Genomic DNA, 144,179 nt, shown 5'->3' with positions numbered 1-144,179 from the left:
GTAGTTTGATTATTTTTGTTTCACAAACATATTTCTTAAACGTTTAATAAAAATATTTACTTTCAACTAAAAAGTAGAAAATAAAAAATAAAAAAAAAAATTTTAAAAACACACTTTTCCATAAAAACATTTAAAAAAAAATTTTAAAAATTGCACTAAAAAGACAAAAATAATTCTCTGTACTTAAAAATAATGAAAAATGTATTGATGAAAAATTTAAAAGTGTGTGGTGCATCATACAAAACATTAAAAGCCGAGCTAAGTCTCACATACACTTCTTTGTTCAATCCTGTTTATAAGATAGTGACTGGCAGTATATGTCAAGTATAAGAGCAAAATAATGAAAAATTTACTGATGAAAAATTTAAAAGCCAAGGAAAGTCTCACATACACTTCTTTGTTCAATCATGTTTATAAGATAGTGACTGGGAATATATGTCAAGTGTATGAGCACCACACACTTTTAAATTTTTCATCAATAAATTTTTCATTATTTTTAAGTACAGAGAATTATTTTTGTCTTTTTAGTGCAATTTTTAAAATTTTTTTTTAAATGTTTTTATGGAAAAGTGTGTTTTTAAAATTTTTTTTTTTATTTTTTATTTTTTTATGTTAAAATACTTAAATTTGTAATAAGCTACATCTTTAAGTTTCTTTAAACTTCAGTTTATATCGACTTTTGAAGAAAGTTGAAGTATAAAAACATAATCACCTACATACATAATATTTTGTCGAGAAAGTTTTCATGAAAATGTGGTCGGGAGGTTTTAATTTTAATAATTTGGACGTACAATTACGAAAAATATCTTTTTTATCTGAAGGATATGCATAATATGTGTTTATAGTGTATCAAGTACATACAGTATAGACTCATTCGCGAATTCGACTGTAAAAATATTTTCAGCTACAAGTTTTCACATTTTGATCAATGTTTTCTTAATGTAATTTTCAAATACACGAATCCTTCCCCTTGAGTTCAAGCAGCTGTCGGATCGAAAAGGAGCGCTTATATGATTTAATCTGACAGTGTATCCCCTTTCGCCCCTCTCCTTTGTACCACGGTGTAGAGGCCAACAAAACGGTGCTCGCCAGGACGAGATGGCATATAAAGAGACGAGGAATAAAAATGGAAAAAAAGCTGGCATTTCCAATTTTGTTTGCTGCTTTGAATAATTCATAAGAGGTTTTTTTTTTTTTTTTGTAATCAATTGTTACCGGTCTGCATGTTAATGAAATTCAAGTAATTTCATCTTTTTTATTTCGGTGTGTTTTTGGCGTCATTTCGCAGAAATTTGCCAATAAATTACGAGTCGAGGCTCGATGAAACCGCGGTCAGGCGCACCCGGAAGTCTGGTTTCTCGTATAAGTTATTGCCCTGTCAGAGGTTTGCGCTACGGACCGGGGGAATTTCAATTTTCACGTTTATATAATTTTCATAATTTTCGTACGGGAAACTGAAACGCAATATGTATGTGATGTTTTGGAATTATTCTATATTTTATATTTCCGAGAATGGGCCAAAGCCCAACGCTTTGACAATTTATACAACTAAAAATAAAATATATTATATCATAGCTCATGAGTAAAAATAATTAATAACGGTATCGATTCATTGTAAAATATACAATGTTGACTATTACGTAATACTGTTGTACGTTCTTAAAACGGTATGTTTATTTTGAAAATCGCTAAAAACTATTGGTTGCAATTTTTAAACTTAATTTCTCTGACAACGAATAATGACATTATAACTGTCATTCTTACACGATTTTCAATTTTAGTAATGTGTATGAAAATGACGATGTTCGACTACAAGTGTAATAGATATTTAATATTTATCCTTTCAAGGAACATTAAATATATTATTAGCGACTAGAACTATATATACATATAAGTATTACTTTTTTTTTTCGATCTTAAGCCCGGCATCTATGGCCATTAGCATGTATTGGTTTTGTACGTTTTAATGTCGGTAGGGGGGGGGGGAACACGTGTGTGTTGGGTTTGACAGAGTTTTTGATTGGGCGTCCGTAGGTATCTGCCATGCCCGGGTGGGGGATGGCGGCACTTGTACTCCGGACACCGTGACTTGCCCGAAGAAAAATGCCGCCCGTGACCAAGGAATCGAGCCTACATCGGCTGCGTCGCAACCGACGCCTTAGACCGCTCGGCCACTCCGTCCCCAAGTATTACTTTACACAGTACTTATATTACATATGTATATTAAGGTGATCCAACCTTATAGAGGCAAAAAAATAATTTTCGAAATCAACTCATGGCATATTCTTATTTTGAGAAGTATTAACTAAAAGTCTCGAATAGTATAATGTGATTTTCATTCATAATCTTAAGTGTAGAAAATTAAAATATAAACAATTTAATTATTTTATATACTAAAACATTACATGATAACTTTATTCGTTGTGTATCAAATGTATTAAAATAACCATAAAAATGTATTTATTCTAAATATAGATAAATATTTAGTATGTTATTATTTTTTTTTGCAATAAAATTAATTTATGAAAAAGTTGTAGGAAATAACAGGTTTAAAATGATCCTTAAGGGATCATACATTTTTATACAGTGTTACAGTTTTTGACTTAAGTTTAAAAAATTTCCTATTTGGCTATTTTTCAACCCTTATGCGGCACGTGGGGTTGAGTTATCAAGTCCAAATTTTTACAGAATCATTATTTTGTATCTCTTAACAAAATAAAAGTGTGATGGTAACAAAAATCTTAAGCTAAAATTTTTGAACCACCCTAATATGTGTATTCGTATAAACTTCCATATTACGAACTTCAAATTTAACTAATCATTTTTGAAAACCATGACCTTCATTGTTAATCATGGGTAAATTCTATTTAACGAACAGTTCCTTTATATTACGAATTTTTTTTGTTCCCCATGAGACTTCGTTTTATGGAAGTTTCACTGTATATAATAATATATTATACATTAACCGCATATATAATATATGTATGTATATATATATTTAATATGTATATAATAAATCGAGCGGAAAAACTTACCAGTGATTTCATCTGTGGTCGGAAAAAAAGGAACACCGTGGAGCGTAGAGTTTTTCCTTTCAATTGAATCCTTTAAATTGATTTATTCGCGCGCAATTGTTGACGGAAACTCTTGAATTCAATACAAAATATATGTACACATAATATATAGTCGCGGAGACATCGATTTTATACCCTAGCAAACATGTGTACGCACACACATTCCAATTTACAACGCGCATCGTGTACGGCCGTCGGGGGGGGGGGGGGGCATCGTAATTCGTTTAAATTCGGATGGACATTCGAGTGGAGAGTACCGCATTCAGCAACCACGCACACAAACATATAATATATATATAATTAAGGGTGGTCGAAGAGGGGGGGGGGGGGGTCGTGTCACCGAAATCGCGGTCTGAATCACGTCCGCGTTACAGTCGGTCATCGCATCATGTTTATTCATTACGACTGTGCCCCGGCCAGCTCATGACGTAAAGACACGTCATAATATAATAATGCGGTCGGCGTGTACGTACGAATGTCGACGTGCGAGAGGGGCGCTCGAGCAAAAAAAAAAAAAAATTATAAGGGGAAAAGATATACAATATAATATTATTAGGTAGGTATTAAATAAATAAAACGGCATCCCGGCGCATAAACAGCATATACTATAGTATAACCACGATACGCCATCGAGAGACCGCGGTTGCGGTGACGGCGGTAAACGAAAGGTGGGAGACGGCACGCACAATGTGTGTGTGCCCAACGCAATATAATAATATTAAATATTGTCAGATCATGTGCAACCGCCGCATTGTCCGTTCGGTCGTCGGCAAATGTTGTGGTCGTTGTTTATTAAAAATATTGTCGTTCGTCTCTTCATATAATACGCCCGTCGTCTCGGAAGTCCGCCGCACTCTCACTGCATATTATTGATAATGTAATATAACGATGGACTGTAACGCGTATGACGATATGCAGAGCTATATTACGATATTATATTCTCGAGGAAACGACAGTTATCGCTATTATTATTCACCCGCCGACGGCCACGGTCCAGTATAGTTGGTGATTGCTTGCACAGTTCTCCGTTCGAGATGGGCAGCGGCCTGTGCAGGAGTAGAGCAGACGAAAGACCGGCGAGGGCTGTACGACGGGGGTTCGACGGGTTGTGCCGGAAGATAGTTTTCAATTACTCTAAACAGGTAAAAAACACTCGTTGGTTTGCGCCGTTATCAAAACGCAGAGTGTCCGGTGTATGTGTCTAGAAAAATTTAATTAGAAAACGATTAATATTCGTTGTTTTATGAATAAGTTGAAACCGCAAAGTATTTAATTACCAATACAGGCCAATGTAGACAATACGATTTATAATCGATTTTACCATAACAAATGAATATCCGACATCGTGTAGTTGTAGGATTTCAAACGTAATTACAAATGGTATTTATTTTTTTTAATTAACCCGCGGCCACTCAGGCCATTGGGTCGGTTTTTAACACGCGTGTTTTGATGGCTTAGCAGATTTTTTAGTGGTATTTTAGTAGGTATTTGCCATGCCCGGGTGGGAGATGGTGGCACTTGTTTTCCGGACACCGTGACTTGCCCGAAGAAAAATGCCACCCACGGCCGAGGTCTTGAACCCGCGTCGCAACCGACGCCTTAGTCCGCACGGCCACTCGGTCCCCCACAAATGGTATTGTTAATCATTGTATTATTATCTCACACAATCCGAGTAATTTAATTATGTAGTTGAATATATTATAACCATCTTAATGTGACGTGTTAATTAATTTTTCATACGGATTTGTTCACCTATAACCACTGTTGATAATATGTTGAATTTTATATAAATATTTATAGACGGACGTTATGTTATTATTTCTAATACACGTCATATACTATTTAGTAAATACAATTAATATTACACACCATCAATTTAAAACATTTATAGTACCTATATCTATTAATAAAGTTGTATTATTTTTAAATTTTACTTAGTTTTTTAATCATAGGTAGGTAGTTTAAAATTTCGATTAGATACATAATAACAATACCCATTTAAATATAGTGAATAATTCATCTAAAATTTACTGGTCAAAATGTACTTGGATTTTTATTATTCCTTGTCTATTATGTACCTAAATTATTTAATAATTATCCGTATTGTGTAGATGTGATTGTGATTTTTACATAATCTTTTTCTTTTACTATATTTACACGATGATCTATTTTTTTTCTATTATATTATAACTTTACTCATTAACTAATCATAATGAGTAGGATTATAATTTTTAATTATTTTTATTAATAAATATTAAATACAATATATTTTATGAGGTAAAAATACGAATAATGATATCTGTAGGACATAGGTACTATTTTATAAATCTCATCGTGATATATGAATATTATAAACGAATATTATTGTTTACGCTTTTACAAAAGCATAATGATAAATCTGAACATGTACAGTATGAAGAACTTGAACTACAGTTTATGATAGGTAATGGTATTTTAAATTATTTAACCATTAAAAATATGTTACGACCTTGAAAATGGGCTTGAAATAATAATAAATTGGTGATTAAAGATAAAATTTGAACCTTTATAAAGCCGTAGCAGTCAATGGCCTTAGCGCCGATGCTGTAATAAATGAAAAAAAAAAGCTTGCCAAGTCAGGGATCGGTATGTAAACTTTCTTGATTCTTAATTTTTAGAAATGTATTAACTGTATTAATTCACACCCAAGCGGTATAACAATTTGAATTAAGAAAAATGTCGGTGTGAACAGCCACACAAAAAATCATTTTCATTTTCATTTTCATTTAGTGAGATAGATCTCCGATACCGGAGAGCGGATTTCGTTGTTTGGGGTCTTGTTAGATTCACATTAGTTAGGAGAAGTGCAGTGAAGATTTTTAGAACTTTATCTTTAATAGTTAATTTACTACAGAACATTAAAACAAATTTTATTGGGCGTTTTTTGATGTTTTTCAGCTTTACAGCTTTGTAGTGAATTAACGATTGGAGATAAAGTTCTGAAAATCTTCACTGCACTTCTCCTAGTCAATTTGAAACTAACAAAATCCCAAACAACAAAATCCGTTCTCCAGTTTCGGAAAACTACCTCGCTAAATGAAAATCTAGCAAAAAATAATTCTTTTTTTATCTGTGAAAAAATAAATAATTTAAAAAAAAAATTTTAATTCCACATTTAGTATCTATTTTATAATCCCTTTATAATGAGTTATCAACCTACTTTCTAGCTATCATAATTTAGGAGAAAAGTTAAAAAAAATAGAAATTTTGGGACCGTTCACGCCGACGTTTTTATGGATTCAAGTGATTATACCGCTTGGCTGTGATATCGAATCTCTCTCATTAATATTTTATATTAAAGCTAGCTAAATTACCCACCTACTCATCATTATTGAATTACATTTTTATTATTTTCATATTTAACACAAATTCCTTAAGTTTTCAAAATTCAGACTTTTTTCATTTCAATTACCATACTTACTTGATTAAAAATCAAGAAAGTAAAAATTGATAAATAAACGTTTCTATTTTAATAATCAATTTATACTTGTAAGTATGTGTTGTTTTCCCTAAATAAAATATGTTTAATTGTTATTAACGTCATTCAGACTTGATCAACAATTTATTTCTAGAGTTGACAATTAATATGTAAATTCGGAATTCGTAAATTGTAAAGTTTTCCGAATTTAGGATATAAGTATAATATTGTTTTAACCATATTAATAATAATACTAAATATGATATTATGAAATTATGAAATTATCTAGCTGTAGTAGTAAGACATAACTAGTTTTGACCTAGATATAATATGATGGAAGAAATCCTAATTAAAAGTTCTAACAAGTAACAAATCAATAATTGTATCTAGTAAAAGAGAGACGTTCAATAAAAGGGAGTCAATTAAATTTCAAAAAATGTAAATTGCACCTACACGGTAACAAAAAATACAAACTTTAATAAGTCTATAAATTTAATTTACATTTTATTAACAACTTATGATATTCGTATAATATTATGAATTATGATAATATATTAATAAGCAATAGTCCATTGTACGTGTTTAGTTAAAATATGTGTGAATAAGATTTACAATATTATTTCATTTCATAATCATTTAAATAATTGTATAATATTTTCATTTTAAAAAATAGTGAGTGAAAAATGTGTTTGAAAAATGAATGGGTATATTATTATTGTCATTATTGTGTGTTCACAAATTATTTACGTCATGTTAAATCATTCAAATCCGTTACGCTTGTATGAAATTTTACAAGAATACAAAAAATTAGTATTACCGATTTTTGGTGATGAATAGAGTTATACGAAAAACCTTGAATCTTTATAGGCAGACTCTTGAATGTGGTTTTCCATTAAAAGAAACTTCTCCGATGTTACGCGTATAAAACATACATGCATGTATATCGCATTGTATAATATTATATTTTAATAAAATGTACGGTTTTTTTTTTTTTTTTTTTTCATAAGCCCCTTGGTGCGATTTTTTAATATGGAACATCTGCCAAAAAATAATTAATCTCCCGCTTAGTTTCCTAATGGCGCACAATCTAAGGTCAAGTGATATTAATGCACTCGTGTAACAATATAATATGCGATATATTATTATGACATTATCCATATTACATATTATTATATTATTATTTATATTATGATATGTGTATAACATAATGATCACAACGATAATATTCTGTCGAAATAATAGTACTGACCTAACCGTATTTTAATCCTATGTATAATTTTACTTATTATTATTATTTATTATCATGACTTATGGTGTTCGACGTGTCAGTTTCAGATATTTTTGCACAGGTATTGCAATTAATATGCATTGCGTATTAATTCACATTACAAATCATACATTGTACAAGTATGAGCTAAATATAATATGTCGGTGAAACATTTATATTTATCAAATAGTTATAAATAATAACTGTGATGTTATGTTAATTAATTCAATAATACATTATATACATTTTTACGTACCTAATTGAAGTTAGGTAAATATTATTGTTCCGTGAAAAATATAACTCTATATGAATTCAATTATCCGATTCTCATTCATGTGCGTTCAAATGTCATAATATTACTATTAATATGTTTTCAGTGGACGCGTTATTCAGTCAAACACAAGAGGAGTGAAAAAAAAAATACCAAACACAATAAGTAAGTTAAATATTATATTTCTGTAGACGAGAATGAAGGGAATATAAGTTTATTTGTGTGGCAAATTACCTAGGTGTTTGTATAGACGTGTAGAAGTATTTACTGGGTCTGTACATGGAATTATGTAGAATTAACAAGGCTGAGCATTAACTAGTTACTTTTGGTTTTTCATTAACTGAACTGAAGGGGTCCGTGCAAGAACGAGATAACTCCATTTTTCAAAACTTTTCAGGAAACGATAATGTTATTTTAAAAATATTTAAATAAAGATAAATATAATTTGGAAATTAATTTAGATACATTAGACCACGATAAAAAAGATGCCGTTGTGATTGATTTGATTTTCTTAATTTCTTTGAGATGATAGTTAATATTAACCTACATTTTTGGAGGTATCTTGTTTTTTGACCAGAACCATGTATTTATTATTTATTCATAATTTGTTTTACTACAAAAAAAATATTATTATTCATTCTATGTTTTAGAAATTTGTAAAAAATATAAATAAAATAATAAATAAAATATAATAAAAAAAAATATATAAATATAATATTGTATGTACCACTCCAGAGTTATCTGGTTTTTCGACGGAAAAAAAACCAGACAACTCCATTTACTTTATATCTCCTATACGAATGATCGGAATTGTCTCGTTCTTGCACAGATATACTCGTAATTTTCTTCTTGATAATAAACAGCCAAAACCCCATTTTTCGAAAAAAATGGAGTTATCTCGTTCTTGCACGGACCCCTATTACTACTAAACTATTATCTTACTAAATTTATTTTTGAACTAACGTGAAATTAACGAATTAATTATTCATTTTAAGAAGAAAGTAAAGTAAATTTACTTATTTTTTAATTGTAGTGCATTTCGTTTTCATGTCGAAAAATATTTACCGTGAATTGTTTAAAGATACAATTCTTATATTTTTCCAATCTAACTTATTATTTTGGTAAGTATTGTTCTTTCTTTTGAACCGAAACATTTCAATGAAATACACACTACCTATTTTAGTTTTGGGTATTGGGTTGGTAAAATATAAAGTAGGTACGTAAGTATAGTTGTATAAAAAGAAATATTAATGTTGTATTACTAAAAAGTTTAAAAAAATGTTTATTAACTATAATAACTTAACTAAGTAAAAATTAAATTAACTTTTAATTTTTAACCTTTTCTTATTGACGCATATTAATCCAACTTAATTGAGTTAAAAAAAATCATTAACTTGTCCGGCTTTGAGAATAATTATATTGTAGAATTTGACGGTATTTTGAGGTTTACCAGCGGATAAATATATTTGGAATAGTAACGTCAACAATTATCCCGGAATTATATTACTATCCCGATTTATACCTTACTTCACCTACAGGATGATCCATTAAACGTCTTCTCTAATTATTTCGAATTTTTTAGAAAATAATTTTTTTTACATAATTTGACGTAATGAAAAACGAAATTTTTGAAAAAATATATACTTGTTAATCATCGTTTTTAAATTTTTCACTTATATTTGAATGAAAACATTCATTTTAATTTCATATTTTGAAACATAATAATTTCGAATGAGTAAATAATATTTCAGAAGTTGTAACTTAATAAGTATTTCAAGATTAGATGATCTGAGTAGAGGATCAGTGACATTGTATCCCAAAATATGGGTAAAACTCTGTGCATCAATTTTAAATACTTATAACTAATTAACAAATCGTTCGAAATTCGATCGATTTTTGCAGAAATAATATTTTCAATATAATCAAAACTGAAATATAGAGTGTAGACATTTATAATGATCACCTAGCTTAAGGTAGATATTCGTCTACATTTCGTCCTGGTTACAGTTCACCACTATGCGCAAACATCGTTGAATTGAATAATTTGTTTTGTATATTTTAATGCAACAAATAACACTTAATACCTTGTAGAATTCAAAAAACGATATCAACAGAAAATCGTATCAAAATAATTCATAGGAAGATTTTCAAATTTTTGATATTCATAAAAATGTCAATATAATATTTTCCTCATTTGTCATTAGATAAATTTTCATTGAATTTTATTTTTTTATAGTAGTTAAGCTATCTGAAAAATATTAATTTCTTTGTTATAAACTTATAACTTATAAAAATGTGTTAAAATGTATACGGGCAATACAGGGTGTCAAGAAAGTTTTTGAACGTACCAAAAAAACTTTTTTTTTAGAGTAATTTGGTTCGGAAAAGTTTTTAGAGCACTTTTATATCCGAAAACGTGATGGTGAACATACTAAAAAAAAAAAAATAACGTACACATCATTGTAATCACCAATAGATTCTGAGCGGCACTCGGAATCTAAAATTGAACACGTACAGAGTTAAATGTAATCATAAAATCCATATTCTTGAAGAAACAAAATTCAACAAGAAATCACTATAAATACAATTATTATACGAAGCGCCAAGCTACACATTTAATGTCCATAAAATGTTCATAGGATTTATTATGTTTTGTGTCAATATAAAAAAAAATAATACGGAGATAGTATTATTTTGTTGTTCTGAAAAAATGTAAAAAAGTATCCACATGAAATGTTATGAAAATAGTAAACTTTAAATAAAGCATGCATTTAGTATTTTTTATTTGTTTTTTTTTTTTTTTTGAGAGAGATAGATGTTATTCAACTTGCTACGTTATCTTATGACAATAGTTTATGATTAGGTGAACATATTATAGAAAAATAAATTCCGATTCTATGATCATTGATCAATAGTCGTGTTCGATATATTATTACATTTTGGATCCACAGCAGCGTCCACTGCGTTACCCTACGGTATACATTAAGTGATTGGCGCCACTGCACAGTACCGTGCAGTTATATTCGATGAAAAGAAATAGATGAAAATCACTTTAAATATTTATGGAAAATTGAGTAAACAGACAAAAAAAAAAAAAACAAAAAACCGGATCGTTGTATGTGCTTCCGTAGGAGGTACCTGTACGTATATAAGAAATCTAACGAACAAGCAAAGAATTGTTTTGGTGGAATACTCGTCACTATTAAACGGCGAAGGAGAGTGCTGCCCGAGAGTGATATATTTCGTTATTTTGGACAGCAGGCAGTAGTGAATGGGTCCACTACAGAACGGAATCCGTCGGGCGTCTTGCGAGAACGGCAAAATTAAATTCATAAAACAACGCACGACACCGTTAAATCATAATATAATATAACAAGACGCGCTGTAGTCAATAAACTCTGCGAACCTTTCCGCGAAACTTTCGTCCGCGCGTTTTATTGGACGATCGTTTGGAAAACTTTACGCGGGCATCTCGGGCTGGGGCTGTTTATTGGGGGAGTTAAAAAAAAAAAAAAAAACCCACAAAATAAACGTAAAACCACGCGCGGACCTTGTCCATAATATTATTATATAGGTAGAGTATTCCCAGAGCCGTTAAAATGTATTAAAATGTTACAAAGGTATATAATGTATATAATAATATTATGACGTCGACGCGGTATCGTATAATATATATATATATAGGTACGTACCTACTGACGCGATAATAAACTCCATCACTATTATGTGCTTTATGCGTCCAGTCGGTCATTCGCATCGTGAAATCGAATACGCTCTGGGACACGACGGTCTCCGTGTAGCTGAGAGCATACGGGCGGTTGAAATTTTCAGGAAAATATCGTGTATTGTTGTACGCGAATATTGCATTTCACGACGGACGACAGAGATAATATTAATACATCGGGGGCAGAGATGAACTCGCGATGACAAATCGACACGGACACGGGCATTTCCAAACACTGTACGAAGTATGATATAGTATTGCAGTATACGTTACATCATTATTATTATGCGAGTAATATATTGTAAATTCGTATTTTACTTAAAACTCGCATTATATTTTACTATTTTACGATAGCAATGTTATTAATTTATTTTATACTCGGGCACTAGAAGACGACATACCTATACACAATTGTTGAATTAGTACACTAATCGAACGTTCGTGTTTTGATAACTATAAAGTGACGACACAAAAATGTTTATGCAACGTCAATATTATTTTTCAATTAAGATTTTAGAACACTATATTCATAAGCTTTAGCCTATACGCGTACAGCTCTAAATAATAATGTGACAATACATCCATTCAATATCTTTAAATTAATTCAATGTGAAAACGGAATTATAGATTAAAAATTATAATTTCGTGATAAGCTTATTATTAATATTATTTACACATTTATGTCAGTTTGAAACGAATACGATATATTTCTTTAAAACCAGAATGGATACTTCATCATATTACCTAATAATAAATTATATAAAAAACAAAAATAAAATAATATTATACTTTTTAAATATTATTTTTACTAATATAATATTTAAAATAATGTGTATTTTAAAAAAAAAATGCTTTGATAGAGACACTTATTACGGTAAATCAATGCTTTGAACTTCAAGTGCGATGGTTGTTTCTGTTTGGATATCCAAAAGTAAAAAATCCCTATACTTTTCTGAATGTTCGCGAAAATCGGTAAACGGGTAAAATCGGTAAACGGGAATATTTTTGTTACGCCTGCAGTTTTCAAGGCAAAATGGAAATTATTATTTTGTTAGCCTAAGATGATGATAATATAGATGTCGATTTTTTTGATAACTGAGTACCTATTTATTTATAAGTTAAAAACCGCAAAGATCATTTCAACCTACTTCGTATATTACTATTAGAAAAATAAATTCTAGAAAACTATAGGTAAAAGCAATATTACTAAATATAATAAGATATCCCTAGAAACTTAGGTTGATAGACCGACTTCACTCAAAATCATATTTCGTCTATAGGTACAATAATTATTGAATCATTCTACCCAAACTCAATATTATTGACGAGGAACACTCGAAACCTATAAGGGGTACAATATTATGCAGTAACTATACAGCAGAGCGACTTCTCCGGTTTCGTGTTTCAGTTTCTTAAATTTGTGTTATATAATTTTAATCCAATAAATATAAACTGAGCAGAAATTAAATGAAATATTTTACTACATTTTAACGACAACCCCCTAATGGTTGCGTATAATACCATATTATTACTACCTAACCATATTATACCTACTGCAAATTGAGCGGGTTATTTGACTGAAATAATATTAGTACACACCTTATAACCGCACGCGAACAATCGCTAAACATTTATCAATCAACAATAGTACCTACCTTAAATATTATGTTTTAGTGGCCCGTGATTGGTTCGTACAATTTTAATAAGCCATTAAATTAATCAATTTTTCATGCAACATGGCATAAGAAAATTTATAAAAATATTTTTGTCAGATATGGGGGCGCTCCCGAGGCGATTACCGAGGAAATACCGTACGCGATAGGGATTAAGTATATATTATATACGGAACAAATAATTTGTTCCTGATCGGAACTTTACTACAAACAGTTTCGACTATTTGTTCCGGGACGGAACTTTACTGTAGTAAGTAACTTGAGTTAATTAAAAATCCATAATATTGTCTGATCGTTTACTTAACCCATACAATATCTTGAAACAATTTAACATCATATAAACTGCAGATACATAGTTCCGTTCCGTATCCTTGTATGTTTTATAGCTGTGCATACCCCTGGTATAACATTTCATTGGGGATATTTAACTCGATCGGGAAAATTTACCTCCGGTAAAATCCCGATCGTGAATATTTAACCCCCCCCCCCCCCTTTACCACCTCAACCCCGGTAAAATGTAACTGGTTCAAAGGTTCCACCGGTTCACCGAAAAACCGTCAACCCTAATAATTATTGTATTGTTATTGTTTTCTCGAACCGTGTCTCATTGCATATGATATCATATTATTATAGGAGCAGAAGGAAGAAACCGATCATCAGCGGACCGTTTCCGGCAGATCCGGACCGACTGCAAGGCGAAAAGTGGCAGTACGTGATACTGACGCGGTTGGACACGGAACCGCCGCCCGAACGACCGCCGCGAACCAAGCGCTGCCGCCGGCAGGAGACGGCGATCAGTGGCGTCAGTGGCATCGTCCGTTGGGGATCGGAGCGGCGGCGGCGGCGGCAGCGGCAGACGACGCCGCCTCGGAGTCTCTCCGCCGACGAGCCGACGGAACCGGTGGCGTCCGGACGGGTCGACGTTGGCGGTGGCGGCGGCGGAACGGTCGAAAGAGCGGCGAAAAAGAAAGCGTCGCCGGCTTTCGACGAGGCCGTCGTAAAGACTTCGATGTGGGTCGTTTTGTGGTCGGGCGCCGTCGTCGCCGGTCGGACGTACGCTGCCCGACAAATCGGTTTGCTCAAGTCCATCTCCCGCGCCCATGCGATGGCCAACGATTTGACGTCGTAACATTAACAGATCGGCGGCGGTGCACGCGGAAAATAACCGCGGTTAAGGTGCCTCGGTACTGCCGTTAACCTTAGCTGAAAAGACCTCAAGTTTTGACAAAATCTAAGTTAGTTGACGTTGTCCGGTCTTTATTGTGAAAAAAAAATTTGAACTCGACAGAAAATTGTCTATAGATCGAACGGAACGCATTGTAAAGATTAAATCTTATATATTATTGTGAACTGTAATTTAAAACTTGAAAGTATACATTTTTTCAAATTATAATTAATATTATTAACAAAAAGTATTTTGTACGACTTATAGACGATATTCTGCTGGATTCAAATATTGTTTCAAAAATTAAAATCAGACAACGTTAATTAACTTTAATTTTGTCAAAACAATAAGACGTAAGATTTTGTAAGATTAATGTGATATAGTAAATTCGATATTCTTATCGATTTGTTGACATGTGCATGCGAGTTCGAGAGTCGTACTGTAATTGAATATCATTCACACTAATAATCATTTACAACTAACTAATAGATCCCGGGCGGCTAAGATGAGATCAGAAAATGCCTAATGGTTGCCCTTTAAATAATAGCCCATAGCGAGGCCCAATAAAGATATAATTATATTTATTATATCTTTAGTCGTGGTAATAACCGAATGTTTATGGTATATTTATAGTGATAATAATACTGCAGGCTATCGATACATCGTACACCACCCACACAGACAATATACTATTACAATCATAATATTATATTATTATGCAATCTATAGGTACTGTAATTGACTTTTCCGAAAGCCACTGCGGAAAATCCTATTTTGTTTTATATTTAATATCACAATATTGTCTTTATTGACGAATCGCGTGAGACCATAATACATAACGAAATCTAGTGGTTGATTCTATTCAGATTTCCAAGTCCCACCATAAACTATAAGTTAAACCAGCATGCGAAAATACGTCCGATGTTAATTTGATTGTCTGTAGATAATCAGATCTAACCACAGGTTGTGCTAAGTGCTTCGCATTACTATTGTATACAATTATATTATACAGTATAGTTGGGGGGTGTGCATCATAGAGTAAGATATATTATGGTGTACATGGCAAAACAAGAATAAATGCCTTACATAGCCTATTATTACTTATTTCATTATATTTTGGTTTCAAAACTCAAACTATAGGTTTGACATTTGAAAGAAAATTTCTTATATAGTAATATAATATATTACGGTAGTAATAATAATAATAAAAGGATAACCGTATAACTCTCCTGTCACATTATAAATCCACATCTTGCCTAACGTGCCGATTTTATGCCATCCAAATACACGTCGGAGGAGACGTCTTACTATCGAGTTCAATTTAAGTGCACACTCGACGCATTTGAACGCCATAAAGGCTGAACGCAAAACAGTTCAACGATTTATCCGGTAATAACATGGAGAATGAAAAAAAAATATATATAAATAAAGTGGCAATGTAATGCCGAAAATCCTCCTTGCGCAGTGTTTATGACTTCCGCGGCTCGACGGATGATACTTCCGGTGTGTTAAAGCCAAGTCGCCTTGTCATCATTTCAGAAACAGGTCGTTCGATTCGAGCGGAAAGGCAAGGCAAGGGGATGAAAATAAATATATTTGAAGGTTCAACGCTATGTAATGGCTCCATTCGATATGCGAATACATATAGGATATACATACGAGTTGTACTATATTATATAGATCGTATATTTTCGTTTTCCAATTTCATTCACCATTCTACACGTCCCATTAATATTGCGACATCGATAAAAAAAAAAGGGCCCGTACAATAATAATTATTAGGTAACAAGTATACGGTTTCCCGAAGGACATATATAGGTACGGATATCTACTCACAAATAACCAACTCTTTTCACACGTAAAATATGGTTTTTATGGTGAATTACGTTGGACCCGCCCCCTATTAGTGATCGTAATTTAACCCAAAACAGTTAAAACTTAAGAACGTCCATGGCAATTTCAGTGTTTTTTGAATCCATTTTTTTTTTTTGTGTGTGTGAATTGATTGTAATTTGCAAATTATGTATTTTTTGATAATTTATGTTATGTAAAAGTTTAAATTATGGTTTCAACTGTGAAAGTGTCTTGTGAAACACAAAAATACTCAGAATTTATAAAAGTCAGAAATTATTGTAGTATAATATTTTACTTGAATTTTACTTACTATACGAAAATTAAAATGCAATATATTATAAAGAAACAATTTTTTAACTCAAACAGTAAACTTATTTAGTATTACATTAAATTTTAAATGACGTGTTGATGTGTTTTTGAATTTTTTATGTGAATATTTACTATTAGTCTATTCATTAATGTATATTTTTGTATTTAAAACTGTTTTTGGATACGTCCGCCAGTTTGATAACTAAATGTATGTATAACAATTAAATATAATTTTATTTTATTAAATAAATAGCATTGACTTGAGAGTCAATATATATGTTTTTAATATTACTAGTACATGAATACTTTTAGAGAACAGAATACTCGACTATTACATAGCAGCGTATACAATAGACCGAGAGTTCATTTTTGCATCAAACTTAATAAAAATACACTTAAAAAACTTAAAAACGCTAGATAATTTGCTTCTCAAATTAACGAAATAATAAATACCATACAATCGTATGCAAATCTTTTGGCTGTTTGAATAATGTGTTGTACAAGATGCTTTATTTTCTTTTACATAAATTAACGATTCTTACCAATTAAGCTAAGTTAAGGTCAAGTGAATAAAAATTTTGGTTTCACACAATGTAGTAGAATTTGTTATGCTGTTTAATTATAGGTAGATTTAAAAACAATATTCAATCGACAATCGACAATCGTACGAAAATCAATCTGTATATATATATATATATATATATATATTTTATTAATTAAACCTTCGGAAACGAGGGCCATTGGGTGATATTTATAAGGATGTACAAATTATAATACAAATAAACTTCAATAATAATTTGTAAATAAGATAATATTTTATCATCCGAAAATGTGTGAGTAAAATAATGAATAACCTCATCACTTCAACCAATATATTACTATAATACGTATTTCACTAGGTAAGTATTGGAATACAATATATTACTATAATACTTTGAAAATCCAGTTAAAAATCATTAGTATTAGCAAAAAAAAAAAAAATGTATTATTATGATGGCGATTGTAAGAACTTTCAACTACACGCACGTCAAATTCACATAACTATTTCATATCATTATAAGATACGAATTAAAGTTGTAACAGTCAAGACACAGGTAATAGATAGGAATTAAAAATTTTAAATACCAATACTGCCACTGCAGGCGACGTCGTACATTATTTCCAATTCGCATACCTAATATTCAATTAGACAATCGACGAATCGGGAAAATAATATATCATTTATTTCGTGCAATCGTTGGGCTGCGAGGACCAAAAAAGTAGACAGGTGGCGGCGTCATACATATGAGAAAGGTTTCAATACCTACTCCTTTATAACAACGAACTCTTTTTATGCATCTGAAATGTGCGAACAATAAAATGTTGTTATAATAACATACGCTATATTGTATTATAGGTGTCGGCATAACATTATTGCGCTCGTTTAGGCACAGGTATAACCAAATGCCGAATAGCGCCGGGTGTCTGACCTAATAATGGCGGAATAAAAAAAGAGATCAACCGACAAATATGTCAGTAAAATAAACAGAAAAACAAGCGAATTCCACGCATTGGATCGCGATTAGCATGTGTCGCCACCGCAGTTTTTAGATATGTGTCGCGCGCGTGGAATTGTAAACATACGTGCCATGCATGTTATTCGTGGAAGTCATGTATATATATATGTGTATGTGCGTGTAAGTATAATAAAAACCATGGGGAGCGAAGGCGTCTCGCCTTGTCTGAAAAGGGTTGGTGGCCTTTGAGCACAGTGGCAAGCTGCGGGCGAGGCGAGTGGTGACGAATGAGACGAGTTTTGTCGTCGTACATAAAAACCAATATCATTTTTTTCCCCCGATGCTTGCGAACCCGTGCAAGATACGAAAGCGTTTTATGGTGGCCTTTGCAGCGCCGTTTTTATAGTCTGAAAACTTTGTCACCGGGAATCATCGCGGCATACGGCTTTTACGCGCCCAAAGAGCCGTTAAACGTTCGCACCGTACGTAGGTACATGGTGACGTTTTGTTTTCGGCGAGATACTCGACACTGCGTTTTTAAGTCCATCACCGGCCTTTGGAAAAAAAAAAGATATTATAACGTTTTTCCAACACAATTGCAGAGTAATTGTAACTTTAAATGTTCACAGAAAAATCGAATTTCTACGTCCGTATCGTAGTAATTTTCGTTTGCGGGGGAGGACATTTTAATATAAATTCATATTTTCCATTTCGTGTGAATCGCATAAAAAGTTACTACGATAAAAACAGTAACCATATTATACCTAGTTATTTTCGCAAAATAAAAAATCATTTACATTATATTTCTTACATTATCTTCCGACTTAAAAGTATTACGCGTGGAGCAGAAAGTTGGCCCACTGCAAATATCAAGTCTCCCGGCTAAAAAAATAAACGCCGCCCATTTATTGGACACGGATAGGGTTGCGGAGCTATGGTCTGACGGAATTTCCTTTGGCCTACTCGACAATATAATATAGTGCCAGCTGCAGCAGCACTGTAGGGAAACGACAGAAACCGATATCCTAATAATGATATATAGGAGGTAGAAAGACAATCAGCGGGTCGCGCAGCGGAACTGTCGCCGCGGGTAATTAGTACTGATGGCGGAATCCATTTGGTGACTTTATAATAATTGGCAGTGTAATGGCAGTGCTATGAGAGACGTGAATTTCAGGGGTTAAACGAGCCGGCAAATTGAATTTATATCCCCACGATCGTTCACCCATATACGAGAAGATATAATATAACGCATATACATATATATATATATATAAAGTGCGTGTACTGTGGTTGTATAGGCATATGCCATGTATATTATAATAAACGTATAATGTGCATGGATTTAAACTCGCGGTTCGAATCTTCGTACTACACAATGGCATCTAAATAATATCGACGCGTTGGTGCACTATGGCATTGTACATAATTTTGTATACCAGGCGCCACCGTTGATTTTGATCGACGACTTATTAGTTATTATCGTGTTTTAACGTCTGGAACCGGTTCGGAAAATATTTTCCCAGTTACTCTACTCTAACTGACAATAGTCAAGGCCATTGTCATATATTTTGTAGAATCGAAACGGTTTTCGGCGCACACGCACATTGTATAGGTACCAAAAATAAAAAAAAAATCTCTAACTAATACCTATACTATAATAGAAGAAATCTACAATTGATGTAGTACAAATTATTTAATTGTGTTTTATTTGACATAAAATGCATATTAAGTACCTATGACATTCATATGTTTTTCACATAAATACTACCTACTAATATTATTAAAATTATAACATGATTTACACTAAATTCATATAGATATTAGCTTTTATTGTATAGTTCGGTACGCATAGTATTGGCTAAAATTAAATTTCAAAAATCAAACAGTATAGTTACCTATTTTTGGAAAAATTTTTCTCGAATGTTCCTATATTATAATATATATTTAATATTTTATAGCATATTGTAAATTATAAATATACACATATATAGTGCGTACTTGATTTAATGTTATAAACAACAAAAGACTATTGTTTTATTAACATAAAAAAATTACTTTTGTAAAAATTAATTTTGAAAAATAATAAAATTTGCTGTACCTTATAGAATTTGTTATAAGTATTCTTGAATATATTCTCATGTTTGTCCATGTATTGAACAATAGAACATCAAAGAAATAACTGTAGTACTTTTTGAAGAGCTACTCTATGCGTGAGTGTTAAATTAGGTTTTCAAATTACCGCTCGTCAAGTTTCAAAGCATTTTATATTTTATATTAAAAGTATTTCCATCCATATAAATTCTTATAGCAAGCAATTATGGAGTCTGCTGAAGATAACACTTTATTCTAACGGTAAAAAGTATTCTTGTAATTACCTATGCAATTTTAATGTTAAAATAAGTTTAAAGTTTATATTCCTTTATTTGCTCTTAAAATATCTCAATAAATAGAAAATTAGTTAAAGAAAGCCTTTTAGAAAAAAAATAATAAAACTTTCCTTTTGTTTTAATAATATTGAAAAATGTGATTTTTAAAAAAAAAAAAACTTTGTCAAACCAAGAGATATTGATCATTTTATAGCCTCGTGTCATGAATACTACTTTTATTATTTTGATTATAAATGTTAATTAGAAATAAATTTTATTTATTTATTTAAGTTTTAAACAGGCCAGGCCTAATAACAGAAATTATATAATAATAATGATAATAATCGTTCATAAATAATAAAATTAAAAACAAACAATTAAAACAATATAAAACACTTATATAGCAATGGATTAACAAGTATGAAATTACATCACAATATATTTTAAATGAGTCTTAGTTTGGCGATATGAACAAATCGACTTTTAGTTCGTTAATGGTTTGTATAATTCCACTGTGGGGGAATATTGCTTGCATAATTAGTTACTTCTGTGTTAATATAAAACCTATTTTTAGACCTAGTACTACGAATTCCTATGGGACGTATGGAACGAAAATCGATTTAAGGACTCAGGCCAGTCAATATTTCCTGCGTAAAGCTTATACGAAAATACATAATATGAATCTAATCGCAACGACGTTGTTCTAGTGAATTATAGAGCTACAATTTATTGTAAGAACTTTTCCAGAATTTTTTCTAGTTTGCATTTAAGACCCAATTGATAAGGAGCCAGGCCATATTGTTGAGCCATATTCAGCAAGTTAAATGGTCTTCTATTAGATATTGTTTGATTTGTTTACAATGTCGTGACAGTTAAGTTTAAGTTCATGATAAAAAAAATAAATAAAAGGTCCTTAATAGGCTTCATGTAGTTTTTACCATTGAGATGGTAATTACATTTTGAAACAAATCAAGCTCTGGAAAATTTCATTATTTAGCTCTTAAAAAGGCTAAATATTTACAATTAAACTATTGTAAATACACAATTCATAAGAAGTATTTAAACAAATTTGAAGTAAATCAGCTTCGCGGCTTGATTAATACGGAATATTTTGATATTTTACAAGTATATAATAATAATAATATGTAGGTAGACAATATTCAAGTGTATGGCCACTAATGGCATTTTATCATTTGAACAACAATTGATGAACATTGCATTACATTTTTAAGCTTTTTACTCAAAAATAAAAATGTATTTTAAGTACCTACATAATTACTATCTCAAATATCTAGATATAAATAGCACAACAAGTGACAAAATGTTTTAAAAATTATTTAATATTTAAAAAATGCTAATATCATTATATCAATACTCAGTGAAAGTTTAAAGTCTTTACGGTTGATTAGTATTGGGAAATTTTACTTTTTAATTTTGACAAAAGTACAAATTTGATATTAAAAACGACCCTCAAAGTTGAAAATTGAATCATCCTTATTGCTCTTAAATGTGACGTCAGAAACAAAAAAAACATACATAATTATAAAACTAAACCCGATACATTCATCACTCCGTCACAAAATCTAAAATCATAAAATAAACTAGAATTTAAATTAGGGATGTTCTACCTAAGTAAAATAAGTACCTACACGCATCAAATTAATTCTAAGTAACAAGTTTATCACAGGATTTACTTTGAAAGTTGGTCCTACTGAAAACGGCTTTTAAGTTAAAAGCTCTGTTTTTTAGTGATTATGGCTCGTTTGAATATAGTATTTAAATTAAATTATTTTGAATGATTGTTAAAATCAGAAGTAAATAATTTAATCTAGTTGATGTTAATAATTATGATATAAGATTATATTATTATAATTAATTATTCCCAAATGGAATTATTTATTTTCGATTCTGCAATTAAAAAATAATATGCTAATGTTAGGAGTCCCTATCCTATAATTATTATAATCATTTTGCAATATATAATTATTACGAATTGCTATGATAATAAATACAATTACATTAAGTATGTCAATTAATAACAGAAATACAAACAATATAATATGTGCCATGTTTTAATTTTTTTATATTATTAGAGGGATTTTACTAATAATTATACAATATAGGTACTCGTATTTGTTTTAATTATAACATTTTTATTTTTTATTTTGTTGTATAAGTCGATTAAATAATTTTCTACAAATGTTGATAAAATATGTATGTCATGTTGTATTTGTCATCACGACAGACTCAGATAGTATTCAAAATCCAGAACATTGCATTTTGCATACTGCATAATATTATATTATGTCTGCAGGTTATAGTGTTATTTCAAACAATGCAAGTACAACACTGTTTTCTTTAAAATTATTATTATTGATGTTTTTTTTTATGTCCCTCCTTCTTTTAAACATATTCCATAATCTCAGTAAACATACCCAAGTATTATTTAGACAAATCTAAATTCGACAAATGCAATTTCACTGCGACGCGACGTGTGTTGTTAGACCTCCCATGACATTACTTTTCATACACCACAGTATAAAGCTATACCATTCCGAAAATACGACCGAAACCGTTTATCCGACCGTTGTAAAAAAAGTGTTTGTCTGTATCGAGTTTTTTTTTTTTTATTTTATTACACACTTTTTTCTTATCACTTAAATGTATTCAAGACATTGTCATAACTCCTATGAGATCATCCGTTGATAATAACATTATTATGTTCAGTTTGTACTCTCCGGCGGCGGTCTTGGCGGTTTGCTGTACATTTATCCATTAGAGAGCTGCAGAGGGCTGATGATCTTAACGTTATTAAAGTCTGGCAATATAAATGATACAGCGCTATGGCTGGGAGTGAAAGGACGAAGGGGGACCGCGTTGGCAGATACCGGATAATGATGATTGATACGGACAGATATTATTTGTCTCATGGTTCCGACGATACCATTCCGTCATAAAATCGCGGATTAGACGGCCGCAAGAGTTTTGAAAAGAAGGCGGTCCTTGAGAGGAGAAAATGTTATTTATATAAAGATGTTTCGAAGCGGAATCTAACCTTAAAAATAATAGTGTAGGCGTTTTTTTTCTTTCAACCAAATGTCTTGAAATTTTTTTATTAATTGTTGTTTATTTATCATTTTTTTTTTTATTTTTTTTTTTATTTCATTGGTTAAATTAAATTAAAGTGTGAACGTACAGTATATTTTTAGTTTTTGTGTTGTTTTTAAAATACATATTATAATGTTTTAACGGTGATTGGAATCTGAAAATGTCATATTAAAATATAATATAGGTATCTATACCTACAAAGTAATTATTAATTTTCTTGTTTTTGAAATATTATAGTATATATTATATGGGCCACTTGCAACACTTATTTTATTACTGAATACTTTGAGATAAAACGTTCTATTTATGAGATATTTTAGTAATATAGATAAAATCTTCATATCAACAAATTAACTAAAATCGAAAACACATTTAAACAATTTTTTGGTATTATATCCATTTTAGTTTTTATACTATTATAACTACTAGGTATATGGTTTCTAAAAAGTTTTAAATTAAAAGCTATAAAAAAGAAAATGTATTTATTAAAGAGAAGGAGAATATGAAAATGTTATAAATAACTTTTTATTTGTATTTTATAATGCTTAATTCGAATTAAGACATTATACTCTGTTATATTATCCAAAAATTGATAAGATTTTAAAATGAACTTCTTATATAGTTACTCAGGAAAAAACCGTACTGATACATACACCTAATGACCTTTATAAGTCTAAAACTTTTTGAGTTTTGCAAAAACTATACTATCAAAATATTTTAACAAATTACTATAGATATTGTTATAACTTTTATAATACAGAAAAGTTTTTAAGACATGCCCATGTAGATGTAATTATTGTAAAAAAATTGTGATCAGCTACTTGAAATGATTCAATTTTATCACTGAATATGTTGTTATCAGGATAATAATATATTATATATTATTATGTACACGTTATGGAAGCTTATGTATAAAAAAAACTTTTGTGGGTTGGTTATTTGGATTTTATATAATATATTTATACATTTTTGAATGACTATACTTATTTTTATATGACTTATCTTTATTAAATTATGTAATTACTCATTTTTCATTTAAAAATAATTTTAAGACAATTCGTTGGTATTAAATAAGTGGGTTTATAATATTACCTATAAAGTCTATCTTACTAGTATAATATATATATATTGTTGGTAGGTACCTGATATGTCTTATGTATCAGTACTGGTAATGATATTTATCATAAGTCATAACATAAATATTTTATTAATAGAATTCTAAAATAAATTAATAATTTTAGTAAATACCTACATTTTTGATTATGCCTATATAATTTTTACAGAATATATTAAGCTATTAATACTATACAATTTAATTTATCCCTGTTATAATTGTATTTTTTCTTAAAAAAAAATAACTTAAAGTATTATTTTTGTAAATATTTATAATAGTATGTAATATCAATATTAACAATCAATTTATGCTACAAATACATATGATTATTTTTAAATAATTATTAATTTTTGTTTTTTTAACAATATTATGGATAAAAATAATGAAATGTTAAAGCATTTAATTTACTTATCACACATAAAATTTGTTAATTAAATAATATAGCAAACAGTTTAAAATACATTCAAATTATGTTTATTATTTAAAAAATAAAATCCTGATCACGAGGTATGACAACAAATTAAATCATCATCAAATATTTATGAGCTTGAGGTCCTAAATTTGGAAGTCTGTTCAAGTATATTTAATTAATTAAATTTATATTGATCGAATTTAAATTAATTTTATAATGGAAAATATCAAATAACTAATTTATTACTTAATAAAAAAATGTTGTGGTTTATTCCAATATTGTATTGAATTACAAATAGCCGATAGGTAATAATAATATGTTAGTTTTTACAACATTTTTGAAATGGATAAATATACTATTTTGGGTATTTTTATTTTGATATAATATTTGTAGGTAGGCGCACTATAGGCAATAAATCAATGGGCATCATGGATACTATTATTTAGTTTAAAATTAAAATTTAATATTAGTTACACAAGTCAACAACAAACGTCGCGTCGCTCGTTCTCTACGACTCTGCCAAGTCGTTATGTACAGTATATTTCATAATATCGAATCTTGAAACTTTCCAAAATTGGGGAATTTGTATTTTAATATAAAATAATGTTAACAACATTTATTACAAAATTACAAAAATGTGACTCAATCGATCCCTTGTACGTATCACGGAGAATCCGAATATTTTTCAGAATGAAAATCGTGATAATTGTCGACACGTATCGCTGGGATTATAGAAACAGTAGAGTTTTTAAGAAAGAAAACGTGAATTTACGAGGCCCTTTATTAAAGTGTATTGTGCGTCGGTATAGCACATTATATTTTATATTGACAGTAATAATATATTTTATTTTATTATTTCAATGGTTTACCTTTTTGCAATTTATAGAAAACGTAAAGGGCCCCTACAAAGCCCTCGGTAAAATTGGTTTAGGTTAGGTCTGATTGTATTATTTTATAATGCCATTGCAATACTATGTTAAGTATACGTGGTACCACACTATCTGGACAATACAAATAATACGAAGCGACTAAAAATCACCCCATCACGGCGCACAACACATTAACGTGACAATTGTAACAAGGGTTTACTTGGATTTTACATACCTATATTTAAATGCAGAGGGCAGGTAAACGGCATTATGCTTTTAAAAACTCGTGGAAAAAGTGTGTTTATACTTTATGCAATTATCCAGTATTACAGTGTGCGTTTGGTGCTAACTTAACATTTTGAATATTATAACGAAATTGGTAATTTACAAAAAAAAATATGCTTCATGAATACCTAATGAATTAAGATACTTCATTCGTTAAAAAATCACGATAAACACGGATATCGTAAATTATTATCACTGCTCAAAGCTGCAGATGGTTTCTCGTACATTTTTATTTTTCACCATAACACAACCACAGTTATTGTCTAGGTTTTAGTTCCTTTTCATTGATCTCTGGATCACCCCCTCCCCCCCCACACACACACCGCCCCCCCCATTCCCCGCCGATAGTTAAAAATGTATGTCTATGCCATATGTCTGTTTATAGGTATCTACACGGTAATCAATATTTAAAAAAAAACCGTTATTGTTATATTAAATACTAGTTCCAAAAAATAGCAATATAGCATTATAGCCGGTAGGGGTCATTATTTCTTTCTCTTTCATGTGTACATGAATTACCTTAAAAAAAAATTATGAGTTCCGAATGGCGAGATCATAACAAAACGTAATATTATTTTACGTTACGAGGCCTACGACCGACGAAGTATATAATATAATTAGTAATTACAAACTATACCAACGAATTCGTTAAACAATTAACACGTAACACGCATATAGGTAAAGAAAACGATCGGTAAAGTAACGTCGTCGATTACAAAATACTATAATCTAAGACCGTGTACTATACGTAGTCAGAAAATATTCAGTAGGTGGGCCAATGTTAGATGGGCCCCCTACCTAAATATATTACCTTGTACCTTGTAGGGGTATTCGACAGACGAGTTGACGACCATAATAATAATATAATTCTATATGAACCAATATAATGACAATACCCTTACTCAAAAGTATTTTAAAAATAGACATAAAACTATAAAAGTATACAACCACAGAACAACAGTCACTGTCTAGATAAGATAAGAATAACATGACATGCTAGTATACTATAATAGTATGGTACCAGTGTTGGGCTTTAAATAGCAATTATTTCCTAATCAATCGTTGACGATATTATGACTTGTAAAAATAAATTATCACCGATTCTTAGTAGCAACAGAATTTAAATGTAATACAATATACATATTTTATTCCAGAAATGGACATGGATTGAATTTAGTTACGTAACTTATTTTTGATTCTAATTAAAACCCGTTATATTTGGTTTTATTTGTGTAATATTTAGACAATATTAAAAATTTGAAATTTCATTAAAATTAAAAGCCCCCGTATAATAATGGGCCCCTCTGAATACTTTGGGTGGGCCGGCCTACGGCCGGACACATAATAGGGTGGGCCAGGCACACCCTGGCCCCCCCTTAGCTACGTGCCTGGTACTATAGTATGATATAATATGAATAATAAACATATAATATTTATGGTATTTACCGCCGAATCGAGAACCAGTGTCGTCGCTGACTTCTTTGGGGTAACATTAGCGGTAATGTGGTAATAGAGAGTCATTGCACAACGCCGGTTAAACACTCCGGTAAAAATAACGTTCGGTTAAATATTATACGGTAGTATTATAATGACGTTGTAATTGAAACTTTAATTTTTGCATTGTCGGATGACTTGTGTTCCGATCATAGGGTACCTGTAAGTAGATTCCGATTAACTATTTTACACCGTTGTAGTAATTTGTAACCATAAACCTTTAAACTGGTTTATGTTGTATGGTTACATATTATTATCATCATAATAGACATTTATTATATTTTGATAAGATAACCGATATTATTCCATAGACGTACCTATATTATATTATACGTCTATGTATCCAGGTGCCCGTTAGTCACAGTTATATACTATAGTATAGTAGTATATATTATATCCGTGCCGTTAATAGAAGAATTCTTCAAGTATCTCGGGTTAAAATAACCGATTACGATAATCAAATAAACCGTACCGATATTTGGAGCGCATGCGAAAAAGCTTCTTTTGGTAAGTAACGTTATCGGATTCATAATTATTCGTACCTTATTTTTAACCGGCGTTGTAATAAAACTCTCTATTAACCGTGCGTTTCGGACCGACCTACCAACCTACCGACCGACCGACCGACCGACGGTCGACCGGGGCCGATTGGCTTGATTCGGCCGTCGGTCGCCGGTCGGTCGTACGGCCATCAAACCCGCGGCAGTCTTCGCTTCGATAAGTTGGATTCGAGTTCCGCCGACGCCGCTGTGCATGTTCGCGTTCCGCCGCCGGTCGACCGTGCGCGCGCGCACGCGCTCGCCCGCCACCGGGTTGGCATGACTGGGCCGGCGCGCCGCGACGCCGCGAATCCGTAACGGTCCGCTAGGTCGTGATGCTGTCGCGTCCGTCAGTCCGCCTGCAATCCACCGACCGGCAACTCGTGATGCACCGGCGGCCGCGGCGTCATCAACCACACGCGCCGCGAGCTGCCCACGACCACGTCCACGCAGAGGTGAGTTTATAATATTATTATTATTATTATTATTATTGGTGTAAGACTTTTTTTTTTTAAATTAAATTATATCGTCAGTACCACTTACCAAGTCGGACAGTGTTTAAGTCTGAAGTTCTGAACTTATATTTTCCGTTAGGTTAACCGACAGTTTTTTTTTTCTATCGTTCCAATAATCTATTATAATCGAGTAAGGTGTAAATAAGCTTGTTATTAGTTATTATCTATAATGATATTATCAGAGCCAGATTTGACGTAGGGCATCGAGGCCAAATACCCAGGGATCCGATTTTTTTGGGGGATCCTACGAACCTCAAAGACGATTAAAAATATTTTATTATATTACTATTGCAACGTAATAAAACAAAAATCTTATGCTTTATTTATTTATACATTTTTAAATAATCAATGTGAATATGTGATGTTTTCAAAATATGTTTTATGAAGAAAATTTTTGGTTGGGTGTTGAAGAATAATTTTAGATCCAGGGTGTCAATCCTTTTGACCTGGGCCCTAAAATTACAAATCTGAAATATTATGATAGTAATGTATTTATGTATGAGGTGGGTCGTGGACTGTGGGAATATTGTTCTATATATTGTGTTAAATATGAACTTCAAAAATACCAATTATCACCATATGACTTATTTTCATGTTTATTACAATCATATTATTATTTTGACTTATATTGTCCATTTTTCGCGAAAAATAATTATTTGGTTACCACTATAAATTGACTTGGTAATATAACACGATAGTAATATAACAAAGTGTAGAGATGAATGAAATTCCATTTCTACTATTAAACGTGTCTTAACATTTTCTACAAAATATACGTACAAACTGAAAATCCCTAAAGTCTGTCTTGACATGTTTCTCACAAAAGCCGTCCAATTTATTATAATATATTTTACGATTATTTTTTAATAAATTCTGGTAAGAAAGAGCACAGCATTTTTGGTTTTTCATTAGTCACAATGTTTTTTTTTTCATACATCAATATTATGCACGATAAATCAATTATTTTTTAAATTTTAATTCAGAAATGTTGTACAATAAAATTATAATACAGACAAAGCTTTAATGGTCGTCCAAATAGCCTATAGCAAGAATTCCAACGCAACCGCAAGTTAACACATTCACAAGACTCAATAGAAAACGGTGTCGTGTACCAATCATCCCTTATATCCCAAACATTATAGGAGTGTCGTCAGTGGGCGGGTTCTCCACTCGGCAAGTTTTCACCACCAATCATTAATTTGACACATAATTCATTATATACCTACCAATTCTATTAAGCTCGTAATTTATAAAATGTTTGTATGGTTTCGAATTAAATAATTTCAACTCAGAAGTGAAAGATGAAAATAAAATAATATATCGATTATAACTGTTACGTATGCTCTCAATAATTTCCCGATCTGTTCCTTTCTCGGTAAATAATAATATAATGATCGATTATTTCGGCCGTAAATAATAACTAAAATTAAACGTCTTCATTTCGACGATCCACGATGTCTATTATAAAATTAATGTCGATCATCTTCATAGTTAATATTATGACGACGGGTAATTAATAATATTAGGTACTCCAGAAAATTATAATTCTTATTATATTATACTTTGTTATGAGATAATAGCTAATAAATGGTTTTCTTATACAATCATTAACAATACACTATAATATATAAGAAGTTAAGTGTAAAATTCAATATAATATAACATGTGATTTGTGTGAATGGAGGTAAAAAAATTGTATTTTGTAGCGACGGCTTTTAATAATTTATGTAATTTATATTAATATTTGGCCTTTGACGTTTCGGTAAAACAGTTTACGCGAAGTGTAATTAAAAAACATAATAATAGGCAATTAATAAACATATCTTGTCGAAATATTTATTCGGTAATGTTAAGAAATAAAATATGGCGTGCCTTTAATAATATTATTAGTACATAAAAAAATTAACTATCAACTTCTTCGATCACATCAATTATGCTCATAGTGCGAAATTCTATAAACTAAGTGACCCACCTTCTGTACGCCGACTCAAGCGTGGACGCCCACACGACCTATTGTTATAACTATTATTTATTAATATATTATTATTTTTGTTTTTTTTTTTTTTTTTTTTTTTTTCTCTTCCGTTTTGTAAATATTTTAAAACGTAGTCGATAGTTTCTATTTTTACTAATAATTTTTCTAATTATTACTAATTGTTATATTTTTTCCAAATGTTAAAAAAAAAAAAAAATGTATCTAATCACACTAAGTTAAGATGACATATGTCAGTAAAACTTTATTTTAATAAAAATAAAAAAAAAATAAAAAAAAAAAAATAATATTATTATATTATTATATTGCACTAAGGTCGCAGGTACATATTTTTATTGTTCGGATGATCATCGTTCAATTGTTTTTTATTGTGATCCATTCCACTGAGTTAGGTAACTATTATTGTTTTTTTTTTTTTTTTTGGTTCTACTACCCAAAAATATAGCGAATAAATGTTATATTATTCTCCTCGGGATTATAATAAATTACTAGATAAATTACACTTAGCGTTGCTACGAAAGTACGTAATTGTCATGTCGTTTTGCTTGCTGTAGCGACTGAGTGCTTAAGACCAAACACAATTCAATTTCACGAGGCAAAAAACTTGTTTGGCATAATTTACATGCATAATTAATTCGTTCAGCGCGTGCTAATATTTTTTCAACCTCGTGTATCGGACGTACGACGGCATGCGTTTTATTTTGGGCGTTTAGCCGATGGCAAGAATTAAAAAAAAAATATCAAAATATTATTAAGCGGGTAAACGAAATTCAAATTCTTTGAGACCCCGTCATCGCACAATATTAAACTTACATTAGGGTTTGTCGTATACGGAATTTTTGATAATTACACGCAATATTGTGATCATTTTGTTAATTTTAGTAATATTCATATGGAAATATTAGAGAAAATATTCTACGTCGTGCATTCATCCTATACACTTGTACTTTATTAGTGTGGCGCTGAGTACGTATTTTATGTGTTAATGTATTATTTTGAACCACCTTGAATTATATGTGGTCAGCGGGGTGGGTAAAAATAATTCATCGAGTAAAATGAATTACGCTTTATACAACAGGTATTTAGGTACTTACGTAGCTAATATATTATATCGATATCGTTAAGAATTTTGGTTGGTAATAACTAATAATATTGTATATTAATAATAATGAATCTAATACTAAAAAGTAATGGAGTCGGAAAAAGTTTACACCTCTAATGGCTAATATAATATAATATTGTACACAATATATTATTTTGTTCACCAAATAATGAAATAAATCATATATTATTGTAATATTAATATTTTTTCAATCAATCACATTTTTTAACCCTCCACCACGATATCATACATTGATATCAACATTCGTAATAACTTCACAAGATAGATAGGTTGCGTCTTCTCCATAAATATTAGAAATACCGCATTTATACCTACCTCAAATTATGCCAGTATTTCAATTTCAAATACCGCCAGAACTCAGCATCTCGGATATATATATAATATACCCGTAGAGAAGACATCGGCATCCGGCGCGTGTTTTTCGCTTCAGAGAGTCGTTTGAAAATTTAACTCGAAAAAAAAATATAAACGCCGTATCGTCTCAGCGATAAGTGAACTCTGTCGCAGCCGTCACCCTAGTACATACATATATAATATTATATGTATAAAAGTATTATGATATTAAATATACGCGCGACATATTATAAGCTGTGCGTAATCCCGTCCGCCGGGTGGTTTTGGTGAAATCCTTACTTTTTTTATTTATCTTTTTATTTGCCTTTTTTTCGCACGCCGTTGAAATTTATCTCTGCGAAACGGTGGTGGCGGCGGAAGTAAAGTGCTGATACAGTAAAAAGAACAAATATATATACAGCGTATTACTAGAAATCCCTTCGTTTCTTTTTTTTTTCGGAACTCTCGCCCCGTATAGCATTACAACCGCTTGTTGTGTATAAAACAAACACGCGAGTCTCATATAATCATATCGAGTCAATATAATATATTATAGGATGACCAGGGACGGTCGGTATTATTTATAGGTATTTATCATTGGCTATAATAATGATATATACAGTCGCGGGGGTGTGATTCTTTTCGGTGAACCAAGATGTAAATGGGTATAGGAGTCGTCCAAGAGCGGTACATAATAATATCATGTATAGTAAGTGGGAGGTGGGTAGGTGGGTATATTATATTATAATATAGAGGTCGCGTTATATATTGGATAAATCCTGTACCGATATCGATCGGTTTGTTAAATGCTACGACCGGAATAAATTGGATTACGCGAGATATATTTATATAGGTAGTTTAAGGTACCTACATTAAAATGCTCTTACTAACAAAATTATCCATGTACGGTATCGTGCCGTCAACCGTTTGCGGCTCAAAGTCATATAGAGGATGACACTGGGTATTTTTGGGAAATTGATAAAATGGGGGTGAGCCATACTTTGCGAATCGCCCTGTTTATTAATAATAATAATATATCCGTCCACTTTATTAAAAAAAAAAAAACCCCCCAATTCAAACCGAAGCATGTGGTATGTACATTGTACACACACACACACACACACACACACACACACATATATATGTATATTATATTATATTATATTATACTATTTTACTATTGGATATACGCACACCCACACACCCACACATCCATATATATATATATATGTGTTATATAGTATGTGTTTATGCGTTGTGGTCGGTTAAGGGTGGGCGAAAAGAGGGGCGCCACGGCAGCGGCGGCGTCTGGGCGATCTGCTGCGACGACCGGTGCGGAGGGCTGGCGGTATATTGATTAAGAGTCGGCGGCGGCGGCGGCGGCGGCAGCGGCAGTGGCGACGTCTTTTAAACACGCCACCGCCGCCGCCGGATTCGGCCGATCGGTGGCCTTCGCCGCAGCCACGCGATTTCAGTTCCGTAAAAACGGGTCTCGCGGGACTTTTGTCGCATACGCCACACTATTTCCGTTGATTACCGATGCTGCACCATGGCGGTAAGCGACGGCCGTGGCTGGGGAGGGGGTGTAGCAGCAGACGCTCAAAGGTCCGCCGCACTCGACGCAAAGTCCGCAACGTTATTATTCAGCGTGTACGCCTCTATACAATATTATACACACACACATATATATATATGGGCACGACGTGCTCGGCTGTGTCGCAGTCGGTGACGAGATCGATAAGGAAGAGGGTGTGTGTAGGCTAGTGTGTGTGTGTCAAATATAAGAGTTCCGCATCGTCGCGAGGAAAAGGGGGGGGAGGTGGGGGTTTGCTTAGGAGAGGTTACACGGCGGTGAGGCGAGAACGACATGTCTCGGCGGTCACGGGAGTTCTGACTGTAATATCGTTATGCACAGTGTTGAATCCAGACAGTTTTTCTGGGTGAGGGCTACACATTTTTTTTCACTGGTCTTACATTTCAATATAGCTATTATGAATTATTTATTATTATTTAATATTTATTACAATTAATTCAGTACATTTGACATTTTGATAAATATCGTAGGCACTATTTAAAATGCATTATAATCGTTCAAAACAGTTCAAAATCTAATCATAAATCGTAACAATAATATTTTACATACTATTAGTATATATATATCAGAGTACTTACATTAATTGTATATTATATAATCTAGGAGTGTAAGACTAAAAATGAAAGGAATATAATATTAAAGATATAGGTACACAACAATGTTATTAATTTTTTTTTACGTCAAACATAACAGATAGAATATCATATTGGATAATTGCATTCTCAAACATTAATATTAAAATGTTTATATTTTAAAAATTGCATTAATGTAGGATATAAGTCCAGATTATAATTTAAGTGCTATGGTTAAAACCAAACGACAAAATATTATTATTATTTAGGTTCATATTGATATTTGATATATGAACACAATTTATAGGATGGAGAATGATTTCATTAATTCTAACAAAGAAATAAAGTACCTAAACCTATTCCAAAAGTTCTGGAAAAAGTTATTTAACTATTTATGAGGTATAAATCTTCGGTATTTGGCGCAATCGCAACTATGTACCCATGAATTTCACATAGACATGATCTGATTTAAACTGCATTACTGTAAGTAAGTCAAAATTAATATTAAGAAAAAAAAAATTCAAGCATGGTTTTGGCAAAGGTTTCGGGTTAGGTGCGTCACAGAACATTCATAACAATTGTGCGGTAATAAATATCTCACATATTATGTACCTAATTAAAGTAAAACTGTTTGACTATAATACTTATATATAGTGATAGAATTAATTAAATTCAAAAATAACTTTGTAATGTCAAATTGTATCCGCTTATGGCAAAACTCATTTAAGGAAAGTCAATAGTTTTAATCGCCACTAAGAAGATAAATATTTTACTTAACCCCATTGGCTTGATATTCAAAATCCAATGCATATACAGAACGTGGTGGTAGTGGTATGGAATGCAGAAGACAGATTTTCGTGCGGGCGGGGGTCTCCATGACTCCACACTGTAATGGCACCCGTTTTAATAGTTTCCTATTTGCATAACGTCGCCAAAAGAGCTCTAGATATCGTTAACAACTTAAGCCGTACTATGTATAGCCTAGTGCGTAAGAGCTGCCTAGTCGCTCTTTAAAATGGAATTTTTTCTTTATTTATCTTCCTCTTTTCCAGTTTCTCTCTTCCAACTGTTCGCTGCGCGCATTTATACAAGAGAAACCCCTGAACACATATATGCACGACCTATCCAAGACAAAACACAAGATAGAAGCAAAATGTTAATCGTTTTCTCTCCACAAATAGTGCGTCTGAATTGTATTGAAAAAAACGCATGTGTCGCCAGCGAGTAAATTTATGGACGATAAAAAAATAATAATTTTAAATATATCCGAGACGTGGTTATAGATCAATGTAGATAGTTTCGAATAGTACCTACCTACATGTTCAACATTTTTTGCGTTGATGATAATATAATATGTTTTAATAATTAAACATGCATATTGTAAGTATAAGTAATGTAGTTAAATGATGACTACATAGCTATAGGTACCCATCAAAATAATTATGTAAATCTCTGTTTTGCATATTATTTTTCATCGAATGAGAGTGTCATGAATTTGAATTTGTTTATTGTGTTGATTACGATAGTGTTACTTTGTACATTAGTTTGGTAGTTGTTTTCGGAATACTGGTGTCTATACTTTTTTAGTTTAAAATATTTTGGGATTTCAACTGATGTTGATATTATAATGGTTGCAACAAAAATGTTTCTTTTGTTCTGTGTTTTAGATTTTATGTCAGAAGTAACAAAAAAATATGTTAACGTAAAAGAAAGTTATTTTCTTGTTTTTGTATTTTTACGATATTGTATATGTGAACGTCACTATAATTCTAATTTGATTTTTTTTTCTTGGTAAATCTTTAAAAAGTTCAATTTTTATTTAAAAAAATCAATCCTGTAAAAATATATAAGTATAATACATTTTTTCTCATTTCCTTAAGTTAGTTAGACATACTACAGTATGTACAGAATTTATATTAATCTTAGAATTTAATTTATAGGTTTTTCCTTTTTATTTAATTTATTTATTATTGTAAAGTAGGTAGGGACGTCTCAAATATGAATTCCGTCACTGGAATTCATAATAATATATTTCCATTTAACTATTAATTTATACATGAATATTGAATTTAATGAAGATACAGTTGCAAGTTTAGTTTAGTTTTCAAGATTTAATTATTAATTCATCACACATTAATATTTTACACTTACAAATAAATGATTTTAATTTGAGTTATCGTTTACTGCAATATCAATGTTGGCCAAATTGTACCTACGTACCTTATTATGGTTCTGGAAAAAGAAGCTAATATTTAGATACCTATTAATAATATTTTATGGTTATGATTTAGTTCTATATTATTAGTACCTATTTTGGAAGTGCCACCTGTGTCCTACACAATTTTTTTTTAATAAAATATAGTGTTTTAGTTTTACGACGAGTAAACCTACCTACACGTACATCACTTTTTTAAATTTAATAATGTTTATAATAAGTCTAAGTGTTATATTAGTATTATAATATTATATTTCATCAAATGTATTTACTATATTATACAAAGTTGAGATTAACATGGTTTAACAATAAAAGTTGTTGACTGTTAATTAAAAAAAAAAACGGATTTGATTATTCCACTAGCATAAACCTAATATTATGTATTAGATTTAACAATACAATTGTTGTCAAATTTTAACGGTGAAAAAGACACTCTATTTGAGGGAATAACTTGTGAATGGGATGTTGGGGATACGCGAAAAATGTGCATGCTACGAGAATGTTTTGGAAACCACCGAAACGTACGTAACCGTGTTTGACAGAACTAAATTAAAGTTAATTTTGGTGGCGGCGATGGATCCTTTGGCTTGGAAAATTCTGTAGTCATTGTCACATACACTCACATAAACATATACAGGGGAGATTGAACATCTACTCGTTGGACAGCTCCAGAGTTACCCCGTACCTAGAGAAATCATTGGTATTTTGTGCAATAGTTAATTGTAAATTGTGGTTGAAAATGATTTTTCCTCGCCCCCTTTCTTTATATTACTACGGGGACGAGAATAGATGTTTAATTATGCAGTGGGTCGATAGTCCCCAGTCAGTGTTCAAATACCGATAGTTTCAACCGAATTGACAATGCACGACCATGTAATCTAATTTGCCAGTTCATTTCAAATACAAATCCACAGGTTTGTCAGTTGTCGAGAATGTTTATACCAGATTTAACTGTGGGTATTCGCGCGTATATGGAACTATAAGTTTGTAATTTATCGTCCTAAACATCTTTGGTATGTTCAGTAATTAACCAAGGTTAATAGTTTTAACGACATTTAAAAAATATAATATTTACTAACTTACATTAGTTAGGCGTATTTTATTTTTATTTTAAACAATCAAAACTGAAGCAGTTAAAATTTGTAATTATTTAGTACGAATGTAGATTAATGTATAGCCTGTTGGTAGCTTATAATATTTGGTTAGTTTATCGTTATCATATTTTAATTTTTTTAAATTAGGTGCTCAGCTTAAATATACAATGTTTCATGATATTTAATACTGTTTGATAAACAATATATGCGTTAGTAAACTTCGCTCATAGTTCGTTTGTTTGTCAGGTCAAATAATAGCTTAAGTCCATCCGATCTTGAAATGCTCATTTTAATTGGCTCTCAAAAGGATGAAATAGCAAAAATAGAAAACGAGTTGTAGACGATGCCATGTTTATACGGCCTGTAATGTTTTAAAGGATATGACCGTACTTTTCGTGTATGCCAAGACTAAGAGGGTTAAGATGCGGAAGGCATTAGCTGGTAACATCTGCGCTAGTGTAAAAAAGTTTATATGGCCAAAAGAGAGAACGCATTTACAACGGCTGAACTCAATAAAAACGGCGTCTTCACCAGTTTCCTTTCTGTAATGGCTTTTTTTTTTCTCAGAACTCCTCTTTAGTCTGCTTATCGCCTGTAGGATATATTATTATGTTTAGTTTTTAATATTGTATTCGATTATTTGATTATTTGACTATTTATGATATTATATTGAAAATTGTGATTTTAATATACATAAACATGGATGCTTATAGTTAGAGAATTTTATATTTTAGTACCTGAATATTTTTTTTATAATTCGGTTAAACTAATTTTTATAAAATTAATTCTGGTTCATAGCAATATAATAAAATAAAATATCAGTACCATATTACATATTTTTTAGAAATCATTTAAACAACAGCAAACTTTTAAATTATAAATAATCTTATGTCAAAAAAAGAATTTTAAAATAAAGCTCAAATAAAAAAAAAATCTAATTTATATGAACTTCAATACATACTTAACCATGAAAATATAAAAAAAACTCGTGCAAAATGTGTACATTTATTTTATTCATACTTATCAATTTTAAATGAATATACAAAAATAAATTAAAACATTAATTTACATTTAAGTTTTATTTTCGTTCAAATTTTGGAGAATGTCTTATAACGAACAACCAAACAACAGACAGTTTATGTTTTATGCGTTTTTTAAATAGCCAAAAATATACATTTTTGAAACCTACCAAAAATTATTCATCCGTTTACCAAAAGCACAAATCCAAAAAAAAAACCTCAGATAAAACTTTATCGTCTCCACAATTATTTGTTGGAATGATATCCGGGGTAGGAAATTAAATTAAAAAAGACGGTAGGGATAAACAATATTTTTACGACTCGCATAAATTATACAAGCACGTTTTACGAGATAAGACCTTATAGTTTTTTTTTCTAGAATGAATTTCTATCTCCCCCCAACAAAGGTGTACGCGTGAAACTACATCGAAACTACGGTCGGGAATGGAGATGCTTAAGGCTCACGTCACGAGCAACTTGCGCGTAGGATAAAATGGTATTTCAGTGATAGAAAGGGTGGACTGAACAAAAAAAAAATTGTACCCGGGGGTTTGGATTGTCTGTCGAGCAATTAAGTCTTAGGTCGTATATACCCTGGCTGGGGTGTGCAATGACTGCTGAATGTTTAAGTATAAAGAAAAAGGAATTAATTAAGACGATTCATACTAATTACTTCAACCAAAGTAAGAATAAAAGAAAGAATAAGGGAGAGACGATCATTGCACTTGAAACGACCGCTCCGAGAAAATTATCGTTGTCTGAACTGAATGTTTTTCGAGGTAGTGATGATAAAAAACAAGGGAAAATTAGAAAAAAAAATTATGAATTGATGACATCAAACACCGCGCGGCTCGTGATGCTACCACAAACGGCTTATGTAAAAGAGGTACCTGCATTTAAGTGATGTTAAGTATCATTGCATATCTGAGAGAATGTTAAACCCTCGTCTAATGGGTAATTGGAAATAATTTATAATTACATAAATTAGAACTGACGAGTAAAAGATTACTGCAGGGGTATTTTGCAGTTTGTATTTATTGTTAAGTTGATGTTTAGGCACTTATTGCATTCACCATTTAGAAATAATGTAAATGGTTTTGTTTTAAAAGATATTTTATAGTTAACTTTTATTATATTTGTAAAATACAATCAAATTTATCAAATAGAAAAAATAATTTTGAAATACAATTTTATTATTTAACTCTAAAAATTAAATTTTGTTCACATAACAAAATACGATAAATTAAAATATAATATAGGACATAGGTATCTAATAATAATAATATTGTATAGATATTATCTATATAATAATAATGCATGTACAATATGACAAAATATATTTGGTTTTCAATTTAATTTTATATTTCATAAAATTATATTCTTTCATAAACACTTGTTGAATTGTTTTTGTTTTTAAATATTTACTAAATAAATAGACGAAATAATTCGTATTAATTAACTTATACTTGTAAACATTTGAATTAGTTTCATATTGGTACATCTAATATACAATAGTTTACATATTAATATAAAAAAACCTTACAATGTAATATGGAAATATACAATATATTATTTTAAGTTTGAACTATTGGTATCGTAGAAAATATAATATCAATGCAAATATGTGATATAATCTACCCCGATGTGTCCGTAACCGTTTAGTTTAGGGTGCCGATTCCGGATTACCGGTTAGAAACTACAAAGTCAGATTAGCCGCCACGGTTACCCTGAATAAGATAGACATGGTCTGGGGATAGGGAAGGAAATCTCATGTTTAAACGCAATACAATGTTTTCAAGTGTTAACGCAAACATTTGAGTTCAGTGGTTATCCCCTTCCTCCTTAAAACGCGTTTTGATTTATTCTGGAGTCTAATGGAGAATGCAAGACGGTACAAATAAACCACTGCACAAGTCGCCCGGGTGTGTAGATAAATTATTAATGAAACCCCCTACGAGACCCCAACTACGAGTCCAGATACGCCGAACTGTTAACTTGACAAACACATAGAAGGGAGGTGGTTAGAAAATAGAGGGTGAAGATAGTACATATATATGATAGAACGACGACACGAGAATAAAGCCAAAAGAATAATGTGAAATCATCGAAGTATAAAGTGTTTTCTCTACTTGTTTTTGTACAACATTAATTTATCTTATTGTTTTATAACTATTCACTACCACTTTTTGCTACACTGTTTTTTTTTAATCAGTCTGGTTTGACGAGAAAGTAACAGAAGTTCAATTACGTTCTACTATGTTTGTAAATTCTTCAAGGTATATATATCTATTGGAAACCCAATTTGTTATCCATGTTTGAAAAGAACAAACGGTACCATACAATAAAAAATAGAAAACTTGTAACATTGAAATTCTTCTTAGTGATGTGACCGTCAATACAAAAGGTTATTGATATACTTTTAGTTTTATGTATTATAAAGTTATTATTATTATTTTTTGATGAATGATTAGTTTAATCTAATTTTTCTAATAATTCAACGTTAATATTGAGAAGACAGTATCTAATTTATGTTATCTTATATTTATATATATATAAAAAAAAAATATATTATTATTAGTATTTTATTAATTAAGTAAGTTTAACTTATACTAAAAAGATCGTGCATTACTTATAAGTCAATATTGACGTTCCGTAGAATTATGATGTAAATAAGTTCAATGACTATGTTATAAGTAATTAGCTTAAAATTAGTCTAACTCTTTTGAAAATGATTATTTTCTAACTAAATTCAAATTTTAAGTAGATATATTACTGGGAATAAATTTGATTAAAAATGTACAACTATATCCATAGCATTAACTAGATTAAATTTTATATCAAAATTATAAATTCAATGGTTTGAAATTAAGATTGATGCAGATTTTCTTATGTACACTGCCAAAAATGAAAAATAAAATTCGATCATTATAAAACCTATTCAATTCTCGCTCCACTCAATATCTAAAAAAAACATTTTTTAGCTTATACTAATTTTAAATAAATAAAGATTAGCTTTAAACCGATAACAATGGTTGTCGCATTATTATTATTGTATTAAATACACATTTAATCTTCCTATTGTTATTGTAGGTATTTATTTAATATTTAATACTAATCAATTTTGTTTTGTAAATATATAAAATTTTACGTTAAAAATGAATACTTAATCGATCCATGTTATTGCAATTGAAAATCCATAATTATTGTGTTTGTTAAAATCAATTGTGACGACGAGTAGAAAAAGCAAACAAATAAAAACCTCAGAACTTTACAGTTGAGGGTCATGTAGTTTGCTTTGGGCCATCAACTTGGAATAGTATTGTCTATCCGTTCTAACAATAAATTGTTACTGTTCTAAAACCACGAGTTGGTTATTTTCAAAATACTGTAAGACACAATTTCAAAAAATAGAGTACCCAAAAAAAGGTATTACAATTGTACAGACATGGACACAAGGGGCACATAAGAATGTGTATAGTAAGTGGTGCTGTGGGGCTTATAAATAAAACCCCCGGGGGTATATAATATGTTGGGTACTACAGCAATTGCCGCCACCTTCAGGCTGTATGACATAATCTCGTCTAATCTCGTTTATAGCGACGGTTTCCCTCGATTTCATCTTTTCCAAGACCACATATACTCATCCAATGAGTTTCGGTCGGTTCTCCAGTTTAAAATGATTGCTAAAATGAATAAAAAAAAATAAAGGAAAACTCTTTATAAATTCAAATAATAAAAAAAAAAATCACATATTCCCTTTTTATTCCAAAAAAGCTCTTTTCTTGACTGTTTTTCTAACATTGTTGTAATATTTCCAACGAAATCCGACAGCCACTATACTTATCGTAAATTGCAATGATATGTTTTCGGAAACGTTTTCGCAAAATGAATTTTCATGACGAATAGTACGTAATATACCCTTCACCAGTTGACCACAATATAAAACGTGTCTGATTTTAATAATATTAAAATGTTCTTCAATTCAAATAATACTACGCGTATCATTTAAATTCACTATGATATAATATAAATAGATATACTATTATTAATTTTTTGAACTAACATATTTTATAATGGTATCAATATGTACGATTCGTAAAATAAATTAAATGAGTTTTTTTCCAATTTTAATTTCATGTGGGTTAACTTTATTTAGTTTAATAACCGAATGTCACATTATACACCAGCTAGTGTACATTATCTTGTGTATCAATGATTTCTTGTAAAATATTATTGGTTTATTATATTAGTTTATCTAAAATATACTAGAAACATATTTTTGGGTGTACATCTTATTTCGCCTTCAGTATCTTATATTACGTATAAAGTTATCTTTTGTGATAACATTTTTAACATCAATGGAAAATATTTACTATTAACGTATCGTGTGCAAATTAATTTAAATTAGATGTTTTAATTAGTATTAAGTTCAGAACTATGTTCTGTAGAGTGTTTTGTTTAATAAATAACTTCTTATTCTTGTGTGTGTTTGGTTTAAAGTTTTGAGTTTGTATTTGTGTTTTTAATTTTAAAACATGCTTATTCCCAGCGTTTAATTTTCTGAACCTACAATACACTTCAAAATGATTTAACACCACACTTAAGCACTTTAAGTGTTCATTAAATAATAATTATAATAATAATTCAAATTTAAATGAGTTTAAAAGTGAATAATATGTATCTACCTAGTTGGTTATTCTATCTAACAATACATTTATATCTAATATATTGATGCAGTGGCGCATTTACACGTTAAGCGCCCTACTAACCCCCCCCCCCCCCCCCCCAAAAAAAAAATATACATTTAATATTGAAATTGTCTGTAAACATGCTGAATCGAATATATATCCAATGTTGTAAAAATTTGAACTTCAAACGCTCATAAAAATTTGATTTAACTTTCTTATTTTTTTTTGACAAATGTAGATAACCTTTTAAGGAATGTTGTATTACATTTTAAAATTTTATATTTAAAAAGAAAAATTTTTATGAATTCTTAACTCAAAATAATTTGCTAAATCTCGTTATTTTTCCGTATTTTGTCAAGATTTGAACTTTAAATGCTTATAAAAAACTGTGACTAAGTTGGAAACTAAAAATTAGTCCCTAAACGGTCCCTAAACGGTTCAAAAAAATCAAAATATTTTGAAAATTTATTATGTAAATCATGTATGTCTCAAGTTAACCTCTTAAGGTAAGATATCGTTTAAATACTTTTTTCATATAAACACTAACATTATGGATCTTGTATACTTGGAGGAGAATTGGAAATGGTTTTTAAATAACAGCCAAAACGAATACATTCATTGAAAAATTAAGTTCCCAAATCTGTATTGTATTCATTTTTTAAAAGCTCAGCAGAAATCCTTATGTCTGGTTTTGTCATTTTAGTTAAAATTTTTTTAAAAGTTTTTCATAAGTATAATGGTTCTCTAAAAACATTTTCCTGCCCCTCGAATTTGGCGCCAGTGGATTGATTCCTTCCTATACGTAGTTATTACTTTTTTGTAGACGTCAATATTACGTGTAACTTATTATTTTGAGTATTTCTTTAAGCCGACTACATAACATTCTTGTAGTAGTTTGTGCACTAAATAAGTGGGATTTCGTTACAATTCGCAAATATTGAAATCCACCGAAACTCGTCCACGATCGATGTGCAGGCTGCCGTGAGTTGGGATACGGTCTATATACAGGAATAGTATATAATATAATTCGTTTGGCAAACCTCCTGCCATTGTTGTTTATAAAGGACTCGGATGCCTCTCCTCCCCTTCTCGTCGGTGCGCTCCAGTTAGGACTGCGTGTGGCGAAAAAGTTTGCGACACAATCGCCGCCGCCGCCGAGCGAAGGGTCGAGACAATAATTAGCCGTGCGGCGTCTAGATTTTATTGCGATGCCGGCCAAAACTTTGTCACCGATTGTGTAATTTTATACGTGCGACCACGGTGCGTCCCGTGACATTAGAGATGGCGGCAGTGATACACCGTGGTAGTGGTAGTGCAGGCGATACAATGGTAGTTGCACGGTGGTATATTATGGCAGTGGTATACTGAAAGTTTGTCAGGACTCTTGTTTTTCGACGACGAAAAACTCTGCTTCCCTGGACTCTCCGCCACGAGCGGCGCGTGTACATATACTTGAATAGTTATATACTTACACACATATATATATATATTATATGTGTGTGCGTGTACGTATATGCATGTACGCATAACTTCGCCGTTCCGTTAGGTCGGTTGGCAGTGTCGACGACCAGTTGTTGGAATTCGTTTGCGCTCTAGTGAATTCTCCGCTCCCTTTCGCACACGGCATATATATATATATATACGATACGCGATATATACATATAATGGCGTACTACAACACATCGCACCGATGACGACCTCGGAATTTCCTGAACTTTTTCAATTATTACTTTTATCCGTGCCTGTAATAAAGGACGAGTGCGAAAAAAAAACCAATTGATTACATATGTGCTCTCCGATACGAATACGAATTCACAGCAGACGGTACTGCGGGTATATAGACACTGCAGGGTGATATTGCAAACAAGTGCAACGGCGGCGGCGGCGGCGGCTTTCTATTTTATATATATATATATATGGTATGAGGTGAGCGCACGGACGTGTGTGTCAAACGATAATACGAAAAGTTTACCAATGCTACTCTTCGGCAGGGAATGCGATTGCCAAATTATATTTGACTTTAGAATCTCGCCGTGTTCGGTATCAGCGCGCCAGTAGCTGTTTAGAATTTAGCAAACAATCCCAAACTTATTTTATTTAAATTCAAAATATATGGTGAAAAAAAATAGCGCAGAACTTAAATAGTAAAATATAACGTACACAATTACACGATGTACACGAAATGTAAAGCGATTGGTTAGGTATCACACAATAAAGTAGGTGATAAGTGTCATTTTAGGTACTAATAACTTACAGTTCGTGATCACAAATTATGTAAAAACGATAAAATATGTAACATTTATTCTCTGTTTTAATTTTATATAAATACAAAATAAAAAGATTTTAAAGACACCAAGTTTCTACAGTTATTTTAAATATATAAAAGACTGAATTTGGCTTTTTATTTCATATTATACTAGAAGCTTATTGAACTTCCGGTTGATGATGTACCTATTTTGGATGTTTAATTTTTTGTTCAACTTTTTTTTCAAAAGACAAACAAACTGACAAAAATATCGTTGCTAACAAAATTTATATTCTGGAATTTCTCTATCTACCTTTTTGTGAAACTCTTATTCTTATTATTTTTTATGATAACTTTTCCTTTTCAAACAATATATACTTCTAAGGAGTCCCACAGAGACAAAAAAAATAAATCTCAAGTCTAACATCCGGTTGAATATTTCTCTAGAGACCATTTTTAACGTAGCACATTCCGTGCACGATGGATAAATTAGTTTCAAGTCCCTCAAAGAAAATTAGTAATGTAATGTTTTGATATAAGCTATTATTGTATTGTTTAATCGAGTTAAATAAGTAGGTATTGCTTTTTAACAACAGATAGTAAATTATATTAAAAACTAAATATACAATATAATGTAAATTATACATGCTAATAATGATACTATAATAATTATTAGTTTTATTCGAATAAAATATTAATATTTTTTTTTTTTTTTGTATAAAAGCCTAAAATAATTAACCTTTTTTTTAAAGTTATTTTAAGTTACTGTATCTTTAAAATTATCTTCCGAACTGTCTTTAATATATACGGAAACCAATATTAAAATTATGAGTTCAATAATATATTTTATAATTGTTAATGCTATAATTATTTATATTCAGTGAATTGTGTCAAAATTGCAAATATTAATCTATATTTATATACCAAGTGAAGTCGTCTTACAATTTCTTACATGTTTTAATTTATATAAATAATATAAAATAATATAGGTATAATGTATATACAACAGCGCGTTGACGTTGACAACATTTTATTATAATTTAAAGTTATGGGTAGTGGTATTTGTTTTAAACAAAGCAATCCTATTAATTTTCATAATCTCAAATACTCAGCTGTAAAAACTGAGTAAGCACTTTTTGAACGACGTTGAAAATAGGGGGACATTAAAGAATTATATATAAAGCTGTTAATTAGGTAAATTAAACCGAACAATATAGAGCATTCAGAGTCGTGTCTTTACTTTTTTTTTTTTTTGGGGGGGGGGGGGGGGGCGATTACTTGTGTCACGAATATAACAAAGCATTTTGTATTTTCGTTTACTACAAATTATAGTAGTTTAAAAAAATTACCACGCGTACTTATGATGAGTAGATACTTTTTGATCGAATGATAATATTTTATTCATATTATTTGTTATAAAATAATATATAATAATAATAATAATATAAAGACACATATGAAGTATGTGTATAAATAAATATTAAAAAAATAAAACTAAAATTGTTGTGTAATAACTTTCTTGTGGTAAAAACTCTTTAGATATACAATTTCTATAGGAATAATGAGTTTATTGTGTGGAATACTGATTTTAAACACGTGGTCGTAATTTCCGACGGGAATCCTACACGATATGGGATGAACTTGGGTGACCAAGATGAATTGGTTATCAGTTTAATTAACCACGTATCCGACACGTGAAATTGCTTTATACTCCCATAGGATAATAAGAGAAAAATTCCCCTCATGATATAAATTACTTGAGACAAAATGGGATTTTCCACGCGTGTTCTCAGTTATTCGACTTTCTATACTGACTGCAGCTACTGTATAAATCACAATTAATTCTTCTCCGATATAACTCAAACATAGTATATTATAATTATTTTATTGAACGTTTTTTTTGTTTGTAACGATATAGCGGTAGCAGGTTGCATATATTATTAAACTTGACCATATTATATTCATTTATAACTATTTTATCTCCGACACCAATGACTTAAAAATTAAAATTGAGTGTGTATTTTAAGTATTTATCTTGAATGCATTGATCATATTATGCAGCGTTTATTAATACATTATTAACCTCTGTAGTCTAAAATAATATATGCTACATTTTCACCTTATTAGCTTATTCTACCATTTATTTGAACATAATATCGGTTCAATACAGTTTTCACATGATAATTGATTTCATACATTTTTAGTTCAACTAAAGTACGATTTAAGTCTAGAATAAAGCTAATCCTAAAATAATAATGGATAAAAATATTTGAAAAATATATTGAATTTAGTAAGTTTGTTTGAGTAAAACTACGCATATAATATATTATATAGATAGAATAAATAATTTTCATCAGAATTTTCCATTAAATATTCTAAACATCGGCAATTAATTAGCTGTTTCTATGGGAAAATCGTTTGTTTTGTCAATGTATAAAAATATTGAAAATGACAAAAAAATATTGTCGTTTATAATAATCGTTTCTGATTCTAATATTATTATTCTTGTGTACACATTATACAAAGAGAGGATATATTTTCATATTATGAAGTTCATAATAATGATTACGTTTTATATTATATTTTGTCTATCCATTTTAAATATTGGTCCTGCGAACGTGTTCAATTACGATTCATTAGTTGGTGACATATCATTGCAGTACAATCGAACACTGGTATCAAGTGACAATGAGAAACATGGTACAGACATGTTGCATTTACTTGAAGATTTTATGACGCCATTGCGATTGTCCAGCGGTAGAACAAAAGTAAAAATTGGCTGAATTCGTAACGGAGTCCGAAATATTTCTGTATTTAATAATGGTGACATGGTATATATTAGCTTTAAAGTGTTTTTTTTTTTTCAACTGGTGTGGCCACGAATAAATGTTTATGATTTAGTTTAGATGCGTCATTATAATATAGTATTTAATATTTCGGAATTCAAATGAATAATCTATTATTTATCTAGCCAATTTTCTACTTTTATTCTTCCTCTGGGCAATGAATGAATTTATAATATGAAATATGATTGTAAAATGTGTATGATGCACTAGCTCAAAAACATTTTTTCTTGATAAAAAAATGTGATATTCGTGGCTAAAACAAACTTATAAGGCTGATATTACCATTATTACCATTAAACCATACTATCATTATCAAATACAGAAATAAATCAAAACATTTTAACCACAAGCTCGTGAAGATATGCATACTTATTATTATAAAATATAACACTGTACCTATGTATACATTTTTTTTTATGTCTTACGGACCTTTAAAGATTGTAAAGTAAAAGTTTGTAATCAAATGTTTATAAATAATTTATGATTATGGTGTGTTTCTCATTGAAAATCAATTAATATTGTAAATATAAGTGGGTATTTGTGGGTATTTGTTTACTATAGGTAATTACCAAAAATACCATTACTCGGCAAATACCGGATCTCGGTGAATTTGTAAGTGTTTCAAAGTTTTCCGAGTAACAGATGACAAAATTATAAAATTATATTATGTCATTATGATTATATAAAATTATCAAATAATAAATTGAGGTAAACGGTATTTTATCGGTATTCTAAAATACCTCAATACTCAACCGATCTCAAAATAGTTTATTTTTCCATATTAAAAATATGTAAGAGTATGTGTTTAAAATGACTATTTTTGAGTTTCGGAGAATTACCCGTGTCTCTTAATAATTTAAACTTCATGCATAATATTATATTAATATCTATGTAATAGTATCATTGTTTATAAACAGTACTATTTATAATCGGAAGAAAAATAATATACAAGGTAGTAACTCTGTTAGACTGTAATAATGCCAATTATTCCGTGGTAATAATATACAACGGAACCTAAAAACAGCCAAGCCTACGCGCTATTACGAGACAAATACCGTTTGCGGTACACAATGCCGGTTTGGTCATTCGAGTTTTTATGCAATTATGATTTGCTGGTACATCGGCAATCGGCATCCGCCGATAATTGCGTGTAATAATTTTTGGGAGACCGGCATTCGTATATATATATATCGATGCTGATGTGGCGCCGCCGCCGCCGCTGTGTTGAGGGACAAACGGGTCATTTGTTACGCGAACAATTAAATTGCACGCACGACTACGATCAAAAAGGATTAATGGGCTTTTGCTGACTGTCGGATTGATTGATGGCCCTTTTCGCCGCGGATTCCCCATCCTTAACCCTTTCGTCAAAACAGGGACACTTGTAAATCATCACTCTCTAGTGCTCGACACCCTCCGCACCCATACTCCAGCCGTAAAATGCTACCTACTCTAAACCCTCCCCTCGTCGCGATCTCTCACTCCGTCTCTGTGTATTTATGTATAATATTATCTCAATCGCTCTACCCCGCGGGGTTGAATACTGTTAAAGTAATTCATATTCAAATCGGTTTTGCCACGTTCGGAAATGACCCGTGAAAAACCGTGACAAAATGACGACGTTATGTCCATATACATGCACTGTATATAATATACAATATCATTATTATCATTGTAAACTCACAACACAATATACACAATTTTATTATGATGTTGTGTGTGACTCTATATTATACATTCATAAAATAGTATAGCGTACATAATTATGTATACTGTAGTGTACTTTATGTAACCCCAAAACTGAAAATAGATAAATTAAGTTAATATATTGTATACACATTATTACATTATATTTATACGGACGTGATGACATATTTATGATCTTAATAATGTTTATCGGCATCAAAACGAACCGCACAAACTGTTTTGTCCATTGGACTTTATTTTAAATATAATGATTTAAACAAATCATTTCAAATTGCGTACCGATCATTTTATTTTCACAAAATATTCACGAAAGTTCATGTTTGTTAACAATTTAAAAAATTACTGCTGGTTAATCAACACGTTTTTAATCGAATATTTTCGCGATCGTCTGGAGATATATTTTTTTATTCAAGTATATGTTTAAAAATATGTTGATAATTAATACAAAATATCTCTGGTCTTACCTATTGGATCTACACCAAGTATCGTGGTTAGACCTGGTATCGTCCGTCAAATAAAAAGATAAGAAGACGAAGAACCTCGCTGAACAATATTAGAACTATAACTGTTCACCAAAAACATTAAATAAAACAACGGAAATAAGTAGGTAGTAAAGTAACTGGAAGAAAACCTCACCAATTGTTTTCTATTTTCATCCCCGGCTTTGTAAAAGTCTACAGTTCTGGTTAAATTTCACCGTAACACATTTTTTTCTTGTGGAAAAAAAATCTGAAACTCGTTTTTCAAACGTTTGTAAATTAACAAAATCAAAACTTATTTAAAATTATTAACAAGCTCTAGAATTTTTTTTTGTAAACTTCAGTTACCATAACGTCGATTATACGCTGCAGATTACATTTTTTTTCTGGTTCTAGATGTGCATAACATAAATAAACAATATTGTTATTATTTTTAATAGTAACATACTTTCAAAGCTTATAATATTCCTATATTTACATACATATTTTACAATCTTTATTTTTTTAAATTGTTAGAAGTTTTAACTACCTAGGTACCTAACTATTAACTATGTGTGTATATTTGATCAATTAATTTATTAGTTGAGTTGAGATATAATTTACAACAGTTTTCTATAGAATATTGTGGATAGTTATTTGATATTATAATGCAAATTGTTGAAAGTTAAAATTCATTATACGTTTTAATAACTTGTAGATGGTAATATATATTTTTAAAAACAAATTTGATAAGTACTGAACTTAAAATAAATTCGAGGGATTAAATAGCTGTTGAAATTTGTGCTATAGTGTTTTGGTGTAAAGGAACAATGCAATTTACGGAATAATGAAATTAATGAACTTGATAAATTTTGTATACTTCCAGATTATTATGTAAGCATAATGTGCATAGGTACCTATGAGTATCATAAAAACAAGAGCCAAATAATTGTTCGCTATAATATTATAGTAAAAATATATTTATTACCAAATATTATTTGGTTACCCCAAATGTATAGGTATTACGATTATTTTCACTGGCATTTTAATTGTTATTTGGCTTTAGTGTTTAAAAATTTAAAAGTGACTGTTTTAAAATTCATAAAACTTAATATTATGTTAAAACTTAAATTATTATTACATTTTTATAAATAAACAGTACCTGTAAACTATTATTATTTAGTGAACAAGACAACTTATATCTATATCTTAACTATCGAGCTAATGTTATTACAAATTATAAATATTTATTTTTATCTCCAAAAATGAATAAACTATTTCTAAACATGTGATATAGTTATAGTCGTAACAATACATTTGTAAATAGCCAGTAGGTATATATAATTCATTAGTTGTTTGAAATTTAGTTTTTCCGTCATATAGTTATATACATTTATATATTATATTGTATATATTTGCCCAAGTAAAAATGCTTAAAAATGTTCTTCCAACAAATTAAAAGTATCGAAAATACATAATCACAACTTTTTTTATAAGCTATATTGATGTTAATAAAATTGATAAAATCCATCAGAAGACAAAAATTGTTTTAGTAAAAATTCTTTCAATTTTTAATTGTAAAATCTTACGCTTAAAAATCCTAATACAAGATTCTATATAATTTGTTTTACTGAAATGCCTTTAGATAAAATGTTGATAGTAAGCCACAAACATTTTTATGAGTGTTTCAAGTACAAGTTATGACTAAATTGCATACCTATTCAAACGTAAAATAACGATTTCTTCTCAAACGATTTTTCTTATATTGTTGTAATTCAATAAATATTTGCCGTAGGGACTTGCAACTTTTCGTCGTCACGTATATATTATTGTCTTCTTAACACAATGACATTTTTAAAATGTTTAGACTCGTGTCAAGTTATATTTTATACTATGAACTTATTTACACCGTTCTAAGGTACGTCGGTATTGCCATACAATAATAATATGTCATCAATAGTAATTATTAATAGGCATACTATTATAATATAATGTTTATTAATACTATAATAATTCTTATTATATAGTGTAGGTATGTGATATTTTTGAAAAAGTTAGTTCAACCTACCGTATACTAGTGACATGGTATTAATTACTTAAGTATTTATAATCAATCCTAAAACTTATATTTACTTATATAAATCTAAAATATCTTTAGAAATACGGTTCACACACCGTTCTTTTCCCAGAATCGTTTTTCATATGCAATGACGAATTCATTGAATTCAAATTTAACACATCCATCGCAATGACTTTAATGGCTAGATAAACATGGTGAGAATTCATTGGTTTAATTCTATTAAAGTTCTTAATTCTAATGCTTTTTTACAAATTGTGCTATACCTACATAGAAATATAATAATATGATCAATAAAATATTAAGTGTACATTTTATTTTTATAAATTTTAATCGATTATACAATTTCCCATTTTGATATTAAGTAATATGTACGCCTAACAATGTCAATATGATATATTAAGAATGAATTGATGGGCTATTGAAAAACGACAAGTATTTTCGTATGGAGAATGAAATATCATTTTCGAGAGCGACGTGACTTGGAACCATTTTGTACCAGACACGTATTATTATACCGTGTAAGTGTTAACTGAGTCTCCTTTATAATAAACGTAATTTATTACACCAAAAATATACGCACTAACCTATACTGAATATATACAATTTAGAATTTAAATATAAAATATAATATTATTTATAGAATTCTTGGAGTTATATTTTACTTCAAGAGGTTGTTGGTAAATTACAATTTTTTTTCATTATTTATCAACTGGTATTAATTTAAAAAAAAAAAAACACTATGTATGATATCTGTTGGTATTTACCGTATTTATGGGAACTTAAAAAACACTAGTAGGTATGAAAATTTCGTAAGAATATCAAGGAGTTCTTGAAAATATATTTATTGTATAAATTATTTGAAAAAAAAAACTATTAAAATTTGAAAAGGAAATATTACCATGGTATGTATTATTTTTGTTACAGCTATCAACTTATCTGATCATAACGCAGAAAATAAACGAAACCAATTGCTACTCGAGTAAGTACCTATACATACTGCCCGGCTGCTGACCATATCATAATATTATTATTGTAAAAAAAATTGTTTAAACGAAACAACCACCAATATGAAAATAATATCGATATCCATTCCATCATAATAATATGCTTGATTATTATTAACCCTCGTGCGCAACCCTCGTTTGGACGATAACACAGTGTGCTATGCGTTTAACGAACTGGAAAACCGTTCCACCATAACCGCCATTGGTGTACTGAGGTAATTCCAGTGGTGTGGGCTTGAGACCTGTATGCGACGTTTATTTATTATCATCCTAAACCGTACAATAATATAGACTCTATGGTTTTGATAAAATACACACACACACACACACAAACACTTGTACCTACCAATGTTATTATTGAAATTTCTACGTTTGGGTATCATATATATATATGACTATTACTATGGTCGACTAGTCCTTTACCGTTTTGGTGGGATAAATAGAACCCATCAAGTTAGTAATGGGATTATTTAACGGTGGTCTTACCGTGTCACAGGAAATTAACCCACTGGAGAGAATACGTGTTTAATAGATCAGATGTGTCCCGTAGGAAAGAACCTCTTATAATAATTTATAAGTTATAGGAGGGATTTTGTTTTTTTTTTTTTTTGGTTTCTGTGATATTTATACGCTTTAGTATTGTTTTTCCACACGACATTAAAACACAAACGATTGTTCATAATACGATTTATTATACCAATCAAACACAAAAAACCGCGAGTTTCGATTTCAGAATTTGGAGAGGGCAAAACTTAAAATAATATAATATAATCTATGTTATGTTTGAGCTAAGCACTTATTAATGTAAGAAAAAATAATATCGCTTAAAAGTTTCATAAACTTAAAACGTTCACATGACAATTGTCAAGTCTGGAAAAAGTATACATGCATTAGACAATTGTGTCGCGTTAAAGGTATAACTTGCGACAAAGCTTGTGGAGCTCATAATAAGATTGGGCCGAGGGGTTTGATAAGATTTACGTATTCTAGTGTAAAGTTTGAGCCCGTGGGACTTGACAAACAGTTTCTTGATCTCTTTCGATGGATGGAGACGGTTTGTGTAACATCCACTTAAAACCCTATTTTTTATAACAAAATAAAATAGGTTTTATAAATGAAAATTTTCTGATAGTAAAAAAAAAATGTGTTAAAACGTTGTAATTAGATACTACAGTTTCGTACAATGCTAGTGATAAGAAAATAAACAATTGTTTGACAATAATTAATATAATTTGTTATTTTCATGACACAATAGTCCCGAAACGTCGTACATGACCATCAGCTGATACTGTGTCTGTTTGCAAATACGCGTGATTGTATATATTATATTTTTTTTTTCGTGAGAAATAGGACTCGTCTGAAACGGAATCATTAAATCTATAATATAGCTTTACCAAAACAGACCCAAAACATTTAAATCTCTCGCCTCTCCCCTCCGGTCGGCCGTAAACTGTCTCCGAGGTGATTTTACAAATGTCCAGGTTAAAATACATCACCGGATAATTCTGTATTTTTTTTTCCCGCCGACTTGGTGCAATAGTCTGTCGAACACGAAACTTTTACAGGAGGGAAATTTATATATATATATAAAGCAGGGGGTCGGAAAGTGCAGTGCGGGCGAGATAGCAAGACGGCGAGATGAAAAAGTTTTTACCAGATAAAGTTTCACACTGGCCAATAACCAACAGCGGGAAACGTTTTAAAGAATTTACAAGTTGTACACGCGCCCGGGATTGATTTATAGCAAGCGCATACTGATCATTATTCCATCTTGTTTCTCTCGTAGTAGTCTACCCCCTCCTCCCCCCCCCCCCCCCACCGCGAACATTCGGTGCACTGATAGATTCGTTTTTGGACTACTTAAGGAGCGAACACTTATCGAACTTCCCTCATACGCGTCACCACATATCCTATTTTACTTCTGACGATGCGGCCTGTTAACATATTATATAATGCGTACCGAACAACTTTGTCCGGTAAACTTTTTGCCGCAATAACCGGGATGTTTAACAGCCGGCATATCGGAAGCCACCATGTGTCGGAAGCAATATCCGATGGATATAATAATATAATGAAAAAAATGGTAATGGAGGCGCACAAGTTTAAAATCAAAACGAACACTCGCACTCCCGATAATAACACCTACAATATTATTATTATGATATGTATTTACCCACCACGTCCCGCACGCGGCCGCAGTCTTGTAATATATTTATTATTTAAATGTAGGCGGGATACAGTTTACGAAGGCGAAACCATGACGTGTTACCTATAGGTACGTGGTTATTAGCGTGTTTCAACAATATTACAATGTTATATAACATCATTCCGGCCGGAATAATAGTCGTTCGTTCCGTTCGTTCGAACGCCACTAACTGCGACGATGTTTACGATATTTGTTTTCATTGTGAAAATATTATTGAGTTCTGAACGCATTGTTATAATATTTTACACTTTATACCTTACGACGTATAATATATTTTTTTTTTTTTTATTAAATAACAATTATTACTTTACACTTCAATTTCTTACCAAAACGGGAGATTTGAGATTCACAAATTCTCATTTTGTATTCCAAGAAACTGTTTCATTCAAATAATTGAAATACACCGAAAAGAAAAAAGACCCGACAAAAAAGTGTGTATGGCAGGTATAATTCTACCGCCTTTTGAATTTGAAGCCAATTAAAAATAACTGAAAACGACGAGTTCGTTTAACATTATTGATATGGTGTTGGTAAGGGAGGGTGCATGCCGGTGTTAAAATTAAACGTACCACGGTACAATTTAAATTTAACCGTTTTTCACAAAGGGTCTTGGGATTCTTTCCAGGAGCTTTAAAATGGAATCATATCAAATATTATATGAAAGAGAGTAGGAATGGAATGGAATGGAATGAAAATAAATTAGAATCTTTTGTCATTTTCCCCTCCAAATTGTTATTTTTTTTTAGAAATAAAAAAATAATACTTCCTTTGATGTATTTAAACCAGTACAAATTAAGATTTATTTTAAATATATATATATTCGTTACATGAGACATATATGTATACGATATATTATAATATGTATTATTATACATGACATATACACATCGATGACTTATGTCTGCGCCTTTTAATCGTTGCGTTTGCCGTTTATACATTAATATTGTAGTAATTGGTTTCATATATTGTCATCATAAATATGTTTGTTTGTATCGTGTTCTTTGGTTTCTTCATCGCAGTTTATCTCAGTTAACGGGTAGATTTTATTGTGTCTTCTTATGTTTATAGAGACGTTTAAGATTTAATCATAATTCATAAGACGTTACGACTACTGCCATTGAATGTTTATCTTTTTATCAGTTATGTTTATTAAATTAATATTTTCCTCTACTGTTTTCGCCATTTCTGAACAAAATACATTTTAACATTTATCCATTGTTTTATTTGTAAATTGTATTTTCATCTTTTGATTTAAGAGACAGTCAATTTATTTTATTTTAATAAAAATGTTGTTTAGATAAAAACCAATACACTCTTCTCCATTGTATGGTCATAATAATTAGAGCCATTGGTTTTTTAAAATTATTTAAATATAAAATAAACGTATAATATAAATTAATACAACTAATTTTTAAGTTTTATCGTTTAAACTTTAAAATGCAGGGACTATAATTGAATTAATTTTTTAAGTTTTAAGTAATAATAACATTAGATATGCTAGTTCAATATAGGTATCAAAAAATAAAATAAAAATAAAAATATATATCCATTAAAATGAATTTGGATTGAAATAAAATACAATGCGTCTAAACGTGTCTAATTCAATTTATATTTAATTTTCATTTATTAAATAAATAATTTATTCTGGGTCTTGTTCATCTATAGACTACTTGCGGTGTGTTCTTTTAATTTAGTATGTAAAGTGTTAACCTGAAATTGTCTACCTTTTTATTAAATTATAGCTGTTCGTTTTATTAGTACTATGTAATTCTAAGTTAATTACTTATAAGAGACTACATTCTACATACTATATACACCATTTTAAATTGCAAGTTACATTCGAATTACGTTTATGGGCTTGTTAATGTAACTTATCTCAAGTTTAGTTTGTCGTTGCATAAATGCATGCGCTTAAGAAGCTTATTACATAATTCTACAAAATAATATAGGTTAGGTACCTATCTACTTAATATTATTTAATTTTTTTTTAAATTACCATTTTTATTATTACAGCAGTTCAAACTTTTCTAATGGTTTCGGATGCGTTTGCGATTATTTTTAACCATAATAATTATAGAGGGCCCAACTATAATTGCAAAAACAATAGTACGTTTAGGACTGCCACCCATCAATAATCGTTAGCTAAAATATTTCAAAAACAAATTTATTTTTATGCCAATATTGCGTATGATCTTTCTATGGAACGATGTTCATGTTTAAATTATTTTTATAAATTTTCAGTTTCTCTGAGTACGTCTATTTGTAAAAGTAACTTCCGTGCTACATATATGTAATATAGAAGTCCAGTAGCGATTTGTCAAAAATACAAAGTCTATTACTATTGTTCAAGCACTTACGACTGAGTCGGCTCTTTAAAGTTCATTGTAAAATAAATCGGAAAACGTCTCGCATGAATCGAAGGGTTTGTCGGGTTGATAAATAATGGAGTTCCCCATTGGTATAGTGGAGAAGAAAAAAAGAAAAAACCTACAGAAAATGAAATGAAGAAAGTGAAGGAAAGAAGGATGTAGGTATATAATGCTTGGTTCTACTGACGTTAATATATTCGGAAATGGTCAACCAATATAAATGTCTGGAATTTCTGTGCGTGCTCTAAACGACCGCCGAGTGAATATACATATAATAATAATAATAATAATATATCGGTCTTGTATAAATAACACCTCTGCGGTCCAATCATTATTAATATTCAGGGTAGATGATGATGATGCAGTTTGGTATATTTTTTCTTGCGCTAATATCCGGAATTTCAATATTAGAAAAAAGGGACGAAAACGGTATAGAAGAAAATAATATAATATGTTCTGATATTGTAGTTAGAATTGAAAAAAAAAAGAAATTGCGTTATGTTGAAATGGCTCGTCGTGTTTTCGTTGTCAATATAAAAGTTTTAAAAAATATATATTTTGATTTGTATCTGTATGGTTTCGATGTATAATAATAATTACGTTTCTTTGAAAGAAACGAATCGAACGATTCATAATGGTAAAAATAAAACTTGACGGTGAAAGTATCCGCCGAGATGTAAAAAAAAAAGAAAAAACCGTTACAGTCATTGCACAGAAGACCTATTCAGAAGTCTGTTGGGATCTTATTTTTTCTGAAATTTAAATCAGTAAGTTTTGTACTTTATATACATTTTTCCAACCACCAAAGTTACTTTCATGTATCGAGTTTAACTAACCAACTGTAGAACGACTATTGAAGTTCTTTGATGGATGCGTCAATTGATTTCATCAATTATCCATAACAAATGTTGCCGAGTACTTGTGATTGTGAAGCGATAATAATGATGCTCAGTAGCAACGAAATTTATCTATTTTCCATAAATGTGTGTCATGTTGTTTTATGGTATATTTTTCAGTATTTGTTTAAAACACAAAAAAAAAATAATATAATACGTAGCGTATTACGAGTTTCATTTTTATTACGACCACATTAATAGTTGATTCGAAAAGCATCCAAAGCCTGAATATTAGATTTAGGTGAAAAACGAATTGAACTTGATAAAATACTAATTATTCAATCTAATAAATTTAATGAATCAATATAATACCTATTAACTGAGTACGTACAACTATATTTCATGATATACCTATAACCAAGTTGTTTGAATGAAGTGACTGATTAATACGCACTATTATAATTAAGTACAAATTATACAATTACTTACTGGTTGGGCTACGGCTTTTTTCATATTATTATTATTATTATTATTTTTTTTTTTTTTTGATCCTTAATCCCAGCTATTATGGCTATTAGCTGTTTGCAGGGTTGTATTATGGTGGTGGTAGGGTTTTGAATGGTGAATTTTTACACGTGAGTGTCTGTGTTTGGCAGAATTGTTAAGTGGGCACCCTTAGGTATCTGTCATGCCCAGGTGGGGGATGGCGGCCTTTCTCTCCGGACACCGTGACTGCCCGAAGAAAAATGCCGCCCGTAGCCGGGATCGAACCGGCGTCGGCGCGCGTCGCAACCGAAGCCTTAGTCTGCTCAGCCACTCTGTCCCCCTTTCATATTATTTTATTATACTATAATTCTAATAATTTTGAAAAAAAAATGATAATTTGATAGGTTATGAAAAATACAATCTAGTATTTATGTTATCGACCACGAATTCTCTAAATTTGAATATTCATATAAATCGTATTTACAATAATATTATGTGTATTGTGTATACACTGTACAGTGAGATAATTATTTTATCTTCTTAATTATATCACGATATCGATTAACCACACTAAGAAATTATCTGCAATAGGTATGTGACACTCGTTGGTAATCATAATTCTTTCTTTTGCATACTCAATCTTAACGAAACGTCATTCATCCATCATTAATTTAAAAATATATTATTTATTTTTCAATCCTAATGGAAAAATAAGTTCATTTCTTATGCATTACGAAATATATACCATACCATGGAATATTAATAAAAAAATATTCGTTGGATTTCTGACACTTGAGTTAATTATATAACAAAATAATCCAGGTATAGATAAAAGAGACAGCATTTTACTTATAATATAGACATTTTTCTGGGTACCTATCACGTAACATGGATATTTTTTTTCAATCATCCCAACTGACAGTTTACCATAATAATATTTAAAATTATTAATTATTATTCACGCAGAAGTGATCTGTAAACAAAATATACACACCTTTAGGAATGAATAGAATACGTCTGATTACTCAAATTAATTAATAAAATTAAATTTATTAGGACTACCGTAATGGACTGCATAGATCGAGATACTTAATGATACAATTTATTATAAATTGTATGTAACTAGAATAGAATACGAGAACATAATTAAGTAGGGTAAGTGATGGTTGTAGTGAAAATCATATAAATATTGACAAGTATATATAAAGTAAATCATATAATATTATATTTTTATATCGTTAGGTAATGAAAAGAATTTATTTTGGTTTTTTTTAAGTATACAATATTGGTAATTACTTATAGAGGGTAAATAATAACTAGAGCGCGGATTTTTATGCACTAAAAAGTATCAAAATATGCCATATAATATGCAGTAAAAATCATGAAAATATGCAAAAAATATGCAGTAAAAATCATGAAAATATGCAAAAATATGCAGTAAAAATCATGAAATTCATTTTTTTTATTTATTTAAAATTTTACAAATTAAACTTCTTATAACAATTAATTACTTAAATACTAAAATATTAAATACTTATACAAATTTCTCTTTAAATTTTTTAAATTTTATTTACTATTAAAATGAATGATCATATGCATTTCAAGTTTTTCTTCAGTGAAGCTATGACGTTTATCAGTTAACATGCTTCAATATGCAATAAATATGCAATACATTTTGAATTTTGCCTAAATATGCAAAATTATGCAATAACATTGAAATATGCAGAAATATGCAAAAAAAAATTTCACCACTTGCTTCAAATTATGATGATTCGTAGAGAATACTGACAAAAATCCAAAAATATTAAAAGGAAATAAATATGCAATTGCATAGAAATCCGCGCTTTAATAATAACCACGAACACGTTTTCAAAACTTTATAATACCGAAATATATATATATATAACCTACAGACATAGTTGAACTCGTCTAATGTGATTTTTTTTTTACGATGTAATAATCACTTATGATACCGTAATCATAAGTGATTATTACAGAATATAATATCACTTGTACCATGGCACAAAACTATACAGGGAAATGGAAAAGCTAATAAATAAAAAGAAACGACAAATAACATACGAGTACTAAATTTGTAAAAAAAAATGAAATTATAGTATTAATTATACCTATTTTAGATTCTAAGCGGAGCGAGGGATCTAGTGGTTTTACAATGGTGTTTATTTTTTTTATCCTGTATACAAAATTTCTACCAGATGGAGTGCTTTAATTTCAACATATAGTACCTTAACTTTTAGCAAATTGGATCAAGATGGTACTTTAAAAAGGTCGTTTTTTCGATTTTCTCAATAGTCATATAATGCCACGGGAAAAACTACTGACTAATTACGAAAAATAGGATTTTAATTTCTAACGATTTGTTCATCACCATAGCAACAAATAAAAAATTATAATATTATAATATTAAATTCAACTTAAAGGCTATAATAAATAATACAAATTTAAAAAATCCAGACTGATAAACCGCCTCCGCTCAGAATTGTTTTTCTTATACAATGATATTATATCATTGAATTCAAGTTTAATATAATCCATTATACATTGTCACACTTGTAACCTACTATACAGCAGAGCGACGTCCACTTACCTGCTTTTTTTAAAATACAATATTAAAATTTTTTTAAAAACTCTATTTTTTTCTGAAATAATGAGCGTCTTCGATAAATGAATCACCCCGTATATATTATGTTTGAGCACAGGCCAGATGCACTTTTAGCTTTGAAACTTGGATTATTTAGTTTTATTTTTTGTTCTTATCGATATCCAATATAATTGTCAACAAAGTTTCTCTACAGTAAGCACACGAAGCGATAATCAAACAAAGTAAACGCAGGCATTTTTTTTCCAACACGAGTAGCAATCGCACTACACGTAAAGCGAACGGTGAAATGCTTATTTATCTTATTAGGCGTTAAAAATAACGAAAAAGTAAAAAAAAAAAATAGCCAATCGTGCCCGTTTTATTAGATCGCAGCAGGCAAGCTATTTACTGCAGCTGCGTCGGTCAACAATTTCCTTTGATATCCGAAACGAAATTTGATTATTATATAATATGGTAGGTATACGACGTAAAGAATCGTTGAGTTCAGTCGATTCCATCGAACGTACCGTATACCACCTGTGTACAGATATATAATAAAGCTATGCATTTATTGTGCAGCAGCAGTAGCTGGTAGGTACATATATATATTTTATTATATATTATGTTCTCTGGGGGGAAAAAAGGCCGTCGCCGGGGGGGAGACGTTATAAATGTAACAAATTGGATTACGTCTAGTAGACGACGCGCGAGATTCGAACGGTATACAGTACCACGTCCTACCCCTAGAGTTGCCACTAGAGAAAATAAAAACACAGTAAACGCCGTTCCGCAATGATAATAGTTGTCGGGACGCATGCGCACTGGACGCACGAACGATTTAAAAAGAAAAATTTATTTTAATCGAAAATAAAACAATAATATAGTAATATAATGATAAGACTATGACGCGGTGAGTCTCGGGAATTGACCCCGATTTTTACTGCTTATATGTTATTATTATAAGATGGCTCATCCGCAGCTGTATAATAGCGCAACGGGCGAGGAAAAAAAATATCTTCCGCATCCCCGTACGTATGGCATATCGTATATTATATATTATTATATATATATATGTGTATGTGTGTGTGTGGTATCTGTGTACGCTATCACATTTTTCGAGACAAGACGGGTAAAAAAAAATTTATAATATAAGTACCTATACGGCATACAATATTATTATAGATACTATACGCCTATAAAAAATGAATAAAATACGTGCGTACGATAAACACCCAATATTTACGTTCTAAACACGAATGCCATTAAAGACGTGTAATCGTATAATATCGCTAAATCCTCTATATATTATACCACGCTGCAGTATACCACTTATACTATATATATACTACCTACGGCGGCAGTGTTCGGGACGGAAATGAAATCGATGGATTTTTCCCCCCTTTTTATCGTTCCCCGTCGGCACATTATGAGGTATATAATATTAAAGTGACGATTTGCAGGCCATCCGTGGAAATTGATTTAAAACAAGACGTTAAATTTTAATCACATCCCGAAAAGGTCAGAAGACATACGCGTCGAGAAGAATATAATAATATAATAGTTATTAGTACAAATTACAGCGTTAAATCGATATTAATTGTACTTACAGGATGATTCTTCTACCACTAAACAGCCGTTTTTTTGGTGGTCGAGTAATTTATGTGTTTTTAATATATATTTTCATTTTTTATCGTTATCGATTTTTAATTTTTATTTTTAACCACGTCGACATACATTTTTAATTTCATATTCCAAAAGATAACAATATATTGTTCTGAATTGTTCTTATTATTATATTATACTTATTATTATTTGTGCTGTGTAATATCAACGGATAGGTATTTCCTCTAATCTTGCCACTTTGTGTTATCATAATTTATTACTATATACATTCATTCAATTTACTAATTTACTTATTGTATTTTATTATAAAAGTAATAGAGGTTGTAAATATTTCTAAGTAAGAAAATTCTAATAATAAAAATTAATATTCCATAGCAAAATAATACATTTTTGATGATTGAAGTACGGTGTACACAAATCGAATTGTGGACCAGTAGTTATAATAATTAGACATACCTAAGTATTATACATTTAATGTCTGTCAGAATAATAATTATTTTAATATTGATTCGATCTTTGATTATTAGATTTTTACTATAATTCTCTATAAATTAAAGGTAAAGATATTTTGATTCGTTTTCAAAAATGACGAGTTGTTATAACTTCATATCGTCGTACACGTTATACACATGTATGAAACAAAAAAATGTTAAACCAACCTTTTACCAACACACCTTTTACCGAAAACGCGACAATGATTGGTTTATAGTGACGAAGATAAAATAAATAAAAATAAATAAATAAATTCAGTATTAAAACACTGGACTATTATATATTATATTTTATTCATAAGACGTGTTAAAAAATACGTTATTCGACTCAGACTTCGGGACAATAGACACACGATAGACTATTGCGTCATCTGTGATAGAGCGCAGTTCGTATAATAATAATAATAATAATAATAATAATAATAATAATAATATGGCCTTTACCGCCGTCGTACACAAACCGTCTGATGCGCATTTGCGCCCTATACGTGCCTAAACCAACGTTACGTGTTTCGTAATGTGCATAATAATATTAAACTATTTATAGATATATCATACAGTCAGGCACGAAGAGTGACGGTGGAACATTTGTTTGTGGTCATCATAAAAACTTGGAGCATCCGCCGGTTGGACGTACTCCCCCCCCCCTAGTATAATATTATTTTATCGACGAGTCGTTATTAAAGTTACGTTTCATTTTTTAAGGGGTTGTGTATAAGCAATTTTTTCGTCCCCCGTTGTCACCGCTCGTCTTTGTGTGTGTAGTAAATTATCATTAGTGTGTGTGAATATTCCACAACAATCAACCGCATCATTCATATTACGCACCCGCCATATGAACATGCCATTAATTTTAATTAGATCAAAATATTCAAAATCAATTCGTCGACTGTACGTGTGCTGTACGCCTGACAGAATTGTAAGTACCTACTTCCAAACGTCCGGTTTAAAAAAATGTTAAGATGATTGAACGCATAAACAAGATAACTGTGCATCGATTGGAGCACTTTTTCAAGTTTAATCTTTGAGGAGAATAAACATTTAAAATTGTATCAATTTTAAAATTTTTTTATATTGAACAATATACTTTTTATATCAAAATAATAGTTTTATATCCACGGTTTTCTGCAACTAGTATAATTTAAGTACCTAGGTATAGTAAATGATTTGGGAGATGACTAAAATCAGTTCGTTGAATTATAAAGTAACGGATTTCACGTGTTAACGATAACGTCTCGTATTCACCGGAAGGCTTCCGAAGACCGATTATAATAATATTATGTCGTCGTGAGGCAAAATATACACTAAACCTTTAATATTATTACGAAAACGATGCGACCGAGACGACGGTGTACCTAAGACGTTTTCCGAGGTGGCCGGGTGGCGTCAATACTCCACAATATTATTGACCTACCTTTATGGCTACATATTATTATGTATTGTTCGCACGTGTCTGAGTGGTCTTAGTCGGGTTACGTCGCGATATTTGAATACGTAGTTAGAAGTGCTCGTTACAGATGTATAATGTTATTAATAATAATAATTATTCAACCGCACGAGACACATTCGAACGTAGACGATAGTAATTAGAATTAGGATTAGAAGTTATTTGCAAACAAAACAATTAATACACTTGAAATTATAATTATAATAGGTATTGTCTGCTCACCTTTTATATGCTGAGCTTGGGTTGAAGGTGATGAGTTCTTAATATAGAAATTTAAATATTAAACATAATTATAAATAGGCTAAAACAGAAAAGAATAAGTTAATTTGAGAGAGAAAGAGAGAAAAAAAATAGTTATAATAGTTATATAATAATAATAAATGAAAACAGTGCATGGATTTAATAATTATACATTAGAACTTAGAGTAGTGTTAATACGGTATATATAAGGTATTAATATTAATTTTTAAGTCTTTACAAAGAGTAATAGCAGTATTCAATGTGGTTTTGAAACCAAAATATTTATAAAATCTAGGAATATTTATATTTATATTTTTCTTAAATCTAGTATTTACATTATGGTTGCATATCGGTACAACATTCCTATGCTTATATATGAGTAATAATACGCTTTTTTTAAACAGCTTATCAAAATTAAATACATTTAATTTCTTATATATAGTATTAGTACTTGACGTGTAGCTAGACAACTTTAATATAAATTTAATTAGTTTATTCATAGTTGTTTTTAATTTATTAAATGAGTATCATAAGCACAACCCCAACTCTCAATACTATACGTAATAACTGATTGCACGAGTGAGATATAAATTATTCTTAATTGTATTTTATCGAGTATAGATCTAAGATTACGAAAAATATGAAAGAATTTACGACTTAATGATATTAAATGTTCAATGTGATTTTTCCATTTTAAACGCGAATCAATATACAATCCTAGATATTTTATAGTAATATATAATGAATCAGAGTAGTGTTTGTGAATTTTTTTTTGTCATGGACTACATAATCCATAATACGTAAAGGTAACCAGAATTGATTAAAATACTTTTTACGAATACTAATTTACACGTAGCACGGTTAAAATTTGATAAATAATCTTTCGAATTGTATATAGAGTGATTATGGTATTATTTACGGTCGTTACTACTTTGCAGTGTCGTAGATAATTTTTTTTATTAATTTCAGCTACATTTTGAATTCAGGTTTACCGCCCGAGCGAATTATTATTATTAAAATTTTTTTTTTTGTTTAGTAACTCTACACATAAAATGTTATAGATATTATATTATACTCGTTGTATTTTTAACTTAAACGTTATAACATGTCTATTTAGTATTTATGAATAATTATTATACTCGTTGTGGTCGATCGAATACCAACACCGATTTCCATTTAGTTATGTGTAAACATATTGTACCGCGTATACTTTAACATACGGACGTTCTATATATCATTACAATTTATTTTTATAATAGTATAAAAACGACGAAACGTGACTATTTTCAGTAGGTATATAATATTATAATAAGTATTTACTACCTATATAACATACAATTGATTTACCTTGCGATTCTTCATTTAATAGCTACCTAATACTTTGTTTCGACACGCATCGCTATAATATACTACGAAATGCGAATCAATTGTCTAGTTATGTCATTAAGTTGATTAGACGTTTAATAGTGGACAAGCGGCCGAGTATACCTACCTACTCGTTTTTCATAACATCAAAAATCGGTTTCACTTGTTTTCCTTTTTTTCAATTAGTTTGAGCGATTTATTTCTTAGAGTCACCCTGTGGCCCGTATATGCGTGAACGCATACATAACGTATCGCGTTGTTAAGTCAGGTGTGATGTTCAAAATTGGTTATTTGATAGCGAACGCGTACTCACACATCCGAATAAACTTGTGTGTACACGTTTGAGGTACCAGAAAAGACAATTTATTGACCTAACACGTGTATGAGGTAATCTCGGTGAACGATAAAACGTATAAATAAGTCACAGGCAAGGCGAACGATCCCTCCAGTTTAATAAAAACACAAAACAAATATTTAAATACAACATCCTGTAAATTACATGTCATGTTCGATATTTTCCGTAGAAGCAAAACAATGAATAATGTGCATACTCGACGACACATATTATTATAGTATGACGAACAATAATGGAGAAAAAAACCGCCGTGGTACAAAAATGTGGTATTTTACCTTCATACTAAAACACTTATCATAATAATATTATAATGGGGGACGGAGTGGCCGAGCGGACTAAGGCGTCAGTTGCGACGCGCACCTACGCCGGTTCAAAACCTCGGCTGTGGGCAGCATTTTTCTTCGGCAAGTCACTAAAAAAATTGCCAAAATAACGAACACACGTGTTTAAACCTACAGTACCCTCCCCCTCAGTGGCCACCCAAATGGCCTAAGTTTCCGCGGGTTGATAAAAAAAAAAAAAATATTATAATATTATAACAGTTACAATAAAGTATTTATCTTATTTCGGTGTCTGTTGGTTTGGCTTCGGTCCTCGTAACAAGCAGTGCGGCCATTGCACATGCTGAAGCCTTTAACTATTACGTTGGGGGATGGATTTTTTTTCACAGAGTATAATAATTTTCTTAAGTGGTCGCGAGAAAAAGGGGGAAAATATAAATGTACAAGGGACGCATGAAAAGGACAACATAAAAGGACGTACAATACCGGAAAAGACTATTTTATTTTATGTCGAAATATTTTAACCGTAATAAACAATGTTTGGTGTATTCCGATAGGTAAAATATATGAATTGCAGTTTTTGAAAAATGTACGTCAAATAGCTTAGTTTTCAATCGTTAGTTAATTATTGACATCGTTGTTCACAATATCCAAGTATATAGTAGATATAGGTAAAGTAATATTTTAAAATGTGTTTATTACTATGTGGATAGCTATTTGAAGTAAACTGTTAAACTATCATTAAACTCATAAAAAAAAATTAAGTTTTCTGAAATAATAAATAGATAATAAAAATATTCATTTTTTTTCTAAGTTTTATGTAAAATTAAAGCAACTGTGTTACTATCAACAGAACCCTACAGTATATAAATTAAATACAGATTCGTTTAAATTCATTTCAATATTTGCATGATTTGTTTTTTGTTGTAGAATATTGAAGTGACAGTAACGATAAACTATTTGAGATTATATAACTTTTTGATATTGTCTTTAATAAGGTCTTCAATCAGTTATGCATTATTAATTAGCATATCGAGTTACAGTAAAATAAGTAGATAATCTATAATTGAAATATTCTAATAAAATTGCTACCAATCCGAATATCTACTTAAATTGTGCTGAATCGGTAAGTGTGGTTTAAATTATTTATGTCTTGCAAAAAGGCAATCGTTATTCTTAAACAATTTTTGTATAAATAATATTTTCGTCATGGATTTTGTGGTAAAATTTTTATCGAAACAGCCTGTTTAAATTTCAATCTATTGATTTAATCACTTGAATATTTTAATATATTATTGTTTATGAATGCCTTCTTTTCAACAGTTTTTTTTTTCGCTCGCTTAAAATTGCGAAGAAAAGTGTATAGCTATCAGTGTGTACAACATTTAAGGCCTCAAGCAATTATTGCTAAATATTGGGATGATTGTTATAAAACATATTATACCATTAAGCTTAGAGTAAAAACATTCACGAGCGTTTGTGGTTCGTGAATCTGGAGTAGAAAATTCAGCCCTTATCTCTGGAGGAAACGTTTCAGAATAGATTTGTGTCCACAATTGGTATGTCATCTCTAATACGAAACTCGCACGGTTCTTATTATGTCGTCCTCAATTAGGAAGCTGCAAATCATATTCAGTTCGTATAATTATGCAGTGAAAAGGTAGGTAGGTATGTGAAGTTATACAACGAACATAATTGTGTTTAACTTTGAAAACGAACTCCGATTCAATCAGTTGGATTAATGTGTAAACTTTTTTACTAGATTTAGCATATTATTATTATGTAATCTTATATGTATAATACTATATTGGTATTTGTCAATTTCATTGTTCAGACATGACGAAAACGTGCGCGGTAGGAGAGAGAGATAAAACATCATAAACAAAAGCTTCTTTGATTCTATTTGTTCAAAGCTGCGGCGCAGCAGTAAATCAGTATTCCTCAAAATGTAATCCTTTTATTAAGAGTTGAAAATTTAGATTCGGTGCCTTTATGTATAATGTCACTGCTTAGTAGTAGCTAGGTACCTATACCTACCTACCATACTCTTGCCGTAAGACACATAAGAGACACTAACAATTGCCATGTACTATTGTTGTCTTGTGTTGAAAATGTGCACACACAATATCCTTTAGTTACACTGCTGTTTTTGTATCGTGGGGTTTCAGGAAGTTACGAAATTATTATTACCACAGAAGCATTTTAGTGAATATCTCGGATTCAATCACAGACGGTCTATATAGTGATATTTCGTCGAATGACAAATAATAATATGATTAAATTCACCTGAAACTTGAGTGCGTTTTAGTCAACGGTTTCAATAGTGGTAAATAATATTCATGTTGCCATATTATGTACCAATTTATTAGCGATGCAGTTACACATAATAATAATTATAGATTTATTGCATCGGTTAAAATATTTACGTAGTTCAACACTATTGGACGGGATATCGATTATATTTGTATATTATAATGTATACCTACTATATTATAGTAGTCACTCATAAAATAAATTAGATGATAAATAAATTACTTTACTGGATATGTGGGTGCATAGTGATAGTATATTATAATAATTGTATTTCTACTCTTGCATTCATCTATAATATTATGTTATCGATAGAAAAAAAATATGTAGGTTCATTCAAATTAAATTCATTTATAAAAAGTGATAATTTAAAATAAATGTTATTTAATATTTGTCAAAAAAATTATTTTTCTTTAATAATCCATTTCACTGTTCCACAGTATCTGGTATACAATTTAACGACTGCAATTCCTACTACCTAATAATTTAAAACTATTTTTTCGTAGAAATGTTTCTTTCTTCAATGTTATTTTGTTAAATATTTTTTTTTTTTAATGCCACAGGTTTACGAAATTCCACATACACACACACACACACACACACACACACACACACTAACACACTAATTACGGTAACTGTAGGACTGACACCGGTCGAAACGATTAATTAAAAACACACTAAACCAACCTTAACAATATAGCTGGTACAACAATCTCGCTTTATAGTTTATATTACGTCGATCACATTGAATTAAAAATATATTTAGTGCATGCGATAGGGTCTAAAAATAAAAACAAATAATGAAACCAAATGTGATGTAGGGGCGTACGTATATAATAACAATAATAATAAAAAGTTGGCGATGAGACAGTTGAGGGAAAACGTTGGTATATTATTATTGTATACTTATAATCGCAATAACTAAACATCGGAAGTAATAATTATTGTTTATCAGCCCGGAAGGAAATATTAAATGCTCTCTCTGTTTTAAAGGAGATAGCCCTTCGTAAAAGGGTGCAGCGGACTTGGTGCTGGAGCAAATATTTATTTAAGTACGAAACTTTACCAATAAACAAACTTTTTTTATGCAGGGAGACTTTGTTGTAACTAGTTATTATTTTTCGTCTTTGCCTCTTTTCCGATTGATATACATGTATGTTATATTTGTTGTTGAAATACATACATAGGTACATGTACATAATACACTTTTAATAAAAACAATTATTAAATGCTGTCGTCCGAAATAATTTACACGAGTTTGATAAATAAATTGAATTTCTAGTGTCCTAAACTAATATCATAATGCAACATGATATAATATTTCAAAAATGGAATATTTTGTTAGTTTACCGCTGCATGGCAATCATAAGTGTAATAATAAAGGAATATTATTTTTAGTAGGTAGTTATAAGTAAAATATTTCTAACTCGTATTAAATTGGAAAATGTTTATTTACGATATTGTCTTGTGTGTTATTGTATTTATTTTTCAGCGTTAATTATCCGTAGACATTGTGATTATCAAACAACTCATAAAAAAAAAATAAATAAAGGAGTTTAAAATATTATTTTTTAGTTCATTGTATAATAATATTTTATTATGAAATCATGGAATGCACCTCGCGTTTATATTATGTTCAGGATAAATCATTATATTATACCAATTGTGAAACATTTATTTTAATCTTATTGCGACTGGGTAATTAAACAATATATAACTGATGTATCTGCCCATATTCACTTGAAGTGGGTGGTTGGATGCTAAGCATGTGCATTTTTTAAACGTTAAAAAATAATAATATATACAACCATTTAATGTACAAACTCACGCACGCACACATACATTATTAAAATAGAACGTTGTGAGAATTGTTTTTTAAAAACTTACCGAGGGTAGGTTTTTATCATTATATTTTTAATGTAATTTCCGAAAACGTGACCTGTTAGACTGATGTTTGGTAGTGCGGCGTAGTTCTGATTGTTTCGATTGCCCCTGTCTTCTTCTTTTATTGCTTTTCGAGGATATTAATCTGCGAACGCCGCACATCGGTGACATGTCGGTCTTATCGATTTCCACGGATTTTCAAAAAGCTAAAAAAAAAAAAAAAAACGAAATACAACCTGCGACTCGTATGGGTACCGGTACGCCTCCCATACTATAACAATGTATAAAACGAAATAAAATTTCCCTAATATATACGTTGGCAATATCTCGGAAAACTTTTGACCCGTTTAAGCGTTGACGGGGGGACGTGTGTATATAATAATATATTGGCCAAGTTTTTCAGGACTCGTTCTCGCGCGACGACGTCACCTGGTGCTCGGACATAACTCACCGCCGGCACAGACGGCTGCCTAACCGTATTAGGTCGTATTCGTCTATAAAAATTTTCCTCCCCTCGGTTTTCGCAAACGTTTTTCACGCGCCCCTTGCACGCCTTGTATACGCGTGGCATTGATGGAACTCTGTCCGGGTCGCCGATGTCGTGTGCCATCGATCCCCCTCCCCAAAGACGTGCGATAAAATAAAACCAATAAAACGGGAAATCGAGACGGACGACCGGTCACTTTTCCGTGTACGCGCCAATCCCCGAGTAATCGTCTCTCCCGACGCGGTCGTGACAAAATGTTCAATCTAGTCTGTCGGGCCGTGGTTGACGGAGGACGCCTATTTATTATTATTCGTTTTCGTCATATCCATTAATTCTACGTTCAAAATACGTATAGTCCGTACATATATCAATATAGAATGTGGGTATATTGTCCATAGTGATATTGTGCTATTACAAATGTATACGGTATGATTGTTTCGAGTATTTTTTTTCGAAAAAATCAATCACATATATTACAAAAAAGTATCGAAATAGTCATATTATAATAATTGCTCTCGAAAACCAATTATCCTAGCAAATATAAAAAGTAATTAGGATTTTCAACTATTCGTTTACAAATATTCATTATATAATTATTATATATTTTTTTTATTATTATTTTTTGTTTTATTCGTTTGTACGCTGTAATAAGCATAATATCTCTCGTTGCCTTATTATTATTACATTTTTCATAAACAATTTGATTTTTTCATTTGATTGCATCTCTTTTCTGTGTTTTGATTTTTTCCAACTATATACATTACACGCAATTTATACGTATATAATTTATGAATTTCACGGTTTCAATATAATTTTTACATCATAATAAGTCTTCTATTTTTCTTCCCGCTCTCTCTAAAAAGAAATAATTTACATCGATATGTACATAATTATAGTAGATTTTAATGAACGTAACTGAAACTTTTTTCTTAGCGTTTCTTCTTTCTATACATTTTATAACAGAACAATAAATCGAGGGGGGAAATAAGTTTTTCATGGAATTTTAAGACAAAGCATCACCAGATAATTTTGATGGTTTTCACGTTGGCAACCGTGTTATTAATCAAAATTATATGGCACTCCCTGGCACAGTCTTTCTCCGTTGGAGCTTACCTAAAATGATCCATCAATATTCTAATGACTGCGTCGTGTTACTGAGACTTTGGAATAAAAAAATTAAAATAAATCTACTTCACACTATTCAATGGCGTATGACAATTTTGTGTTTAAAAGTTTTCCGAAGTATTTCTTTTATAAATTGGAAAAAAAAATAACGTCATGATCCTCAAAGTTTTTGATGTATTATACGCTCATCGTTTTTTTTTTTTTTTTTTTTTTTTTTTTTTTTTTTTTTTATTGGGTAACCCGCGGCAACTTAGGCCATTGGGTGTGGGGAGGGCACTGTAGGTTTTATATTGGGTAGGTTTGGTAGGTTTTATATTGGGTAGGTTGGTACACGTGTGTGTTGTGTTTTGGCAGAATTTCTAATGGGGCACCCGTAGGTTTCTGCCGTGCCCCGGGGTGGGGGGATGGCGGCACTTGTTCTCCGGACACCGTGACTTGCACGGAGAAAAATGCCGCCCAGTGGTCGAGGATCGAACTCGGACCGGCTGTGCCGAATCCGTCGCGTTGGACCACTCGGCCACCTCGTCCCCCCGTTTTTTTTTTTATTCAAGTATAATAGGTACCTACTTCCTATACACGTAACGCCATTAATCTAAGAATTAATCTATGGCATTTTGAGATACGAACCTACCGAAATGTAAGCCGGATAAAAATAATTAATATTATAGCACAGTATTTATACAATTATTATTATTACGTATCCAAATATTTTATGTCATCGTTTTATCAATTTATTATGATTATTATTTGTTTTAAGTATATTTTTTATAATTTTCAGATGTTCGACAATTGAAGAATTTCATTCCAGAAATCAGCAACCGTAAGTACCTTTGAACTAAAAACTAAATGTGAATACATATATAGTCGTTAGATACTTATTAAATGCTTGGAAACAATTTCCAAAGGTCAATAACGATGCCAATATTGAATATAATATAAAAATAATGATAAAGTTGTTGCGAAAACATTCAATAATAAATTAGTGCTACGAATGGCTATAAACACTCATAATAATATCATCTGCGTTCCACTTAAATAATACTGGGTATTATTTTAAAAGGTATTTTTTTCACAGTTAGATACCTATGTTTTAAATTTAATTTTTGGCTTATAAATTAATTTGTAATAATAATGTTACAATAAAACGGAATCGTAATACCTACCTACTATGATCGAAGACAAAATAATATCATATTTGAGAAATTTTAACATATTTTTATATAATATATTTGGTCCGGTGTATATTATGGGTACCCCCACTTGCGTGTTTTCATTTTGTGGCAAGAATTTCCTCGATTAATCCGTACAACATTTTATCGCGATAATATCATCGACTGAACGGGTCCGGGTGCTGACGTCTCGTGATTAATTGATCTCGCACGCGTTTTATATAATCTAATATAATATATATCTACTTGTTTCCATTTTGGGATTTACGTAGGTACCAGTATATTTCTTCCCGTTGCCTTCTCCTATATATATATATATGATATTATTATGGACTGTAATCTCGCTGCACGGACGGCGTTTTCGCGAATTATAGGAATTAATACTATTATGTATAGCTTGTCCCATAGAGCAGCGATCCTCGTCTCGGGAGTTGCCAACACATTTTTCAGGGTTGCCAATACGCGTACTACAGAATAGTAGCTATTGCAGTAAGTGCTTTTCCTTTTTGTTATTTTGTTTTAAATAAACTTATCATATTATTATATTTTACATTTTAGTATAATGAATTCAACAAGCGATTTATGATTGTATACAATAATAACGATTATTGTTTGTAATAACTTTTTAATGCTAACATTACGAAAGGGTCGTTAAAAATCTTGATGACATATTATTATAGGGGTATTTTGGCCTCAAAAAGGTTGAAAAACGCTGGTTTTAAAAATGTGATTTAATATTGTCAACTGAACCTATTTTTTTTAAAAACTTTTTTATAATTTGTCCAAACTGTTGACCGTTAGGTTTCCACATGACAACTCTCAACATATTTGTAATGCGTCCTTAATAATGAGACTCGTTGCTCAATTGTGGAATGTTCCATAAGACCATAACGACCACCCACATTTAGCACATTTAGAGACAAAACAATAATTGATAAAATAATAGTGGCAGCAATAGAAATAGATAGAAAAATACTATAAGCCACGTGATACCAAATTCATAAAAATAAAAAACAACGTAAAATTTAAAACAGGCGTTATCAGTTGTGGAACACGCTCTTTATAAACACTTATATTGATTTTTCCACGGTTTACGGAGCGTCAAGTCATTCGGACCAATTAATATATAAAATTAAGATAACAAAAACATATTTGACCAAATTTGGATACCTATTTCAACAAAAAAACTAAAATACGTTTAGATGCTTCATACGACCCAATTGGACCAGCAGCTGCGTTTTCCTGAACCATAAAAAATAGGCAAACGTATTTTTGTTTTCGTTACTCATCGGTTGTACCTATCTACTTGTATACGTGAGGTTGTACTGGTCCATGGTTCGCCTACCGTTCTTATGTTTGTAGAACCATTAGCTCCACGGTTCGGCTATTCGCGTCTGCAGAATGGCATCACTCTGTTATTTCTAACCCGTTGCTTGCCACCAGCGTTCGTCGTTTACACGTTTAAATATTTAATACTATAATAATAATTAATTTTAATCTATACTTGTGAATGCATGTGTGTCCCGTTTTTCCGCAATTATACAGTTATTTTGCTATCGTGACAACAAAGGTTAACACAACACTGTATAGTGTATAATTTACTATTATACAATATTTTTTTAATGATCAAAAATTAAAACGAATGGTTACAAAAATACACTTAAAACCAGCATGGAAATATTAAATATGAAGTTCATATTATTTCATAAAGCACATAGACACGAAAAAGCTGCCAACAAACCAATACGAAACACAACACTTCATTTTTAATTTAACACGATTTTATATTTAATGTTCAAAATAAAATTCGAATTCTTCAAGTGACCTGCATACTCGTATCGTCGAATCTTCGGTAAAATGCTACGGAAAAGCCTCGGAAAAAGGTCATGTAATTTTTTTCAGTAATATATCCCACATTATTGTAGAAAATAATCAATATACAATTAGAAAGTCTTGCCAATAACGCCCGTTCAATAATTTATAACAAAATATGATAACAATATATACGTGATACTTACACGATAACCAAATCGTACTTATCTGCAGTCGTCATATTATTAGCAATTGGTCCAATCGGATCATTACGATCATGTCCAAAACCTGATGTCACAATTTTCGTGCAATAGGATTTTTTCCCGACTGGTCCAGTTGGATTCCTGGCCATTACATAATATTATATCTGTCGGTCACAGACGTGGTCATACGGGTACGCGGTGGCGGCGGCGTCGGTGACAGGGTAGTCCGCGGTGGTGGTTTTTATTTGTTTAACATTTTTTCCCCTCTTGCTCCCGCAACCCTCCCCCGAACACCGAAAAGCGTTTAATCCGTACAACGGGCAAAATAAATCCACTTGCCGGCGCACGTTTCACGCTGCTGCAGCACTGCTACAAAGTTCATATAGGCGCGCGCGCGCAACACATATTATACGACACGCATTATTATATTTTACACATACACACGGGTACGTAAACGACTCTTCTATTTACGGAAAACCTCCGGTAATATTGTGTCTGGGATCCGCGTTGTAGGTAAACATTCATATTCACACGTGATTTTACGGCAGGGCCCGGGATTATATTGCCGACGGGTACGGGGAGGTGCCCCGCATCGAGCGCGCCAAGATTAAGCACACTGTACACGCGTATTAGCATAAAACGACCATTAAAACACGCGAAAACGCTGCCAACAGCGCGTAACCCGCTCGCGATATACACACACGGATGTATGCAGACGGGAACTGCTGAGCTTTTTCTCTCTGTCTCTCTGTCTCTCTGTCTTTCTCTCTCTCTCACTCTCTCTCTATCTACCTATCTCCCTCTCCCTCGTCTCCGCGTATATAAGCCGCGACGAATAAAATTTAAAACGGGGGAAAAAAACCGCGCCCGCATATTTCAGTCCGAGGAGAGCGGATCGACAGCGGGTGCATTATAATATTATAATACAGGTTCGTGAATTCAAAATAAAAACAAATATAGGTATTTATGTACCTATATCTACCCACGTTATAGTATTATAAGCCGCGGTTTTCTCGTTATTTTTCGCCATCGTTTAATAACGGTTTAACGCCGCATTATAGATATTATCATTATTATTATATATGATATTATTATCTCGCCCGCCGATTGTTTTCGCGTACAAATCGCGGCCGTGGATATAGTTTTCCCGCCAGGGACTTAGTTTTTTTTTATTGTTTAATTCGTCTAATAAAAGAAAAATATACTTATTGTTACAACTTAGTGATAATATTTTACTTAAAAATTATAACACTTGCACACTGCGGGTAGAATATTTATTTCAGTTTTCCTCGACATTTTCTCTTGGACTGAGTTTAAATAACTTACTATACACGCTGCAAACTTGGGTTATTTTTCGTTTTAAATATTTATCATTTTTGTTAACAAATTTAAATTAAAAACGAACTTTGTGAACATAGTATCATGATTCAGTATTATAATCAAGTATAACAACTACAGACGAAACTTAGTCAGAAGACAATTTTAAATATTTTTAAAATATGCGTCTTACCTAATTACTATCATTTTTTTTTTTTTTTTTAACATTTATTTAGAAAATATACAATCTGTAAGGTTTTTTACAATAGGAATATATGCGGTGTTTATGTGATTTTAACGTGAGTTAACATGATTTTAAGGAACTACCTAACAGTAGTACTTATGGCTTGAGGGACTATCATTTTTAATGTGTTTTTATTTTAACTGTGGAATACATATATTTGAAATAATATATTAATAAATAAAAAAAATTGATATTAATGGCTTTTAGAGTACTTGAGCGATTGTTTTATTTTATATTTTCAAACCTGGCTATAAATTTGAATTATTATTATTAAAATAATCGTAACAGGAAACTATGTGTTATAAATATTTTTTAAATAATAAAATTACACTCAATTCACTGATATAGATAGACATTATACAGTTTTTTTTATTTCTGATTACAATACGTATACAAATATTATTTGAACATAATGTATAAAAGTAGGTGAGTGATGTTATAATAAACTTCCATCTATACCACACTGATGGTTATTTAATATTTTGAATATTATGTAAAATATAATATTGAAAAAAAAATCATCACTACAATATTTTATGCTGATTTTGTTTGTTATAATGTTTTTCAATATATTTAAATTCCGTATCATAAAATAAACGTTAAGGAGGCTGGAGGGGGCTCCAGTAAATGAAAAAAAGTGACTTTTAGACCAATAAGCTAGACAAAACTGGAAGGATTTGGTTTGACAAATTTTAATTTTGAAAACGGATTATGATTGATCAACAAGTTTACTAGGGAATGATCGAGGTTATTTTGAATATTCAAATTATTGTTAGTGTTATAATGAATAATATAAATACAAAAATATCATATTTTTTCGATATTTTTATTCTTGGATATCATAGCTGAACAAAAAATATTCAAAATCGCCTCGATCATTCCCTACTAAACTTGTTGATCAATCATAATCCGTTTTCAAAATTAAAATCTGTCAAACCAAGTTCTTCAAGTTTTGTCTAGCTTATTGGTCTAAAAGTCTCTTTTTTTTTCATCGGCTGCAGCCCCCTTAATATAAAAATATGTATTTTATTTAATCTAATTTAAACAGATAGTATATAATATCATATTATAGATATTAATAACAATCTAGTGAACATAAAGTCAGCATATTCGCAGACTCTGATTATAATATTCCACGTGTCTTGCCATTTTTATTTAGGTATGTAAATGAGTAAATCCCTACCATTTGTTTTTCGTGCACGAAAATAGTATAGTCTTTTTTTTATTTTATTTATTCATAGATACATTTGACACAAATTGGATTTGTTTCTTTATAAGATGGCATAAAAAAAACGATTCTTTATCTCTCGATATATGTAACACATGCGATTGGCATCAATGAACAGTATTTTATAAAACTCAGCCATGCTATATTTTATCCCGAATCGTGTCTAAAATTTTTTATTGCACCTACATATACATATATACAAAACTAAGTCTCTTCTGAAAACTAAAGTTTACCATCCATCGAAAAACATCAAATTGAAGTTTTGGCGGATAATAAGATAAAATTATAATAGTATGTATATTATGTTAATGCTTAACCGACGTAGTCATTTAATATTTTGAATTATTTATTGCTTCCAATATAATAAATTGTAAGCTGAAATCGAAAACCAAATTATTAATTGTATGAAAGAAATGAAAAAAAATATTGAATGAAAGAATATTTTTATATTATATAGTGTTTTACCGATCGCTAAAATTGTTATAGGCACCTACGTGTAAAGTATAATAAAAAGTCAGTTATACGAAAAATCCATTACTGAGTTTATTTTTTGTGTTATAATATTCTTTTGTTGAAATCCATTTCGGGAAGATTTTTTTACGAAAATAATCCACATAATAATTTCTTATAATATTAAAAATGTATATATAAAGTAAAAGTATAAAATACGAGTTTAAAATAGTGTTTTATCGGATTATAACTAGGGGTGTTTATAATTAAAATTGAATTTACTTATTTCTTTTAATATTACCGAATGTTATTATAAGTGTTTGTTCAAAGCATATAAGAGACAATTGTAATATCAAACATCGGCCATGCAAACGTTTGAAATCTGGTTTTAAAACTGTTAAGGTTTTTCTTTATTTACTTTTTATTCATTTTTTTTTCGTAATACTATAAAATTATTATATAGTCACGTACTATTTGCGAGGGAGAATCTCGAAGTTTGTCCTAAGATTTTTGAAGTAAGACGCTCGAAGTCGCGGCTTGCACCCATCTCTTCCCTCTTCTGTGAAGTATTCGTGTCGACAGTGTATAATATTAATAATAATAATAATAATAATAGTAATAATATAGTATATACGATCGATAAATATTTCTCGAGAAAATAACGTCGCCACGGCCGGTTGCGTCTCGATAAAACGTGTGCAAAAATGGTCTCAATAATCTCTCGGACGCCGAGCAAAATATGTGATTGATTACGCGCAAAACCCGACGAAAGGAATTAACCGTAATCCATAGTGTTTGCCGTGGGTCGGTGGGAATGTTGGAGGGGGGGGGGGGGGTGGTGGTGGTGATGGTGGTGAAACCTTCTTGTTTGGGGTGCGATTCATTGTGTCCTGGGAGGCTGTTACCGGAATATTACTGCCGCCGTTGTGACTCAATAACGCTGATGAAATTGTGTCGAAAACTTTTTCGAAAAGTACCTACTACACTTTTTCACTAGACAAAGCGACTGTAAATCCTCGGTATGGGTCGTTGTACAGCAATGTTGTCATTAACACAAAATAATATTAAAATACTAATAATTTATCATATTGGTTTAAAATCTTTATTTTTTTCGCAATATAATAATTAAAATAAATATCTGCATTTTTTTTTACAAACATAGGCTTATCAAAACTACTGTACACAAAAAAATGTCCACAAACTCTCTCAACTGTTTAACATAATGTACCCCCAAAGTCTTAAGACCAATATGGCAATATTTAATCATAAAATGACGATGACTTCGGAAATTAAAGCGTTATCAACTCAATAAAAAAAAAAAATAATTAAAATACGTTCAATTTTTAGGCCGAGTACAATTAGTAATAAAAGTTATAATATTTTAGTTTTGTACTCTTGTCATTATAATTAGTTATACCTACGTAAACGTACTTAAAAAAAATATTTCTAACCCATGTGTGGTCATAGGTAAATATAGCTCACTAATAAAGCGTAATACTGAAATATAATACTAAAAGTAATTTTAGTAATGTATGTCATCGTTGATGTCCTGTGCGTCACCAAAAATGTTGACATGTTATATTCAGTTAATTGCATAGTATTGAATTAAATTCAACCAACATTCGTACGCAACTTGATATATTGTTTTATAATATTATATTCTATAGAATTTAATTAAATTGTTATTGTTAATGTTATTCATAAAAAATTAACTTACTTATTGTAACATGTAATATTTCTGAGGTTCTGTCACTGGACAGTCTCCTCTTCATGTGTTTCATGTCTTCTTTAATCACTATCATCATTGTTACTTATTGTTTTTATGTGTAAACAGATTGTAATATTTTTAATAAAAAAAAAAAAAAAAGAATTTAATTTTAATTTAATTAATATTGCCGATATTTGAAAAAAATTAAAGTCACATTTTATAAACTATAAAGTAACTACTATAAAAATTAAAAACAAAATATTTTCAATAATATAAAAATAATATAATATAATAATTATACTAATGAACTATAATAAATATTAATACCATAATTTAATTTATACGATTAAATATCCGTAAAAATCTCTATGTGGTTATTTTAAATGCTTGAAAATATTGAGCCGGTCTTTAAATAATAATTGTTTTCATATAATCATTTTTTTTATTTTTGTAATAATACAAGTCAAGTGTACCGGAATAGCCTATACAACACGCCGTGTGTAGTTTTATAACTGAAATGCATTAAACAAAAAAAATAACCCCTTTTTATTAATACGAAGTAATTAAAAAATAAACCAAATTGTACACAGGTCAAACAAAAAATAGGGGTGAATTTCACGTCAAAAGTGTGCACCAAGTATCTACTTAAGTCGGCGCAGGTCATGACATATTAATCGTTTTATGATAATATTATATTGGATTTATAGTATTTCATTATTGATTCAATAATAATATTATAATATATTTAAAAATTAGGTTACACAAGGATTTGGTGAACATTATTTACGAAATTAAAACTATACGCGCTTATACTTTGATAATATGGCTTCAAAATAAATCAGCGCACCTAAGATGATTAAAATATTATCATTTCGTTCGTTTATATTATAATGCAGCCGTGTCACATTGTTTAAAATGTGTAAGGTTCAAAACAATAAAGGCGAAATAATGTGGTGTACAAAGTCAATATTGTGGATTTTTCGCCTATATCCTCAGGGAATAATTATCGAGTGTGAATGATACTCGCTCGGAACCAAATATTATTCTAATACCTTACGAGAACGTTTACCTACTACGATTGCGAGGACGACGACGATTATTGCTGATACGAAAATCGATTTAGTATATCCACAACTCGCCGAAAAAGGCTATAAGTCATGGTCTGAGAGTGTTCGCGTGTTGTATTGTCCACTACATAAGCTCTAAATCTTGTTCTCGTCCGGTTTCATCCTGTGATATTCTGGAAATGCATTACGTATAATAATATAATAATAATAATATATAGCTTTCGTCGAATTCGACTGTATTTGTACATATATATTATATATATATATAATATATTACGTATTATATAATATTGGATCGTGGTGGGTGTTCTGTTGACAGGCGGCACTAAGTCACTCTGAAAAAAAAATAAAGTGTACGGCCAAACCATAGTAATATTAAATTCCGTTCGATTTAGATCTGTGCGCGTTGCGGTTATTAGGTCGAGTTAGTATACGAATAATGATAACTGTCGTTCGATCTCGATGCGTACACGCTCATAATCTATTTATTATAATCGATGATATTATTATATTTTGTTGAAAACGATATTTATATTTTTCGGAATATGATTTCACGCGATGCTAGTTTTAACCGAACGTTTGTTGCTATAGGTATTCGCGATACGGGGTCGGGGTATATTATATTCATGTTATTCATACTTAACCTCTCCACCACCCCCATATTCCATACAATAGTAATAGTAATAATAATTTTGTATGCGCCACACACTATGTTTAGGTATATATAATAATAATATATGAAATGCGTGTTGGAGGTGATTTTTATCGCCGAATCTTCGCGGTAGATTAGACGCGTTCGAATAAATGACCTACGATGCGTGTAACCTTCGTTCAACCATATAAATAAAATATTATTATAATAGAATATTATATTATACAATTTATATTGAAATTTCACACGGGGGTTTGACGCACACCGAACAATATGTCATTTGAAGCGATAATAATAATATCGTCGTCGGCGTACCTAAGTTGAATATAATATACTGTCACGTGCGAATTTACTTATATTAATATAGTGTGATTCTTCGCCAAGCACGTCACCGCAGTTTTATCGTACCTACAATTATTATTAATTTACTTTGATTTGGAATTTATAAGTTTACTTGAAGATGTTATTATTTTAAAATACATAGATGTATTATACTATTTAAGGGGCGTAAATAAACAACTGTGGTGGCACACACTTTATTTTTCAATTGAGAACGTTAGGTATATTTTTCCTAAATTGACAAGCAAATGTTTTTAAATGTTGATGTTGGTACGTTTGATAAAAATTAACTTGTAATTTCTGAGTTGTTAAACTTTATTATTAAATGGTTAGTGTCCGTAATATCAGTGGTTGAATTGTCAAAGTAGCTTAAGCGTACGGGGGGGCCCAAATTACGATTATTATCAACAAATTACTAGGTAATTAAGTATACTATAATGTGTGTGTGTGTGTGAATTTGTTTTATACGCCTTAAATAGAATATAATATTTGACATTCGTTATAATACATTATAATAATATATCAGCAATGATGTAAGTTATAGAAATCAAGTCAAAGAAAGATAAATATAAAAAATAATAACAGTTACTTCTTGTGCTTGCAAAAATTTCATTAACAATAAATAGTAACAAAAAAAAAAGATTCGATAAATATTAAACAATAATTAGATTTTTAATTAAAAAGTACATAAATTATTAAATCAAAATACATTTTTATACTACTAATACAGTATTATAACTTATAATATGTTAAAAAAAATACCATTATAATTTTATATCGATTAATATAAAAAAAAATCAGAAACACGACAAATTATTAAATTAATAACAAGTAAAGTACCTTCAATTTAATAATAAATACAATATTATACTGTTTTTTTTAATGTATACAAAAAAAAACGTACCTATTATTTCTCAAGAGTCGAGATATAAATTATTAGATACATTTGATCAAAACTACTACAGTGTGAATATCTTTTAAGTATAACTATTTAAGATGTTAGGTTGTTTTTTTGGATTAAATAAATGATTGGATAGAAAATGAAAATTTAAAAAAACGGAAGCATGCTATTTTTGGCTATTCTCCGTGATAATAATATTATCACGTTTAGAAAATTTGGGAGCTATTGGTTTTGCATTAATAAATTAAATATAATAAATACGAGTGAGAAAAATGTATTTAGAAACGAATAATCATTCAAATTTTGACTTACAGCGATATACATCAACATTAAATAAAAATAATATCAATTAAATCAAATTCACAATTATTAATATAAATGTAGACATTTTCTTTTTCATGGAATGAAAAGTATTTTTGTTTGAAATATTATATGATTTCAATCATGCTTAAAATTAAAAAAAAAAAAATCTGAAATTATATGGGTAGTTACATGATTATTTATCAATTATGTTATAATAAATGCATTGTATGTATAGTACTATAGTATATTATAAAAGGACGACACTCTGGCGAGAATGTTTAGTTGATCACCCCGGGGTTGTCTGTACATAAAAAATTATATTATATTTACCAAGGTATTATAACGATCATACGTCGAGCGATATAATACGGTAGGTATATAGTTTCCATATTATTATTATAGGAAACGGCGCGGCACGTACTTTTCGCATGCACATAACGAATATACATAATATATATTATGACACGTGCCGCGTATACCGTGGTAACTGTATACTGGTAATTAATAAAACAACATATAATATCATCGGTGTCACACGCGAAGTAAATTAATCTCTCGACGTGCGACTCGTGTTGTAGTCGTGTGTGCATCGCGATGGAGGGTGGCGAGCGCGTGCCGCCGCCGCAGCCGATCGAAACGAGTGAACGCGATAGACGGCTGCTGATATGGACGATGTGATTCCATGACGCTGTTTTTATTGTTTCCTTTGAATTTTTTAGTTTCTGAGATTACCTATGATAATAATAATATCTATATTAATATCCAACGATAATAATACGCAAAATAAAATTACATTGAGAAACTCATTATATTTTGGTATTTCGACTTTTATTTTTTGTTAATTTTTATCTTATGTCATATATTTTATATAGGTACCTATATTAGAAATTGTCACGATAATCATAGTTGTATAAAAATGCAATATAATGTATACTATAAAATATAATAATATATTTTTACATTATTAGTCGTTATATACTTCTGAAATTAAAAACGTATATATTTGAAAAATTCCAATTTAATTAAAATGAAAAAAAAAATACCTTATAAAAGTAAAATATAATATTGTATGTATATAATAACTTACATGATTATATAATACAATCTTTTTCATGAAATAGTCTGATAATATTAGACTAATAGAACAAAATTAAATGTCTAGTTTTCTAAGACTACTAGTTCTTGTTGGTTATTATTATTTATTGATCAATAGATATAATTTATATGAGAAAAGCGGTTATTTTATTCCCACTGTTAGTTGCACACTTGCACAGAATGGTTACTAATATATTAAAAGTTATAACATATAATTTCGTTTATTTTTCAATTTGAATTTTCCCTTTGGTTATTTTTATATCACAAACTTTCTTATTTTAAATTCACTTTCAATTATTGCAGGCTTGATTTCTATTGATGTTATTGAATAAATGCATACTATCAAGTGTATTATTATTTATTGTTATATCAGTTTTTAAGAATGAAAAAAATATTTATTTTTTTTTAATACTATTAAATATTTATATGTAACGAAAATACTATGGTATGATAATAATATGATGGAAATTAGCAGTTATATATCATTTATACATATTTAACATATTTCGTACCTATTTGAAATGTTATGCCAATAAATAAATCAGTATTTAAAATACTAGAAAATAATAAATGTACAGGGGGGTGGAGTGGCCGAGTGGACTAAGGTGTCGGTTGCGACGCGCACCGTCGCAGGTTCGAACTCGGCTACGGTTGGCATTTTTCTTTGGGCAGTCACGTGTTTGGAGAGAGAGGTCGCCATCCCCCACCCAGGCATGGCAGATAACTACAGGTGCCCATTTAAAAATTCTGCCAAAACAAACACTCACGTGTTCAAAACTTACAGTACCCTCCCCCACAGTTCGACAGTCTAATGACCTCAGTTTACTGAGCCTCAATCCCCCCCCCCCCTCAAAAAAATATATTATGTACAACAATTATAATTGAAATAAAAATTCACAAATAACAAAAGTATTATAAATTAAATTTAACTACTAGTTTTGGCCTTGGGAAGTCTTCAGGTAATTTAAATAATTATTTAATTATTTAATACCTTAAGAATAATTAATTATGCACACTACCTACCTATTATTATTTTCCAACGTATAACAAGTATTAAATCACTAGATTTTATATAAAATATGAAATATTTCTAAACTATCATAGTTGTTGTGCTGGTATTTGATATTTCACTTTAAATATTATTGTGACGGTGAAATTAAGTGTTCAACACACTTGGCGCTTTTGTTTGTATACTTTCCGCTATATAAATAAAACCCAACATGTCTTTTGGACTCAGACGAGGTTCACTTTGATCGCGTGTGCAATTTCTTTTGAAGTGTCTTGCCGAGTCCTCTCGACGTCCATTACCGAAAAAGTGTCCATTTCCCCTGGCCAAATACCCACACCCCCCGACCATTATTAATGTCATAATCTTTTGTCCTCTGATGCCATTTTCACATCATGTTTGGCATCGGCAGACCACTACGACACTTCCCCATTGTTTAGAGCTCCACATCGGGTACTTTTTCCTTTTAACGACCTTCAACGGCACTAATGGGTCGGGAAAAAAGGCCCACGAGGCTATATCCAGTTTCCCGGAGCCAACAACATCGTAGGAACATTATACTAAAAGCACGGGCTCTCCCAATCGGTTTAGATTACACACAGACCTTTGGGATCCGGTAGCGATATAGGAGAAGGCGCATTGAGACAACTGGTGATTTTTCTATAAAGGAACAAAGACCGAGAGAGAGAGAGAGAGTTCAAGAGATAGTGGGAAAGAACGTCCCTAAATAGCCCATTCGTTTGGACCATTGCCTATATATATATAGATATACTAACGTGAAACTTGGGCACGCATATACACCGGATGTTAAGGTTGCCTAGATATTGCGTGGAAGACACAGAAACGAGGTGCTTCACGACTATAATAACAGCTAAGAGATCAATAATTATTTTCTGGCTGCTTCGGGTAGAACGACGTGAAAAATATTATACGCACGAATTGTGGATTGCAGGAAAAACTTTGGCGAGAAATATTAAACGGCCTTCTGCAGTAGTTATAGCAAAATGGCTGAAAACTGTAAACATAGTATATTCATTTTTCTTCTTATTATTATTTGGGTTTTATAAACTGAAAATAATGTAAAAAGCATAATTTAATATTATACAGCAACAGCTAAGATATAGAATAAAGATATTATCTGATAAAGACGTATCAGACGGTAAAGTTTACTTTTAAATTTCTAATTAAATCTGCACCAGAAAAATAATTTTAATTTGGATTATAATATATTGTGTAATATACCTATAGGTATGTATAGTATCAACTAAATTATACCATGCTTGGAAATTAACATATATTTAATATTTACGCCCGAAGGCATAACTTTTATGTTGCCTTTAATGAGATCCACGATGGTATACATCTAATCGATTTAAAAAGTACAGGTATTTAGATATTAAAAAAAATGTCTTTATGTCAACATAAAATAAACTATATGGACTCAGTTTAAAATGTAATGGTTATTTTAACACTATTCCCGAAAAGACGTTTATTTAAATAATGTAATTATATACACTCAAAATTCACTTGTATAATGCATATTTTATTTTATTATTCATTTTATAAATGTACCAGAGCAATATTTATTTTAAACAAATTACAATAAAAAAAAAATGAATGTTGATTTTTTTTTCAAATAAATTATTAATTAACTTTCAAAAATACACCACGCTTAATATAGGTATAATAATAAATTGTATAATAATTACTTTTTGTTTTTTATTGATATTTGCACTTTTGTATTATTTTTGTTCATTCAAATAACGAAATTATTTTCAATTTTTTCTTTAACCGTCTTTTTGTCTTGAATATAGTTTTTGATTTATATATATTTTATATATACTATACTAAAGCTATACACACTCAACTCAAAAATGTCACACAATGTGTTTTACAGTTTCCCTTATTGTACGGTACACTCAAACCCCAAACCACTTAAACACTATGGAGACTCTTCTTCATTTTTTAGAGAAAATATATAAAATATGGAAATTTTTTTCCATTTCATTAAATTTGTAGGATACTAATTAGGCATTGTACGCCTTAGGTAAATTATTCATTTTGAATAGTATATTGTATTGAAATAACGTTTAAGTACCTATTGAAAAACATAATTGTTGCCTACTTGTTTCTTTAATAATATTAAAAATCTTTTTTTCTCTAGAAAATATTATTGAATTTACTCTTTATTTTTATAATTTTTAAAATGTATTTCAGTAACTTATTACCAACTATTAAATAAAATATTAGTTGAAATCATGACGTATAGTTTGATATTATTCATATAGACCATCCGTTTCATATTTATGATAAGCCATTTCACCGATCGTAACAATAAAATAAAATATAATCACGAGAATCTTTTTCATAGTAACTAATTGGTAAAATCTACTCCATCGTAGTAGATTCAGGATTGTACTTGAATTATAACTAACTTTAATTTTAACTTACTTCAGTGCACGACAGTAGAGAAAAAAATTAACGCCAGTTCAATAAGAGCTAATCAAGAAACGTTCGTGTATTAAATCTAAGTTAAGAGAATGGTTATATAATACGGGCATGTTAAATTTCCTGACCAATTACCAGTACCAGTGACGATGAAGTTTTGCAATTTGTCGAGCTCCAAATGTGAATAAACAAATAGTTCCCAACAGGAACCTTTGGCGAGAAAGTTTCATAATATTCACGAAGGCTTCATTAAAAGTCGGTAGTTAAAACTGTTGTTGGCGTCAAGAAAATGTCTTTGCGGTCAAAACCCGGAATTAGATTAACTTCGCTCTCAACCACGCCGTCGCTGTAACACCGATCACCGAATATATATATATTATATGGGTTTTGCTGCGCGTAACAGACCTTTTTAGTAAGTCTCCCTACCACACGCCCCGTCCTCCTCTCGCGCCCCTCCATCGTTATATACTCCGCAGTTCGGTTGGTTTTAATTTCCGCACGGATCTACTGCGTTCAAGTTTTGTTATTTTAAACATCATCCAACTTTTACATACACTGGCCTAACGCAACACCGCCTGTGTCTACCAGTCATGTACAACTACGAGACTGCACACCAATTCTCTAGGGTATCGCGCAAGTGTTCACCGACCAGAATGAGCACGCCAAAAATAATTTAACTACGCGCGAGAGACGACGAGCAGAGTGATTCCAGGCCCGCATACAGACGAATCGACACGAAGCACTTTTAGAAAACGCTGTATTACTCAAAAGATGTAAACAACAATTTTAGGGGGAAAATATGAAATTTAATTTAAAGTAGGTACCTAATCAAAAGTTCAGAAAAAAAAAATAATAGCAAACGAAAAGAAAGTCACTGATATTTACCAGAGCATAATGAAACGCATAAGAAAACAAAAGAGTCTTTATGTACCTAATGAAATTAGTGTATTTTTTCTTATCCATTTAAGGGTTTTTACTATATGTATACACGTAAACGTACCAATAAAATAATCAATAAATCTCGTGTATTTACTAATATTTTAAATTCATGTCGAGACGGAGAAATCACTCTATACTTTTGAAATATTTATTGTACCTATAATTTATTTATAGAGTACCACCTATCAGCAATATTCAAGTGGTGATATTGCAGAAATATTGAGATCTATTAATAATAAGGGACTTGCTAGTTCCTAATATAGGTAATAGGTAGGTATCGCGTGTTTCACGCGTTTCATAGTTTCAATATGTTATTATTAAAACAGAATAATTATTCAATTGTGCATATTGTGTTTCGTGTTTTAATTTAAAATGTTACTCATTCGGACGGGTACTGAAAATACCGCAGGCGATTGTTAAATTGCTTATGAGGGTATCGCTAGTAATTTTTTAAGTGTTATTATAACGAAATCGATACCTAAGAGTTTATACGCGTGTACGTCCGTGGACGGACTAATAATAATAAACTCACTGTGCCAACATCGCTTGACCCTCGAACGAGGCAATCACTGTGGGGTTGGCGGCTATGCCCGAGGCTGTAGTTCGATTTTTGGCGTCACGTCGTCTTTCTCTCTCTCTCTCTCTCTCTCGTATCATATACGTCGGGAAACTCGTAAACAATCAAGAAAATATCTTTAATATGACCAACACAACGGTTAGTTGTCGCATGTGCAGCAGAAATACGACCGGAAAATCCAAAACAAACTTATTTCATTGGTATACAGTTGATTGGGTTTTCTATTTTTTTTCCCTTCCGTACAAGCGCTTATGGCAAAAACTCTAGAGATAGTAGTAAATTACACGCACACTGATGATCAATGTATCGAATAAGAAGAGGCCCTTAAAAAGGGATTTTTTTTCCTACAAGTAATTTATTTGTATATTGTGAATTTGTACTTTCGTTCGACAATATTTTTTTATACATAATATTCATGGTATTATTATTTCAGAAAATCAATTAAAAATAAATAAGTACTCACAACTTGCAATAGTGTCTTACAAGCATTGTCGGTTCCCGTTTTTTTTTTTATCGTAGTATTAGAATATGGTGTCATCGAGTTAAAAACTGTTTTATGTTTCGATAAAATCGGTATTAGATGTTTTTTTTAAAAATTAAAACTCTAAGTAATTCTAACCAAAAATAACAATTTCAATGAGGCTGCAGCAGTAGCGTGCCATAATATCAATGCTCATCTAAGCCAAGTTCATAATAATAATATGAATTAGTGGTTTATAAGTAGGTACCCAACTTAATATAATTATATTATAACAATAATAATATGTTGTACAAGTACATATAATAATATATGGCACGTATATGTTAATTCCTTTGGAGACTTGCCAAAACGACAAAACCGCGGTAGGATGTATTATACATTATTATATTATCGCGGAGAAATTCAAAAATTGATTTTCAACCCACTTGCGTGTAACTGTAACATAAAATCGGGAATCGACTATTTCGCTGTTTACACCGTTATCGTCGCGTATGTAAAATTTTCAAACTACACTACGCGATCGTTCAATTAAAACCACACGATGTTGTTCAATTGCAAATTGCAATACGTCTGCAGTATACGTATACAGTGCACTACGTATGCAAATTTTAAGTGTGGATTGGATTTTAGTTTCAATCGAACACTCTCGTTCGGTGCAATGCGCTGCAGGATTCGAGGAATACACTTCGTTTTGGCGGTATTCCAACGAGTTAGAAACCGATATGCGTGCGGTGGTACAGCACGACGTCATTAAAACTGTAAAGGATTTAGGAAAATTGCTTTTACTGGTAAATGGTAATGCGGTATATTACGCTTAATGATTAGTCAGATGAGTTATAACTACTAAATATTATAAAATAGTTATAAATAATAATACACATAATATTATGTTATAAAGATTATTGTACGTAGAAAAACGTACCGATACATCGTAAATGTTATAAGCATTAATGACTATTCGCTGTAACGTTTTTTTACTTCTTAGTTATAATAATATATTACATTATTATCTATTTTAAATTTTAAATTTTAAATTTTTGAACATTGCATCGTTCCACCGTGCAAAATATATTTTAAATGATTTGAGATAATAATATTTCTGTTGCGAAGTTTATTTATTTTCTATTTGTCATTGCTTCCGTGGAAAGTTCATTCCAAATATTATACATTATTATATGTGTACGTGTAACAACAGTTCGGTAAACAAAATATATATAATATAGTTGTTTAAAACGTTCCAATAATTTCAGTATGGGTAATATATGTACAGATATGTTAAAATGTTAATATGTTCCAATTATTGCAAACGCAGGTAAATTTGATATTTAACGGAACAATTAGAATTTTCTTTCTCAAAAAATAAAAATAGGGTTGCTTATACGTAACCCTTTTCGTTTCCATTACGCTTTAAAGAGCCTTTAAGCTAAAACACAACACCATCGCGCGTAAGGTCTTCCTCCGTTACTATTCCACAAAGGTAACTGTCGTTCTCTGTATGCGGTGTGTCATGCAGGATCGGGTTTATTCCAATTAAAATTACCATCCGACAGTCGTAAAGTTGACATTTTCAGAGTTTTTGATGCACGAACCGCGGTAACAGCGTTTCGGGCTTAAGATTCAATTAAATACAATTCGTTTGCTATTCCGTATTCCTGTTTCACTCCGTGCTTTAGCCTAATTCTTTTTTAATGACGCCGTTTTTCAGTGGAGTTTAATATTATTATTAAAACGAAGACGATTATCTCGATATATACACGCCAAACCTAACCGAAACGCTAACGACGATACTATAGGCAATTATTATTGAAATTCCAGACATTTATATTAACAAAATGTCGTTTGTATAATATTATATATTTTATTAATAGCATGCTCCATTAGATATTTTTCCTTTGCAAGGAAAATTGAGGAATCGAAGGTATGTTTTTGGGTATACAGCAGTGAAAAATATCTTATAGCATGCATTTTGTTAGGAATTGAATTTAGTTTATTATTTTTATTTTTGTTGATTTGATTTTCAATGGTAATAAACAAAGCGTTACGAAATAATTGGTGTATTAAAAAATAATGCAGTACTAATAATAATAATAATAATAATCGAAATAATAGTATAGCAGATAGGTACGTTATAATAATAGGCGTTCATTTCGACCTAACAGACAAAAATTGACTATAGTATTTATATCATTATTGAATCTAAATAGAGTTATACGATGTTATATATAATATAATATATGATGTACCTAATAATAATACCTATGATTTAATAATTTGAAATCATTTATTACAGGTCAGAAGAAAGTATCAAGTCCAATAAACAAACTAATTCGACAAACCAGCTAATAAGGTAAGAGATTTTGCTGTTGTTTATGTAAACGTTTTTACAGTGATACTAAAATATTACAATAATAATATTAATAATACAATATAATACAATAATATTGTGATATCAAGTTAAATAAGTTTAATTTAAGTTAAAAAAGGTAATATTGTATAGGTTTAGTAAGATTTCAAAGATTAAAGTATTCCCCTCGAACTTTTTGAAAATAGTTTAATAAATATCAGTTCATCATGGTGTCAAAAAAAAAAAACACGTCAGTGAACTAACTGTCATCCACCCCCCTAAAGATACTTCCCTTGTCAAAATTCCTGTTATCCAAAATGATACGCGACTAGAGGATGCATTGCTGCAATAGCTGTCGGACCTAATATAAATGGTAATTTTGTGCCTGCCATGTTTTGGTGTGTCATACACTTAATAAAATACCTTGAGCGACACGATGATACTTTTATATCGTAAAAGTATAGTAATATTATGTATTTTTACAATTTTATATAAATATTTGCGTGTGTGTGTACAAAATCATAAAAAGGATTTAACGTATTGAATTCTTCGTCAAAACTGCCTATTCTTGTCCATCTCGCTTCGCCCACGTCTACTTTACCCTGGTCTCTAGATCAACATTAATAAAATACGTCTCGTCCTGACAACGGCTTTATAAGGGATAATGTTATTAAGGTTATTGCTTTATTCAGAAAATCTCTAGAGACTACTCAGCTACATTGCTGGTAATGTAATTTATGTACTGGATCTCGTCAGGTCTACATACTATATCCGTTGGGATATTTAAGTTTTATGTTGTTTCGAGTGTATTATATTATAATATAATGTATTATAATTTTATCAAATAATTGCAAATTAAACATTTGGCGCTATAAAAAAAAAAAAAAAAACGCTGAAAGGTACCTCGAGTCATGTACAGACTTTATGTCTATGCTATAATATAATCCATTTCTTTAAAAAAAATATATTATTTATTATAATACGACATTGAACAAAAACGTGTATACACCTTATAGTCAAGTCACCAAATAGAAAACATGTATTAATAAAATTCAATTCGATTTTTTTCATTTTTCAACAAGTTCGCTGTTGACACAAATAATAATAATTTCATTATGCGAAGGTGTTGATATTAAAAGCAGAAGAAAACTGCATTTTCGTTCGATTACGATTCGTGGAGTGATTTTGTTTTCACTTTATTTCCCGATGTGTTATCGTCCCGTCGTTTCTTTTTATCCGTCAATTTTGTTAACCTGCCAACGTAATTGAGTTTCGCACATTTTCTCGTCCCACCGATAGCGTATTCGATTCGGCGAAGTCCATGCCGTGTGCGTGCACGGTGAGTTCCTACGACATCGAGTTTAATTGATAATCGAAAAGTTTGCGAAAATGGAAAAAAAAAACACCAGATCTGTCAAACAGCCGATAGTCGTATAAGTTCGATGCAAAAGTTTCCATCGCGAGAGGTAAGATTAACCGTCGCGTTTCGGACCCCTGTCGGTGCGCATATATATATTATTATGTGGAAGGTATAAAGCGCGTGGGGTTACTGCGGTTATCGGATTTCATTAGGGTTCGTTTACCCCTTTAATAATATAATAATATATACAATCTCACCGTAGTTGTTGTAACCCCGTCACGTCTTTATTTTTCTAGCTCAATTTTCACGCGCACGGAGCACGGTGGTGGCGTATTTTTTACACGTTTCATTTCGCGATGACACGTTGACGTCCGGAAAAACCGAAAACGGATTAAACGAACGGAATTATTCCAAACGGTTTAGGAGCGTCCGAAAATGCACGTAAAGCTGACAGCCAGACCCTTTGGCCCCGACGCGTCTTTTTTTTTTTATTCGGTTTAATTACGAATTTTTTTTTTTTCACAAAGTTGTATTATAAATAAAAATGCGCATAAAATAATAGTAATAATATTACGCCGACCCTCTATGGTATAAAAAACATATAATATAACGTACGACGGCGCGGCGGTGTAAAAAAAAAAAAAAACAGAAAATAGAAAAAGAAACGCATATTTATACCGTATCAGGTCGCCGGGCGTGTGTTGGTGACACTTCAATTTTTACGCTGTAAATTGGACGACGGAGTTTGCTGCATTCTGTTTAGCCCGGGAAAAAGTTAACGCGGGTGTGTTCAATCAGAAAACGGAAGGACGAGACGTCGGGACACGCACAGACCGACAAATAATACAATATTATAAGTCGCCTATGCGTGTAATATACGGTATATTGTGTGCGGGCGACGTTTTTCTTCTAAACCGGTCAAAGTCGGGTTAGGTACAGTTTTGTGTGTGTGTGTGTGTGTGTTTTATATAAAGCAAAAGGATCGTCGTGCGATGTCCGATGTGTACGTGCAATACATATCCGGAACGGTGTTGAAACGTGTAATGGCATTGTATGCCGATGGCATTTTCAACACATTGATCTTATACATTATTCGGTTAAAATACACCGTCGTCTCTAAAATACACGCAATATTAACAATCATGTGATAATAATATCGGCATTGTCTTGTAGGGACTTGAAATAATTATTATTAATAAAATAGGTAATAAATGTAATATTCGGAATATTATTACACGTTTTTGTTTGTACCATCCGAAAGTATAGAGCATATATTTATAGGTGTCGTTAATATGTCGTGCTCATGGTAATACAATCATCCACCACGAATGCGTATTTTGAACGCTGTAAATGGGACGCCGGAGTTCGCTGCGTTGTGCGCTGAGTTTTCGCCCGGGAAAAAGTTAACGCGGGTGTTTTCGATCAGAAAACGGAAGGTCGAGACAGGGCGCAGACCAACAAATAATACAATATAATAATAATAATATGTCGTCTATGCGTGTAATACGGTAGTATTGTGTGCGGGCGACGTTTTTTTCCGAAGCTGGTCAAAGTCGGGTTAGGTATAGTTTCGTATTTTTGTATGTGTATGTGGGTGTGCGTGTCGGTGTGTATATTGTGTTGTATAAAGCAAAAGGATCGTAGTGCGATGCCCGATGCGTACGTGCAGTACATATCCGGAACGGTGTTGAAACGTGTAGGTAATATTATTATATATTGTAAGGGTGCCGATTGCATTTTCAACACAACAAGATGATCATCTCACATTTTTCGGTTAAAATAAACCGTCGTCTCTAGAAAAATACGTAACATTAATAATTATATGATAATATTAGCACCGTTTTGTATAGTGTACCATCCAAATATAGATATATTTAGGTGTAGGTTTACACTGTAGCTGTTATGCTGTGCTTATTTTATAACAATATCGTCTATCACGCATTGAAAAAAAAATTGATGCAAAAAGCGTATACTAGGACGTCCTAGCTGGTACTACCCCACCGGGATTATAATATTTTCAATATATTTCATACAAAATGTAATCAATTTAGATGCGAAATAATTCACGTACCTTTATACAATGATAATAATCTTATCTGGTTTTTAACCGTTCAATAATCAACATCATTGCTCTGTAAACAGTTCCCGTTGAAAAAATATTATATTGCATTTCACTATTACGTTTATCGCACAAAACTTAATTTTCGTTTAAATAAAATGTACACTCGATAGTTGTATATTGGGTCGAAAAACCTATTTACGTAATATAGCTACGCGAAGGAATCCATTTACAGCCAATTTTAAAATGTACGCCATTCAGCTGTTTATGGGGAGCTGACAAGAACAATGTTCAATTCACATAATCACTTGAAACATATAATCACTTTGTCTGGCGAGCAATAATGATAGCAACTAATGGTCTCGCACGCCGCAACTTTACAATGAAAATATCCATCTATATATAAATGGAGGCAGCTAAATACGCAGTAGACATTAATGTCAGCATGTTCAATATTTTCCGTTGGAAGTACTCAAGTCGTGGGAAAGTTCTGAAATTAAAATTTGTTTCCGAGCAAAAGGATCACATACTTTTGCGAAAATAACGTTGTAAAATTTACTTCATGGCGTTACTTCAAAACAATCATATCGAATCATTGTAAAAAATTGAATGTATAGGTGATGATGACGTATACTTAAATAAACTGTGTTAGTATTTTAATCGACCGTGTGCTACAATAATATGAGATGGTAAATTTCAAAATAATTGGTTTCAAAATATTAGTAATGATTGATTGTCGTTAGATGACATATTTTAATACATCATAATACACAAATCTAATAATAATTAATGGAAAATGCGATTATATTATAGTTACTTAATTTTAAGCTCGTATTAGCGACTATATTGTGTTATTATAATAATATGTGAGACACATGGCGCCAGAACATATATAGCTTAACCACCAGAAATCAATTATTTATCGGATATTATTTTTTTCACTATATATACTTTGGTATTATAGTCATCTATTTAAATGCTAGTCCTTAAAATAAATTCTATAATCAAGCACAACATTTTTTTTTTTGTTTAGATTTGTAGGCAAATATTATGCTATCATTTATTATTAGAATGTACTATATAGGTATGATTATAGTTGGTATGGCTCATATTGGATTTTACATTGTTTATAATTTTTTTGTTGATTCGAAAAAATGAAGTCGCATAATCCACACAGATTTGTATACTGTAAAGTGTACATACTATAATTATTACAGCCATATTATATAGATATTGTGATCTCGGCAGTGTAAAATCGCAAAAAAATATTAAACGCGCACTAGCTTTGTATTATTATTATTGTGTTGACGTTGTCACACAAGCACATAGGACGGTAATAATAATAATAATAATAATAATAATAATAATAATAATAATAATAATAATAATAATAATAATAATAATAATAATAATAATAATAATAATAATAATAACAATAATAATTATATTATATTGACTCCAACGTAGATAGTACCTACAAACAATAGAACAGTGTTTCACGAGTAGTAAGGCATGTGACACTATATATCTATATATATACACGTGTAGGGACCAGGAGAGACATTAGCACCAGTGAAGCGATAGTTTCACGAGTGATCTGTGTCCTTTGTGCGTCAAAAGGACGACGGAATTTTATTCAACTCTGCACACTGTCGGGTCGCGCTCGAAACACGTGAATGCACACGTAATACTAGGAGTTTTGGCATGCTCAACAAATAACAATACCAACAACCATGAACGTGTTGTATAAATATATTTAACAGAGTACCTCGCGACAGTAAATGGTTTACTGTTCAGTTTAATATTAGTTTAAATCCAATTTTTCAAAATAATATTGCAGAACTTTTTACTGGAAAACCATATTATGGTATATTTTTGTTAGTACTTATCATCAAAGATTTTAAGTCAAATCACAATTTTCCATTATTTAGGTATCAAATGGTAACGCAGTTTAAGATTTAAAAATGTTCGATTAATATAACATATTTTGGGATTTTTAATATTCGGTTTGAAAATATGTTTGAATACCCTTAGGTAATATAAAAACAACTTCCATCCATACTAACGCTTTTAAGCTGTTTATCATGTAATAATAAGAAGTATATGTCTCAATAAATTATACATTTTACTATAGATGAACAATTTTCTTTCGATCGATTATTTTTGTTTTTTTAATTTATCTCGTTTTTACAATTTGAGCTGTAAAGTTTTATTTTGAAATTAAATTTCTTGATTTTACGGTCACGCGTAGTCAATATAATATAATATCTATGATAGGTTTTATTATCGCCATTTTATCGACTTTGATAATGCTTAGAATGCACCATAATATATAACGACAAAAGACACTAAACATTTTACAACTGTTCCTCGTCGCGGTCGGTTTCGTTTTCCAATATGACGATCTGTTTTTATGATCATCTCGTGGGAACGAGAGCTGCAGTAGGTGTGCAGTACGCAGTGGCAGCTATGGAATTAATACATACTGATTTTTAAACCATTTATATACACTCCCATCGTCACGACATTCAATGCTAAGTTTACGATCGATCCCCAAAATAGGAGGAGTAGGGGGTTCTGTCTTGATGTTTATTTTATGTAAAATCTATTGGCGAACGACTTTCGATCGTGTGGATTATATACCAACCCATCACTATAGCGGAGTTATTGAAATCATATAATAATGTGTAATAATATTATAATATGACGGTGACTTAGTGTAGTGCCTCCCTGTCATCGCCGGTTTATATAGCCGGCTTTAGATCACCGCCATCATAATGTCGCAGTATTCCAATGACGTGATCATCGTCGCCCTATATTCGTTTTATTGTCACGCCATCGCCGCGCCGTCTAACGAATGTTGATATAATAATATACGGCTAATAAATTATGTTTACGTTAATTTGATTTATAACCCGCGAACACTATACAGTAGGTACGTGTACGTATAATATATATTATAGTATAATAGTCGGATATTTTCACCCGAAATCCAAATAATCCGAAATTATAATTTCCGTCTGTTGCAGAGTGCCAATATGTATAATATACACGTGATGTACATTATCGTAAACGTATACGTCATCATAATATGTATGTTCCATAAATAATATTATCTGTACGTTATGTTATTATTCTGTGTTAGAGACAAAGGAAAACATCATTATATTAAAAATGTCGCAAAAACGGAACGAACATAATGTAGACAATAAACCACTATGGATACGTATAAAATGTGCGACCCGCGTTAAATCAAATAATATAGCCCTTTACTACGGTGTACGTATCGCAATATCAAAAAGTGTCCTTTTCTTTTCACGCTCGCCTTTTTTTCACGTGTAAAGTATCGCGTGTTTCAGTCTCAAAATAATTTTTGCATTTTTAGCGCATACGTTTCAACATCCATGATACAAAATTAATGTATTTTTAGTGCATCTGAGGAGAACAATAGTAATGCTAAGCGTAGGAAAATAAACCACAATCGAACACTTTCAATGATCTATCTTTGCTGAACTTAATTCATCGAACCGAATTATGATAGATAATTTTTTTAAATAATTGTATTGATCTGAACAAACTGCACCAGCTATTACCGACTTTTTATTGTTTTTTAAACAAGAGTTCTCAAATTTTATTATATTATAATATTACAACGACGTACGATTATTTGTATTCGTTTTAAAATATTTAAAATAGAATTGGCCGTGTTTTTCAAATCCCCGAGTCCAACAGGGGCGACTCGCTTCGGTTTTCCTTTTACGTTAAAGAGGGCGAATACGTTGATGTACTTTTGGCATTGTGATGGAATGCGTTTTGCGGTGAATTATTTTCCACAACACAGTTTACAACCACGTCGCATTGAATGGGGACTCGCTTTATTCGGAACCCGTGATGGGTCGACCAAGAGTGAATACTATTCTTAGACCCCGTAACCCGTGTATCTCTGCTATATTTGGGTATTGTCTGACACTCTAAGGAAATCTCTCGAGATTTTGATGGGAAATAATCTATATTATATCACAGGTTTTGTCTGTGTTTAACCACGACGGTGTTCGTCTAAGCTATTACTATTACGTTTCGCGTATCACGTCGTGTACACATTCGACTCGAATTCGAGCGCTAAGGTACAAATTGAAATTCTGTAAATATATATAGTATATATAATATTATTACAGTGGGTTGGCGTGGTGTCAAATAATGTTTGAACACCAAATAGTGTTTTAACTCTTTCGCTAACGCAGCTGCTTATATCGATGACGTGCGGTTGTGTTCCGTTCACACGGAATACGATTCGGCCAATCGATCAAACTCGTGGATACGCGCGAAAACGTATGTGCTCGGCGGAAGTGATGGATTTATCATTAAAAAAAAAAAATCGTACCTATATTTATAAATAATACATTTACAGTAAAATAATTTATCGAGGTCTTTCAGGTCGGAATCGTAGTAATTCCTGTCCGGAAACTTGGCAAAAACAATAAATCACATTTTAACGACAAAAGTATATGTATATACGTATTATACGCAGTGCGTGTATTCGTGTACGCGTGTAACGGCCCCGAGGGTGATGGTGATGGTGTAGGGAGGGGGTGTGTTTGGGGAGGTGTGGTTCGACCCGGTGCGCATAAAAGGACTGGTCAGATTATGTGTTACAATATTACACCATGTGGATAATATGCGACCGGTGTGCGGGTGTGAGTGCGTATTAGCGTTTCCTACAGTGTAGTCAGGTGTATATGTGCACGATAAGCCGAAAACCCAAACCCAAACTATACGCACTACCCTCCCCGCTGGCGCTGGCAGTCCGAAATGGGTCGAAGCGCGCTGCAAACGTCGATGTAGATCGTCATCGTCGTCGTACCTCGTCGCACGGATCATTACGCGCAGATAACCTGTTGGCGGACTTTTTCGGTCACCAAAATATTACCACACACATGCAGTGTTGAGACTTATCTACATACAAATTACTCATATATTAATTCATCTAGATACTATTGAGCCTTTTATCTACTGGTTATCTTAGATGACATATTTATCTAATATCTTGATAAATATTCGTCTACACCCATTTTTATTTAAAGCATATTCATTTGTCATGAACGATATTCATTTTTTTTTACTGAATTTTTTCTATCAAAACACTGTCCAATCAGTACATAATTTTATGTAATAATACAATTCATGTAGGTAAAGAAGTAAATGTGTTATATAAATATAATAAAAATTAATTTTATCTACCGAAATAACTAGATAAAAGTTAGATTATCTAATCTATATAAGTGTAAAATGTAGTAATCTTTATCGGTTTCTAGACAAATGTAGGTATATTTTAGTTATTTATTCTCAACACTGCAGTACTGCACACATGATACTCGTACATATATAAGAGCTATATTATGATATTGCAGTGGGATACAATAGTATGTATGTAAAATACAAATAAATAGTATTATAATATTATACGGAGCAAACCTGCAACTGCATACGGTACACTCGAGAAATATATCATAAGGAGTTTTAATAACGTATTATCGTTTTTAAAATGCAATACTAATGTCTACTCGATAAACTGTACCTAGGTTATTTTTTCATTGAATTTGTTGGTTTCTATTAGATCCGTCAGAGCCTAAAGGCTATTATTTTTGCCCTGGGCGAAATCCAATGGTCATACGCCTCACTGGCGATGATTGAAATTACATGTTATATAATACTGTACATAGTTATATCTAATGTATTCGATATTTGTTCGACGGTAAACACAGGTTTTCGTAATATTATGTATTCAAAACTTGGAAATACCTACGCTCTCGGTCAGCATTTTTCAGAAAATTTTTGTAAAAAATAAAAACAGAGTCGCTCTCATGTACAGGTTTGTGGTGTTTTATTTATCTACAAGAGTACCTCTACTGAATATAATATGTAGTTAAAACCAAATTAATTCTGTGTAAATACGTTTGTCAAAACAAACACGCGAAGTGAATGGCTTAAAAGCAACCACAGATGAAATTTTCCCTTTACCCTTCGAAAAATAGGAAAAAAAATAATAATATCAGAAAAATCATCGTGCTTGAAAATTTTAACCCGTATATCTCTAAAAATGGAAGTACAAAATACATTTCACCCAGTCCATAGGATAAAATTATTTTTCTAGAAATATCAATATCAAATCCAATAGTTTGACAAACAAAACCCAGGACTCGTGTACCTAAGTACAATATAACTGATGGTACACTGACCGTCATCATTTATGCCCGAAAATACATATTTTATATAATAATGACATAATGTGTAAATATGTTTTTTTTTTTTTTGATATTTAACAGAGAACATTCCATGACGTGTATATATTTGAGGTGATATACTTACGCAAATCCAAATATTTGTACAGTTTGAGGTTCTAAATAATTATTTTATTATATTAATCTTAAATTTTTATGAAAAACTTCTCTGATTTATAAATTGGATTATTGAAACTAACTAATACAAGTATAATATTATGAAAATATTTTAACAACTATACAAATTAATCAACATTTTCTATTAAGAATTGCCTTTAATAAGAATTTATCAATGCACACTGTCGATTTATAAACAGCCGTCTATGTATTATAACAGTAAAAAAAAGTATTACAAAGTCACACTAAATTATGTTAAAAAACATAAATTATTATAATGCCAACACAAGATATTTTGCAAAAAAAATATTTTATTACAGATGGAAATAGTAAAACCTACTGGGACGCAATTTGAAATTGTAGGAACTAAAATTCCAAATATGTTGCCGGAAGCTTTAATAAATTCTAATCTTAAAAAATTACCAATTTCACGGGTCTTGAGTAATGTAATTTTATTGATATTTTAATATTTAAGTTTATTTGTACTGTATAATAATAGAGTTTAAAGTTTGTTTATTACAACGGAAGTAGTTAGTTTTGTTTTTTCCAGATTGTACAAACTTGTGTTTATTCATGTTGTATGAGCTATAGATTAGGCTCCTGCAGGCCCCCCTTCCCCTCCACACACACAAGAAGGTCTCAGCGGGGCCCAGTATTCTGAATTCTGAGAAAATGAAATTAATAAATGAATAAGTACACGTAAATGCATATGTAACAGTGTCTTGTATGATATCATAACAGTTTTAAAGTACTAAATCTCGCGCAAAACAATAATCTTACTTCAATTTATTAATATTGTTGAACCTCGTGCCACGGCGTGTCTGTATGCCTTCCCTGAACTTGCACACTGTACAATTTTATTTGTACAGTAAATTGTTTATTGTTTATCGTTATATTATATTTTTTTTCGCAGAGTTGTTAGCTTTCCTAGCATGTTTACAACAGTTTAATATTATAAATCGAGTGATGAGCACTTACCAATATTTGCATTGCGAAATTTTACGTACCTACTCCGTACTCGTAATATCTCGTGAACGACTCGTTCACGTCTCATTTATATTATATCAAAACGTTCTAAACAGACGAGAAACAACACACAAAAAATGTCCGTACCTTTAAGTATAATATACGTACCTATATGTCCTATATTATATAGTAGTGTTATATTCCAAGAACGCAACGTTGGATCCGTTGAACGCAATATTGTCAACTTGGACGACGTTTGCAAGACTGAACCTACGGCACACAATAATATAATACTGTGCGGGCGTGAGTCGTTCTCTTAAAGGTCTCACGTTCGGAAATCGCTACCTGCCGCATCATCGGATATCGGGACGGAAACGATAACAATCGCTACACATTTCATACCGTGCGCACAATAAAATATAATATTATGGTACCGCGGTAATAACGTATTTATGGTATAAGACACTCGGTGGCGGTGGCGGGGGCGGTCGGTATATAATAATATACAATATACATTATAGATATATATATACACTACATAGATACGATGCAGATACTTAAGGTCATATTTTTTTTTTACGGTGCATCGTCCGAAACGTGATAACGTTTGTAATGCAAACACCACGAGCCCCGACAGCGGTGATGGTGTCGGCCGTGGTGTTGTTCGTCGTAATCGGGTTGTTTTAGCATGCAAGAATCGTTCGCGTTTTCCCTGACGGCGGCGGTGGAAGGGGTGAGAGTAGCGAGGGTGCAACCGATGGGATGCGATGATAGTCACGTCGCCACTGCAGGGTTATAAATGTTATAATTCCCTCCATCCGGCTACGGCCGATCACTCTCTCACGCGCCCGTGCCCCCCAAAAAAAAACACCATTTCCCCCGATTATGTTTTGATGAAAATTATTATTACTTTTTTTTTTTTTTGTTCAACAACCGCCAACCATCTCAGACCGTCATCTCCTCGCGAAGATTTTCAATAAACTCCGAACGATCAAAACCCGCAAACAGAGATGTATTAAAATGATATTTTAATATTGCTTAAGATTCACCTTCCACATTCGTGAACTGAAAGTAATTTTGTTTTTCACATTCGGTCGTTTACCAGCCTAGCATCCTATATTATCCTAATGTTATACATTACACATTTTGGGCTGATTTCATTTATATCATATACATATAAAACGATTTTTCGTCTGTAGTTTGGTACACGCTCTTTATAATATTTGATATACTGATTCCGACTGATGTGCTGTCAGTGAACAATTTTCAACCAAATTTTCAGCGATATTGTGCATTTTTTCACATTCCGTTTTATAGGTTTTCGTCGCCAGAATACAGCTCTGAAAATTATAGATAGACCGCAAAATACGAAAGCCGTATTTAATTATACCGCTGTGGTCTTATGTTATTATAATACGGTCTTTCGCGCGAATCTCGGCTGTATATTATATATTTTAATGTTGTATAAATTATAATACATCTAAATGGCGTCGTCGGTGCCGTTCTGTCCCGCCCGCGCCCGAATTCGCAAAACAATGTTATCTGGTTTCCTTTTCTTATTATAAAGTGCGTACAACGACCGGCAGCGCATATATGAGTAATACGTGTATAATTAAAGGACGAATGTGTGGGCGGCGGTGGGTATGCGCGGCGTGGGACGAAAAAGACGTAGCGGTTGCGACGAATGTCATTAGTAAAATAATTGATCCCTCTCTCGCGACGCGATTACGGCGGTGTCGTGTTTATACGGAACGTTTGTTTTTTTTTTTGTTTTTCAGTCTTCAGCTAGCGACGAAACGGTGTAGACGAAAAATAAATAAATAATGCACGAACGACACAGAATATACCCTTCAACGGTAATCTCCTGCCGCCGGTTCGGCGTGTTGTTCGTCGTACTGCACCGAACCGCCACCGCCTCCTCGGTGACCGGCGGAGGAGGTGGTAGGGGATGGGGGAGACGACGACGGATCGAGTTAAATCGACCGTTTTGCCGACCTAGAGAAGAACGCCGCTCGCGTCCGTATATTTTTTTTTTTCGAATTAGGTTCGTTTATTTCGGTCTCGACAAAGACGCTCGCGGGTATCGTCGGCGGGTGCTCGTGTTATAATATATTATTGTTATATAAGCTCTCCGCCGGGAGGATCGAGGGGCGCGAGCGATTCGGCGTGGATTACATTATTGCGCCTCTGCAGCGGTACCCCCGAGAAGGGCCGGTTGTCGTCGTCGTCGTCGTCGTCGTCCCCGGCAGCAAGCTCCGGCGGTGGCAGCGGACAAATGGCCAGATTATCCGAAAAAGGAAAGGAAGCTGAAGTCTATATGCGGGGGAAAAAAAGCCGCCGGGAACGACGGCCCAGGCAATCATTTACAAGAGACGCGGTCAGGAAAGCCGGGATCCTGCTACTGCGGGGGGGGGGGGTGCTGTATAATATATATATATAAGCCGTAATGAGACGAACGCTAAACGCCCGCTAATGCATATAACACCACGACGGGGTGGTGGTGATGGTGGAAATGGGGAGAAGGGTGTTTGTCGTTGGGCCCGGCCGGCGCGTGTGGGCGCAGAGGACGAGTGGGCTGGAAACGCGTTCACGTACGGCCGCCGGGAGGAGCCGAGTGCGCTCGGATATAAATCATCCACGTTGCGGCCCGGGATTTTTCCCGTCGAATTCCGTCACCCGCCCTTTCCACGGTCCGTCACACCCTCACCCTTTCGGTTCCTTACACACGCACACGCACGCACGCACGCACGCACGCACACACACACACACACACACACACACACACACACACACACACACACACACACACACACACACTATATACATATTATATGCATATATATATATATATATATGTATCAACATAACGACGTCACATTAATCAGTCCGTTTGCCTTCGACTTTTGATGCGCCGAGGCATTTATATATAATAAAATATATATGTATATTATATGCAGACCGCGTTAACTGTGGTATAATATTATACAAAACCACGGTACCGCCACCACTCGAGACACCGCCGCGAGCGCCGTCTTGTTTTTTTTTCCACCCCACATTACTTTTATTCTCGTACTGAGCGACGAGTCGACCGTTTATTAAGGGTAGGTATATACCTCCCATGGACTGAAGATGACGGATTCTATACCGTAGAGACCACGACGTGTAATGCTTAATAATAAAAAAAGCTACAAATATCAAATCTCCCGCGGTTATATCGGCTCCGTTTTTTTCGTTTTATCAATATTTACATTAAAGTGTATATTATTAACGGTTATTATTACCTATAACCCTAACTAATATTATTATACTCGTGTAATAGCCCCCTCCCCTTCCAAGCTAACTTATATACGGACCGATCGCTTTTGAAAACAAATCAATCAATATTTCACGCAATTTTTCATTTCCACGCACAAATAAATAAACGTTTTTACTTCAATTTTAAAAAAAAATCTACGTCATAGTATCATACCGGATCCTTTTAAATGGTTTTTGAAAAGATTTGTACGTAGGTAGGTGTGAGGTATTTAATGAAAAAAAAAATGTACCGATAAAAAAACAATAGCCTTATATAACAACATCTTACATAATATATTATATACGAACTATGTCACATCATATTATCTACAGTGTCCACTTTTTAAAATTTTTTTCACCCCTCCTTAAAAACGATTGTTCATATATTGTCATTTGTCTTGGTGAGTATCGGATTGTGCGCCCGGTCTTCAGTTTGCGTGCGTCGTGTAGATATACCATTATATCCCCATTCCCCATATCTAATAGTTTTTCAAGCCATTGCACGTACCAGATATTCGACGGCGATAGGAAACCGGAAATAATAATATTGGTAAGTATGTGTGAAATAAAGACAAAAAAAATAAAATGAAAATTTATTATTGTCGCCGCCGCGCCGCAGACAATAATGTAATGCAATTATAATCGGTGTTAATATTTCAAATTGTTCAAAAGTTTACTTCCGAAATATCGGAAGTACGCTAGATGTACCTACTAAAAAAAACTGATGAAAAAAAAAACCCAGTGAAAAGTTATGATTTGAATACATTTGTCAAACGGTTTGTACCGGCGACTTTAGGGTGACATTTTTTTTTTCTCTAACGCTGTTTTGCTGTTACCGGCTTATTGCGACAACTATATTTATAATATACCTACCTAACTAAACTCAAAGAAAGTCTGACTTTGCATAAAAATGAGCTCCAAAAAGTAAAATACTGCAATAAGTCCACCCCACAATATCTATTGTACGCTTATTATTATTGTTTATGATCTGAAAAACTTTCAAATTCGATTTTTACCCTATCCATTTTGATTCTATGAGATATCGTGTTTAAAATACTGTCAATTTGTAAGCACATAATATCATACGTAATACATTACATTTCATATCAGTTTTACGAAATAAGTCAACATTATAAGCACTGTCGTGTGACGCGGTTACGTTTTTGTCGGCTCGCAAAGTAATTTAAGTTTATTAAATTATGCGAAAATTTAGGATACAATGTTTGCGAATAATAATATATTGAGTCTTGTGGTTTCTAAAAAAAATGAAAAAATAATAAAACTCCTTTCTCTAATGTAATTTTTTCGAAAAAAACCAACAAACCGCACCCATACATAACACTAAGTGTAAATACTGGTGATTTAACTACCTAATTCGTCTATCGCGATTGTAATTATTGCGAACTCGTTGCTGTTAGTCATGCGTAACATTTTTGTTATTAACAATCCGATGCGTTGAAACCGTACCATAGCATAAACTATTCAAATTAATTCAAAGTCATCGTTAATAAACAATTATTCACAATGTGAATCGAATTAAATTCTTGAAACACACCGCACCATCTGTAATTAAACAACTCGAGCCATTTTTCATTCGTTAAATATATTATTATATTTAGTTTTCCTATAATTAACGCCGGTGCAAAAAAACACGCATACCAGAACTGACCTATATTTTATTCTAACGTTTTTCCATCTCGGATTTGAGTTTTTGATTTATTTCATTCGATCCGACGAGTGTCGGTTTTGACGAGACGAATATTATAACCATCCGACGTTTCCACGGCCGAGTCGACGAGATATTTCTACTATTTCATACCAGTCACAAGACAATAGAACATTAACAGCAGTGGATCAAAGGGAGCCGACGGCGGAGGGGCTCTTATCCTATAGATTAATAAGCTTGACCGTTTTATTTAAACAATTGTAGTGACGTAAAACTTCGAGTCGAGTTAATAGCGTTTAAAACCAATAAAAATAACTGTGCATACGAATTTATACAAGTTTAAAAAAACAGAACCTAAATCCTAGATCCACCACCGAACACATTAATTAAAAAACGTAGGTACCTAATAATTCGCCGCTCGTCAGTGTAATACACATACGCGCGCGTGAATCGTAGGTATTAAGAAGTGTAATTTATTATCGCAATGTATAACAATAATATTACAATACATATAATTCTTTGTCGTATTTTACCTCCCACATTATCCTCGCTGAACTCGCGAGAGGTCGTCGACGAATTTTCAATGTCTTGTGCTCGAATCACCGTCATAATATATATATATATATTGTTGTAATCGTCCGTATAAACTGCAGTCGGATGTGTATAATGAATCCTCACTCGGGTCGAGCGCATATGCAGCGTATGCGAGTAATATTTTATCGGCCAAAGACATAAATATATAGTGACGGCGCTTAAAACGGATTAAACGCTGCGTCTCTCGCTCGGGCTTTGCAGACATTAATCATTAGGACAGTTCCATCATTTCACCGAAATTCCGCCACTAATCCTGTCCAACAAACGTCGAAATATATATTTTATGTAATGCTTTGTACACAATATCATAGCGTATGCGTGTATGATATGTTGTCTATATACATGTGGCTATTATAACGCCGCGGTGGACTTATTTTGTTTGTTTTTATCGCTATTGCCACCTTTCGCGAAGTCTCCGTATTAATAAACATGGCAAATTACCGATAATATTATTATATCACACGACGTCGATCTATTATTATTATTATTATTATTGTAATGGAAACGCCGTGATGGTCTGCGGTGTAAAGTCATCCGAAGAATTATGCGCAAAGTCGATTGTGCACTATTTAACAGCCTAAAAGTAACTTAACAGTGAAAAAAAAAAACGTAACTAAAAATGATTGATACCGTCTATACTAATGAAATACACGATGACCTAGATTAAGCACCCCACCCCTTCCCAGTTTTAAAATCGTCCGTCGGTGAATTATTGACTAAACATGTCTAACTAATTTACGCATTATTGTATCTGTTGCATTATATAACCTACGTAATGATATAATTTGTTCAAAAATAAACTATTCATTATTATCTGGTCGTTGAGTACGGTTTTTCGTTCACGCAGATCTATTAGAGTATACAAATAGGTCAAAAATGATTTCATTTTGATTAGATTAAATAAAGCGCAAGTTGACTGAAATGTTCTTAGCATGGCTTAAGATATACTTAAAAGATGTATCTGAACCGTGGTTCTTAGTAAACTAACATTTATTTTAAACGCATACAAGTTCCGTTTATTTTATATATTATTTAAACTAAATATCACGGGTTTTCGCGTTATTTATGTAGACTATAAATTTGTGATAAAAGCAAACTTACTAGGTGATGATAAAAAGTTTGTAACCGTCAGGACTCTCAACATTTTATATTTTAGAATATCAGCATACTAGCATTTAAAACATATTTTTTAATCGATTCTTTAATATATTGTTTAGTATGTTCAGTTGGACATTTTTGATAATTGTGTGTATCACAAGTACAGCTTGGGTATTAAAATAATAATATAAACGTTTGAACGTGATATTAAAAAAAAAAAATTTCGATTCTTAAAGTGACAACATCTTGTCCATGGCTTAGAAAAATATATTATAACATTAACGCGATGGTGCGGGTGAGGTTATAAAATTGTATGGACATTTTGTATTATATTTATTTATATTTCTATAAATTCAAAGGCTTATCTGATGTTCCTTATATAAATCCACAGTTTTGGACCAATTGTCATCAAATGTTGCACTCTTTGGACTTTTGGTCACGTCGTAGGCTACTTTTCATCCAGGGATTCAACCCTTAAAAGTAGACTCACACATGAATTTTGTTTCAGCAATCAAATATCTTTTACATATACTTTTCTTCATTGGTCGCAAAAACTAAAATAGTTATTACGATTGTATATAATTCTCTGTACTGTATTATGTTATGATATTGGTAACTGCCATGAAAACTCGATGGGTATGCATATAGCCAATTTCAATGATGATTTGTACATTTTCAGTTTACGATAGATATATCGATTAACTTCAGCTCGGTTGGAGTTTACCCCCCCCCCCCCCCCCCGGGAGTAATACAGATAGCTAGTTAGATATATAATTTAAACGACGTTTCTAATTTCTTCTAAATGTCGCCGCCCTTCGATCGCGCGCTTGGTTTCTTCGTCTGACGAATAATGACTCCCGTTTTCTTAATGCAGTTTTTATGGGACCGTAACTCCGCCGCGCACTATATTCTCGCTTTTTTTTTTGGTCATTTTAAAAAAGCATTAAGCCTCCGAAAGGGAAACGATGGCCGCTGCGGTGAGAGTAATACGGATAAAATGGACCAGTGTGCAACGATTCGAGAATCAAGCCTCGCAGAGAGAGAGAGAGAGAGAAAGAGTGAGAAAAAGACGGTGGGAGGGGGAAACCCGTCTCATTTTAATGGAGAAGAAAATGTTCATCAAAGTTTTCCGTCCGTTTAAGGCGACCATAAATCAACCGGGGGATTTTTCACTTTGGCATTTTGTGTCGTGTATATAGTAGTCCCCCGTTCAGGCGATTTTCGACGGGACCTTTGCGGAGAAATTGATTTGAATTTGAATACAATGTACGATACACAACAATGTACCTACATGCGAGCTGAGCGTAATTTTACCGCCCCGTGGCACAATCGCGAGAGGGTGTGTTCGCGTGTGTACATGCGGACCGGACCCACGTTATGTGCATATTATATATTATTATTATTATTATTATTTTTGTATTGGTAACCGTACGGGGTATATACCTGCTGCGAGCGAATGGACCGGAAATATTATTAGGGTTTTGCGTGAAATTGTTATCGGAAAAAATATATACTCAAACGGGCGGTACATAACGGCGAGCCCTTTCAGAAAAAAATAAAATATATATATTATATATATATACCTCGCACCTACACGCGGCGCTGTTGCAGATGAAAACGGAAAGAAGAAACCCGACGTTGAATTTTAGCTCGAAAAAAATACACTTATATGTTTATGCCTATTCGGATAGGCGGCGGCAGCGTCGGTCGTAGTACGCAGACGGATACATTTCAAACGTAATAATATTATTATACGTTCTGTGCATTTCGAAAAGTATTGATATATATATAAAGAGGTGCGGCGATCATTTTATGCACCGTCTGCACACATATAGGTACCTATAACAACGCGCTGCAGCCAAAATGGTCTCTAATTTCGTCACGTATCCAAGTCACGTATAACCGTATTCATATTTTATGATAGGCGCAAGGGGGTTTCGGAGTTCGCGCGTTCGAAACCTTTGCACTTGGCCGGCTGCGGGCGCACATACGCTCGTATGATCTTAAATTTTCTAGGACGTACGTACCTATACCCTTACGCCTTTAAGCCGTTCGGCTTCGTTACACCTGTGACGAGCCGCGGAGCGTGTGTACGACTACTACTCTACCCACTGCGACTTTGAAACTATCCGCAAACGCACACGCGTCTCCGAGAAACTTACGAGTGTGTAACACGCGACTTATATTAACTACGTCGACGAGACCGTTCCTTTGAAGTTTCTCGTTTTTCGTTTCTATTTTTTTTTTCTTTTTGACTTTTCGACGTGCGTTTAAGCAGTGAGATTTTTACGTATATGAACTCCCATATATTATAATATAATAACTTATACGCCCGTAAGTAATATTAAATTACTATAATACGCGATGATTGAGTTTTAAAACGTCGCGAAGAAACCTATATGGGGAAAAAACGTTTTAGAGAAAACGTCGTGGCTATATAAACGCACGTAAAAAATATTGTAGATCATAATATGATATGTACCATAATATGTCTTGTATTTTTTTTTAATGCAATTTGTATAGTACATTGTTCGGAGACGTTTTATATTTTAAGCTCAAGTTAAGTAAATGTTATGCGCTTACGTAAATGTTTTCGTTATTAAATATCTCGCTGAATAAACAATTTTAATTTTGCGAAAAATGTATTTTTAACAGTCATATAATATTATATGTATAACAAATATAATACGTTGAGAATGACACGAATATACTTAATTAAATCAGCTTGAATCAACACTGTAATATTGTTATATCATTGTATAAATAATTAATTTAAACGCGAAATTTAAAATATGCCGTTTCCGGCGCAATAAATCGCTAATGTATCAATAATATTTAAATTATTTACGGATCAAATGAGTCTATATGAAGTATATTATTATTCAGTAAGTCAATAAATTCGAGGAAAACTAATGTAAGTAACTGCTGGTCCCAAAACCTAAACTGCCCGATTAATTTCAGTCGATTGATCCCCGCTCTCCTCGATATACCATATTATTACGATTTAAACGAAAACAATAAATTCGAGTCTTCAGTATTAATTTTTAAACAGTTCTAGTCAAAGTGCTTATCACGGAATGGGTCCATAACAAATGTAGAATTTCTCAGTGAAACCACAAGTATTTAGAGTTTGAACGTTTTTTTGATATAGTACAATTGTAAGACACTGTTATATTTTAACACAAAACTGAATACAATATATTTTTGAAACATAATATTGTTTTATATATCTATTAGTAGGGATATCTAATTTGATCGCTAGAATTACATTAGATATTTTGGTCTGTTCCAAAGTCCAACGTATTTATCACTGCAGACTGCCGTATACGGAGCGCTTAAAGTATCGCCGAATTCACTCTGAATTAATAAAAGAAACAGGATACAAAATATATCTGAAGCACGGTGTTTAAAAACGTATAAAGCGAATAAAACAAATTTTTCAGTTTTTTTCGACAATGATAGATTTCAAAAATTCATTTTTAAAAAAAAATTTTTAATCACTTCTGTGAAAATACCGGCTTCTTCCAAGCCGTGGCTGCAGGGCAATATTATAATACTCTTGCAAAATCGCGGAGTATATCAAACTCATAATATAGGTTGTATTATATTATGCACAATATATCGATTTGATTCGTTACAACCATAACGGTTATCCGCCGGTTACCGCGTGGTAGACAACACGCTGTGGTTATAAAACAAACGCGTCGTGCACGGATTTTAAACGACTGAACAATGTTCTAAAATTTATGAATGTCTGAACGAATAAACAGCGCGAAGAGTATTATGATATTATGATCGAACAATGCGTATGAATGTATAAATAACAGTCTGTGCGGATTGTGTGCGAAATGTAATGTTTGCGTTGAATAATAATAATAAAAATAATAATAATAATAATAATAATGTGTTATTGTAACACGCGTATATTATTGTTTCGAGAATAGTTGTGCGAAATCGAAAAAACAATAAGCACGACAACTATATACACACTCACATCCACGCAACCAGGGTGCCGCCTTTATACCGCGGTATTTAATTGCGTCTAAACCGCGTTGGTCGTTGTTACCGCGATTACGACAATATTATTTAGTATTGTAAAAGGCGTGGAGAATTTGTTGCCTTTTATTTTTCCAAAGAATAGGACGTTTCACGATAATAATATTTACGCACACACACGTAGGTATTCGCATGCATAATATCGTTATGTTTGTACGTGCATTGCGTAAACCCTTCGAGTGCGTAAAGGTCGAACACAATTCTTTTGAACGCGCCGCAACGTGCGTACACGCATATTGTAACACAATACACCATGAATCGTGATGTAATAAATTATAATAATATTATTATATATATTATTATGTATGGAAAATGGGAATGTTGCTGCAGCCGCCGTCGACTTTTTAATATGTAAAAAAAAAAATAAACCGAAAATAATAAAAAATTCGGAAAAGCCGCAAAGTATGATAAGTGTAAATATATACGTATATTATTTATAGTAATAATACTGTAGGTATATAAGATTGGCGGTACCTTGATAGAGAAGAAAAATAAAAACGTGCGCAGCGGGCCTCTGTGCGTATATAATAATAATAACGATCTGCCAACCAATTGTCGTCGTCGTCGTGCTGGGGATCCTTTAAATTTACGACTTTTCCACGTCACGACAACCGTCGACCTTTGCGCAAAGCGGCTGTTGTAGGGGAGGGTCGCAGGGCACAGGAAGCACATTCGGCGGTGGTGCGGACCGGCAGAGGGGGGGGGACGGTCGGTCGGCGGGTTGCGTGTCAGCTGCAGATAGCCGTCCGACAATATAACACTTGCTCTACCCATTATACCCTCCCCGGCGTCCCCCTAAACATCCCCTAGTTCGGAAGACTTATATATATATTATATAATATATATTGTGGTACGTAAACCGTATCCAGCCAAGAGGACAATTTAATGCAGCCATGGATCGAAAATTATCATCCGCCCCTTTATCTGCAGCAGGACCGAGTCCGCGGTGGAGAAAAAAAAACATAGGAGTGGTAAGAGGCGGGGGCTGTATGTGCGTGTGTGTGTTTGTGCGTTGGAGGGAGAGAGAAAGAAATGGAAAACGCGCACAATGGGACCTTTTATGCAATAATATATATATATATATATATATTCGTTCGTATTGTATATAATATATTTATATATATATAGAACACGAAATCGCGAACCCGCTCAGTCGATGGCCAGACGATGACTGAGAGAGAGAGAGAGAGAGAGAGAGAGAGGAGAGAGAGAAAGAGTAAAAGAGAGTAAAAGAGAAATAAAAACGGTTCGATCGCAATCAAAAAACGTATCCGGACGTCCGCGGCGGTAATTCCGATGCACCCCCTCTGTATATTATTTATACAGAATAATATATTTTTTGTACGTTTTTTTTCTTCTTTTTTTCATCCAGCGATCAAAGTTTTGGTAGTTTGTCCGGAAACGCTAAGGCGCCAATATTGGCTAGCCGAGTGTGTCGCCCGTCGTACGAGAAATACGATTCCGCGAGTCACAACTAAAATATAATCATATATATGTATACAAGTATATATTGTGAATGTTGTCACATAATTATTATTGTTTAGTTGTGTTATATTATATAAAATGAAAGTTGAAACAAAAATTATTAAATTTAAAAAAAAAAACAAAATTAAAAAGGGAAATCGGTGACATTATAATATTATGCCGTTTTGCACAATAATATTAATATTATAAAAACAAATATTTGAACGAAAGCATATTATACTCTCCACGTGGTGACGTCTTGTAACCTTTTAAAACAGATTCATTACTTATTTTATCGTGAACCGGGAAAAAAAGAACTTAAGAATCTTTTTTTCCAGAAGTACATGAACATACTACGGATGGAACGTAATGCTGAAAAATACGATATGTTCACCCTGTATAGTGTACTAATGTTCACCGCGTAAAGACGGCTGAATGAATAGAATTTTCAATGTATTCGCCATGATTAGCATCTGAAATAATGGCTATCGATGATGGATCATTTCTTTTAGCTAAGATGGGTCTCTAACAATAATTTATTTTTTAAGAATACCTCCATTCCTTATATTCGATTTTCACTTACGACGTACTCAAGACCTTCTATACATCTTCAGGCACATACGCTGACGACACGCTAATAAACGTCTCCACGAAAACCACGTCACAGCCAGTGAAATGATCCAAAACCATTTAAATATGATCAGCTTGTGGGCAAACAGACGGAAAATCAAAAAAAAAACGAAAATAAATCTGTTCAAGTAACTTTCTCACTTAGAAATCTAGATTCTCCACCTATTAGCTAAACAATCTAACAATTCCAAAGGTAAGCGAAGTTAAATATCTTGGTCTAACTATTGATAAACGCTTAACCTGGAGCCCACACATAAAACTATTAACTCTAGACTTCATATCCTTAGACCACTCTTAAAATCCAAACTTTCCCTATCCAATAAACTTATTATGTACAAATCAATAATTCGACCGGGTTGGACATACGGTATTCAGTTATGGGGTACCTACTGCAAAGTCATCCAATACCAAAACGCTTCAGGCTTTTCAATCCATCTGCCTACGAGTGATAACATCCTCTCCTTGGTACCTCACAAACAATAATCTTCTTTAAATCTACTTTAAATTTCACGCCAACTTAACCTCTCGCATAACCCATTAATAAAACAACTTTCTTCCACTTCACTTCCTGGTAATGTATGTAGAAGACTCAAAAGACAGTGGCCTAGAGACCTAATAAAAAAAAAAAAACCCTGGATACTTAATATGTACCCGGCCAGGTGGTGCAGCGGAGTGACTGCCCACATATGTTAAATTCTCCTGTCACTTACCAATAAATATTAAATTTGCTTATTGTATTTAACGTTGTATGGATTGTAAATTATTTCATATATAAAATAAAAAAAAAAAAAGAATACCTCGAAATACTCTTAGTATATTTTGTAGTCTCAGAGTTTTAACAGTACTACTAGTTTTTTGTACATATCGACATAAATATAAATAATAATGTGTTTTTTAGCTGGAGGTCTTATCTGCAGACTGCAATTCATATTAAACTTTTTTTTTTTGTTACATTTGTTGCAATATTACTTCATTTGTTTTTATGATGAACTCGTTTATAATAAAAAATTATAAATTATAAAATAGAGACATTTTCACGTTCCACTATAATAGGTATCTTTCGCAACGATTTTTAGACTCTGATGTTACTCAGTCTTAAATTCGATCATTTTTATGATCTAATTAAAACTTTAAGAACATAATATTAGGTAACTTATATGTATGATGTTATTTTATTTGCGTGACCTGATAACATCAAAAACTATAGTGGAGCTAATTATTAGGAAATTACTGTGAAACCCGTCTCACTCGGGTCAAAATTGACCGATTAATAAACATGATTTCACATTGTGCGAGTATTTATTCTGACATTATAAAATATGCAATTACTCGGTAATTTATGAAACTATACGCGAAGTTAGTCTAGGGAAATTAATGGTGTTAGTGAAGAGGAAAACTATTTTATATTAGATGGGTGCGGCTGATTACCGTTCTAAAAGACGCCGTCGTACTGCGCGTGCACATGACTTAAGAATGCGAAGAAAACAACAAAAATCAATGTCACACGGTTTTAGAAAAATGCTTGAGATTATATAATACTTCTTTAGTAGGTCGGCGGAGACGACAATATTACGATTTAAGTCAAACAACTCTACGCCGTCGAGATATCGAGTGAGCAGTCCAGTTATCGCCAACTCTCGGCATATTCGAGTATACAATTTATATAAATATATATAATATATATATATCGGCATAAGTATATGAAAGCACGCAGAGTTCAAACGAATAAATATATATATATATTGTCAGGTCGCGTTCGTTTCGGTCCGGTAATTTATAATTGATGCTGTAAACAACGGTCTGCAGTCCGTGGACCTCCGCCACCCCGTAGCCCCCACATACCCCACGTTCCACCCACACGGCTCTCGGATTCAAATAATACTATTCCACGCACGTACCGCAGTCAGTATACGCCTGGGCCACGGTCGCCGAGTACAGTGTCAGGGAAGGGGCGGTGGTGGTGGTGATGGTGCGGAAGAAGTCACCCGACGTGCGTGTGTGGGTGTGTGGGTGTGTGGGTGTGCGGGTGCGTGTGTCCCCAAACAAAGTCTACCGACCCCATTGCGCCGCGCATTATATTATGTGCGTATAATACTACACATAATAATAATAATAATAATATATATATATATATATATATATATAATATGTGTGTTGTATACAGTCGGACGCCTTCACCGCGTAACGACGTCTGATGAAAAATATGTGTGCCGCGAAATGACGGGATGAAATATTTCATAAAATATAGTATAATCTCTTTGGGCGAAAAAAAATTATAAAATATACGCGCGCGTATTATAGGTTAGGTCTACTGGGACGGGGCGGAACGGAAAAAATAAACGAAAAAAAAAAAAAAAAAACACGTACCTATATAATGTACTACGACGGCTTAGGCACGCCTGGCGCTTAATCCCGCGGAGTCGTTTATAAACACTCGAAATATTATACCGGCCCGAGAGAAACGGACGCGTGTAACGACTTAAAAATTTACTGTACCGTCCAACACCTGCAGTACGTATATATCTAAGCTAATATCGCCCGTGAGTAATTTGACGGAGCAGACGTGATTAAACTTTTTTTTTCGGAAAACAAAAAATCCGTTTGAACCGCCGTAACTTTTCCCATCGAGTAGAGTTCACATTCTCAGAGTCCGTATTATTTTATTCTTTGCCGTTTCGTTCGGTTCGCGATATCAACAGTATTATTGCATAACGCACCGCGGCGATGTATTCGTATAGCGATATCATATTCTGTTAAACTGTCCGTTATGTCGCTTATAATATTATGCGATATGATCGAATAATGTGTATTTAAATTTGCGAAAAGTTGGGCAACTCGAGAACTAAAGTGTCCGAAAACTATTAGATAATATTGAACTACGAAATAGGGACGCGAATTACGGTATAGTGTTTTAACCAAAAAACGCCAACTACAAATGTAATTGAAATATAACAACATTTTTTCGAAACTGATTTTTATACGTATAGGTACAATACAGGTATGAATTATTAATACATTCAATTGCACAAAATGTGTAATCAATGTTTACCCATAGTAATAATATGTCTGTTCACACCTTTTATAATATTATCCACGGGCGGTTGAGACTTCATCTTATTATTTACCGGACGACATTGTAATATCGGAACGGACATCCTCCGCGAACGACAAACGATTAAATTTATGAAGTAGAAATCAAATATATAATAAAAGCAAAATCATATATTACATAGATTTGGCACGAAAATAAATATTTTTTTAAATGAGCGTAATGCGTTATTGCTTAAATTTTAATTTACAGTATACTATAATATTATTATTGATATTAAAATCTGTGGAGAAATTCAACGGCGGTTATTTCAAAATTTTCTACGACATTTTTTTTTTTTTTACTAAAGTTCATCTTTTCATTATTTTTTTATCGAACAACTATTCCGCGACTCCGGTAGGTATACGGTTATTACTTATTATTATTACTATTATTGTATCATTATCTCTCGGATTCTTTTTTGCCGTTGCTGAAAATAAATAAGTAATATTGGAAAATAATGAGCGGAGCGATGTTGATATAAGATATATACATAATATTATATTATATATTATGCTCGCCGCCGTTATTACAAATATTCTTGCCGAACCGTTGATTACACAAATTATTATTATTTTGTCTCTGTAAAAAGTTATATTTATTAAAATTTACTGTTTCTCCTCCGTTTCACTTGAGTTATTGTTATTATTAATTTTGACTCGAATATTATTAGGTATTCCCCCCAGCCAAAAAAAAAAGATACTTAAAGAACGGTTTCGTATGTGTATATACCACCTATGCGCATAATAATGTAGGTACAATATGCACTTTAAAGTTAAAACTCTATACCACAAGCAGTTGATTTTTTTTTGCAATAATTAGGTACCAGCCTAATCACTTGTACATTAAGTAGTTTTATTGGATTTTAGTTATGCGATAAGACAGTAGCTATTATAATAATACTATTATCATTAATTATTGCATTTTATATTTTTTACAGAAATAGTCGAGTGCGTGATGGAATAGAGTAGGTATGACCCTGGTCCATATTAAGGCGCGAGATGTGAAAGTTTCAGGTAATAATACATATTCTACAGTAAATTATATTATTTTTTCATCGAGGTAAAGCAACAACATTTTACACTCTTTTTAGAATACGGTTTTAGAAGTTATATATTTTATATTTATTATATAAAGGACGGCGTTACATTAACGCGCACACAAGTATAATGATAAAAAAAAAAAACGTGGCGGAAATAACGGGATTAGCATTGGGTAATCGACCGAAGAAACATAAAATGATATCGTTAATATTATTATATTGTACAGTTGTTAAAACGCGAGGCGATGAAAATTGTTAAATTTAAAACCTTTTTTTTTCGAATTCTGGTTTAGCCAACGGTTAGCGTGAGTGTGTGTCGGCGAACGAAACAATTAATCATATTAATATTGCAGTAAAAATGTCTTTATACTAGACAAAAACTACAACTACTGCAGCCTCGAGGGTGCAACATCTGGACGATTTACGACACATTAATTATTGCAGTGTACAGTGTACGATATTAAGCTACAAATAATAGTCGTGGCAGTCCTAATGAATTTTAATATAGGAAACGTTAATTTATTTTCGTGTGAAGTTTCGTCAACAAATTAGTTTTAAATTATTACGATGCAGTATGCGCTTATTTTAAAATATCGCAGTCGGGTAAAGCGGGTCGGATGTCGAAGCAGCGTAACGTAATTATTACGATCAAAGGCGCGTTTGACGAGACTCTATTTCACGTAGAGCAATAGGTAAAAGGCTTAGCAATACACATTTTCGCGTGAAAATGCACGTTTCGCAGTCTCGTTGTCGCCGTTATCGGGTAATAATTGACTAAACTTTTGCAGTTACATTATACGAGACAATAACTGCACAACCGTTCGTGTGATTAGCGGTTATTATTGTCCATCGGCGCGCATAAAATACGACGTGCGTTTTCGGATTTGGCTTATGCAATATTTCAATATTATCTTGTAGTACGATAGGTAGAAAGGAATCGCATCTTCCTCGAGTCCGTAATAATATAAAATGTAACATAATTATTGTTCCACTCGGTGTCTTTTAGAAATCCCAATCGTCGTGATGATTATAATACATTTCGCATGTCATCTCAGATGAATTGGAGACGTATGCTCTATACGGCGACACGATGTGTTCCGTTTAACTGCTTGTAGGTATTTATTTTCCACGTCAATATTTACGTTTTTGAGTTTAATATAAATTTGATGTTTTTCTCTTTAAGGATTTTAACTGAAAACATAATATGAATATGCTTTTATATTTTTCGAAAAGTTTGACTAAAAATTACCCGTCACGAATAAAAATGATTGTAAAAATTAATATTTAGGATGGAAAATTGTATAATTTGCATTACAGTATTACACTATATACAAACGTGCAATCCAATCCACCGAGTAAACATATTATTATTATTTTTATTATTTAAATATATGACTCAACTACTAAGGTTATTGACGTTTCTGGATCAGGTTCGTCTATTTGAGGAGATGAAGAAGACTCGATATCTCTAAACAGGCGCAAGTATATCTGACATAGGTTGCAGGGGAACATCAGTATATCTCTGCAGGTGTTCTTCGTAGTTATGATGTTGCATGAGGTGCATTTTCGTTATTCATTTATGTTCAGTCAATGTTTCTGAGTGTTAGGTATAAGGTGTGATAGTGTGAACAATTCTTAGTTTGTTGATTATGGTTTGATGCCTACGCGGGAACGATGCGTCGTGTACCCATGGAAGGGTGGTTAAACATATTGTTATTAGGTATATATATTCAGACATTGTTTTGGTCCGACACGCTGATTTCGGAGCACATTAATTCGTGGAGAAACAGTTTAAACATCCAGCGATAAAACAATGACGTACAACTTGTATAGTATGATGATAAAATTTAAAATAATCATAAAACCATTGTCAAGACGAACGACTTTGCGTGCCGTCCGCGCTAGGACATAATATTATAATAACGAGAACATTACCGGGTAATAAAACGGTGTGGTATAATAATAATAATAATAAATTAGTTAGGACTTTGGTCCGATTTGTCCCAACGAGTTTAGATTCTTGCGACTTGGCCGAACGCATCTTGCCCGAAACAACAACGCGTAGGTACTTACAACTCGGAGGGGCGACCGGACGACGAACAGTGTGAGACGATACGGCCACACCTCGAAAATTCAGCATATATATTATTTGCGGTCACCCCGACTTGGGGAGGATCGCACGAAAACACATAATAATATTATGTACACTGAAAATAACTTTGTCCGCAATTAGTACTATTACAGTGTAATGTACACTTTGCGACCCCTATCATCGTAGGACACACACGCGCTCGAGATAACATCGGCAGCAGGACTCGAGATAATTTCTGTAGACTAACGGCCCAACTTTCCAGACATTTGAATACGACTTTACCGATCCGATCAAACGGTTAATGGGTCGTAAACGTACATTTTATCATCATAATGTAAATGTACATTAACATCCGCGAAATATTAAGCCAGTGATTTATTATCGGAGTCAAAGCCTTCGCAAAGATCGAAATATAGTAGTATAATATTAAATGCACGCAAGTCATAATATATATATATTATATATACGCTTTATACAGTGATAAAAGGTGTAGTCGATGTATATTTTTCATACGAAAATTACATTACATAGGTAATATTATTATTATTATTATTATTATTATTATGTTAATTGTTTATCGAGCCGATTTCGAGTGTTCGTCGTGTACTCGGCTGTTGTTATTATAATAATGTTGTAACGCTCCAAAGCCACCGGAACAAAAAAAACCGTCTAACACACGAACGACCTTTTACGCGGAATCCAACAAAATAACCTGAGGCCGGGGAAACGAATCCGATGCTAGCCGATTGTTCACGATAAGTGTGAGTTTATCTCCTTAAGACATCGGACGTTCCGTCGCGAATCTTCTTCAGACGCGGGAAATCGAACACCCACCGACTTTGATCGCATGTATAGGTATTGGCTATTTATCGTTTCCGACAGCCACACAATGGACGGATGCAGCACGCTGTCCGGCTGTTTAGAATACGATTTCTTCCGGGGAAACGATAGCGTACTCAGTCTCCGGGTTTTGCAAGTGCGGAAGTCGTCGTCGCCGTCGTTCTTTTAAAGGATCGTCTGTCTTTTCCACACTTTCTATCTCTCACGTCTCTATTCGTACCGTCGTTCCGCGCGGCGGCAAATCATTTTTCTTCTTTACGTTTCCCGTTGCCATTACAGACATCAAAAGGCGTTAGCACGCACACACACACCCACACTTCTCGCTAGAACGGTCGCACACACACACACACACACACACACACACACACACACACACACACACATACACTACCGTGTCGTTCTAGAGAAAGGTACATGCGGGGATGGTATCGTGGTGATGGTCGGTTGAGGGGTAGGGTGTTAGAGACCGGCTAAAACCGTCGGAATCAGACATTTTTCAAACGCGCCGCGAGAAAATCCCCCTACCACCACTACTATCCGGTTGTTAAATCTTTGTGAGCCCTGACATCCATTTGTTATCCGCAGGTAGACCCCGAACAACGTTAACTACTCGCCCCCCCCCCCCACCCCACCCCATCACGCCACCAACGCGCCAAATCCGGTGTCGTGGCTGCGAGGTTTCGGGGTCATTATTGGCGGTGGCGGCGGTACCGGAAACGCGTCGGCGGGGAAGCGAGTTGACGGAATTTCACAAACGAGAAAATAGAAATATTTCCCGTCCGTTTTAAGAATTCAACACGCCGCCGGACCCGTTGGAGGACGTCGGTTCGACCGATGCGAAATCGTTGCCGGCCGACGATCCGCGCCGAATATCTCTGACACAACGTGTGGGTTCGTACGAGTAGGTGTACCGAGCGAACAAGATTTTTCCCACCTCTAAAGGTTTTCCGAAAAAACGGAATGGTCGGTATTTGATACTCCGCACAGTCACAACGGGTTTCCTTCGAAGAAATATTTCTTCGATGATGTTTATACAATATCACGTTTCATTATAAGATTATTATGTATACGCCATACCTAGGCTTGTAAATTATTCGTTTCTCATATTATTTATTGTATACTGGTTATTTACATATATATATATATATATATATATATATATATATTAGGTACCTATTATATTATAATTAGTCTTTGAAAAAAGACTATTATACCTACCCTAAAAATTCCGAATAATTCACATTTTAGTGCACCACATTGTTTTCATTTTTAATAATTTCGATATAAATTCTAATATGAATTTGGTTTAAACGACAATATACATTTTTAAGGATTGTAACAAAGTTGTACAGATTCGGTTTTAGACTTCTTTAATCCGGAAAAACAATATTTTTTTACAGGTTTAGATTTTATATTTATTTACTTGTACATAGTGTTTTAGTTGGTTAAATGTGTATAAGAATCATGTAAAAGTATTTTAAAATCTTAAAATTAATCGTTAGATCCAATAACTTAAAAAACCACCCCAAAAATCCTAAATTGGTCTAAAAATTAAAAAATTACCTTAACATTTAAAATTGTAAAAGGATGCAAAAAACTGAAAAATAAAAAAGAGTATCGTGTACCCTGCAGATTCGGAAACAATATTCAAAGTTAATCGAAATGTCAGCCTTCGTTATAATACTTTCACAAAGCATTATAAGTACCTACGTCGTTAAGTGTTTGAAAATCAGGAACGAACCGATTTTAAATTTAAAATATATTATAATTTATATACAATCATCACTACTATAATAAATTGTATGTTAATTTCATTCTATCGCATGTACATATTATACATTAATAATATAATAAAATACGACGGTTCGACGCCAAACAGACTTTACCTTGGCAATACCGCCGGCCGTCTCATTAAATAGAAATTTGTTTCGCATGAACGAAACGTCTAGATTTACCGTTATATTATGTACACTTGTCGAATCCGGCGAGCAAGAATTGTACGGTACTTGCAGTACATAATATTATATTATACGTTATATTTCATAAACACGAGTAGTGAATTAAGACGTTTTCGGATCCGTTTTATGTGTAACGAATTATTCATTTTTTACCCTTTCGTCCCGAGGCGAACAACCGCGGTAGTGGTCTATATATAGGTAGTACTATATAATATATATGTATGTAGGTACAGACGCGATCGCTGCAGCATTTCCGTCGTCGTGACTGCAACAACGACTCCGTAGGCGATTTAATAACAATCGCGTTAAGTAGTCAGCGTTCGTTTAAATCGAAATTTCACCGTATTTTAATAACGCTCGCGCGCGGCTCATATTGTTTGCCGGTAAACTTTCTTCCGGCTATATGCGAAGGGCTCAGCGCCGGTGGTGTCGCCGGTGACGTTTACATCATTACCGCTGAAATTTAATTAATTGCACAGCCACTGATACCGATTTCACATCACCCCTTCTGACCCCCTCCGCTCTTTGCCCGCAACGTCGTCTCGTTCCGCTCGCTGGCTTTGGTACTCGTCTCGTGTTCTCAGAGACGCGTCTTTTTTTTTTTTTTATAAAAAATAGTTTTGAGTACCTAGATATCTATATTATGATATAATGACGATGCAAGCAGCAGTTGTGTCGTTTTTTAGCCGGAATTTGTTGGCACGACGCGCATCATTCACAGTGGAAAACTGTTATAGCGAAGTCAGTAACAATTATTGTTATTAAAGTTACAACATTATGTATTCCGTCATCGTATACCACGTAAATATATCTACATGTTTTATTTATTAATTCACCATTCATGGTATTTTAAATTTAAAAACATCTCTCAAATATTATTTAGTATAATGAGATAAAAAAAAGGGACGGATATTATGATGTACAACGCGTGTTAGCTCCCCTTGTATATTGTAAATCTGGAACAAAGACCTTAAGGAGTATGGAAAACTTTTAAATACCTATTGGCTGTTGTTCGACAAATAACGAACTTGAGATGCCGGTATAGTATAGATATTAATAACAAGAATACGATATTAAAAAAAAACGGTAACAAACGTTGATTTATTAGAATGAAAATTGCATAACAAATAAAATCGGCAATTTTATAATGTTTAATTTGAAAAATAAAAATAGTCGTTGATAGAAATAACGGATTTCGCCGAAATCTAAACTTCAAACTCGCTTTCATTTTGTAACAAAACAATTTTAAGTTTTTCGAGCGGATGCTCGGAATCGATGGCAGAAGCACGTCTATTTTAGAGACGAATGAATACAAATATTTGAATTTTGAATACAAATAAAATATATAATAACGTCGATTCCCGTAGTTATATGAATACGAAGAAATTTTTTCTTTAATAATACAATAATATAACATAATATTATATTTGTTGGCCGGCGCATTGTGTAGGCAATTTCGGTACATTGGCGTGAAGGTGTCTTATGAACTTAATAATTATTTTGTAATGACGACAATAATAATATTATTATAACAAACGCTTTTTTAATAATATTATACTATATTATTTCTATTCAATAATATTTTAATTTCGTTCAGAACCAACACATCATGGTCGAGCAACCCGGATAAACACGCGTTTTTTTTGTATTATTTTAATAATAATATTGAACATGGTATAGTGTTTAATATAATATTATATAATAATATATTATATTGTAGACACCACTCAATCAATAGAAGTCAACAAGAAATCGTGTCAATTATGGCAGTATACGTTATCATGACGTCCATGAGCGTATAGTCATATATTTTATTCATAAATTTAAAATTGGTTTGTAAAGTTGGTCGTTTTTAATGATGCAACAACAGCAGCAATCGAGTTAATAATTTATGACGTTTAGTCTTTCACGAGATGCATATCAGCTGACCTCGGAGTCTTGGGTTACGATCGAGAGGCGCCTGGTTTGTTTCGCAAGTATTATAAAGTTTGGAGTGAACCCAAGGGACTTGAAGCATATAATATACGAAGAAATTCGTTTTTTTTTCTTTGTGCGAGAGATCAGCTGCTGCACATAATATCATATTATATATATATAGTTGTCGCTGGACTCGGGCACATACGTGTATCATGACTGCTGCAGGCGATAGGCTGCGGTCGAGGTTTATCTAGATGTTTAGCTGCAGTCGAATGAAAAATATTTGTTTTGATCTACACAATAGTATACCTAAAAAAAACAATGTGCAAAAAAACATTACGGAGTCCTCGTTCCTGTAAATAAGCGATATTTTTGCTTTACCGTACACTTTTCGGTGTCGATGTTTGTTCCAGAATAATATCGCATACAATACGAATCCAATACCTAATTTATATTTATTTACAGATTTATTATGTTAATACTATAATATCGAACAATAACATTACAATAACATAACGGTTTAGGAAAAGATAACGACAAAGTCGCTCTGGCTCTATAAACATTATTATAATACACGCACACATACATACCAATAATAATATATAGACAATAGTAATAATATTAACAGTAGCTTCCTTCCTCCGGAAGTCACTTTCTCTCCACCCCTCCCCCGCCTGTCGCCGAATCAATTAAACCTATATAGAGTATTGATTTTTACCATAACTATGTTTGCCATTAACAATAGAACTTATGTTTGCCCATTGTGAGCATGTGTGTGTGTGTGTGTGTGTGTGCAGTGTGTGTATTGAAAATGTTTTCTCTGCTCGTTCTTTATTTCCTTTTTTTTTTTTTTTATTATTATTATTATTATTATTACTTCTCCCCCTCACACGCACACTCATACTCGTACGTACATCGTATCGTGTATACATTCTGGCCAGATCCGTGTGCGCGCCGCGGGTGTACGATCGATTACGCCAATGTCGTTTTCTACGGTGTCCACCGCCGCCGAGTAGAATGCAAATACATTCCGGCGAAGTTTGTTTGAACGGCGTGCAAAGGGTGCCGTGCCTCGCCTTTGCGGCACACGTAATATGCACACAATAGCAGGTACATATATATATTATAATAATATATTATTATCTGCGTCCACTGATGTATATTGTGAAAAGTCGACCGCGAGTGCAGGACGCGCGCAAACAAATGGACTAAATCGCGAAAACAGGTCAGGAATGTACCATTATTGCTTACCTACGGATATTGTTTTCCCCGACTTGGGTTCGCACGTCATACTTCTTGCTGCAACAGTAGGTAGCAGTCGCCCGCCGCGCGTGCGGCAAGTAAAACGTTCCGTAAAATGCGTTTTCGAAACAACGCTCGTCCGATGGTTGAAGTGTTCACGTCCGAATCCTTTGCACGCCGTTATCTATAAACGACAGACCGTGTATGTGGTAAGTTAGATTTTTGATATCTTAAAACGTTAATTGCACCGCGATGTTGAACGATAAGCCTTGTTCAATCTAGAATTTTTCCAACGCAGATCCTCCCTGTGAATCTATACGATGTATTATTATATTTTAGAAGAACGAAAGTTTCCGTTGATAATATTCTTGCCAAACGATTTTTAGTGAATGTATAACATAAGCTATATTATATTGTTATCTGTAAACGTGTTTTTAACAATATGGAAAATGAAATTTCAGATATTCCATAATATTATTATGCAAATATTATGTTAACAATCGAAGAACGCGCGTAGAAATAATTTGATTACGTTCGCTCATAAATTGTAAGAAATTTTCAATTCACACATTGACCATAAAATACGGTATTCGACGTAAACCTTCAAAATAGCTACAGCGAACAGTAATCGATATTAGAGCTTATATTATATTATAAGAATAATATCCACCAGTTTGACAGAACGAACCATAATATATCACGATTAGGTACTTTCCAGTTTAAACAGTATAATGTTTATATTGTATAAATACATTATTCTACATTTTGTTTATTCGTACTATCTTGTATGTACATAATATCTTAAAATATTTTTATTTTTTTTAAATACGATATTTCACAAACGATTTCATTTGATTTTATCCAGTCAGTGTGGAACGTTGCAATAATATTTTTACTTGACAACAATTGTTTGTACATATATTATATTATATTAATAATTGTTTGATTTTTGATTAGGTACCATGATCAAATTATATGTAATTTAATATAATTAAATTTTAAATATCACAATAATATAGAAAATTAATAACAACACTAATGAAACATTGGACTTTTGGAATTTCAGAAAAATTGCGTGCTGGATGCCGACCAAATTTGTATTTTATAAAATGAAAATAAATATTTACTCGAAGTTCATTTTGATGAAGTAGAATAATTTAGGTTCGTTATCGAAAACATTTTCTGAGGGAGTTCGTTATACGCTCTTATATCGAAAGCAAAACATGCCGTGGAATAGGGGTGGTGCGGGGGAGACGGATGGAATTGTTTCGAAAAGTTTTTTTTCTTCGTCCGATTGGTCTAACTAGCCACGCACGCTTTGTCCATAACTAGAGGGCATTCTTAACAGTTAAGGTGGTTGCGACGGTATAAGGGATAAGTTTATAAACTTTTGGAAGATTGCCTCTTCAGCCACCGCCCATTTTGCCTCGAACGTTCAGAACCCTGGTCTCCTCTTATCTTTAAATATAGGTACTATCGTAGTATCGTACTTGGAATAAGTAATCAGCAGAATATTTTCTTATATTTTTTTTAATTTGAATAATTTTGTATAGCTAAACAACTACAGTATATAATAGTGTCATCGTTTTATTATTATAATTTTGAGTGTGTTTCGCGCGTTTTATAAATAAAAATATATAGGAACAATAATAATATATATTATAGCTTCTATTTATATTCTTCTCTCGATTTTTAATTGAATAAGTTATTATTAAAATGTAAATGTATACACAAATGTAATGCTAATGGCCTTAGTAGTGGAAGTAGGAATTTATAATTTTAAATAATTTACAGAGATAATAGCTGAAAATAATTTTAAAAGTGTGTGACTGCCGGTGAATCTTTTCTATAAAGTCAAACTTTAAAAAATTGATGTCGTTAAATAGTTATAATGTTTTAGAAATATATGTGTTATTATGAAGGTATTTAATATTTTAAAAATAATTTTTATTTAATAATTTTATATTTTTAATATGTAAAATGTCTATATATAGCTCCCGGAAATCAAATTAGTATCATAGTTAGGATTTTTAACTTTTTAATTAATTTTATATTTTGGTTTTCATGATACAGTGAAACCTTTAGAGGTATTCAGATACCGGAAACTCTCGGTCGCTGAAATTTTGTCCAGTTTTTGAAAGTTTCCATAGTTATTCAGAGGGTTTAGTTTTTTGACCCAGTTTATAGTTTTTACCATGACATATTTCGCTTTATTTTAGAGATGTCCGTTAGGTGAGGTTCCACTGTACGTTATTTACGATTCAACTTTAGCTTCAGTTTCGTATCACTTCGATATCGATCCTGTTGAATTGTTTCGATAAATGTATATATTATGACTGGATGTGTGAACCAATTTATATCGAGATATATTTTGCTTAAGTAGATCTATAACATAATTTTGCTATTCAGATTAGTGCATCTTAGAACATTTTAGAAATTTCAGTAAGACTTGACGTTTGAATATATTTTAAACTTGAGCAATATATGAACGCGTATTATGTTATTATTGTTAAATAATGTTTTTTTGGTAAAACGTATTAGTTTTCAAATTTTAATATGACGCAGACGACGTTTTCATCACATTATAAATGTTATTAAAAAATCTAACGTTTTTTTTCTTCTTTTTCATATAAACTTGATTACAACATACTTTAGTAATGTATATTTTTTTAATAGCACCGCATTTAATGTGTATGCTTATTAACCGTGTCGAATTAGTTTTATGAGGAAAAGACTATACATAATAATATTATATTTTACACCATTAGCTGAAGGGATAAACGTTTAATGTACCATCACGACGCGTTCAACTTTTAATTTTGTTTTGCGCATAATATGTTACTAATACTTTTATTATACAAAGTAGGTATACGTTTATTTTTTTTTTCTGTTTTACAAAAATTACACGATCGCGTTATGATGATAATATCATATATGAAACTCTCGTCCAACGTAATTTCCACCGATATTAAAAATATATTTAGATTTTTTTTTTCTTCTACGAGTGTCGATATTATATTATTATTATTATTGTACAACGCACAATATTGTCCATTATTATTCACTCGTTTCTTATACGAAATGTAACAATATTATAATTTATTCTGGAATAACAGTAACGTGTCGGCATATGAAAACCGGCGAATGTAATCATAAACTAATCGAATATACGTTATAATAATATTATACATCATCTACTAATATAATATTATTATATTGTCGTTTATTACGGCGTTATCGTGGCGTGCGTGATGTGTATTTTATGCGTTTCGTTCAAAACGAAATTAATTTCCCGTTTTAAACTCGATTTTGGAGAGCACGCGGTAATTATTATTTATTGCTATATTATCATTCACTCATGCTGTTCCTAAACAAAAAAAAACAAAAAATGTTTTATATTTTTTTCCACTGTGCAGTACCGAAAACACACCATCATACAGCTCGTTACGCGATTATTGTGCTAAGGTACACCAAACGTCCTGTTCATATTAAAATGATGTTTACAAACACGATGTAGGTAAATTCTAATGTTTTCTAAATAATGGTGGTAAATGCGTACAGAACTGTCGCTACCCCTATAATGCTAGAAACACGACGTGAATAATAACACTATAGGTGACTGTTTTGGCATCCACCTCGAAAAACAGCGTGGCATTATGATTTATTATGTATAATAATATAATACATGTACACCCTGTTTAAAGCCACGTCCCGTGTCCCGCATACGTACAGGTAACGAAATGTTGGTAACGCGTTACTGACAATCATATATAGTCGAGTGTATTCGTCTCTATACTCTGCTCGGTGTAGTGCAGGTCCGTATTCGGGGGCTAAACGCTAGGTGGGCAATTTCCCCTCCCCCCCATGGCTGTAAATATGTGCTTATACCACGGTCGGACAACGCGGGTTTACAAACCCATTGGATGTCACCGCGATAAACGTATCGGCTTCAGCTTGGTTTCCGAAAGAGTCTCTACGCGAATATTGTATTATATTATTGTGATATAAAAAATACAATAGCAGTTCTGTAAATACGTGGTATGCTGGTAACCGCAGTCGGGCGACCGCCTCCCGTGTCACCGTGTATCGTGGTGAACATAATATAGGGTAACCACGCATTGTTTTCCGTTTGGTCGTCACTGCCCGTCCGACCGTCTTCGAGTCAGTCTCGCCAATTTCGTCCCTATCGCCACTGTTCGCTCCAATTAGTTTATGACAATAGTTCCAACGAGTGCTTATATAATAAAATAATATATTATTATAGTGTTGTGCAGTGCGACAGTGTGATTTTGGCCTCGATATTCCATCTGCGACCTGCGACCGTTACGCGCCGTCGTTCACGAGTGCATATAATTTAGAGATGTGAAATTTACCGGTTTAAAAACATTAACAATTACGAGTCACTTGGATTCGCGAACGGTAAAAAAAATGTACCCGTAAAAAACATCACGGTAAAATTGACCTAAATTTTTGTGATGTGCAGCGTGAAAAAATGTTGGTGGAACGGGTCATGAACTGCAGTCAAAAACACGCTGGGTGGCTTGTTGAGGTAGGACGCACTTAGCAAATCAGCATAATACTATTATATCACATTATGCACAATTTATTTCTATTACTTATACTATATGGGAACGATATTGCATACATCTACATACCAGATTCATTAAAAATGTATCGTATATAGGTACGTGTAATTATGTGCGTATATACCTACAACAGCTATTTTATACCTTTATCGCTGTTCAATATTTATGGTTCAATCGTTGTTCAGTTTCAGATTTTAGTTATGCGAGAAATGTGAATTGCAAATTATAGTTATTTAATTTATATTATCACTGTTTGATTTACTTCAAATTGTGAACTTGTGGGCCCTCACACGAACATGATGTTCACGGGAGCCCCCCATTATCTTCTCGAAGAATAAATACAAACTAAAAAATTAAATAAGAAAAATATTGCTTCGAATATTTGCTTTTAGATTATTTTAAATGAACTGTCACAATTTGACTTATAAGGTTTGGATTATATAGGTAATAGGACCATATATTATAATAAGTCCTAAATTCTACATGAAATATTGTAAAATAGTCGCCAGACACGATGACGTAATACATATCGAGTATTGTACATAACGTCGCTTTGTATTATTCATATTATAGACTGATCGTATTGTACATCAAATCGCAGATCGATTGTCTACACTAGATCTGCATTTTTCTATAGTCCGGAACCGTATAATATGATAATATCGGGCGTGGGGTACCAATTCGGTGGGGTGAAGGAGAAAAGCCCCTCGAGTAGAAGAAGACGTTTTAAAAATATCGGTAAAACTTACTGGTATAAACTATTCAAAGTATTATACATTATAACACAAAACTTTATGAACTGTAATAATAAAAGTTTTCTCGATATTTCACCAATAACTAGATATTAATTACCTGCCTAACTATATTAAATTAACTCGACCTATTGATTTCACATTTTCACATGCAAATTTCATTCATATCCGATAATAATATATATTTATGTCGGTCGTTAGTACTTCCAACTTTCAACCCACGTAGACTTTTTATAATTTCCAAAATTTTGGCAAAAGATTTTAATTAAACTGTATCTACAAAATATGTAGGTGGGTTTTTTAAAAATATTATTTACGTATCATAGATTTATTGTAAGACTATTAAACATAATATAAAATTTAAGAACTTACATTTTTAGGTTGGCTGAATTGTTAAGCTCGTAAATTGTCAGTAGAATCACGTAGGGCTACACCGCATACAATACAGAATGTAACAGGATGACCTGACGATAAAATAACTTTTGTTCTAATCAATATTTAAACATTTTTTTGTTATATTTTATTTATATACACATGCGTGTTGAGCTATACCTACAATCTAAAAAAAATGATTTTAATTTTTTAATACTAAAAATAAAAAATTTTGATTTTATTTAAATTTTTTTGGAAAATTTCAAAATAACCAAATTGTAAATGTGATTATAGGAACAAGTTTGATGGTAGAAAGTACTAGAGCCATGTATCTAAGTCAAGTAGATTATTTTTTAGAAATTTTTTAAATTTCAATATTTTTTTGAGTAACTCAATAACTTAGAACGTAGGTACATAATTATTGTTGTCAAAATATTATTTTTGCGAATTTCTCGACATGCTTGCATTTCTTTAATTATTTATTGACCCTATAATGTTTGCAATAAATTATTGTCATACGTTTATTAAGTAGCATCTTTTTTTTTTCTTTTCATCAGGTCTTCTGTTACACTCTGTATAATATTATATTATATGATATATACGTATTTCGTCGTCATCGCATCGTATAACAATTTTATTTATAATTTATTTGTTTACACACACACACACACACACACACATTTATATATATATAAATGTAGATATATGATATGTATAAACCTATGCACTATAGTATACGTTATATATAGCATTAATATCCCATCATACGAACAGTATAATAATATTATGTGTATATTATTTCCGAATAAACTCTCCTGGCGTTCGATTGTCGGCATACTGGGAAATGCCCGGCAGGGGCTTACTGCGAGATTATATTTTTATTATATTATATGATAATGATAATACAGTTATTACACAGCGCCGGGCGTATGACGAGGATGATCACGGTGCCTATATACAACATAATATGATAAATTAATAAAAAATTTCAAAAAAACAACCCCCGAGTACTATAATGATGTGAATAATATTAATATTATCATGATATGACCTGCAGGAGCGGATTGGCTAGGGTGACGGGTGAGCGATCCGCGCCCGGGCCTGCCGAAAATGTGCAGGGCTGCTTGAATACATTTGGGCCGATGACTTATAAATATTTTATTATCAGCCCGAAATCGGGCCTAATTTCCTTTCCCCCCGGTGCCAATTTGTATTCCCAGTCCGCCCCTGGATATGACGTATGTGCACAGTAAGTATACTGAATATAATGTTATATTATTTTAGGTACCGGAGATGACTTTTTTTCTATTTTATTATTTTTTCGCCTACCTGTAGAATACAAACAATTATTATTCATCCATTCGTTAAATACGGCCGGTATTTTTCAAAGAACTTGGTCATCGTTTAAATATAATATTATTACGTTACTTTATATTATGATAAATTACTAATAGGAAATATTTCTATATTATGTTTACATTTCGGTAAATATATGTATGGCTATATATATCAAAACGTATAATATACCAGCTACCTACGTTTTAAAACGCTGACAGGATGTAGGGGAAAGAGCAGCTGCAGTTTACCCGTATATAAATGCACTCTTTGTTATTTTAATATGGAAGCAGAATGGTACGCAGAGAATGTTATCGAACCCCAAACAGATATAATTAATTCAGCCGAATTCAGTATGTAAATTCTTCGGAAAATGTATCGGACATCAATTGCGCTTATACTTCAGTAAACAGTCGAGATGATTTCATTTATTTTTGTACCGTATACTCGAAAAGTTTATTCCAGGTATACCTAAGTGGGTATAGTAATATTCTACCTGCGCGTTGTTGTGTTGCACGTTAAAGAAAAACACGATTGCCCACAGTTTCAGTAACGGCATATCGGATTGTTTTTCGTATCGAAACGGTAGTATTTCATATAATATAGTACCCATAGCGAGTATATAGGTCACCGGTATTCGTAATTAAACGAATAATATCACATGACATAATATTGTGACGACAATATAACATAATATTGTAACAGTATAACATTTTTCACAGTGCAGGTGGATTGCCAGCCGTCACTCGAATGTCAAATCACATGTACACTCAGACAAAATACAATAATATCATGTCTGATTCGCGACGAAAAAAAAAAATAGCAATAATAATAATAATAATAATAATAATAAACCACCCTGTACGTAATATTATATTACGTTGTACGCGACCGAAACGACATTGTGAAACCAATTTTATGGTTTCGAGGATATTACTGCAATGTATATATTATAATCTCATATCAATCTGTACACAGACCGTATTCTGTATTCTACGGTTGTCGGGCTGCTCGCGTAATAATATATGTAAGTATACAAATGTATATATATAATATGTGTGTGTGGGTTTACTATGTTTGTATGTCGGCGTATTATGTATATATTATTTATGTATATACTATGTACATGGGAACCATATAGATTATAACGGTAGACGCGCAAAGCCGGCAGATTTTTTTTTTCTCAAAACTAGTTTCCGTCGAGTTAGGTATATCTCAATAACAACTATGAAGACTCGTCGAGCCAAGTAAAAAGTAATTTCTACGATACACATAATAATAATGACAATATCAAATATTTATTTTGCAGTCTACATGTCGTATCGTGTATGTTATTATTATTACTCCGTCGCTATACGCGAATTTCCGCGCGACGGCAGCGAATGATACGAGTCACGGTTTCGATATAATATTTAAAAAAAAAAAAAAATGTGCGCGAATAACTCGAGTCGAAATACGATTTATCGGTCGATGTTGTATTCTGCTTTTGGGGAGTGTATTATTCCACTGGCACAATACTGTTGTGTCGCGTGTTCGTTATTATATTTTCATCGTTTCTGTTAATGATTTCCAAATAGAGCTCGTCACCGGTGAACTTCTCGAAGCGCCAAACGTGTCGCACCGTCTTTCATTTACTATCGTGTCGTCATACTGTCCGATTCGATTCGCTCGAGTGGATTGGTCTGGCAACTTACAAGTGTGCGTTTGGGGGGGGGGGGAGGGGAAGAGAGAGGGAGAGGCACGTGATGCACATCGTCGTCCACCCTCGTCGAAATCACACGACTCGTACGCCCCTGTAGCCGATTTCGGTCGAATAAACGGTAAACATAATAATGTTGTTATATAAAAATCGTACGCACACCTGTCGTTATATTGTTACGGTGTACAATAACGTAATAATATTACGTGTCCATTTATAGATAAGATGAACGCATGGCGTTTTGAAAACGACAATAACGCGTAGGCGTAGGATATTATATTGGTATACTTATTACGTCACAATCCATCGACGGCGACGAACGATATAAATAATTGTTGACCGATGAAACGCGAGGGATTGTGCCGTAAGTGCACAATGGATATTATACGCAGCGCGTATAATGATGGTGATCGGACGGACTTTCGATAATATTACGTAACTTATCGTATCTACTATTACAACAGAGGGAGAGGGAGAGACTATAAAATCTGACTTAATCATCGCATAACGCTCGACAACTTTCAAAAGTCACACCGTGCCATGTTACATACGCTGCTGCACGCGTGTACATGCCAACCTTAATCAATCGCCGAGTTCGATATCGATATCTTTTTCCGTGGATAATGCAATACGCATAATGTAATATATTATTGTTATGCGTAGGAGTAGGTCAAACAATAGACTCGAATCGGAATCGTTTTTTGAGACTTTTGTATTTTACCTGCGACATTCGACGTGAACCTCGCTCTTCTTACCTGCAGCCACTGCTATCTCTTTTAAACATGGAATCGCTGGAGATTGACGCGGAGGAAATGGTCAGATCTCAGTTTTATTTCGAAACTACTTAATGGACAAGTTTATATTGTCCAGAATTACTTTCAACGTTAAGATTTCTAGTTCCCAATCGTAGCACTAGACAACTAAATACTTTTTATGTACCATTCCAGTCCACCGATTATGGTCAAAATTGTCCTATCTAAATGGAGAATTAATTAACAATAAATATTTTATATTGTGTTGATTTATTTCCATTTTCAACTGTTGATATGTTTAATGTATATATTTCAATAATTTAATACAATAGTATGTAAGAAATAACATAGAACCTATGATTAGATGTATTCGTATTTGTATATATTTAAACTGTGATTAGTTTAATGAACACGGTGTGAATGTATATATCTAAAAATGTATAACCTATAAGACGTGTGCACATTAACCACTGAGAATTTAATTTCGAAAATTGTACGCTCATTTTTGCCCGTCCAAATTAATGAATAATATTTATTTTCGTCGGACAGACTACATTAGATACGTGCGTAGTGGTTTTGAGCGCACTAAAAATATAAAAAACCCACCCTCTGCGAAGTCGCGTATTTCCATAATAATAATAATAATAATAGATATTTTTGTAATAAAAGCGTTGTCCCCGAGTACACGTCACAATATGTATACTTTGTATATTGTTTGAAATATAAATTTTTATATTACTTACACCATTTTATACGCTCTATTACTTACAAGTCGACACTTCAACGTAAACGGTGCCCGTTCCCGCCCACTTAACGGGTGATGTTTGTAAACATTTTTATTATAATTCAAATCGATTCACCCCGTATTTCGCGCTCGTATAATATTATACTTACTCACAGTTCACGAACAACGAGCGGTGAAACAACACCTTAAGAACATAATATAAGTACGATATTATTAAGGTGAGTTTATATTTTAACGATCTAAGTCACTGTACGAGTGGCGGCAAAGCAAGTGAAATCTGCGAGCGAAATCGATGGCGAGAATACGCGGATAATAATAATATATTACAATTAATATTTAATCACCGAGACTTATGGGGGGAGGGGGGGGGGGTACACAGCCTCAATCGTATGCGGGAGCGATTCGCCCAGCCGTTAATGTCCTTTTGAATTGTAATACATTTTCTTAATTGGATTATTTTCTTTGCACGATTATTATTATTATTCAGAGAAAAACTCAATTGCTTAAATGTTAAGTAAAATTCGTCGTAAGCGAAACAATACGGTGGGCGCACGCGGAACACGCCTACAATTTTAATCACTCACGATCCGCGATAATGTAATAAAGCGACAATTATAATTGGTTGGGTGTCTATGTTTTGATTAGGTCACATGATTTACTGTGCACATACACAGGTACTGCGCAGTTAGAATTTTCTATTGATATAATTATGTATTTTATATGGCGTAGTTCGACCTTTTCGCCGTCACACTCGTTACGCTGTCTTGGCTTTTCCAAAGGTGGTGGCCGCCGTGCAAGTGAGAAAATTCGTACTGCGCGTGGGACTAACGTTGAAAAATGTATTATTTATATCGTTGAAAACCGATTGAAACATTAAAAAGGAAAAAGGCGTTTATTAATTATTATTACTATTATTATTATTATTATTTGGATACGAGTGTACCTTCTGCACTGTTTTGCAGTCATAATATTAATAATAATAATATTATATCATATTGTGATATTCGATATTTACGGCATGTCGTTATATTGTGTCAGCGCCAGAACGGCTCGAGTGAAACCGCAGTCACTCTAATCTCGGAAAAAAATACGCCTTTCGGCGGGAAAAACCGTTTAAACAAGAAAAACTCATTATTTCTGAACCCCTACGCACGTCGAGCGGTCGTGCGGATTTATATTATAACAATATAATATTATAGTGTAGGTATATATTCTGATGTATGTCAACGACCACTCACTATATTGTTTCAACGTGTCGTGTGTAATAATTATAGAACAAGCGATGTGATTTAAAATTAATTAGATATTTCTTATTTTTACTCGTTTCTTTCTTTGCCTATAATATAATATTATGCGAAAATAATTTTTTTTTTTTTAATTAAAACAATAATTTTTTCTTACGCCATCGTGGCAAGCCTTGCGAGCCTGAAAATATTTCATTTATCGTATGAGACGATTATAATATTTTGGATATTATATCTGCAGAATGAAAGTTCGTAGGTACCTAATTACTGTTTATTATTTTTATACCTAACCTAACCTAATATATACTATTATACTACCTATGTTGGCGTGTGCCGTTTTTAGAACAGCGTATACCGAGTTATGATGATTTATGTGTACCTATAAATGTCTCTCTCCTTTCCCACTAAATACTCATGTAACTTTCTTCTACATTTGAAATGTAATTGGAATGTATTCCGTAATAAACAATATTGTAATACATATTATTATTATACATTATACTTACAATATTATTAACGTGGTTTACGCCAAGCATTTTTCAAATGAAATCACTAATATGGCATGAGTACTAAACGTAATTTTGTTACTTGAAGTGTAATAAAATTTAAAAACGGAACATTTTGTAAACATTTTCAACTGTAAACTATAAAACTTTTAAGTTATATAATATTATGTTTTTAGAAAACGTTTAATCAACAGTATTATTGCACGTCATTATTAAAAATCAGGTGAATGAATATAATAATATTATATGCATAACAAATAATAGCAATTTAGTATAATGAGTTAATTATTAAAATTGTAAACGAATAACTTCTTACTCAGTCGTAAGGTCAATTTGCAGGTTGCCAAGTCCGCGTATAGTAAAATATACTTAAACAGTTCAAGTCCCCGCGAATGGTTTTGAATTACAACAGAACAACCAAAATCGTCGTTCTTTGTTTAGATATACAATTTTGTCACATTTTATTTTTTTAAATGTTGACAATATTATTTTTGGATTTTATTGGGTATTAAATAAGAATAACACTGTATTATATTAATAAGCTCTAGCTTTACAAATTGAATATTTTTAATACATTTTTAACAACAAAATAATTGGCAAATTTTCGTGATTTTGATGAATTTTAAAAAATAGAACTTAAAACGTTTGCATAAAAACGAGATGAAAATTGCCAAGCCTCGCGTCATTATTTCATTTCATACCAACGATCAATGGTTTTAATTTTTATACCGTTCTTTTTTTTTTCTATCGTCGACGAATGTTGTTAATTGGTAAGAAATCGTGTCGTAAACGATTTTTTTTTTTCTAATTGAATAAAATCTCGTAAAATAACGACTTTGAATATAAATTATTTTTCTTCTTTTACTTTATTTAGAAAACGTTTGAGCGGAAAACGCCAGTGAAAGGTCAAAATACAATAACGATAATTGGCTATTCGTTTCGATAAAAAAATATAATAATATAGTGTCATTTAAACATTATTATTCTAAAATGGCGTTTTTTTCCCATCGGTCTGTTCGTTCGTCAGTGGTTGAACAATTATTTATTTTTCAATATTCTTCAACATCTAGTAACCAAGTACCTAACTATATCCTATCCTGTAGTCTACATTATTACCTATATATTCTATCATAAGAACAAAATGTTACTTACATTTTTAAATTTTCAAATTAGTTAATGTGAAATGTGGATACACAAAATTGAAAAAACCAAAACTTTCGGTATACTTAACCCGTATTCAGGAGATATCAGGATAATAATAAAAAATAAAATAACATCGGACTAAAGTTTCAAAACAAAATCCATATATTATACGACGAAAGTAAATAATAATTCATCCGGATATTGTCGACGTGTGTTTTTGAAAAGTTCAAAGAGATAAACAATTCGTGTTTAATATTATGCTAAATTATACTTAAAAAAATGGACAGCATTGTGTATTTTAGTATTTATTTTTTAGGTTAAAATTAGCATTTCGCCCGAATGTCCGGTATTTAATATCACGCTCGTCTGTTTGTTTTTTTTTTTTTTATCTGTTATTATACTGTCATTATTATGTCTTACAATGTTTAAAACTCATTCACAAATCGGTCTTTGGTATGACGATAACAAATTACACTAATTTTTAACATGTAGTTGGATGACACGTTGCGACATGATCATCGCAATGTTGTTCGTGTCTATTTCAGCGACAAGGTTCTCAGGCTGTGATTGTCCAAACGCAATTCTTGTTAAACGTATATATGCAATCAAGGATTGAGTAGGGACGTCAACGCTTGAGACGTTTATTCGACGAGATCCATCTTCCCATAGGACGCCGTGCCGGATAGACGACTTCAGTACACGTTTGCAGTCTCCCAGACACTGCAGCGGTGGTCGTGTATGGGCACAGGACGCGTTAAACCGAGTCAATTCTATGGCGTATTTCCGCCATTGAGAGGATCACAATATTTTGTTTTACGGCAAGTCAAATTTGCATTTACTAGTTTCAACCGTAGTGTGCCGTTACTCCTGACATTAGAACGAATTTACTCGTTATCAGATTTGTACATAAGAACATCATATTCTGCCC

General features: G+C 32.1%; 1 protein-coding gene and 1 long non-coding RNA gene across 2 annotated transcripts; both read left to right on the top strand.

Annotated features, from left to right (window-relative positions):
- The first annotated feature begins 3,824 nt into the window (after window positions 1–3,824).
- On the top strand, window positions 3,825–17,019 carry LOC132944598 (uncharacterized). The gene is made up of 3 exons (XM_061014034.1): window positions 3,825–4,216; window positions 8,176–8,234; window positions 14,100–17,019. Exons 1-3 carry the CDS (start codon window positions 4,109–4,111, stop codon window positions 14,593–14,595), a joined length of 663 nt encoding a protein of 220 aa, XP_060870017.1. The 5' UTR covers window positions 3,825–4,108; the 3' UTR covers window positions 14,596–17,019.
- Window positions 17,020–28,839: 11,820 nt separating this feature from the next.
- On the top strand, window positions 28,840–98,328 carry LOC132944971 (uncharacterized). Its single transcript, XR_009664500.1, has 4 exons — window positions 28,840–28,935; window positions 53,887–53,941; window positions 74,852–74,893; window positions 94,303–98,328. It is a non-coding gene; the product is annotated as an uncharacterized LOC132944971 (long non-coding RNA).
- Window positions 98,329–144,179: the final 45,851 nt, after the last annotated feature.

Source organism: Metopolophium dirhodum, chromosome 5, assembly GCF_019925205.1.
Source record: "Metopolophium dirhodum isolate CAU chromosome 5, ASM1992520v1, whole genome shotgun sequence".
NCBI lineage: Eukaryota > Metazoa > Arthropoda > Insecta > Hemiptera > Aphididae > Metopolophium > Metopolophium dirhodum.
Note: the sequence above shows the minus strand (reverse complement) of the source record. Positions and strands in the feature narration are given on the sequence as shown.

Excerpts from the sequence above, each read along its gene's own strand:
- LOC132944598 (XM_061014034.1), top strand. The coding sequence starts at position 4,109 with ATGGGCAGCGGCCTGTGCAGGAGTAGAGCAGACGAAAGACCGGCGAGG. Across the intron at positions 4,217-8,175 it reads TTTTCAATTACTCTAAACAG|TGGACGCGTTATTCAGTCAA; the intron begins GTAAAAAACACT and ends ATATGTTTTCAG. Across the intron at positions 8,235-14,099 it reads AAAAATACCAAACACAATAA|GAGCAGAAGGAAGAAACCGA; the intron begins GTAAGTTAAATA and ends ATATTATTATAG.